At 41.8% G+C, this 144,179-nt stretch overlaps 2 protein-coding genes and 1 pseudogene across 2 annotated transcripts; 2 read left to right on the top strand and 1 right to left on the bottom strand.

Annotated features, from left to right (window-relative positions):
- The first annotated feature begins 15,578 nt into the window (after window positions 1-15,578).
- LOC130488281 (protein lin-52 homolog) lies at window positions 15,579-16,059 on the top strand (annotated as a pseudogene).
- Window positions 16,060-51,313: 35,254 nt separating this feature from the next.
- Window positions 51,314-69,254, top strand: GPR143 (G protein-coupled receptor 143). The gene is made up of 8 exons (XM_056861994.1): window positions 51,314-51,557; window positions 54,486-54,595; window positions 59,065-59,159; window positions 60,043-60,135; window positions 62,082-62,191; window positions 65,429-65,537; window positions 66,098-66,215; window positions 68,909-69,254. Exons 1-8 carry the CDS (start codon window positions 51,314-51,316, stop codon window positions 69,206-69,208), a joined length of 1,179 nt encoding a protein of 392 aa, XP_056717972.1. The 3' UTR covers window positions 69,209-69,254.
- Window positions 69,255-80,290: 11,036 nt separating this feature from the next.
- Window positions 80,291-139,512, bottom strand: TBL1X (transducin beta like 1 X-linked). The gene is made up of 16 exons (XM_056861946.1): window positions 139,408-139,512; window positions 132,404-132,511; window positions 114,732-114,839; window positions 100,544-100,689; window positions 91,173-91,431; window positions 88,834-88,966; window positions 88,507-88,648; window positions 87,325-87,388; window positions 87,126-87,223; window positions 86,138-86,198; window positions 85,124-85,245; window positions 84,595-84,669; window positions 84,220-84,347; window positions 83,020-83,185; window positions 82,429-82,530; window positions 80,291-80,540 (listed from the first exon to the last, which is right to left on the bottom strand). The coding sequence occupies exons 3-16, from the start codon at window positions 114,787-114,789 to the stop codon at window positions 80,514-80,516; spliced, it is 1,581 nt and encodes a 526-aa protein (XP_056717924.1). The 5' UTR covers window positions 114,790-114,839; window positions 132,404-132,511; window positions 139,408-139,512; the 3' UTR covers window positions 80,291-80,513.
- Window positions 139,513-144,179: the final 4,667 nt, after the last annotated feature.

Raw genomic sequence — 144,179 nt, 5'->3', positions numbered from 1 at the left:
AGCTTCAATATTTCTCACTCAAGACGTAGTTATACGTAAGACCATAGAAAGCGTAAAAAGGTGTTTACAAAATCAATTCCCAAATTCCACTTTTCACAAGATTAAGACAACTGGAAAGCAGGGGTGGGGGGTGGGAACCTAGATGTATTTTCATTAAGTCCAAAGTGAAGCCATATGGCACAGGCTGCTTGTCCAATAGACTGAATGGTTTCGCAAGATACTCAGCTTTAAAAACATTCTGTAATTCCTGGCACTGCCGTTTAGAAAACCCCAGAATTATACCCTCTTGCTCCACCACCTATACATTTACAAAGTCAAAAAGAAAACATTCCTCAGTGATAAAAATGGCTCTACATGTGGAATGCAGGCAGAACATTCCTGTATAAACTCAAAGGTTTGATTTACTTTGGTGTAATAGCCTGAAGCTTCAGGGCAAAGGGGGGGGGAGATGTCTTTGAAAATCGGTCTTTGCCTCAGACCCCCCTTTCCCCATCTGTCACTGTCTTCAGTAGGGGGGAAAAGCAGCTTCTTTATGACCTGGCACAATGACAGAATTCATTAAAGTTCGGTGAAAAGAAGATAACCAAATGCTGAATGAATATACACATAGTCCTATAGCCTTGTTTGTTAAAGGAAAATCCATGCACCATTCTGGAAAGGCAGACCAATCTTTGCAAAGAAGCAGAGCAGTTTATTTATTTTTTATTTATTTTATTATCTCAATATTATTCCCCAGAAAGGCTACTATACAGTATTTCAATTGGAAGTCATAACTCCACAAAAGATGAAGCTTTTACGATTTTAAAAAGGAAAAAAAAAACCATCACTGAGCACCACAAACTACTTCAGACAAATCTATGAGTTCAATGCAGACAGAAAAGGGATTACAAATACCAGGTGTGCCTATCCTGCGGCCACTCAGGTATGGACGTCACATTTACAAAGAACCTGTGTACAATAAAACCCATATAGACTTCAATAATTCAGCTGCATTTTCTTTTAACAAGGCTTAATCACCATCTGATTGAGGCCTACATGTGTTTGATTTTTCAACCGTAGGTCCTTGGAAAATGAGACCTGTATGGATAATCCTTCTCCCCCATTGTGTTTAAATTTGTTTAAAGAGTTTCGGTGAGGGAGAAAATACTTAAATATAAAACCACCTAGAATTAAATGTTCCTAACTTGGAAAGATTTCTTTTTCTTCTTTCAAATCTCAGTGCTCTACGTTTTTATGGCCCCTAAATCGTTTTCAATATATCTCCCTACTTCCAAAGTATTGAACAGTAGATTCCAGAAGATACTGCAACAACTGTGCCACAGCAGCATAATGTATTCATCTCCCAATGAAAGAGCCATCTTGCACAACCGAAATATCTTGCTGCATTCCTAATTCTTCACATGAAAACAGGTGAACCAAAATCTGGGCAATTTGTTCAGAAAGCCCATCTCCAGTAAGCATCACCACTGGCCATTGTCTTATTTCTGTGCGTAGAACCTATGGAAGAAATCCAAAATGGCAGATAGGAGGAAATGATGCAATGATAAACAATATGTCAAAACAAGGTCAACACTTTGCACCTTTTATGGGTGAATTTGGGCAATCTATACTCATAACTACAATTACCTGAAACATGCAAGTTGGGACCCAACCACGAAGTTGTTAGGAAACTGTAGCCACAATAGTGTGTGTGTGTGGGTGGGTGGGTGGGGGGTTGTGATATTCCTAGAAGGAATAGCCATATCTCAAAATAATTATTCCCCACCCACACTCCCCACTGAGTGGCATAAGCCAGTGTGGTTGTATTGTTTAAGTGTCAGACTAGGGTCTGGGAGACCGAGGTTTGAATCCCTATGCAGTTACGGAAGCGTTGCTGGGTGTCCTTGGGCCAGTCACGCACTCTCAGCCTAACCTGCCTCACAGGGTGATTGTGAGGATAAAATGGAGGCGAGGAGAATGACATAAGCTGCTTTGGGACCCCACTGGGAGAAAGGTAGGGTATAAATTAAATAAATAAAAGATTCCGAGCAGAGAATTAGGAAAGTTGTAATTGAAGCTAGGCCCTGATAGTCATTCCTACTTCTGTTAGAATACTGTGTCACACTGGACGGTATGCAGACCTTTCTATCAAATCAAGAATGAAAATTCACTAAGCAACACTCATAATGCAGCATGACACAAATGCTTCATGCAACAAAAGATTGCATGGCCCAGCAGAACTCTTCCCATTTAAGAAATAATGCATCAAACCATAAATCACTCACCTCAATGCATGGAACAACCTGCTTGTATCAACCAGATACACAGAAAGCATTAACAAGTATAACATATTGTACAGAGCAGATGTGTGCAGAGAAGGGCTGGCGGATTTGGGCTTTCACTCAAACAGCAACTCTCTAAGCTGGATGTATTATTTTCAGTAAATTATTGATGATGCTTGACGCTTTCCATTATACTGTACTCGGTTGCACTGAGTTTAACTGAGCTTTCAAAAAGATCCCAAAAATATTCCAGGTAACAAAAACCCATGATACTACACCACATAAACCTTTATGGCACAATTCCAAGTTTATTTCGGTTACTGTTTTACTTCACTGCAATAGAAGTATCGGATTTTAATAGATTCTGGCATCATTTGTATTGGTGCACAATATGCTAAACAATGGGTTATCGTGCTTCCAAAACGCAGAAGAGATTCGTCTGCTGAATGGTATAAATGTTTGTGTGGGAGCACATTTAACAACCTCAGAAACATTATATCCTGGTTACTTTAAGCTCCATTAATTTTAATGCAGTCCTGCAAAACAAAACAGTTTCCCTTAACAGCCGGATTCTTGACCTTCTGCTGTTCCGGTGTCAAAACGGGGGCTGGGGTGGATGGGATACCGACCAATCCCAACCAAGAACCACAGTATTAAAAACACACACGTGCCACAAAATAGTCAGGAGAAAAGAAAAATCCTTCCCCCTGTAACACCACCATGGCAACGGGGCCAGTTTGCACTCCAGTTTCATGCTCTTGGAACATTAGTAATTCAAATGCACAGACAGCGTCTTTTCTTTTCTTTTTTACCTTTACAGTATCGTGCTGTGACAAAGGCTATCAGAAATACATGCGCATTACTTGCAGGTAGAGGCCAACGTGAAATTTGTAAAAGATGAAAAATTAAATGTAAACAGATAAGCGACAAAAATGAAAAGATAATTTGTGCCAACTTCTGTGTAACTTTGTATGCTTCTAATGCCTTCCCTTACACATGCTCCTAGCTCATTCTATCGGATAACCAGAAGACAACAGTCACGTACTTTTTTGCTCCATGAAATTTAATGGATTTTGTATATTACAGAAACCGTAAATGTTACTCAAAAGACTGATACCAGTTTTTAAAACTTTTAAAACTTTAATAAACATCTGTTCATTATTATGACTGAAATAATGACAGTTGTTCATACCGGTGAAAGAGACTCCAAAAGTTATCTTTTATTAATAGGGTGAAGGACAGTTTTCAGAAATCTATAAAAGCAATATGGATCTCAAGAAATAAATTAAAGCCAATTCATTTAAAGAGGGCATTCATCAATTACCATTTCTACTTAAAAAAGAATTTTTCACATTTGTTCCATTAATTGCATCTTTGGTAATAGTGGTCATTTATGCATGGGAGTTTTACCTGAGGTTTGTTGCCCGGTGGACCCACACTTTTCTGTTAATCAAATCAGGAAGTATTTGAACCCCCACCCCTTGAAATGCTGCTTCATAATTGGATGTAGTGAGAGAAAAGTTCCCTACCCCCCAAACCCAACTGCCGCATAAAAAAGCATTTTAAGAATATAAAACAAAAAACGGAGCCATCTGAAAAGAAGGGGGGGAATCCAAGCATCGGTTTTAAAAAAGCCTTTCCCGCTCTGAAGGAAGGTCATCTTGTAGCTAGGGTGTTTCTCGTCCCATTGCTAGGAGAGGCAGGACTTAAAACTAAAGTTACTTCCTGTCTCGGGGCGAGGAACGCCCACACTTCCAGTTATTCTCCTGCCTTTGCGGAGAGAGGACGCTCCAGCCATAGCTGGAACTGAACTGAGGATTAGCTTTCTCCCCTTCTTTGTCTGTCTTCTTCGCGTCTTCCCCCCTTGCCCCCCCCTAACGTATCCTGACTGTGTGTCTGTGTTTTCTTTTCGCGGCCGCCTTAAGCGGTTTCCAGCCGACTTACCCGGCCAGCACAGGCTTGGGAGGGAGAAGAGCCAAGATGGCCGCCCCAGTCTCTTTGTCGGAGGAGGTAGAGCTCCTCTCCGACGCGGATCACGACGGGGCTCTCAGCATAAAGACGGCCCCCCCTGTTAGCCGCTCCGGCGGGTCTTCAGAGCGGGAGGCTGCGGTAGCCCGACCATCCCCCCCAAAGCCGGAGAAAAACCGCGCGGCAAGCGGCGCGGCAGGCGGTGAGGGCGCGGGGACCGGAGGCGCGGCCAAAGCAAAGGAAAAAAAGAGCGGGAAAAGATCTACCCGCAGACGCCATGGCCGCCAGAGTGCTGCAGCGACCTCTAAGGTCCCTGACGGTTCCTCTGCCTCCACACGCCTGGACAAGCCTTCAAAGGGTAAAGTACCCCCACCCTCAGACGAGAGTGGGGCCCCAGTTGTGAGCACCCTAACTGAAGATAGAGTCAAAGACCTGATCCAGAGTACTTTTGAGGGCCATTTTCAAAAACTACAAGCCTTAGTTTTGTCTGCCCAACAGGGAGGGAATAGGTCGCTAGGGGGCGCCCATAGCACCGAATCAGATTCCCAGTCCTCCATTTTCACTGAATCATTACAGGAGGAACCAGGCTGCAGTCACGCTGCCAGACAATGGCTAACAAAGGCTGCCTTAAAGTCTCAACCTAATCTACCTGATACTGCAATGGCAGATGAAGGGTCAACCAGGGGCTCTGTGGCTGACGATTTAGAAGAAGGTGAATTTATTTCCGATGAGGAACTCCCAGTTACCCAGGAGCAACAGCCCAGACTGTTTAATAGTGATAACTATCAATCCCTCCTAGCCAAAGCCCTGTTCGCCCTAGATCTCTTAAGTGAACCAGAAGTCTCTGAGGAACCCCAGCCTAAGATTAAACGTAAGGGTTCTAAGGACTATTTTCCCCAGGGTGAATCTCACATAATCAAGGTCCCCCTACCTGAACACTTTGAAAAGTTAATAAGATCCGAGTGGGACAAACCACTCTGTAATAAGCAGTTCTCTGGCACAGCCAAAAAGTTCTATGACATGGCACCCTATGCCATGGAGTTGCTAGATCTACCGGTGGTAGACGCACCAGTATCCGCAATCCAGTCCTCTGATTTCTTCACCGAAGATGGGGGTGGGTTCATAAAAGACATGCTGGACAGGAAGATGGAATTCCTTTCAAAGAAGGTCCATGAAGCCTCCGCCTTGGCCATTCAGGCCAATACCACCACGGCACTTATGGCCAGGGCCACTAATGCTTGGACAAAAAAGTTAATCAAGCTTCTCCCCACAGCTGACAAACGCGTGGCTGAGGGCCTTTCCAGGGTTCTGCAGGCGTCATCCTTTATGGCGGACGCATCCCTCGACGCACTGCTTTTCTCTGCTAGAGCAATCGCTTCCAACACTGCTATCCGCCGGGCCCTCTGGCTTAGACCTTGGCAGGTTGATTATAGATCCAAGGCCATTCTACTCGCCCATCCCTTCAAGGGAGGTAAGCTCTTTGGTGAGAAGTTGGACAAGATGCTGGCTGACACCAAGGACAAAAATAAATACATGCTCAAAAATCAGAAAAAAGATTCCAGACAGAGTCACTATTCCCAGACCTTCCGGTCCTCACACACACTTTCCAGGTTCAGACAGGAACAGCGACGTCCTTCCTGGCCGTCCCACCGGGGCTCCTTTCGACGCTACAACAAATTTGGTCGTCCCCCACAACCACAGCCCGTCAAGGGAGACAAGTTCGACAAATTTGACAAGTTCCCCAGAGGGAACAAGCAGTGACGCCAGGCCCAGTCTAGTGGGGGGAAGACTTCAAAGGTTCCTTCCTCAGTGGTTGAGGTCCCAGGCGGATGCCTGGGTCCTTCAGTCAATTCAATGGGGCTACCAGATAGAATTTCGGACAGTCCCTCCCAACCACTTTCTTCCCTCCCCTCAGCATCGGAACCTCACCAAACACAAACGAACTCTTCAATCCATCAACCACCTTCTAGACATCGGGGCGATAGAGCAGGTGCCTCCTCAACAACAATTCTCCGGAGTCTACTCAGTATTTTTTACTGTACCAAAAAAGAACGGGGACTGGCGGGCGATTTTAGACCTCAAGTTCCTGAACCGCTTCGTTCTAAAGAAACACTTTCGCATGGAGACTCTCGATCCATCATCGAGGCTCTAAGACCAGGCACCCACATGACATCTATCGATCTCACCGAGGCATACCTGCACGTTCCAATCCATCCCAACCACAGGCAATTCCTCAGATTCAACTATGCTCACCTTCACATGCAATTCAGAGCCCTCCCCTTCGGTCTTGCCTCCGCCCCTCGAGTTTTCTCCAAAATCCTCATCACCATCGTCGCATCCTTGAGAAGGGAAGGGATTCAACTACATCCCTATCTCGACGATCTTCTCATCTGCGCCCCCTCCAGGACTCTGGCGACAGAACACACCACCCGAGTCATTCAGATGTTAGAAACCCACGGTTACCTGATAAACAGAAAAAAGAGTTCGCTAATTCCCACTCAACGCATACTCCACCTGGGGGCCATCATCGACTCGACCAAAAATATAGTCTCCCTGCCTCAGGACAAGGCAGACAAAATAACAACCATAGTCAAGACAACCATCAAGTCTCCACGCCATCGAGTTATGGCCCTCGCACGCCTTCTTGGATTGATGACTTCATGCATAGGATTACAACCCTGGATTCGTTTCCACTCCAGACCTCTCCAGAATGCACTTCGACCCTTTCAACTACTCATATCCCACAAGATAGACCGGTACATCACTCTCTCAGAGAAAACCAGGTCCAGCCTAACCTGGTGGACACACTCCACAAACCTGACCTCAGGTCAGCTCTACCTTCACGACACACCTATCCAGGTGTTCACCGACTCCAGCCTCGAGGGTTGGGGCGCAACAACCCAGGGAGCCTTTGCACAGGGCACCTGGACATCCTCGGAAACAAAAGCACACATCAACCTGCTGGAATTGAGAGCAATCCATCTAGCCCTCCTAAAGTTCCATCACATCCTGAACAACCATCATGTTCTTATTCGCACAGACAACGTGGCCTCCAAAGCCTACATCAACAGACAGGGAGGATCGAGATCCAAGCGCTTACATCAGGAGGCCTCACTCATCATGACCTGGGCGGAGAAACATCTTCTTTCCCTGAGAGCGGAACACATCCAAGGCGTTCTCAATCTAGAAGCGGACTGGCTGAGTCGCCAATCTATACAAGAAGGGGAGTGGACCCTGGACCCTCAGATATTTCAAGCTGTGACAGACCGCTTCGGGATTCCGGAAATCGACCTGTTTGCCACGGTGCAGAACCGTCAGGTTCAGCGGTTCTTCTCCAGGTTTTTCCACCCAGCGGCGGAACAAGTGGACGCCCTTCTTTCACCCTGGCCTCAGGGAATCTTGTACGGCTTTCCACCCCTTCCTACACTCCCGAAGGTGATAAGAAAGATACGTAACGAGAGAGCAGACATCATCTTGATAGCTCCAAACTGGCCACGCAGACCGTGGTTCCCGGCCTTAATGGAAATGTCTGTCTGCCCCCCGTGGCAACTACCGATAACTGCCAACCTCCTGAGCCAAGGACCGATCACGCATCCAAATCCAGGATGGTTCCAACTGACCGCTTGGAGATTGAAAGGACGAGGTTACTAGAGCTCGGACTGTCCCAGGATGTAATCTCCACCATCTTACAGGCCAGACGCCCTTCCACCAAGAGAATCTATAGCTACACCTGGAAAGCCTTCGCGAGGTGGTGCAGCAGAAAAGAAGCCAACCCCACCTCACCAACTCTTCCTCAACTACTGGAATTCCTTCAGGACGGTGTAAAACAAAACCTCAGAGCCTCTACTCTCAGGAAACAGATAGCAGCCATCGCCTCAGTTTGTCCCACCTTAGACGGGGTATCACTTCCTTCACACCCACAAGTCAGAGCCTTCATTAGAGGGGTCATTCAGTCCACTCCTCCTGTCATACACCGTTTCCCCACTTGGAGACTCAATACGGTCCTATTAGCCTTAACCAGGAAGCCTTTTGAACCCATGAGGGAGATTCCTTTACGTCTTCTCAGAATGAAGACATTGTTTCTAACAGCCATCACGTCAGCTAGGCGCGTATCAGAATTGCAAGCTCTCTCTGTACGCAAGGACCTCTGCATTTTCCACAACGACCGAGTAGTCCTTCGAACTGACCCATCTTTTGTTCCAAAAGTCCGTTCTAGGTTCCACCAAGCCCAAGAAATCAACTTGCCTTCATTTTGTCCAAATCCAGTCACTCCAAAAGAACGAACCTGGCATACTCTGGACCTACGCAGGGCTCTACATATCTACATTTCCAGAACTGTCTCCATCAGAAAGACGGAATTTCTTTTCATTTCCATTGCGGCCCCCAACAAAGGGATGCCTATGTCCCGTCAGACGATCAGTTCCACCATTCGCAACTGCATCAGAGAGGCCTACATCGCCAGCGGCATTCCAACCCCTTCGGGCATTACAGCACACTCCCTGCGAAGCGCGGCCACCTCAGCGGCCTTTTTCAAACAGGCTTCCACCGAAGAAATTTGCAAGGCGGCTACTTGGTCTAATCCATCTACATTCATTAGACACTACCGAATTAACACCTTAGCCTCAGCAGAAGCCGCCTTCGGCAGACGCGTTTTACAACACGTGGTGGAAGATGAGGACATAGTTTCCCACCCAGTTTAATAGCTCTTGGACATCCCAAGCTACAAGATGACCTTCCTTCAGAGCGGGAAAGGTACATTGTTTACTCACCGAGAAGGTCCTTTCCGCTCTGAAGTAGAAGGTCATCTTGGCCCACCCGGAGATGTAACTCATCTTCCACGGGTGGCTATACGTTCCTCAGCCAGAGCTACATTAGTTTAACAAACACAGTTACTTCACACCATAGCATTTTGTTACATTCAAATTATTATACAGTTTTTCATGTTTGTTCCTTGTTAAACTGTTCCTTGTTGTTATTACTGTTTTTTACCATTTACCTGTCTCCTGAGCTCTTAGTAGAATACTGGAAGTGTGGGCGTTCCTCGCCCCGAGACAGGAAGTAACTTTAGTTTTAAGTCCTGCCTCTCCTAGCAATGGGACAAGAAACACCCTAGCTACAAGATGACCTTCTACTTCAGAGCGGAAAGGACCTTCTCGGTGAGTAAACAATGTACCTTTCTTCTGTTTCTGAGCTCCGAGGAAGCTGGAAGTATTTGAATCCCCGCTTTTGGACATGCTGCTTTGTAACTGGCTGCGAGCAAAACTAAGCTTGCGTGTCCTGCACTTTGCCTTATGCATGGAGATTTCACCCAGGGTGAGCTCAGGGGAGAAAGAAGAATCAGGTTAACAGAGGAAAGGGAAGGTCCAGGATTTGTGAGGGCTGGCAGTGAGGTCATCTCTCATGGAGGGAAAACTCATGCATAACTCCAAGGAACACTGAGACAGATGGGGGGGGGGGGGTGAACATGAATGAAAGTACCCATGCATAAATGGCCAGAATCAGTTCCTCATTTTCATTTGGTATGAAGTGACACAATGCTGTACATGTTGACTGCAACAAATACAGGGTTCCAGAGACCTTTTAAAATCCAGCCTCTCAAAATTTACAAAACACAAAGCATTTAAGCCTCTGCAGAATATCTCTCACTGCCTACAACAATAAACAGTACAGCTGTCAGGAGAGAATTATCCATGGCTGCCCACACAACCACTATTGTACATCACTGGGCAGGGATACACGACCTTGTTGTCTCTTTCCTGACAGCCATGTGGACAACACTTGGGCTGGGTGAAGCAAAGAAGGAGCTAGACCTCACCACTACCACTTGTTTGTGATACCTTACCATCCACTGACTGCTAAGGGGACTACAGTTATTTCAAAATAGGAATTAAGTATTATCTGTGTTTAAAACTTCTATATGAATGAATGGCTGTTGGAAAAAAGACACCCCAAAAAAAAAAAGAGGGGGAAACCTGATGGAACTCAACCAAAATGCTGATTACAAACCAAAGAGGTTGAGCTGAAAAATGCTAAAATTACAAACATATATTTTTAATAAGGTGCACATATAGATTAAAAGCATAAAACTCCTAGTACAGACAAAAACTTACACATTCAATAAATACAAACATGAACAACTGCGGTGTACAATCTTTCATTGACCAATATGAGATCCAAAAAGGACCAGACGTGTTTCGGCCTGGATAGACCTTCCTCAGTGGTCAGTATAAAATTATAACTTATCACACATCCTAATAATATAATCATACTATAATGGGCAGTAAGAAATATCTAAAAGCCCTTCTAGTACAGTGAAGCTCCCTGTAAATTTCTTTACTTCTTATATGTTAAAACCTGGCTTCACTGTCTCACCTTCTGTTGTATGCCGGGCTCTTAAGGATGTGGATACATCAAGCAGTGTATAAAGTTTTTGTCTGTACTAGGAGTTTTATGCTTTTAATCTATATGTGCACCTTATTAAAATTTATATGTTGGAAAAAAGTACCATCGGGACCAACCGAAATATCACAAAATAGTCTGGAAGCTTCTTGAGTTCTTCAGATCTCTTTATCAAGCTGGATCTTTTTTTGGGGGGGTGGGCAATTTCTTTCAGGCCAAAGATGTGATGCACACCTGATTCAGTAGCTCTGGTATCAAGATGCACTTTACCCTTCTGAAATGAAGAAGGAAAAAAATGGCAGCCGTCACACTGAAAATATAAATAGCTTATCAAATGCCTCTCTTGCCTATTTCTTCATGTAGACAGTTCACTCAATATACTCTAAGAGGGGTTATTCCTGGCCAGGGACTATTGGTTAAGACCCTTCACAAGATCATTGTTCAACTGGAAGCTACCTGGTTTTCAATCATTCTTTATTTTGCAACCTGCATACATCCACAACAGTTCAGTGTTACTCTCACCTGAATATAAGGCATCTGCAGCCCTTTTCTAGATGAAAGTCCAGTTTGTAGCTATCCGTGAAATAATGAATTCTCATGCCTCTCTGCTCCTCCAGTCTCATTTACAATAAAAAAGGAGCTTTTTCCCAGGCAAGTTGGAGCCTTATGCCTGGCCAATCAGTAAACTAATACAAAGACATGTGACTACTGGGGTTTCCTAAAACTAAAATAACTAGCACTTTTCTAAAAGAGCAAGTACGATAAATGCACTTTTCTAAAAGGGCAAGTACTATTTCCTAGCATATTACTAACACAACATGAACTGCAAGCCTACAAATACTAGAAAGCTACTAATTCTTCCTGGGGGCAGCACATGGGTTAATTAGCCATAAAATGATCCTCTGACGAGACCTGACAGTGTATCATTCAGAAGTACAATTATTTAATAACTCCATTCTTACTTAAAATTGATTACATGTAACTGAAACAATTTTTTTATAAATACATTTCAAACCTGAGCACCATCACAGCCTTCACCTTAGCTAACATTTAACAGCTCCCCAGAAGCAACTTGAAAAAACATTTGGACATGACCGAGAAGACAAGCAAAAAAACTTGTGTGAGAGAAGAAGCTGGCTGCCTATTGGGCCCCATTTTTCTTTTCTAGCCCCCACACCATCTTCCCTTTCCTTCAAACAGCCCTGCGCATCCTCTCTCTTCCCTTCTCCTCTCGTGACACAGCCCCCACTTACCTGCTTTTTAGGACCAGAGAACATTGTGCTCGTTTCAGCCAATTGAACGGGACAATTTTTCAAGGACTGGGACTTCAAACATTGTATGGGGTTGCTAGTAATCCAAAAGTGACCACCAAGATCAGAAGAGACAGGATATCTCAGCTGCTGTTTTGGGGTGGCTAGGGAGCCCCGTATAACATTTCTGAGGCCTTTTGGCTCAGAAAAGAAATATTACACCTAAAGCAGGTATTACACCTAAAGCAGGATCCACTGAGTTCAAAGTGTGATGCAAGCAATGAAAGAATATGCAAGCAATGAAAGAATAAATGATCAGTCAGGCCTTTACTGAGCTGTGTTCTGCCAATCAGAGCCATGCAGTGGTTTGCTTTAAATAGACTTCTAGCTTGCCAATGCCAGCCACTGCTTGTGAATACTGATTTGGCTTCCCTTTATCTGTATAAGATTCCCCTAAACTGGCTTCCCTTAAACTGTGTAAGATTAGCTGGCCATTTTGGTCTAATTTGTTTGGTCCTTCTCATTTCATTTCATTTCATTAACCTTTATTGGCATACCAAAAGACAGAGATAAAACAACAATATACCTCCAAAGGGCAATACATATAAGTTACAAGTCAGGTTAATAAAACTTTTCTTGTTCTTTAAGAACTCCTGTAAGAAATTCAGCCACGGTAGCCGTAATTTTAGGATCATGATCACTCAAGAGAAATTTAAATTTCACTTCATTACTCCTGTATCTCTTGTACTGGAGCAAAGTAAATAGCAGTTTATCCTGCAGAGTCACATAGACGGGGCAATCTAAAAGGATGTATTTGGTCCTTCTCAAATTGGCCAGGAAAGGTTTCTGTGGGGGGGGGGGGGGCAGGTTGTTAGGTTAAATAGGCCTTGTTTAGCCTGGTTAGACAGTAACTAAGAGTAGAGGCAGGATTTGTACAGGGTTGGTATTTTCAATCTAATTAGATGAATGTGCACACTGAGGTATCAGTGGATGGGGCAGGGGAGATGAACAAACCAGATGTCATGACCTGATTGGTCCAAGTACCTGGAGAAGGAATACTCAGAGATGAATCATCTGGATCTGCATGCTGAGTAGTGTAGGGGCATGGGGCTGATGAATTATATCTCTCAACACATTACTGGCGTGCAAGCAATGAAAGAATGAGGTATTGTGATAGTACTGAACCAATGGACTATTGTGGCAATGGATGCAACTTGTCTGCGTAATGTACCAATGGACTATTGTGGCAATAGATGCCACTTGTCTGTGCAATGTAAAGGCTTTGATATTCTGGCATACGCCATCCTGCAAGGATGCTGATAACTGACTGACCTTTGACTGTAAGGGTCCACATGCATATGCCTGCACCAGCGGACAAATGCTTTCCAAGAAGAGTTGCATATCCTCCTAATGGCTGGTCTTCTAGAGTTTGGGATAGAATCTGCCACATCTTGAACATATCCCATACCTAACACCCTGTTCTGGTCAATAACCAGGCAGTCAGTTATAGCCAGTCTGGGTTTGAGTATTAAACCAGGCCTAGCTGTAACAAGTCCTGGCATATTGGAAGCCTCCATGGTTCCTATATAGACAGTTACATCAGAGATGAAAACCATGGTCTTCTGGGCCACTCTGGAGCAAAGAAGATGACTACTGCTTGTTCCTGTCATAATTTTCTCAGGGCTTTCAGAATAATCGGTAGAGAAGGAAAGGCTTAGTGCCCAAGGCTTAGTGGATCCAAACTGTCATCAAATAAAGAAGTCTACCCATTCTATAAGATCCTGTTTATCAATGCATCCGCGGTAACATTGTTTATTGGCGTAATGCCGCAATAAATGTTTCTGTCTGTCTGTTAACAATGCTATTAATGCCAGTTGATTAAAAAGCAGAAACCTATAAGATCCTGTGAAGGAGTTCCGCCCCCCTCACAATGAATATTTATTTAGAAAATCTCTGTGACACATTTCTGCCTAATCAAGGCCACCAAGGTGATTAACAGGAAAAATATTATAAAAACTGAAACTAAAATTAAAATACATATTAAAAGCACAAAAAAACATAGGGCCAGAAGGCAGGATAGTTGAGGGAATTCCGGATGAAACAGAAAACCTTCACCCACCGGCAGAACAAATTAATTCTATGAGGAAAGAGTGCCACAGTTCCACTTATGTAATTTGCACCCTACTTTTCTCCCCTTACAACATTTATTTTATCCTCACAATGATCCTGTGAGGTTTTAGACTAGGAGTGCAGGAGCGGCCCAAGGTCACCCAGCACGCTTCCATGGATTTGAACCAGGGTCTCCCAAGATCCTTTTCCAACACTCTAACCACTACACTTCAGAGGCATCATTAAGCAGCAGTAAGTTCTCTCTGTTTTATGCCCCGTGTTCATACCACTCCCACCACAATGAGGCCAGACGTTACAAGTATTTAGGAAAAGGGGACACATTAAACAGACATCTTTTTCATATGAAAGGAGTATTTATTTTGATTGTGCACTATTTTAGGGTAACTAGACATCTGTTATTTTGCAAATTTCTAACTACTGTAAAATACAAGTTTTAAATAAGCTTTATTTGTTCTCACCAAATGGCAAATATAAAATACTTGCCGAAATCAGGTTTCACGCAAGCATCCAAACCACTAAGATAGCATTACAATTACTATAATCTTTTAACAGTCTAATTATTGATACACACTGCCAAACAGAACCATGCTTTAATTAAACATTCATGAACTACTGAATTTGATACTGGCACCTGACATACCACGATACTCTTACTCTTCCATACTATTCACAACACCAAAGGGGAAGATCCTCTGTATACTTAATTGGGAGTTTTGAAGATGTCGTCATGATCTCATAATATTTACCGTACAACAAATAACCCAATGGAAAACTTTCCATTGTTCAGCTGCAGCCATCAGCAAACTGGTTTGCACTCAAAACAAATACAACAGCTAAAACATCTCAAAGGTCAATGAAAGCCATTTCAGAATTTGAAAACAGTTAAGTACTTAGAGGCTGTATGCGTTTCTTGATTCACAGTTCATGACATTTTATTTCATCATATTTTATTTTACATAAATCTGTTGACCTCATATCAGTTTCAGTCACCTTTATTGGCATGATAATAGTAACAAGAGTGCATACACGTACTCCATCTCGCTCCCTCATATCCTCGTCTAGCAGTATCAGATTTATTTTACGAGCAAGAGATAATACCCCTCTACCACCAACTTCAGGCGTTCATTTGGGCAATGGCAGCTGTCACCTGCTCAGACAGACACTCCCTCCCCAGTTCTCATGGGGCAGGAAAGTGTCCATTTCTTACTGTCAGTATCCTTCTAGGAGTCCCTGATTCCCAAACTGGTTATGGCCCTCCAAGATCCTACATGGCCTCATGAGACTACTTTCCACCTAACGTTCCCTGGCTACCACCTGGCCCCTTCCCTGCCAACAACCAATTACCGTGCAGAAGGAAATGGAGTGAAGACAAGACACCCGCTGCGGAGAAGCAGCTAGAACAGTGGAAGTGCTGCTCTCCAGAAATGGTGGTGAGAACAGCATATGAGAACCAGCACAATGTAGTGGTTAAAGTGCAGGACTAGCATCTGGGAGACAGTGGGTTTTATGGGTGCGGATTTTCTTTTTTATTTCCTTCAAAAAAAAGAACAGAAAAAGATGATTGGCAAAGATGGTGGTCTCTATGGAAGGCGAAATGGGTGCAGACTTGGAAGCCTCACTGCTGAGTTTTGAGACGTTGGACCAGGCGTCACCAGAACTTTGGCCAGGGCAATTACCAGGTGTTGCTGAATTTGCTGCTTCTTTTAAAAGTCACTTTACCAGTTCTCCTCCCAAGTGGATGGATGTTAGAGAATAGTGACGTCGATATGTTGAAGGAGCTGGGGAGTCTCACAACTGCTAATCTAAGGGAGAAGGTCAGAGGTCTACAGAATCTGGCGTATCAGTTGGGGTTTGATGAATCTAGAGAAATGACCAGAGGGGAATTCTTGAACATCTTGGAAAAACCAAAAAAAGTAGCTGAAAGTGTATGCACAGAAATACACCTGACAAATGGAAAACTACCAGAATTCTACATATGCTGGAACTGAAAGGCAACTGGCTGCCTTTAGCTTACAGAAATGCTCCCCTGCCTGTTGGTCCTTTTTGTGATGAGAAGCACTCATTTGGCCAGCACTGACACCAGATCCCTCTGTGGGGCTACTGTACCCCCTGGCTTTTATCTGCTCCTGAGCATTCTGCCCAAGTTGATTTTTAACACAATTTCATCAGAATAATGGTCTTAGGCATCTCCTAGTACTCAGTAAGCACAAATGTGGTTCCGCATTGCGTAAAATTCAGAAATTCTAGATCTAAGGTGGCTTGCAGAGACTCTGCCAAGCTGCCTTCCCCCAGTGAGGCAGGAAGAGAAAGTGAGAAGGAGACTCCCGCCAAAGGGACAGGAAGCGGAAATCAGTTTGTTTCCCCGGGCAAGCGGCGAGAATCACCCAAAATCAAGATGCCCTTCTTACCTCAGAGCGAGAATATGGAGGTTCCCTTTCATAACATAGCTATCCTCCATGAATCTGTCAAATCCCCTTTTAAAGCCATCTCTGCCTGTGGTCATCACTACAGGGGGCAAATACCACATTTTAATCATTTGTTGAATAAAGACGTATTTCCTTTTGTCCCTCATATATCTACTACCCATCACCTTTAAAAGACTTGGCTGGAACCCCTGACTAGAGATGGGAAGGCCTGAAAAAAAAATGGAAAAATTGGGGGGGAGGAACAGGTTTTTTCCCGTATTTTTCCAAAGGCGGTTTTTTTGGGGGGGTGGCTTTGGGGAAAAACGGGAAAAAACCTGTTTCCCCCCCAATTTTTCCGTTTTTTTCCAGGCCTTCCCATTTTTACCCCTGACACAGTATTTTCTATATGAAAAGGATTTTTTCTGTACAAGGAATATCTAATCCTATCTATCTAATCTCACACCTGTAGTCCCATCCTTGAATCCCATCCAGACAGATGTTTACCAGAGTGGTATACTGAAGCACTATGATTTATTGGATAAAGCATTGGACTAGAAAGACAGAGACCAGAGTTTAAATATTCTCTTGTTACTTAGTTCACCAGATGACCTTGGGCCATTATGTCTCGATTTCACCTACCACAGAATTGAGGGTGCTGGCATTACACCATCCTGTGCTCCTTGGAGAAAGGACAAAATAAAAATGTAAGGAATGAGGAACTGAAACACTGCCTTGCCTGCTGTTTCTGAGAACTAGACTGTAATTGAAGTCAGAATATTTACCCCTTTAAAAGGCCATATATTACAAATTGATCTTAAAAGGCCCCCTGGGCTTTATTTTTGTTTTATGAGTGTTGAGTCCCACAAACCGTCTGTGCATATATACCTGTTCAGTGGCCACAATTCTGTACTGCTTCCATACTTCTGTATATCTCGATACCCTTTTGCCCTTGGATCATAATAAAACTTATATTTAATCTTGGAAAACTAACAACAGAAACAGGGCATTTTTGAATAATTAATTTAGGTGCTGATAGAATCTTCAAAGCAAGATTAGATATTGCACCTTTTGCTCACCTACCTGCTACAGGAATACATGTTTTAACATCTACATTCTCTTCAAGATAGGAATCCCGCTATAAATCTTTGGAAGAAGGAACTTCTATTTCTAGTATTTCATCAGTTTCAAAGGAGGATGTGTCCACAAAGGAACCACAAACTTTAATGTTTGTCTAAAGATCTCAGAGCAGATATAGCTACACTCATGCAACTTAACATTGTAAATAAGCTATCAAGGCACTTGAGATTCTCAGATTTAAAGAGAGCAGTCACTAATACAAAGTACTGCCATATGCTTCAGGTTAGAAAGTATTCTTCATTCAAATCTTTCCACAAACATCAAAAGGAGAAGAAAAGCAAGAACTAAACATTCTAAAAGAGTGTTAAGCTTTCAAGAAAAACTACATCAAACACTCTAAAGATATAAACAAATTCTCTGCTTTTGCTATTCTTTAGAAATTCATGAGCGAGAGCTGGGGTTGATATTTCATAAAACAGACTGAACAATTCTAGTCTTGTTGTACGCTTAAAAGACCATTTCAAAAACATCTCCGTAGAAACTGGCATCTGATCTGCGTGTACACCACTAAGGGCAGTGATATACATGTGTCTTGGTCAAGTTAAGCTATGTCTGTTTTACATACCTGTGCAATAATCTCAAAAGAAACCCCTAAACAACCACAGTGGAACCAAAGCTGTCCTAGGTAATAATAATTATTGCAGTCATAGACCAGAAAATGTCAAGGTACAGATTCTATGCTACACGTCTAATATGCTAATACCTTATATTAAATTCTATGTAAAACAGTATAAAACAATAAACGGTACATCTATAATTAATACTATTTTTTATCATTTCCAACAACCCTTTTCTTGTTTCGAGCTTTGACCACATAAGCACAGAATTTGGCCATACCCACTCTGAGCATTTCAGAAGTTTAGACAGTAAAGGATAAACAAACTTAGCCCTCAATCCAGTGTAGTACAGACATCAAAAAAAGACACGTACCATCGTCTCCACCTCACCCAATGTACATGGGCGGAGTCTAAGTATGGATTTTTTAAATATTTGTCTTCGAGTACAGCCGAGGGTATAGCCTCACATCTGGCCAGAGTGAAAGCTCTTCTAGTATGCTGGGCATCAAGTGGCGAGAGGTAATGGGCCGGGGCCATGATATACTTGGATTTCATAGGAGATCTAAAACTAGGTGACTTATTGAGATCATGTTGACACTCAACATCCTCTATCCTCAGTTTATCTAAGCCTTTTGCCTGTTCATAATCTAACTTTAGGAGAGCACTCTGAGAAAGACCCACTCTCCCTAAGTTATTCCTAACCGCCTGTATCTATTTGGGCTGGAAAGAGCTGCCCTAGGTATAAATGGATGGTTTCTCTGTGCTGTATGCTGTTCTGATGAACACCAAGCCTATCTAGAAGTTTTAAAGATTAACAGTATATGCAGTTAAAAATATGAGACTCCTTTTGTGTGTGTGCGGCTGGATTGTTATTTCTTATGCAGATGAGATTAGGAGTTTCTTATGCAGAAAAGATTTGGAGTTTGCTTTGCTTATCCTATTAAGTTTTTGAACCCCTGGATCTGCCTCCTAGAACACCTGTGGGAAGCTATCTGTCTAACTTCCTTAGGATACCACCCCCTCAAAACCCACCTTCTCCATGCAGTCTTAGCCACAACTCTTTAGTTTGCCCTCCCATACTGAAACTAAGCCCAAGTACAGGAAACTAAAATGAATTAATAGTCTTCCAATCCCTAACTGTACCCATCCTTCCCTCCCATTGACTCGCTTAGATCAAATTTTAGACTAAAAGTTCGTCTATCTATCGTTGTTCCCTCATGGTGCTTTGCAAAGTACACACTGATGGAACATGCATCTTGGTGGAACAATGACAGAACAAGCTACTTGAGAGATACCTGCATTAAAAAATCTCTTTATGCATTTTATGTGCATGTAAAATAGTAACTGAACAGCACAGGTAATATTATGTTGGGTCAATGAAAAGTCATGGGTCATGCTGTATCTGTCATATAGCATTAAAGATATCTACAGGGTGTGGTAAGGGCTAGGCATACTACTGCAAGGCTGAAATTATACACCTGGTCACTAAAAGATACTGAGATCCTGCATTTACAATGAAACTTGTTTTACTTGCTTTTGATGAAATACAACAAAGACAAGGATGTTAAGACACTGGAACGAATCTTCAAGTTCAGATTTTGCAACATGTCTGTCTGAAGGTCAAAGCATTACATCATCTGTATTTCACTTACCTAGCAACAAACTGTCTGTCTGCCTCCCATACCCTGAACTTAAAAAAATAAAAACCTTTTTTATTAGGGTGACTAAACAAGCATATGAGTTCAAGTAGTTCCTTGTGCCTCTGGGGAAGATGTTTTAATTGCTCAATAAGATTTTCAAGTTAGCTAATGTTCGATAAAGTACACAGGGACAGCAACAGAGGAATTTTTCGAAAAAGGCTGGAGCACCAATGCTGGGTGTTTCAAATTATACTCAGAATTATGATAAAATATACAAATAAATAAGACAAACAGATAAAACTATTAACCGAGTATTTCCCACCCCCATCCCTGTGTGTGTGTATGCACACCTTTTCAAAACTCCTTAGATATCTTAATTTGAACACACAAACCTCCCTGCAACAGCCAGGCAATATATACAGAAATGATGAAGTGGTTCAGATGGAGGAAAGGTATAGGAGGAGAACCAAATGGAAATAAAATCAAGACCCAAGAAACACTTTTTAAAAGCCCATTTGAATGCAACAGGAGGATACTGGAATATTTCACACTCTTCAGGCACACTGAAGTTTATCTATCTGTATCTTAGGAGTGCAGGTGAAGCTACATACCAAAAGATAATAATAATTACCCAACGAAAATAGGCAAGTTCTCTTCTGGGGAGAATTCTTGTACTGGGATGCATGCATGGAGGAACATTCGATCATACAATCCCTCCACCAGCAATTTGGAGTGATACATGGCTGTATGATAGCATTTGGTGCATGTGAGAACTAAACATACGTGAAAACTCTAATCTCTTAAACTCTGCTTTTAATGTTCAGGGACAACTGTAACTTTGGTCAGTAACAGCTGGGTTCTAACACCTGAAACCCCTGCTCCAGGTATGGGATTTCCAACTATCTGGGATTGTCATAAACTGTTTTGGGTGGGGTTTTTTTTTAGAAACCTTCGACAGGAAACAGTTCCCAAGCTTCAACTCCCTTTTCCAAGTTAAAAAGTCTGCAGTTACAACTCAGTGCAATGAAATCACATATATAGGTGGAGTATCCCTTATCCGGACTGATCTGAAAACTAGACCCTTCAAGCCGGCATGCGGGGAAATTTGTGCTGCCTGCTTTCAGTGTTCCCTCTCAACAAAAATAAAATAAAATATAGTGTACACTGCATCGTAGGTGGAGACTGAAAGCCTGCTGTTGTTTGTTGTATCAGCTGTTAAACAAGAGCAACAGGTATTATGGCAAGATAGTTTCACCTTTGCTTTCTGGTGGTTCAATGTATAAAAAAATTATTAAAAATACTGTTTGAAATTCAGGCTATGTGTATAAACAGCATATAAAACATAAATGAATTTGAGTCCCATCTGCAAGATATCTCACTATGTATATGCAAAAATTCAAAAATATTCCAATATACAGAAAGATTCGAAATACGGACCATTTCTGGTCCCAAGCAGTCTGGATAAGGAATACACAACCTGTACAAAATATCTCATTTAGCAAGAAGGTCAAGTTTTCTTGAGAACAAGTGTGGGGGAGGGGTAGAAAAAATGTCTGAAAACAAGAGATGCCCCAGTAAGCTATCACATATTTCTGAATATTCACAAACGAAATACACCACCATCATGTCTGGTCCAATCCGCTTGGCTTTCTTGCTTGTCAGAGGTTTTTTTATTTTTACAATGATTGCATTAAAAATGCCAGTAAAGTTTGAATAACAAATAGTGCAATCCTGAGAAAAGTTATATCATTCTAAGCCCACTGTCTTCAACAGATTTAGAAGGGTGTAACTCTGCTTAGGATGTCACATGCCTCTTTATACTCCACCCAAAAGCCATTTGAGTAATACAGGAAAAAGGGCTCCAGTTTGTGCAATGAATAGGGTAAACTGTCTTATTACATTTTAAAAAATTAAGCTCTATTTCTTGTACTGCTCGATTTGCTTTTGGGTGGAGTATAAAGAAAGGGGTGTGTGCATTACAGTGCCATCCTAAGCAAAGTTACACCCTCTCCATGCCTTTAGAAATGCATGTATTTGCTCTTTCAGAAGTGACTAACACCACCTTTTCCAGGAATGTGGAGTAGACAGTACCTTATTTCAGAGCTACAGGCAGCAAATTTGTATACACACACAGAGAGATATACTGCACATCTGTGGGTGGGGACTCATTGTGATGTACTGCAGCAGTCTTCAACTACTAGACAAAACAGAGCGGGAAACAAAGACCCATTGTCTCTCTTGGTTGATAATGAGGTGTACACTCTGAATGTAATGCCCGCCCAGAAAGAAATATTTTAACTACATTTTTTGGATGCATGCTTATATACTTCTAAATATAGTTTAGCAACACTCATTTGGATTACACGTTATAATACATACCTGGGCTGACACTAAACGATTATATTTGATTATGAAATTTTATGTGTGCAAAATATATTGTATTAGGCCACTGAAGAAAGCATGAGGGCCAGAACGTGTTTGGTTTGGCATGTGGTTTTAGATGATCAACCCTGTGCCTGTTGCCATTTTGGCTTGTTTTTAGTATGTGCTTTTTATGATAGTATGTGCAAGTTTATAATAGATATCTTTCATTGTTTTATTTAAGTCTTGTTTCACCCAACCTTTTGGGTACCCAACATGGTCTTCAACTACTCCAGTTACAGGACACAACTTTAACACCCAGGCAGCAGCATAGGACCCAATGAGCCACTGCCACATGACGTTACACCCACGTTACAGGAAAGAGTTCACTGGTTATAACTGGTGTCAAGACCAGGACCAAGACATCTGGAGACAGAAAACACAAGCCAACACTAGATGGTGTGCTGTATTCAGAAGCAACTCAGCACAGCTTGTTTTGTGGGTTTGTTGCCTGCAAAACTGTCCTTTGGTTTTTGTCTCTTCTTATGCAGCATAGCCTGATGTAGTTACCTCAACCAGTTGCTCAATGCTTCTAGTTCGTGCATGTGGCATTACCTTTACCCAAGACAGAAGGGGGAAGGGGGGGGGCTCCTTACTACAAACAATTATGCAGAACACTGGAGGACTCACTGGCAGAGCCAGGGCATGACCAAACTTTACAAAGGGGGAGAGAGAAGGCATAGGAGATCTTTTGTGGGAAGGAAGGAAGGTGTCCAAACCTGCCTGTGCTAAGAAGTTCTCTAATCTAATCTATTTTAGAGGATTCTACTAAGGGTAAGATGGAAAAAAGGAAATAATACCTGCCACTGAGCTCTCTGGAGAAGCTGAGGGAATACAAATATTATTTGGCAAAATGTGCAAAGCGGAATTGTTCCGGAGGGCATTCTTGTAGAGGGAGCAGAGCTGTGGTGTAATGATCAGCTCAGGACATGCCTCCTATTGTGTGTGTAAAGTGCCATCAAGTCGCAGCCAACTTATGGCGACCCCTTTTTTGGGGTTTTCATGGCAAGAGACTAACAGAGGTGGTTCGCCAGTGCCTTCCTCTGCACAGCAACCCTGGTACTCCTTGGTGGTCTCCAATCCAAATACTAACCAGGGCTGACCCTGCTTAGCTTCTGAGATCTGACGAGATCAGGCTAGCCTGGGCAGGGATAACATTTTCCGACACATTGTCTTGTTGCCTTCGACAGTTATGTTTGCTTGCATTTTTGTCCAGTTCTTTAATCTCAGTCCAGTTGCATTATTTTGCTTTACTAGGAACCCTTTACTGTCAGAGTTAAATGTTATCATAAGAGGATTGACAGAATGGGCAAACTGCCATGTGAAAGATAAGACAGAGTGTTTGTGGTTTACAGTTCTTAAAATAATGTAAGGCTATGAGTGGGATGATATTACATGGCCTAGATAAAATACTTGTATAATCAAAAGCAGTATTTTATCTAGGAGATGTAATATCGTCCCACTCATAGCCTTATATTATTTTAAGAACTATAAACCACAAACTTGTATAATCAAAAGCAGAGAAGAGCCCCGTGGCGCAGAGCAGTAAGCTGCAGTTCTGCAGTCCAAGCTCTGCTCATGACCTGAGTTTGATCCCTGCGGAAGTCGGTGTCAGGTAGCCGGCTCAAGGTTGACTCAGCCTTCCATCCTTCCGAGGTCGGTAAAATGAGGACCCAGCTTGCTGGGGGTAAAGGGAAGATGACTGGGGAAGGCACTGGCAAACCACCCCGCAAACAAAGTCTGCCTTGGAAACGTCGGAATGTGACGTCACCCCATCGGTCAGGAATGACCCGGTGCTTGCGCAGGGGACCTTTACTTTTTTAATCAAAAGCCGAGGGACCCCCTCAAATAGCATATCCTTAATCATTCCATTTCTTTCACTCCTCATTCAGAAAACACTGTCCTACAGAGCAGAACAGATTCCAAAACTCCAAGCAACAACTTGCCACACTAGAGCAATATTTATGCATTAGATTTTGAAATGACTCATGTTTTCAAGTCTAACTACTGGCAGTGACACCAGATATCATTGCTGACAGAGCATGTCCAACCTGTTCTCTAAGAAGATTCATAGTCTCCTGTGCAGTTTGTTCTAGTGCTAACCCAAAACCTATTTTCTCACAGAGGTCAGTGCAGACTACAGTCAATGCCCTTCCCTGGAGCAAATTCCATCTTTCCCCCATAAGGATAACGGAACAGTTTCTGACAACTATGTTGCATCTGAAATGTAGGGGGTTACCACACTTTGTATTCCCAGCGACGTATTAACAGTTTGAAAATGTTATAAAAAACATCGCTTTAAGAGGTTTTTTGGGTACCACGGCTTATAAATGGTTGGAAGACGGCTAAAGGGGCCAAACAAAGTGCGAACAGTATTTTTTTTTACGTTTTCAAACTCTTAATACATCGGTGGGAGTACATAGAAACTGCGAACAGTATTTTTTATAACATTTTCAAACTCTTAATACATCGCTGGGAATACAAGTGCGGTAACCCCCAATGTTACCACCACTGCCAACAGACTGCTTAGACAGACTTTGTGCCAATAGGGGAAGTGCTGCGGAAAGGAAGCAAGGGTTCCAAATGTGCTTCATAATTTGTTAACTGCTGCTAACAAAGAGCCAGCATTACTGCTCTAATGGCCAAAATAACTTAGATGACATACAGGCCACAACACCTCCTTAAAGGTTGGAGCTACACTGCTGAAATTCACATTCTCCTGCTATACTCTGCCCTGTTTACAAACACGTCCTGTTTTTTTTTCCATTTATCTGCAAAGTATCTACCAAATTCTGAATCTCATTTTGCCTCTCAACCTGACCACTTCTTATCTGCATCAGTCTGCATTCGCTCATGACTAGAATATTTGTTCTACACACAATTATGTTGCCTCAACCTCATGAATTTTTGTAGGGCACGCTAAACATCTAGAAACACCAATTTCCCTACCCAATAGTAAGTACAATAATAAACTATTCAGTAACATATTTTATGTTAATTTGAAACAGGATTCCAAATATTTTGCAAGTTGTATAGTTTACTTCTTGTAGAATAAGGAAATCAGAATAAGGAAAAGCATTCACTTATTACATATTCTTACATGTAGATGTCACAGCCGTATATGATGTTACTGACATATCTCACCTGACATATTGCTTTCAGCACATTAACTTTTCAATGTTTCAGAATCCAGTGATCAGTTATTAAACTGATTTCCCAAGACAGACTACTGTGTGTCAAATAAATATACACAACTGTCAAGCAAGTTCCAGTAAAGTACACAACCCATGTAGCTGCAATCATTGGACTAGTTGAACATGCAGGGTAATTTATTAGCATTTCTCCAAACACAGTAACTTAAAATCCACCATCACGTTAGGCAAAAATGCTGCAAGTAGAACAACTGTATTAGCATTTTACAAAATACTTTTCAAAATACATGCAGACTGGCTTCATCCTGGAAGTTAAAGCAGGACAATGCCTGGGGACTCACAAATATATCAGTAATCTTTAGTGGAATGGAAAGATAGAAATAAAACCAACCCATAACCGTTAAGTACTCATCACTCTACCATCATCTACATAAAGGCATACAAGATGACTCTTTAATGTGTCAGAAACAAATAAATTTAAGTAATTTCATTAAGTTTTACTACTGAAATATGTTGTCCCACCATTTACTGTTCACTTTACAGAGTTCGTAGGGGATTAGCTCAGGACCTGGGATTGAGTCATCATTTTGCATATGGTAATACCTCTAAGGTTCATTTACATGCTCATAACATATACACTTCCCAGGAAATACACCTAATAATTTCAGCTGTGGGAACATGGTGACGCATAAGATACTATCAGAATGCAGAACAATCAATCGCATAGTTTCCTTTAACAAGGAAGTGCATGACCAACCTCAGTTCTCAATAAGCAATCTTGACCCGCAGCTACAGGTTATATGCAGTGGCCCACACACAACAGCCTCATAGGTGTACAAAGCAGTGATTACCTCACCGAAATACCACGGAGAGTCTATAAACTCTATCTATGTGTTCACAACTCACATGCTTTCAGTTATGGAGACACTATTCATGTGCAGAAGGGCGCCACTCTTTCCCTAATGCTAGACTGGAGATAATGGTTTGGATGCAACCATCCATGCATGGAACACATGAAGCTTCCTTATACTGAATCAGACCCCTGGTCCATCAAAGTCAGTATTGTCTACTCATACCGGCAGAAGATCTCCAGGGTGTCAGACAGAGGTCTTTTACATCACCTACTTGCCTAGTCCCTTTAACTGGAGATGCCAGGGATTGAACCTGGGACCTTCTGCATGCCAAGCAGATGCTCTACCACTGAGCCACAGCCCCTCCCCATGGAAGGTAGGCAGTATCAATTTTCCTACATTCCACTTCTTTCCTCTGTCGCCATGCAGACCAGCGGGCTGGAGTGAAAATGGACAAGTGAAATGGACCACTTTCCTCAGTGGAGCTATACTTATAGAAGAGGAAGGAAGAGCAATTTCACCCCCTTGTGAAATTCCTCATGCCAGCGCTCTTCCCTAACCCACACACTATTTCTCCACACAGGTCCCACAACCCTGGGAAAGATTATTCATTATTTCAACAAATTAATATAAGCATGTTAGCTTTGCCTTAATGTTTGTGTGCTAGATTATTGCATTATGATTACATTTATTTATAACCTAACTTATAGAACTCAGTGCAACATACATAAGATTCCCAAGATTACCATCCAAACATTGACTGGCCTCAGACCTGCTGAATTTCATCAACGATATATCATATGCCCTCCATCCATATCGGAGGATATCCAATGTAAACCCGTGCCAACCCTCCAAATGTGCAACTCACTTTTAACCTTAATCATGAAGTCTCAAAATATAAATTACACAAAATATTCCAAATGGGGGCATAGGCATAGAGTGGTCACCAGACTATACAAGAGCTAAGCACAGTCAAGACTTGTGTCATTAAAATCTTCACCTAGCTAGGTGAAGATTTTAATGACACAAGCCTTGACCAGGCAGCATTGCAAATAAAGAACTAACGGCAGCAAACAATTCAACTGCAGGTGATGCAACAAGAGGCACTGGCTAACTATTTTAGCCCCAACCGCAGAATGCCATGGGTAAAATGTCTAAACATGACAGCACACGGTGATTATGAAATTGTATATCAGTTCAAGGACACAGTTACTCATACAGTACCCTAAGAAAGGAGTATTTGCTTTTAAAAATCTTTTTTTGGAACCAAGTTCTGTATTGAAATTTGGTTGCAACTTTATCCCCCCTCCAAGTATTGACACAAATTGACTACAGGGCACATAAATGACTAGATCATTGCTGTACACTGTGCTGTTATAATAATTCAGCTCCTGGATTTTTCTGTCTAAGAGGCAGATTATTATGACTACATAACATCCAATGGTGTGTGTACGTTCCCATTATATGGCCTCGGTACTATAAGTGCATTTTCATCAGACTCATGCCATCAGACAGCAAAACCAGTGTACACAGAGAGGGTTGCTAAATTGGAACCTATAATCCCAGACAGCATTCAGACACCTTCCAACTTCACAACGCAGCAGCGGGCAAGGCAGCAAAAGGTCCCATACTCTCTTCCCTCTGGACTAGACTGGGAGCCAGCATGGTATAGTTAAGAGCAGTGGTTTGGACCGGGGGAGTCTGATCTGAAGGACCAGGTTTGATTCCCCACTCCACATGAGCATCGGACTCTAATCTGGTGAAATAGATTTGTTTCACCACTCCTGCACATGAAGCCAGCTGGGTGACCTTGGGCTAGTCACACTCTCTCAGCCCCACCCACCTCACAAGGTGTCTGTTGTTGGGAGGGGAAGGGAAGGTGATTGTAAGCCGGTTTGATTCTTTCTTAAGTGGTAGAGAAAGTCGGCTTATAAAAACCAACTCTTCTTCTTCTATGTGGGATAGGCTACAGTGAAGAAGGGAAGCATGGGAAATTGCCCCTTGTTCATCTTAACACTTTGTGAACATAGAAAAGGTACTATATAAATAGTGTTAGTATTGCCAGAACATGATCTCCCTGGAGGTGGCATTATGCCCTTGTGTTCTTAAAACAAGCATTTCTACAAAAGGGGTGCCATTCTGAAAAGCCCCTACAGAAGGACCAAATGGGGTCCATTTCTAACCAGAAATGCAGCTGGGGTCATGCAGCACCTGCCTCTTTTGCGTCCATTGTACCTGAGCACATTTTGGTCACTCAACTCATACGCACCATTTAAGTTAGATCTGTTCTGCTTTCTACAGTTACAACATTGCTTAAAGAACCGAAGCAAGTGTTTCTACTATTACCATAGTAACACCTGCCTTAGTTTTTCGACTCTCGCAGCTGCTTCAGGTGCACTGCCCCACAATTGTTCACTGGAACATAGAAACTCCACTTATACATGACAAACCACTGGCTCTCTCTCCAAAAGAACAGAACAGTGGAAAAACTAGAAATTGACACTACAGCTCCGACAAGCACTCTCTTATTAAACATTTATAAATGACTATGAAACCCAAAAGGTATAATGGAATACATATTTGCCTTGCTGGAACTTACACAGCCCCTGCAGAAAGCATACCCATCCCCCAAAAGCCAGCTATTAAAACAGAGATCAAAACCCACCAACGGCTTTAACTTTTGCATGCAGGAGCAGCTCAGGGTCGGTCAGCCCCCGGCCAAAAGGAAGCATCAGTCTTTTAGCCCTTAGGTTTACTTAACAATTTGTGTAGAATTTTATTAAACAGTCTGACGTCTTAACGTTTTACACCCCAGTTCTAGCATATTGTGTTCTGGAAGCTTGCAATAGACAATATGCTAAAATGCATCATTCTTCCTAACAGCAAACTTTATGATCCAGCGCCTGCCAGTGGGACAACAAACAGGGTCATCCACACACCGGGAAAGGGTTTTTGCAAACTCTGAAGACTCCCTAAGTATGTTACATTCAACCATTTGAAAAAAAAAGAGAGAAGGGAATATACACACACACATAGCTTAACTTAAGTTAAAGAGTCTATGAATATTGTTGTCAGTGATTCACCACACACTGTGGTGAACAGATTCAACTCTGGCAGTACACTTGTCAAAGAAGATGGCCTACAAAGAGACCTTTAATGCACCACAGCTACTCATCTGGCCACAGGCCATATTCACACAGGCCATAGAAAGTGATTTTCAGTCCCTCTCTGCTGTTACATGTGAAAAACAGAAGAGCAGCATTAAGTGTACTTTTATCAGGTTTCTGATGGCCATGCAGGAAGGCTGATTTGCATTACAATGGGGGTGTTTTCAGTCCTAGTGATCCAATACCAAGGTCTATGAAGTTTAGGAGATTTCTTTTTTCATGTGGTTAATGCCAGACAGAAAGTATTTATCACTGACGTGTAGTTTCACTGCCACATCAAATATCTTATTTGTTGAAAATACTTACAAAGCTGCCTTTCCTATTTAGACCAAGGTGGCTGGGAGCATCACGCAAGCACTGATTCACAGGGATTCTCCACATGAGTCAACAAACCCACTTCCTCCAACAAATCAAGTTTCACCTAGAAGCTCCTCACGCCAAGAATTGCACCAGACCCAACTTGACTCATTTGCACAGTTTATTGCTGTAGGCAGTTTCGCTATGGGGTTCCACAGAAAGGAATCTATTGAACAATGCACCAAAATTCTCCAAATATGTGCTGTGCATATTTTACATTGTGTTACCTGGCCAGTTATCCATTCAATCTTGCCAGCAATTTCAAAATATTTCCATGCAGTTAGTTGGTCCTGATTCAAGCTCTACTCAGATAGTCTCCTATCAGCCTCAGTGAATTATCTTCATAGGCAGGGCCGGTGCCAGTCATCTTTGCGCCCCAGGCAAGGCTAACTACTTGTGCCCCCCACCATTGCTAACCAATATTCAAAAACAGAAAAAATAAAAGCACAACACTTTTTTATAAGACGTTATAATTAGTTATATTCCATAGCACTGTTGTGGTAAAAAGGTAAAGGTAAAGGTCCCCTGCGCAAGCACCGGGTCATTCCTGACCCATGGGGTGACGACACATCCCGACGTTCCCTAGGCAGACTTTGGTGTACGGGGTGGTTTGCCAGTGCCTTCCCCAGTCATCTTCCCTTTACCCCCAGCAAGCTGGGTACTCATTTTACCGACCTCGGAAGGATGGAAGGCTGAGTCAACCTTGAGCCGGCTACCTGAAACCAACTTCCGCAGGGATCAAACTCAGGTCGTGAGCAGAGCTTGGACTGCAGAACTGCAGCTTACCGCTCTGCGCCACGGGGCTCTTACTACTGTTGTGGTACTTATCTTAAAATAAAAAAAATATGAATTGTCAGTCGTATTTTTTTCAGGCCAGTTCTGTGCCCCTCTGAGATTTGCGCCCTAGGCAATCGCCTAGTTCGCCTAATGGTAGCACCGGTCCTGTTCATAGGTCTAGCATCATTTGACTACAAAATAGAACTGAATGACTTCTAAAAAACAAACAAACAGGTTTGTTAAAGTTTTGTTTTTAATTCAGGAAGGGATCAAGATCAAAACTGCCAAACTAAACAAAGCCAATTTTTTGAGAAAGTTTTTTTTAAGATATAAGCTATTCTTTATTCATAGACATCCCAAGAAAAAATTGTAACACTATTAATTTTTAGTACATGGGAAGCAGCCAATACGAATTTGTCAATAGAATAACAGCATCCAAAAAGAACAAGTCATAAAACAAGAGGCACCCATTTTTACATCATTAGTTTGCAATGCTCACTACGTAGGCATGGCACGTGTCAGAAAAGCATCCAAGTATTTATTTATTTTAAATGTTCATATCCTGCCTTACCTCCTTAAACTCAAGGCAACTAACAGAGCAACAATAATTTGAAAACACATTGTTTTAGAATTCTGTCAACAAGATAAAACCAAAGCAAGATCTTCGGAAATAGGACTATTTTATATGCATTCCTGAACGCAGAAAGTGGCCTCAGTACTCACTCTGGGAAGTCGTTCCCAAGAGCCGGACTTAACTGCCACCAGACAGTCCCAAGGGAGGACACTACAAGGAGAAGGCTGTCTGAAGAATGCAGCAGACATGCGGGAGTATACCAGGAGTATTAAAATGCCGTACAAAGATAATACGTCATATACTCCAACAGTCCAATAAACGGTTTGCTTATGTTTCTTAAGGGAGGCTTTGTTGCAGGATAAAAAGAATGACCAACCACCAGCCATTTGGCTCTTTCTATTCCCCAGGAAGGGGAACAACAGGCACAACTACAGAAATTAGTTGAAGCCAGAGAGAGACAAGTTGGAGACATTGGGTGTTCTCCTGAAATCCTTCTTATCCTGCCCTCACATTCTACACTCCAAGATTGTGCAGCTGGAGGTCAAACAACAACCGGACGAACAATAGGAAGGAACCTCGGTCATCTTTCTTGCCCAGCAAAACCTTTTTCAACTTTTCAGCACTTCCAGGGTAGGAGGAAGGTATGGGGAGACAGGACTAAGGGATGCCAAGGAACTGCAATCTACCAGCACGCTTCTTCTGCACTGACCAGGACCCAAAGACTACTGAGGAGCCCATTTCCCCTAAAATAGTCCCCCTACTATATAGTCACTTGCAGTACAAAGCTAGCTGGACTTTCCAACACTGTATTTTTCTTGGCCGTTTCACTTTGTTCTTGACATTTAGTATTTTGGGTTAAAATAGATTAAGTTAAAACTGACACTTCAGCTGATTTGTATGTTTGCTATAAGAAGATTCCGTGCAGTTACTATGTATACTTAAAAGTTTTAAAACTGTGTTCTTCAAAATTCTACATAAATCCTAAATCTCAAGGTTGCATATAAAATGTATAACTTACGAACGGTATTTCCCTGCTGTATTTCCCTGCTGTAAAACCATAAGAATGGTTTTATTAAACTGTGCACATCCTCTAGGCTCTATAGTACAAATCCTATTTTTCAGGTAACTTAATTATTCTATAGCCTAAAACTAGTAACTGCAACGATAAAAGGGGAAACCTCTATTTTCAGTGACATTCTGTGAAGCAGAGTACCGTAGTTTCATTTTTCTATTGTGAGCTATTCTGAAATCGTGTGCATGCCCAATCTCAGTTTTTGATGTATGCAGTGGCGGGCCTACATTTTTGGGGCCCTGAAGCTTGAACTGTTAAGGGGGGCCCCTTCGCAACCAGCAATAGGGCAACGTCCAACAAGGTCCAAAGGGCCTTGCTGCCTTTGCAAGGACCTTGAGGCCGAAATGGTGGAGAACAGGGTGGTGGGGTGGAGTCCTTGAAAATGGGCCGTACAGTGACGAAATAAAACTACAGAACTATTAAGCCGTGCACCAAAGAAGGATTTGAGGATCCAGCTGCTCCAATATAAACTGTGAATAGATTCTGGTGAGCTCAGTGAGCCCTTACAGCTGCAGGTTCGAGCACTGCAAGTCCCCGAGAAAATGTTGAAATTTGACCAGTTACAGGGACATTTTCAGGCCATATGAAATGGGTATTAGAGCATATTCTAAAGTCAATATTAAGTACTTCAACCCATTGGCTTATGATTCTATCACTAAAAAACTCCATTGATTAGGTTGAGAAATTCACTCATTAAAAAAAGTTGCTTCAGGGGGCCCCTCCGGGATTAGGGGCCCTGAAGCTTAAGCTTCATTCATTTCACAGTAGATCTGCCTCTGGATGTATGAACTAGTTCATGGTTCTATAGCTTCTAAAAACAGCAATTGTATCATCTGCCTTAAGTCTCAGTGTAAAAGATAAAGTAAACAAATTATTAATCTTTTGCAGTCACAAATCATTAAAAGGTATTTTCTGCCACTTTATATCCAATTAAACTAGGTAGAAAGATTACATATTATGTATGTATGTATTGGGTTTCATGACCATTAGCCGCTCTGAGCCCAGCTCCGGCTGAGTTAGAGAGCAGGATACAAGTCAAATAATAAATAAATAAGCTGGATGTTTAAATCCCCAAATCTCAATTTATCTATACAAACTATGAATCTCTAGTCCAGTAAGGTTTTAAAGACAGTAGTTCAAATTTCTGTACTACTAGAAGTGGGAGGAAAGCAGATAAAGCAAATAGGTAACAGGTGGGGATTTTTTTCTCACTTATAAACAGATTGCTTGGAAAGGTTGCCAATGTCCACGTGTACCACATGAATAGTCCAGCTTAGTCATTCAATTATGAGTCACGCAACCCCATTATTATTATTATGGTTTAGGAGAGTGGATCTCTGCACCCAACCCTGCAATTCCAAAACATGGTTTCCTTCGTTCTAGGAGTTAACAACTGCAAACTTTCCCCAAGCATGCCAGTCACAATGTGCTTGCTGACTGTTTTCCTAATTCTGAATTTCTTGTAGACTAACACTATTTATTCTATTCCACCTAAGTGGAAGCAAAACCTAAAAAAAAATACCCCACAGTCTTAAATATACAACACAAATGAAACCCTTTCCCCCATATCTTCTTTTAAAAGGCAATGTCAGGTGTTACCTTCTAAAAAGAATAATGGATTATCCTTTCAATTGACGTTACTTCGTATGCCACTACTAAGAGAAACAAGAGCACAAAAAACCTACAGAGGATTTTAAAAAAAATTCTCACAAAACACCATTCTGCCCACAGGTTTTCAGAGACTGCAGGAAGTTTGAAGTATGTTCAGGCCCCGGTCATTAATGAAAGTAGATCGCAAGCTTTGCCTGTATTCATCATTGACCCAAATCCCGATCACACAAACATTAGCAAGACCTTGTAGGCTATCCGGGCTGTGTGACCGTGGTCTTGGTATTTTCTTTCCTGACGTTTCGCCTGCAGCTGCCGGCGAAACGTCAGGAAAGAAAATACCAAGACCACGGTCACACAGCCCGGATAGCCTACAATAAAAAACATTAGATAGGGAAAAGTGCTCTTTAAAGAATTGTATGGCTGCCTTCGACACAAACATGCACACACCATGCTATGCCCATATTTAGGTAGCAATTATACAAATGGATCTAAAGTCTTCCGTGATTCATATTACATATGCAACAGTCACAGTAAAGAATTTGCAACAAAGCGCACTATGGGAAAACAATACAATTTAATAAAATCTAAACATCTGTAAACATATAACAGTAAATACAAGTCTAATCATATCTATCAAAGAGCCTTTTTAGTCCCTCAAGTGGCATAGATTTGGCTGCTTTCCACAGCAGCTTCCTTTAAAGAATTAAATACAGATGTATTGTTCGTTACCTACATTTTGCATAACTAAAACATTTTGAAAAAATCAGTCAGCCCTGGAATTCCCCTGTCTCATGTCATATAATTAATACAATATAGGAATTTGCCACAACATTTTCCAGGTCTTTCATTTCAATTTTATTTTCCCAAAAGCATGTTGACCAAGACCAGGGTAAATACACACAAGCACCTTACGAAGTGGTGTATTACCAGCCAAGGGCAACTTGTAATGCTATCCTGCTAAACGATTACCAAGGCCAACATCTGGATAGAGCAAGAGCCAGCAGTCCGGCTCTGCCTTGCCCACTCGCCCACCTGCATGCTCATCCCAACACGGACGCAGCTGCTATGCATGTAGTTTGTACGCATGCATTCCCAACCATAGGGACACATGCAGGTAACACGTTTCCCTATGAGGTGAACACATGAAGGTGGGAGGGGGGCAAGTGCTCAGTTGCAAAGGAGACTAGCACATTTGGGTCCTGCTTTCCTTCTACATACACTGGCCTTTGCACATACGCGTCATATATACCAGACACACTTGTACACCTAATCAGAAATCCTAGAGTTGTAAAATTCTTGGTAGGATGAAAGATATGGCAACTTTTAAGTATACTGTGATGAGTTATAAGTATGTCACTTGTTACCTGTATTCAGCAAGAGACAGTTTCTAACCAGGCACTGGGGCAAGAAGGTAGGTGGATTAAATGTTGTGGTACAGGAGTATCTAGGTCATGTTGCTTCATATACTACCTTTCGTTGCAAGTAATCAAGTAAGGCCTAGTTAGGCCTGAGATGATAAACATGTGCCTGAGCTGTTCTACATTGGGGAAGAAGGGGTCAAATGATGGACTTTTCCTCTGTACGAAATTCTATGTAGAAAAGTGATTCTAGCCTAGCCTTCTCTCTGACATGCCAGTTGGCTATATGAAAGATGTTTCTGCATGGAGGAGTATTCGGTTATGTGACCCACATGGGGTTGCCAATCGCCAGGCGGTGGCTGGAGATCTCCTGGGATTACAACTGAACTCCAGGCAACAGGTATCAGCTTCAGTGGGTGGACTCTATAGTATCACATCCCTGCTGAGCTCCCTTCTCTCCCCAAATTCAGCCCTCCTCCGGCTCCACCCCCAAAATCTTCAGGTATTTCCCAACACAGAGCTGGCAACCCTAAACCCACCTATCCAGTTGCAGTGTGGGTTTACCAGTATACTACCACAGCAACAACTAGGCCTAAGTTTTAATTTGGTTCACACAGACAACGATCTTCTATCAGCCACTAAGTCTTATTCATTCTTTAAAAGAAGGACAGCCAATTCTTGTTTTTAGGTGAAAAAACTGTGCAAATTCATCTTTTGACCCAACAAAAAAAAAGCAAAGCTGGGCCTAGTCTTTTCTGGTACAGATCATGTGGCTGGGTTCCCTGAAAAAGTGGTAAGAAGAAGAAGAGTTGGTTTTTACACCCCACTTTTCTCAACCTTTAATGAGTCTCAAAGCAGCTTACAATCACCTTCTCTTCCCCTCTCCACAACTTTGCCACAACCTTGTAAGGTAGGCGAAGCTGAGAGCACTCTAAGAGAACGGTGATCACCCAGCAGGCTTCATGAGGAGGAGTGGATAAAAAGCAGGGACATTCCAGTTAACTGCGAAGCAAACATGACAAAGCACATATACTTGCTGAGGCTCTTAAGAGGCAGGAAGGAGAGAGAAATGATGCTCCTTTGAAAGTGTGACATTTCCCTATATTACAGATCATTGTAGCTCACCTTCACCAACAGAGACTGCCACAGCTACATGCTCAGTCTACCCTATCCATGTTACCTCGGAAGGATGACCCACTACATCCATTGGGTCTCACTTCTACATAAGCACGCATAAAACTGCGGCTGGAGCTTTGGAAAGGAGTGTAGAAAACTTTCTCCAACAAAGCACAAGGATCTAATTCAGTATTCATTAAGCAACAATGAAACGAACACCACAAAGAATCAATACAGGGTATTTCAAAGCTCTTCTTTCCCCAGCTTCCCTTTCCCAGTTAGGCTAAAACAACTTAAAAAGTCGGGAAATTATCTCGAAATGCGCGGTTTTAGATGAAATGTTGACGATCCATCAATGAAATGTTGTCTGTCCAGCAGGTGCAAAACAAAGACAGAAGACAAGTGACAGAGAGGAGAGAGACTGTTCTGTGGGGAGGGAGGAGGCGGAGGACATGGTACTATTCCCACAAGAAACAACTAACCATTTTTAATGGACCACTATTGTGTGACAATTCAGGAAATCTGAACAGGCAAGTTAACATCCCGTACCCTGGATTTATTTTCTTGGACACATTTGGATTGCTATTTTATCCTCAAGAAGAGGATAAAAGGTAGACTTTTCTTCAAAGTGCGTACTATCCATTCCAGTTTGGCCATTTGCAAGTACAGATAAATTAACCAGGAGAGTCGTTCCAGATTAACAAACAGGTGTTTTTGTGTGTACACAATTGCTTTGCTCCATGACTGGAAGTTATCTTAAAATCAATGGGCCTTATTCCAAGTATGTGCTGGACTTGGGAGTATAACGCTGGAAACCATAAACAGTCACCCTGAACCATTTCCTTGTTCTCAATAAGGCTAATCTATAACATACAGTTTGAGCAATTAAGCCACTATACAACTACTTTCCTTTTTGTATTTACACTACTTTGTTTACACTCCCTTCTCCAACATGAAGCCACCCGATGGAGCATTTTCCTCAAGAATAACACTGGGAGGTTTGTCGGCAACCCTCATACGTAGGGCTACAGTCAACACTCCTATGTAACTCGCCCATTGAAAAGGAAGTCAGCTTCAGCCATGACTTTCAGAAGTGTTCATCTTAGGATCCATTACAAAGGCCCTTTATGCGTGGGAGGTTTTGCCTTGGATCGGCTGCTCTCTAGACGCACATTTTGCCCATCCAAATTCTCAAAACTCAACAATAAGCCCCCATGTAGAGTTCTGAGGATTTGGATGGTGGGGGGATGTGCATCTAGAGAGGGGCAAACCCAAGGCAAAACCTTCCATGCATAAATTCTTAAAACTCAACAATAAGCCCCCATGTAGAGTTCTGAGGATTTGGATGGGGGGGAAATGTGCATCTAGAGAGGGGCAAATCTGATGCAAAACCTTCCATGCAAGAATTCTTAAAACTCAACAATAAGCCCCCATGTAGAGTTCTGAGAATTTGGATGGGGGGAAATGGGCATCTAGAGAGGGGCAACCCCAAGGCAAAACCTTCCATGCATAAATTCTTAAAACTCAACAATAAGCCCCCATGTTCTGAGAATTTGGATTGGGGGGGGGGAAATGTGCATCTAGAGAGGGGCAAACCCAATGCAAAACCTTCCATGCATAAATTCTCAAAACTCAACAATAAGCCCCCATGTAGAGTTCTGAGAATTTGGATGGGGGGGAATGTGCATCTAGAGAGGGGCAACCCCAAGGCAAAACCTCCCGTGCACAAATGGCCAAAGTGTTCCCAGAAAGCCCATTGAAACGCTTAGACCAGCCTCCGACTCCGGAGCCCACGGCGGCCCCGCCGCCCCATCGCGCCAACAAAAGCAGCAGAGACCCCCCCCCCCTCGCCCGCCAACCTTGCGCCCACCCGACCAAACCCCCGCGCGGCTCACCTTGGTGATGACGAGCGGCTCGCCGTGCTCCCTTCCTCCTTTGAGCGTGAAGCCCCACGGGGCGCCGCCGGCCAGCTGCACGGCCACCAGCTGGCCCGCCTCGCCTCCCCTGGGCCGCCCCGGCTCCGGGGCCGCGGGGTCCGGCCGCCGATCCCGGGCCGGAGACCTTGCCGGGCCGCCGGGCCGCTCCCCGGCCTCCATGGCCGGCCCCAGGCTCCTTCCTAGCTAGCCCCAGCCGGCGCGCCGCGGACCCAGGAACCGCACGCCCGGCCACAGGGTCCAGCCAGCTCCCATCTGGGGAGGGGGGAGGGGGGAGGGAGGGAGGGGGGGAGGAGCCAATGAGGGGGGGGGGCTTGCAGTCTTCCAGCACGCCCGGACTCCCCCCTCCCCCGATCCCCTTTCGCTCTCCCAGGCGGAGGAGGGCGAGGGGACCCGGTGCCCAAACGCTTAGACCAGCGCGCTTTTACGCACCGGAGCGCACAGCCGAGCGAAGCCGCTTCGCTCTTTCTTGCCTCCTTCCCCCCCCCCCCGAGGAAGGGGGTCCCGGATCCCCGCGGGGGAGGAGCCGCGGCCGCCCGCCCCTTCGCCACTCCCCCCGGGAGGCGATCCCGGCCCCCAGCTGTGGGCGGGGGAAGCGGCCGGAGAGAGGGGGACAAAGGGAAGGAGCGGGGGAAGGGGAAGGGGGGGATCGGACCCGCCGCCCTTCGGATGCCCCTTCCCCCCCACCCGCCTCCTCCAAACTCAACCCTGAGCCCCCTCCTCCCGAGCTAGGAGGGAGGGGCTGGAAAGGCGCCCTCCCCGCCCGACGTCTCCACGTGGGCGACGCGCGTTGCCTGGTTCCCACGGAGGGCGTGGAGGACGCGGGCCGGCCCCGGGCAGGTCGGCTCGGCGGCGCTTGGCGGTCTTTGCGCGCAGGGGGGCTTCGCTTTGGATCCGTCGCTCTCCGGGGGCGCGTCGCCCCCCCCCCCCAGCTGAACTCTCCAAACTCTGCGCGAGTTGAGTTGGGAGGATGCGGGTCCGGGTGGGGGCAAAGGGGCGTCCAAAGGGTGGCAAACCCAACCCCTCCCTCTCCCATCATGCTCGAACGCGGGGCCATCTGCTGAAGCTGGAGGGGGACGGATTCAAAACAGGTCAAAGGAAAGGGCCGGAGTCCAGGGGCACCTTAAAGACGAACAAAAAATATTTTTCTGGCAGGGTGTGAGCTTTCGCGAGCCACAGCTCACTTCTTCAGATACAGCCAGAATGGGAATCCATCTGTCTTTAATTCACAGTGGGTCGCCCTGTTAGTCTGTCTGCAGTAGCAGAAAAGGGCAAGAGTCCAGGAGCACCTTCAAGACTAGCAAGAATATTTTCTGGCAGGGTGTGAGCTTTCGCGAGCCACAGCTCCCTTCTTCAGAGACAGCTAGGATGGGAATTAGCTTCACGCGTGAATTAGCTTCCAGATCAAAGGAAGTATTTTTTTTTTCCACACAACGCGTAGGTAAATGGTGGAACTCCCTGCCCCAGGATGTGGCGACGGCTGCCAGCTTGGAAGGCTCTAAGAGGGGAGTGGACATATTCGTGGAGGAAAGGGGTATTCATGGTGACTAGCTAAAGTGGATACTAGTCATGCTGCGTGCCCATTCTCTCTAGTATCAGAGGAACATGCCTGTTATTTTGGGTGCGGGGGAATACAGGTAGGATGGTGCTGCTGCAGTTGTCCTGTTTGGGGGCTTCCTTTAAGAGGGGACTGGACGTGTTCATGGAGGAGAGGGCTATCCATGGCTACTAGTCGAAACGAACACTAGTCATGATTCACAGTGGGTAGCCGTGTTAGTCTGTTTGCACTAGTCATGATGCACACCTATTCTCTCCAGGATCATGCCTATTCTATTAGGTGCTGTGGAACCTAGAGGCCCTTGGTCGGCCACTGTGTGAGCAGACTGCTGGACGTGATGGGCCTGGGTCTGATCCAGCAGGGCTTTCCTGATGTTCTTATGGAGGAGAGGGCTAACCATGGCTACTAGTCAAAATGAACACTAGTCATGACGCACACCTATTCTCTCCAGGATCATGCCTATTATATCAGGTGCTGTGGAACCTAGAGGCCCCTGGTTGGCGACTGGGTGAGCAGACTGCTGGATTGGATGGGCCTGGGTCTGATCCAGCAGGGCTCTTCTTATGTTCTTTTGTAAGTCTTTAAGAGGGGACTGGACGTGTTCATGGAGGAGAGGGCTATACATGGCTACTGGTGAAAATGGCTACCAGTCATGATGCATCCCTATTCTCTACAGTATCAGAGCGGCATGCCTGTTATATTAGGTGTTGTGGAACACAGGCAGGATAATGCATCTGCAGTCTTTGTGGGCTTCCTAGAGGCCCCTGTTTGGCGACTGGGTGAGCAGACTGCTGGACTGGATAGGTCTGGGTCTGATCCAGCAGGGCTTTCCTTATATTCTTATGGAGGAGAGGGCTATCCATGGCTACTAGTCAACATGAACTCTAGTCATGACGCACACCTATTCTCTCCAGGATCGTGCTTATTATATCAGGTGCTGTGGAACCTAGAGGCCCCTGGCTGGCCACTGGGTGAGCAGACTGCTGGACGTGATGGGCCTGGGTCTGATCCAGCAGGGCTATCCTTATGTTCCTATGGAGGAGAGGGCTATCCATGGCTACTAGTCAAAATGAACTCTAGTCATGATGCATACCTGTTATCTCCAGGATCATGCCTTGATGGGTCTGGGTCTGATCCAGCAGGGTTTTCCTTATGTTCCTATGGAGGAGAGGGGTATCCATGGCTACTAGTCAAAATGAACACTAGTCATGACGCACACCTATTCTCTCCAGGATCATGCCTATTATATCAGGTGCTGTGGCTTCCTAGAGGCCCCTGGTTGGACGCCGTGGGAGCAGACTGCTGGACGTGATGGGCCCGGGTCTGATCCAGCAGGGCCGTCCTGATGTTCAAGGCAAAACCTCCCGTGCTTAATGGAAGCCGCCAAGCGACGGCGCGCAGAGCCCTTGCCTGCGCTCTGGGCGGCGGGGAAAAGGGAGCCGGGGAGGGTTCTTGGAGAGCGCCGCTTTGCTCCAGCGCCTGGCAAAGCAACCCAAAGGCGACGGCCAGACACTTCCGCCTCCTTCCCTCCCTCCCTCCCTCCCTCGAAGAAGGTGGAGCTCTCTTGGACCCCCCCGAGCGTTTTCCAATGGCCGCTCCCCTCGAGAGGAGCCCTTGCTGGCTAGCCAACCGGCTACGCACAAGAGGCGCCTTCTGCCGGGGCGTGGAGAAACAGCGGGGAGGGGGTCTGTGCACCAAGCCCCCGGCCGCGGTTCCAGAGAGTCTCTCTTGCGGCGGGGCTGCCGGCCGTGCACTGCTCCTCCTCTCGCCCTGGGCGCTGCCTGCGACGAAGCCGCCCGAGCCTCGCTCCGCAGGACTCTCGCCCGGACTGGACCGTAGGGACCCTTAGCGGCCGCTGGAGGGAGGCGCAAGGGACTGCTCGCGTTGGCTTCCGAGGGAGCCCTCTTGGAGGAAGCACCCAAGGCCTGCTTGACATACGATGCAGAGGGAAGCAGGTGCGGAGAACCGCTTCTGGACGACTCTTGCCTCGAAGGCTACCAACTCGGCAGGCTCTAAGAGGGGAGTGGACATGCTCATGGAGGAGAGGGTTGCCAACTGCCGGGTAGTCGCAGGAGATCTGCTCGTTCAACTGATCTCCAGCCGATAGAGATCAGATCTCCTGGAGAAAAGTGGCCGCTTTGGCGATTGAACTCTATGGCATTGGAGCCCCTCCACAAACCCCGCCCTCTTCGGGCTCTGCCCCCAAAATATCCCACCGGTTGAGAAGAGGGACCTGGCAACCCTAGCTATCCATGGCTACTAGTTAAAATGGATACTAGTCATGATGCATACCTATTATCTCCAGGATCAGAGGAGCTTGCCGAATATGCTGTGGAACACAGGCAGGATGGTGCTGCTGCCCCCAAGTTTGGGGGCTTCCTAGAGGCACCTGGTTGGCCACTGTGTGAACAGACTGCCGATCCAGCATGGCTTTTTTTATGTTCTTATGACCCTACCGGGTCGCCATAAGTCAGCTGTGGCTTGGTGGCACTTGACACAAACATTAGGGTTGCCAGGTCCCTCTTCGCCACTGGTGGGAGGTTTTTGGGGCGGAGCCTGAGGAGGGTGGGGTTCGGGGAGGGGAGGGTCTTCAGTGTCATAGAGTCCTATTTCCAAAGCAGCCATTTTCTCCAGGTGAACTGATCTCTATTGGCTGGAGGTCTGTTGTAATAGCAGGAGATCTCCAGCTAGTACCTGGAGGTTGGCAACCCTAACAAACATACTTGCAGGGGAATGAGGTGATAAAATAGAGGGCACCAGCACAGCTTCAAACTGTAAGGTGCGGGTGGCATTTAGGAAAGCTCCTTGCACTTGGAAAACCAGCACAGCAAGTGCAGAGTGTTGTGGAAGATTTTTCCGTGCAGTACTACTTTTCTTTCATCAACCCTAAAAAATGTATTCCATTCTACCACCTCATTCTCTGTTATGTGTAGGGTTGCTAGGTCCTTCGTCACCAGCGGCGGGAGGTTTTGGGGGCAGAGCCTGAGGAAGGTTTAGGGAAGGGAGGGACTTCAGTGCCATAGAGTCCAATTGCCAAAGTGGCCATTTTCTCCAGGTGAACTGATCTTTTATCGGCTGGAGATCAGTTGTAATAGCAGGAGATCTCCAGCTAATACCTAGAGGTTGGCAACCCTAGTTATGTGTGAAAATAGGTCTAACTGATCTAAGTGTTACCTACCCCATCAATTGGAACATAAAATGTCAGCCTACAAACTCTCCATGCTTTGCATCAGAACTAGAAGGAGAAAGAAGACATTATACAGAACTTACTTTAAGTTACCTTTGTATGCCATAAGCAAAACATGGCTAAGTTTGTATGGAGTTTTCACGACAATCCCATGGCACCCTTAAAAAAATCCCATACAGCCCTGAAAATTGCATTGTGGTGTACGGTAATCTTTCATGAACCACAAATTATTCAGATGCATCTGACAAAGTGAATTCTGATTCTCAAAAGGTTTTTTTTTTTGGGGGGGGGTATCCAAAATGGCACTGTACAAAAAAGTTTTAAGTGTTACAGTCTGTAGTTTTACAATCTAATGTTTTTTTAAAAAAAATAGGAAAATCAAAAGGAGAAAGTCAAATCGGGAAGGAAGGGGAAATAGATGTCTTTAGGAGATGGCAAAACATTAAAAAGCTGTCAGGTGGTAGCGCATTCCATTGGTAGGGAGCGTAAAGGGAAAGGAATGTGTGTGTGGGGGGAGTAAAGAGGGTTATCTCAGGTTTAACTAGAAGATCATTAACTAGTGCAAAGGGCTGGAGGAGGGGCACAGGGACAATATAAAAGAGGACAGCAAGACTATGGAGACATTTGGAAGTTAGTACAAGAAACTTAATGCTGCTGCATTCAAATGTCGCACCAAACTCATCACAGAGATACTTATCAGTATCGTGTACATACCTACCTTGATTGCTGAGATCACGTGCTGCTGTCACTCGCATAGCCTGACTGAATACTCTCCAGTTTGTTCAAGCTCCAGTTTGCTGTGACATCTGAATACATGTGCCTCAGCAAACTGGCATTTGTTTCCCCTAACAAACTGGGATTTAACGAATGGGGCAAAGAACTCTATAGTTAGAAGTCATTGGCATAACGTTAGTATTGAAGTGCAAGTGAACAGATGATAGGACCAAAAGGAAAACACAAGGAATAAAGAGAAAGGACCACAATACTGATGCTGGAGGGATACCTGTAGAAAGAAGATACTTTGAAAGACCAATGGGCAAGATATGATTGAGACCAGTGGCAGAACACACACACACACACACACAAACTAGAGACAAAAAGAAATGCAAATGGTTGACTGTAGGATGAAGAGGACTCTTCGTTCAGCTAATAACAATCTTTTGGTGGTCCCCGGCCCGAGAAGTGTCCGGCTGGCCTCGACCAGGGCCAGGGCTTTCTCTGCCCTGGCCCCTGCCTGGTGGAATAGCCTCGCTAGCGAAACCAGGGCCCTGCGGGACCTCAAAGAGTCTGCAGGGCCTGTAAAACAGAGCTGTTCCCCCAGGCTTATGGTTGAGGCCAGCTAAGGTTCCTATATATATAAAGACTGGCCTCCCTAACCTTCCCATTTCAGTTAACACCGCTTATTCCATCTGGTGCCTTCCATCTGCTCACCTAGCTGGGTTGTTGTATTGCGACTCGTATGTTAGAGGCGCCTAGGTAAATTAGTATAATGATTATGATTTTATAGGGCTATTTTAAAATGTTTTAATGCTTTTATTGATTAATATGACTTTTATATTCTGTAAGACGCTCTGAGCCTGGCTTTGGCTGGGAAGAGCGGGGTAACAAATGGAAATAATACATACATACATACATACATACATACATACATACATACATACATACATAAGAAAGACGTAGAGGGACACTATACTTCTGTTTATGCAGCTCAAAATTGCATTTGCCTTTTTAGGTACCACATCACACTTAAAATTGAGAGTTTCTGGTGAACTGGAGGGAAGGGAGTAAAAAGCAGAATGGAAAAGATCAAGAAAAGAGTTGCTAGAAAGGGAAGAAAGGCAGTGAGAGAAAACCACTGTGTGTTCGGCGTTTAGGAAGGAAAGAGATTGGTCAGTCCCTGAGAATGGTTTTAAGTAACTTAACATTAGGCTGAGAAATGTTAGGCTAGGACGAGAACAATTATAATAGCACAAATGAGAACAACATAACAGTAACAAAAGAAATTAGCATATGTCCTAACACCTAGCTAATAGCTGAAAAATCCAGGGAAGAAACCACTTTGTTTTCTGGTTTGCAGTCCCTGCCAGACCACAGTCCTTAAGTAAAGGCAGCTGTTTGAGTTATCAAAATGTGGGGAGGGAGGCTTGCTGCGAGGGCAGAGGTGTCATGCCACAATTGATGTGATACATATTTGGCTCATACTTCCTTAAAGGAGCTCAAGTTGGGGTACATTTTATGCTCACAACAGCCATGTGATTAGTCTGAGTAACTATTTAGTGAGTTGTGGCAGTGTGGGGATTTGAACTCTGGTCTTCCAGTCAAGTCTGAAACTCTCACCTCTATACCACATTGGTCCACAATCGTTTCCTTCCCAAATACAGACTCCTTACTGGCCACCAACTGTTACTGGAGTTACCAGAACAGAGGCAATGCTAGAGCAAGGTAACCAGTAACAAAAACTTCCCCTCTGCCAGGCCAAACATGGAGCCCTCTTGTGCTGTGATATATTTATCTAAGCATTTGTAACAGCCCATTCCTGAAAGCCCCCCCCCCCGAAACCTCTTAGGAGGCGGCGTGACCCCGCCACCAGTGTGTGTGTAAAACCGTGATTCACGCACTTACGCTGGCGGCGAGGCCAGGCCTGCTGGCGGCAGCACCATGGGACCATGCCTCCCCCCTCCGTCGGCACGGCCTCTCTGGCGCCGGCCACGGCGTAGATAGGCTGTGCCAGCGCAGGGGGTGGGCCGGGGGAGGAGCCGCTGGTTCGGCCAGATATGCCGAACCTATCCCGGTTCTGCCAGATATGCTGGCGCCGGGAACAGCAGTGTTGCGCCTGTTTTTGAGCAGGCGCAGCCTCGCTGTTTTCAATGGGGCTTTTAGCCCCGGTAAAACAAAACAAAAAGCCACAAAATGGCTTTTTTTGTTTTGTTTTACGACATGCGCAAATCAGCCCCCACCGGCTCCGCACGCCGTTGTTTCAGGAATGGGCTGTCGGGGTGTTTATTTTTATAAGTTCCATCGTTCCTGAAGGGATTTGACTCTCCCATCTCCCTCTTTCAACTTCCTTTTAACTGAGTGTTACGTTATAAAACTTAAGTTTCTTTTTTTTTAAATTAAGACTGTACGCGCACACACTTGGGAATAAATCACATTGAACTCAGCAGGATCTAAACTTAAGAGGCTTAAGTTTCAGACTTGTGACCTAGTTGGACTCTCTGGATGACTTTCCAGTTCCACATGCGTAGAATTTGATAGTGCTCTGGCTTTTGTTCCCAAGTGACTTAACATTTTTGATCTTGCACCAGTTCCCTGGGAGCCATTTAGAATAAATCTCCCTTTTGTGAACTCTGTGAATGAGGCTACAGTCGTGTGTACGCTTAAGGGAGGGTGCCCCTTGATCTCAGCGATATTTACTTCCAAGTAAGCATACACAGAACCGATCTACGTCTGCTCTAAGGTGCAATTATTTACCTCATCAAGAAAATGTTTGTCCTTGTATAAATGTAGAGTTGTATAAGAATAATCAAAGTCACGTTTTCTTCTTTGGCTGCCTCTTTTGTCTCACATCAGGAGTACTAACATCACAAGAGAGTAACAGTTCTATAAGAGAATTTAATTGCATATTAGAACGCTTAAAAATTGGTGTACAGTGTTCTTTGCTTAATAATGTAATTGATTCAGTCTATTCATTTGGCCCACACTGTGTATAGAGAAAATGCTGCTCAGCCACATAAAGAACGGTTTCTCAGTAAATCCTCTGACCAAGCTGATTCTTCTTGACCGCCAAGAAAAAGGTGTTGAAATTTCCCAGTCAGCTTCAGTTCAGGCTCACTAATATAAATGTGTGAATCAGTAACTCGGTTTCTTAAGACCTTTGGATTTCAGACAAGGACTTTGAAGCCTAAGACAAAAAATCTGTATAAGTACACATGTAGCCTTATGTATCAGAATATACCTGTGCTTCTCTTCCTAGGTGAAACGGGACTCAAATATTCATCCGGAGCTGCATAGCAGCATCTTAAGATATACTTATTCCTGTAGTTTCTAAAAAAGGTCCCAGTGGCAAGTGACCTAGTGCACATTGCTAGTAAAGAGCAATCACCAAGTATAATGTTAATAAAATAAGCACCCTCCAGATAAAGCTAATTGCAATTCATGCCCAATGAAATCAGTGCGATGTAAGATAAAGGCAGATTGTTGTTTGATTCCTTTTGGTTTATTGCACCATATGTGTACACTAAAAGAGGTAGCAGACAGTAGACCATGTGTTATATACAATTTCATGATCAGCTGAAATTCAACAGTTGCCACCTTTTCTGGAGCAAAGATGTATGATGGGGAAGGTTGCCCCAATTTATTTTTCCAGTCATAAACCCGTTAAAGACCAAGAACCCCAGCCGAGGAAAAAGGTAGCAGCCTTACCCCACTGAAGACGTTAGTGAAAAGGGCTACTTCTTGTGCTACTTGGTCCGAAGCAGAAAAATATCAACAAATCCAGTGTGGAAGAGGCACTGTAGTCAGATGAACACACATGACACGTGCAGCTGCCTTATACTGAATCAGACCCTTGGGTCCATCAAAGTCAGTATTGCCTGCTCAGACCAGCAGTGGCTCTCCAGGGTCTCAGGCAGAGGTCTTTCACATCACCTACTTGCCTAGTCCCTTTAACTGGAGATGCTGGGGATTGAACCTGGGACCTTCTGCATGCCAAGCAGATGCTCTACCACTGAGCCACAGTCCCTCCCCAAGAGGAAGCTGTATGCATGTGCTTCGTGAATGAATTTAAAGCAGGCATGATGGGAGAATGCCTTTTGGTTCTCCTCCCTCTGATAACCTGAGTGGGAGGCCAAGGGGTTCTTGGCTGCAACTGGGTTCAGGCTGCTGCCTTTGCATCCACCAAAAGCAGGAGATAAATTAGGAAAGCCAGACGAAATTCCTGAAAACGCTATTGAATTGCTTAATCTGCAAGGAAATTGCATTTCTGAAAGCTGGGAAGCATTGTTATGAATAGCAAGTCGATAAGAGGTTGGACAAATTACTCTTCACCTTGCTTTAGTTAACCCTGACCAGCAAATAATGTCACCTCAAAGGTATTCAGGGTAAAAAGGAAGGGAAAATGCACTCCAGGCTTTGTTGTTGTTGTTCCCTTTTACCATAGTGCTTTATTGCTGCAAAGATCCTTTGAAATTCCATTAAAACATTTACAACTGGGCACTGCATCACAAGCCGTAGTATCCCCAATATATTAATTTTAAATAGATAGTGCTTTGCATTTGGGAATAGGAAGTTGCCTCTTTCCGCTACATAATGAAAGCATACCAAATAAACAAACTAACTTCTTCAAAGGAAGCAATCCTAAATAATACAGCTAAAAAAAAACACAATAAAAGGGCAAATTTAGCAACTATGCTTTCAGAGAGGTTTAATATTGCTTTGAATGGGTAATGTTCCAACAGTGCTTGGTTTTGCTTAAGCCTTATTCCAGGTTTTAAAAAACTGAAGTATGATGGTCCGTCCCACCACCCCTAGAAACAGAGATTCCCACCAGCTCCAGCAAGCAAACAAAGCCATATGCTCAGAGTAAAGTGCACCACTGAACTCAGTGGGAGTGCAATCCTATGCAGAATTACTCTAAGCACATTGATCCCAATAAACTGTAGCATGGAGAAATCCTGCATGGGATTGCACTGCAAATGGCATTGAAAGTAGAGATACAAAACGTGTCATCCCTATTTATTTTGAAGCCAGTGCATCAGTATCACTGCCTTGGATTGCAACCTTTGTCATTACTAATTTAAGTGCCATTGTCTGAGTCACAGTTAATTTTTATGGAATATGTCCAATAATTCCTCCCCCCCCCCATTTGAGTTTTCTTTTTTGTATGTTTAATCTCTCACAAAATGAATGTGAAGAAGGCAAGGGTGCATAAATATAGTCTTTTGCTAAAAGCTAAAATTCTTCCAGTGTTTTGGTTGGGTGGGAAAGGGGGCTGAATCCAGTCCCTGTTTAAATGTAGACTGAATGTATTTTTTAAAGGATTGCATGCTGCTGTGATTTTTTTGGATTAGAGGTGACAATCTCACTTAGAAAACCATTTTCACACATAGGGTTGCCAGCTCTGGGTTGGGAAATACCTGGAGATTTTTGGGGTGGAGCCTGAGGGTGGGGTTTGGGGAGGGGAAGGACTTCAATGCCATAGAGTCCAATTGCGAAAGCGGCTATTTTCTCCAGGTGAACTGATCTCTATCAGCTGGAGATCAGTTTTTATAGCAGGAAATCTCCAGCTAGTACCTGGATGTTGGCAACCCTATTCACACATACAATCCCCATCCTGCTATGGCCTTCCATCTAGGCATGGACTAAACTGCATAGCTTTAACAAAGTTGCAAAATGTCGTTCATAGCTGTCTGGAGATTCCCATATGAGAATACATCCAAAATTGGTTTAAATCTATGTTACTGTTACATTTGTACACATTCTTATATCCCTATGAATTCAGTATAACTCTGGATAGTTTCAAACTGCCTTGCCTAGGTATAAGTGGGCAACAGACTTTAAGGTTACACACGCTCTAGCATGGAATGAAACCAAAATGAAGTACATCTTTTAAATATTGTTCTATAATGAGTCTACAGATGGCCCTTTTTATCAATAAAAAGATCTTAGAATCTGCAGGGGAAATTACAGATTCACTTTCATTGGCCCCACTTTAAACTAGTAAGATTTGCAATGCAGTTGGAAAGATCCTCTATTGATTCCTGTGAAAATAATAATTGAGACATTCATCATAAACAACAACAGAAGAAGAGTTGGTTTTTATGCCAACTTTCTCTACCACTTAAGGAAGAATCAAACCGGCTTACATTCACCTTCCGTGCCCCTCCCCACAACAGACACCTTGTGAGGTAGGTGGGGCTGAGAGAGTGTGACTAGCCCAAGGTCACCCAGCTGGCTTCATGTGGAGGAGTGGGGAATCAAACTCAGTTCTCCAGATCAGAGTCCACCGCTCCAAACTACCGCTCTTAACCACTACACCACATTTTTTCCCATTACGGTTGTATAATCCAAAATTCGAGTTCACATTCTCCTATAACAGGGACCCGCAACCTTGTGTAACCTGTGGACACTCTTGGGGTTTTGAGAAGACGTAATGAGTGCAAAATGGCTTCCATGGGGGGAGAACAATCACACAATGGCTTCCTTAAAGGACACAATGTTGACACAGATGTGGTGCCTCCTGGGTTCTCTAGTGACATTGAAAAAAGCCAAATCTTTGGGGACGAAGCAACTGACCATCAGAAAACGCACAGATGGTTGTCATGGCTACCACGGGTACCCCATTGGTGATGACTGCTTGCCAGAAAACTTACTGGATGACCTTGTGCCAGTCCCTCTCATGGTTGTTGTGAAGATAAAATGCAGGGCAGGAGAACCACGTATGCTTCCTTGAGCTTCTTGAAGGAAGGGCCATTGGAAGCTTTTGCTTGGTCATATTCTCACTCCGTAGTGGTAGCGTCTATAATTGGGAACCAAGCGGGCATGGGCAGATTATGGAGTACTAACAGCAAGTGGTCCCCAACGAAGTGACATTAGCGTGGGAAACAGCTAAGTCACGCACAGGCATGATTTCCAGTTCCAGACATTTCTGCTGTGGCTCAGTCATGTGGAAGCAGTATCCAGGCCACGGCAGTTTGTATCAGTCAAACTATGCAAAATCAGAGGGAACATTGTGATTTGCTATGCCTTAGTGCACGATTAAGGAGTTGGATAGTTTTGTACGCAGAACAAGGGTATGGTAGTTTCAGGATGATTATTCCAAATATCAAGGATTATCGTGGACGTAGAACCTAGCATTCCTTCCTGCCGTCAACAACCTTTGTTAACTGAAGTTCAGTCACTGACTTCATAGACTCTGACGAAACTTTAGCGACTGCTGAATGTAAACCCTACGGTTCAGCGAGCAGTGGGCTAATCTCGAGTTAATTTGTAGTCAATTAAAGCACGATTTGTAGAACAAGCTTTAAACTGGGGCCGAAAAATACCCTTCTCCAGAGGATTCCTTCTGTCCGCTTGCGCTGCGTTAAGAGCTTGGACGGGTTTCCCTTTTCATACATCTGTTGCGCAACTGGCAAGTTTTGAGTGAATGGCTGCCAATGCCCTGAGAGCAAGGGAACAAAAGAAACATGGTGAGGATTACATTCTGTGGTGCTGGTCTGCTCTCTGTTCTAGCGAAGGCTGAAAGGCTGACGCTTGGTAGCTCCAGAGGATTTAGCACTAGCAGCAGCAGAACCACATGATCCAGCCATCCCGTGACTCTCATCGCTGTAAGCTAAAGGGGAAAATGAAGAAAAAAGTCTCAACTCCCTCCTAGAAACCAGAGGAGCTGCTGATTAGTTCCATCTCTGGCCTTCTGCTGCTAGGCAGACTTTCCATGGCCTCCCCCCGATTAGAGACCTTTTGTTGCCCCAACCGGGATGCAGCCACACAGCTGGTCTTGGCGTTCCAGCCGAAGGTCTTCTGTGGCGTTTGCATTGGCAGTGCCTCCGCCGGTTTGCTGCTCAGCATCCTGCAGCTCCTCCCCAAGAAGGGACAAGGCCCCCGGAAGATGCCTAAAGCTTCCTCTTCTACCACCATCCTCCTCCTCATCTCTGCCTGCGACATGTTTGGCTCTCTAGGTAAGCAGGATTCATTTGCCACACCTGGCCTTTGGGTACAAGTGGGGTTCGCTAGAGAAATGTAGTGGGATTTTCTCTTTGATGGGCTTTTGGTTTAATCAATTTTGCATTCTAGGTAAAGGCTACTTGGGAATAACCAACCATTTCAATACTGTCCGTTATTCAGAATTAAGTCCTGCTGAAATCAGTAGGTTTTCCTTCTGTAGGAATATTTTTACTAAACTCAATTGCTTTTCAAAACTACTTGTGACAAGTTTTCATGGGCATCTGATTCTCTCTTCTGACTCAAAGACCTAAAATCCAATCCCTCTTGAATCTAAAATATTTAAATAGATACTGCTACAATTACAGCATTTTAATATTTCCTCTCCTTTCCTTATTCTTCTCACTCTAGCCTTAGTATTTCTGTTGTCTCTGAAGGGTATTAATACAACCTCTTAGTATGAATGGAATTCTGAAGCCCTTCTATAGTTTCCTAAAAGGATGATGTTGATTCTGGTGAGGTATGTGCATGTTTACACCAGAGGTAGTTGCATTAATTCAAAGTATTTTTTTGAGAACATAGTGAGTATATATTTGAAAATTCAGAAGAAAAATGGTAGCCATGTCACATGTTTTTAAGTGTTTTAAATGTTACCTAAAATGTTTAAGGGATTGGAACAAATGTTTATTTATTATTACATTTATTACATTTTCTTTTCAGCCAAAAGCAATTAATCAGAATAGCAATTGATAGGCTATAAAATGAGAATATATTGTATAGGTACACTTGCTAGGAAGCTGCAATCAGAGGCAGCCCCTGTTGAATGTGCCCTTTGATCTGTTTTACATGTGTATAGGGTTGCCAGCTCCAGGTTGGGAAATACCTGGAGATTTTTGGGGCGGAGCCTGAGGAGGGCAGGGTTTGGGGAGGGGAAGGACTTCAATGCCATAGAGTCCAATTGCTAAATTGGCCATTTTCTCCAGGTGAACTGATCTCTATCTTAGTGTTTTATGGAATCGTATATTGTTGCTTAGTTTTTGTCTATTAGGATTTTATTGTATTGATTATATGTTGTGAGTAGGGTTGCCAACCTCCAGGTGGTGGCTGGACATCTCCCACTACTATAACTAATCTCCAGCCAATAGAGATCAGTTCACTTGCAGAAAATGGCCGCTTTGGCAATTGGACTCTATGGCATTGAAGTCTCTCCCCTCTCCAAACCCTGCCCTCCTCAGGCTCTGCCCCCAAAATCTCCAGGTATTTCCCAACCCAGAACTGGCAACCCTAGTTGTGAGCCGCCTTGAGCCTGGCTTTGGCCGGGGAGTGAGAACAGGATATAAAGCTAAATAAATAAATAAGTTGGAAGATGAATACAAAAGTCTTTTTATTGGCCAGATATTGTTCCAAATAAGAACATAAGAAGAGTCCTGGTGGGTCAGATATGTAGTCCATCTAGTTCAGCATCCTTTCTCACATAGTGGCCCACCAGTTACTCAGCATTTTGTCACAGCTGACAAAAATGTAAACAAAGAGGCAGTTCCGTATTTATATGGCGGGGTCTTCATTTGAACCCCAAAGGGAGCCTCAGACTATTATCCTCCATCATTTAAAACTTCATAAATAGTTAAAATGTTGAAAAGCATGTAAAGTCTGTCTGGATAGCATTTGTTGCTTCTCTTTAAAGGTTTTCAGATCAGCTTTTGCATTTGCTGCCCACAAAACACAAACTTATATTGGCTAGAATGTACACTGGCTTTCAATAGAGCTCTGATCAGCTTCCTGACATAACACCACACACAGAGAACACAAGATGAATCCAGACAAAAGGCAGCATACAGAAAACGTCAGGCCCCAGCGGTTTCAGCTTTCGGTGCCATATTCATCTATAGGATTTGGTTGAAAGTCTTGAGCTTTTAATCCCTGAATTATCTCAATTCATGAATTAAAGTCATAATTTTCTCTCTAGTCACTCATATGACCAAGACTGCAGCTTGAGGTGGGGACTTGAAAGCAAGCATGTGATTTCTGAGCTGTGGGAGCCACATGGCCTCCCTTTGACTTCTTCTGATGGATACAGTGAACAGGAGCTGGGGGAAGCGTTGACTTATCTCACTAGAGGCTCTGCTGCTTTCCAGCAAAGGGAGCTATTATGTTTACTCAGAACCCTGGCACATTTAATATTTCACACTGCACACCCCAGAATGCAGATACCTTCCTATCTGGATTTTCTGGTTAGTCCAAAGTTATGTAGACTCTTTATGCATGCAAGATTTAATTGCCCTTTTTCAATGGTTTTGCTGGGCCGTATGCTAAGGATCCCTTTTTCAGACTGGCTGTGTCCCTGCCCTCTTCAGTCCGTGGACTCCTTGGTACATACCCTGTTGCATTGTCCTTACGTGTACCATCTTAGGCTAAAATGGATTATACTATGTTTTAACAAATGGTCCACATCTTCTTAAGCGACTTTGGAGCAAAAGGTTCAGTTCTTAGAGGACTCTGACCCTTAGTGTACTTATTTTGTTGCTCGGTTTTTGGAAGCTGCAGAGAAGAGTCGAAGAGAAGTGTTTTTAGAGATGGGTCTTATTTAAGTTGTATGGTCTTATTGTTCAAGACCTCGGCCTAAGAACAGGGGGAAACAAAGAAAGAAAGCTGATACAAGTCTCAGTCTTCCCTTAAAATACGTGTGGCTTGGACCCCACTGATGGAAGGATTTGCAACATTTTTGCCTGCCCCTTCCTGCGGCAGCCACGAAGGGCTGCTTCTGGGGGAAAGAGAACCCCACCCCCTGGAACAGCATGAACGGGGAATCGGAGATCTGCTGCAAGAGGGGGGAACGGGTGGAAATCCCTTCTTGTTCTGTCTGTGGACCTCCTCCATAGGATCCATGCAATGTCAAAACAGAAGTGGCCAGTCATAGCATACTCATACTGATTTTTCCCCTTTAGGTATAATCTTCAGATCAACTGTCTGGTTAGGGTTTCCAGGCTTTGTAGCAAACATATCTCTGGTGAATGGCACTGATGTGTGGCCTGCTGCCTTTTGTGTGGGAAGTGCGGTAGGTATCAAAAATCACCATGTGTTTAAACATATCATGCCAATAAAGGTATTTGAAATTGAATCACCATGTGTCAGAAAGATAAAATGCTGCTGTGTGGTGCTAATCATGTTTGTTTCCTGTCCTTCATCCATCGAGTTCAGGTGGTGCGCACTAGAACGGTACACTGGGCACAGTTAACTTGAAAATGTGGTTAAAATACAGTTTCCATAAAATTATCCCAAATAAAAAAAATTCTGAGTGTTATGTTAAAACCCCTGTCTGATCAGGACACAACTGAAGAATAATCAGACAGAGTCAATCATGAATCTGTATTCTGTACTTTCTTACTTTCTTACATGACTACCACATACGATAGAAGGATGCATCCAAGTTCTGATAGACCCCAAAAATATATTATTAAATATATTACCAAGCAATATGCCAAAAAATATATAATGAATTATTCAAATATATGGTGATGGTGGCAAGAACAGTATATGCAGCAAAATGGAAAGCAGACAAATGCCCAGTTCTAACTGAATGGAGGAATAAATTAGCTGAGTATGCTCTCATGGCAAAATTAACATCTTATATACATAATAGACCCGTGTTGGCGAACCTATGGCACGGGTGCCACTTCCGGCACTCGTAGCCCTCTCTGCCGGCACGCGCGGTTCCTCCAAGCTGCTGGCCTTTCCGGCTCTGCCCTGCCTTGGATGGGGGAGGCTGTAGCCCAGGGGTGGGGAACCTCCGACATCATTGGCGGTGGCCCCCGGACTCTCCCACAGAAGCTGCCGCCATTGCCGCCACTGGAACGTGCGTGGCCGGCCAGGTGGGTGGGAGAGCGGGGAACAGAAGCCGAGCGCTCACACTCGGCATGGCCGGCGGCTTCTTCGGCGCCCTCTGGGCCTGTGCGGGTGGAGGGGCGCGGCTGGCCGGTGGGTGCGAAGGAGGCGTCCTCTGCCCTACCCTGCTCGCCTGTCACAAGCCTGCCGCCGCCGCCACGCCCCACCGAGTGGCAAATCCAAGGCAAAACCTCCCATGCATAAATGGCCTCTTTCTTTTTCTGTCTCCCTCTGTCCTTTTATTTCCCTACTTTTCTTTCTCTTCCTTGCTCCATTTCCTTCTCCCTTTCTCTCTCTTTTTCTTTCTTTCTCTCCCTCCCTTCCTTCCCTTTCCTTCTCCCTTCCCTTCTTTCCTTCCTTCTTTCCCTCCAGCGGCTTCTCCGGCGCCCTCTGGGTCTGTGCGGGCGGAGGGGTGTGCAGTCCTATTCCACCTTTGAAGTGCCCACAAGCCATCCTTCAAACACCTTTCCATTTGTCTTGATATGTAGAGAGAAAACACTAAGGAACTAGTTGCCAATCTCCAGGTACTAGCTGGAGATCTGCTATTACAAGTGATCTCCAACCAATAGAGATCAGTTCCTCTGGAAAAAATTGCCACTTTGGCAATTGGACTCTATGGCACTGAAGTCCTTCCCCAAACCCCGCCCTCCTCAGGCGCCACCCCAAAATCCTCCCACTCATGGCGAAGAGGAACTTGGCAACCCTAGCCTCTCCCTCTGGGCCCCCTCTGGGGGTGGTATTCAGGTTAAATTGCCGCATTGGCACTCGGCGATAAATAAGTGGGTTTTTGGTTGCAGTTTGGGCACTCGGTCTCTAAAAGGTTCGCCATCACTGTAATAGACCAATATCAGAGTTTCAGGAAAATAGAATGCTTTTTATAGTATATGGTTGAAACTTAGGAGAAAATTAAAGCAAAAGGGAAAAGATTTAAGGTTTTATTTTTAAAACTTTGTTAAGCAAATATAGAGAAAAATAAAATTAAGATATATTTTTAAATAATGTAATGTAACTTAGCACAGACATGAACTACCAGAAATGTAAGCAGTACGTTCTATATATAGATGCTAAACCCACTGACTGTTATTTGTATGTTGTAACACTAATACCATTATAAAACTAAAACAAAATAGGGGTGTGAATTAAGAGCACATTTGTTTATTTTTGTTACAGTTATTGGACCTTAAAATGGGGAAAATATTACAGGTAGCCTTTCTTCTATCAATCAGCAACAATTCTGAGATTTTTGTAAAATGGAAAAAAACTTATACAATTAATCAATTGATTAAGCAGAAGATGCCCAATCAAAATTTCTTTGAGTCAGCAGCCTTACTTTGCATTTATCCACTTTTTTAAAGCATCATTGGGTTTTTTTAGATTAGGGCTGAGGAAGAAAATTGATGTTTAGGGTTGTAAGCAGTATTGTTAAATTGTGGCTTGCCAGGAATTGGTCATTTGCCACCAGGGATAATGACAAATAAGTAATATAGCATAAAACTGAACAAAACTAAAGAGCAAGGGCTAAAGAGAGAGCTGGAGTGGGGGGGGAGGAACGGTTGCAGGCCAATGTGAAAGGGGAAGTATGCAACAAAAATCCAGCTCCTGCAGAGAAAAATGTTAGAACTTGTAAACACAGACATGAAAGATCAGTCATCTAAGATCTAGTTGTAGGGGAAAATGTGAATTATCCACCAATAAATGCCATGGAATTCAGCTTCACTGAAACCTGTACATTCCAGTTCTCCAGTCTTTTCTCAGGAAAATACACTGCAGAGTTATGAGGATAATATGATAGTTCCTCTTTACTTTTTAAAAGAGGAATCAAGAAAAAAATTTCTGAGATGTAAAAGTAATTTCTCTTTTACACAAATGCACTGATATAAGTAGGCAAGATCTGCTTGGGCATCCCTAACAGAGTACATGGCTAACATAGGGTTGCCAGCTCCAGGTTGTAAAATTCCTGGAGATTTGGGGGGTGAATCCTGGGGAGAATGGGGTTTGGCAAGGGGAGAGAACCTCGGTGGGGTATAATGCCATAGAGTCCACCCTCCAAAGCAGCCATTTTCTCCAGGGGAACTGATCTCTGTAGTCTGGAGATGAGCTGTAATTCCAGGGGAGCCCAGGTCCCACCCGGAGACTGGCATACTTAACATAGTCCAAGGTTGTCATTTTCCTATCCCAGAGCAAACCTGTAACACAGCCCTCCCACTGCATGCATCCAATCTCATGATAGGGTTGCCAGGTACCCCATGGCAACCGGCAGGGGAGGGGGTGGGGGGAACTTACCAGTATCAAACTAAGGCCAAGCCCCCACGTTCGCAGCAATGTGTCAACGTCACTTCCGGTGCTCAACAGAAGTGACATAATCACATCGCTGACGTGTTATCACTCTGGTATTTGGACAAAAACTCTATGGTAGAAGCCATTTTTGCCACAGAGTTTTCCCCCAAATACCAGAGTTCCCCCTATGTCATCGGCAACGTGATCACATCATTTCTGGTGAGTGCCGGAAGTGATGTTGACACATTGATAATGACGTGGGGGCTAAGCCTAATTCCAACACTGGTAAGATCCCCACCAGCCAGCTGAATGGTGTCAGGGAGGGGCCTGAAGCAGGGGATCCCCTGTCCCCGGCGTGGGGATGGCAACCTTATTTCATGAGTGTGCAGCAAGAAAGAAAAAATCAGTTTTCTTTCTGAAATGACAAAGAGCATCTCCTGGACCCAGAGAAGTGTGTCCATTTTCTTCTCCATGTGTAGGCCCTGATGCAGTCTTGATGGTTGACCAGGTTGCTTTTGAGAGGAACGCCCCATACTTTGCTTTCCCTGTGAACCTGCTAATTGGTATGATTGCAGATGGTTTGCATGCTAAATGATGCATGCTATGTTATGCACGTGCATTAACATAAAAGGCCACTGTCTATGAAGTAAGACCTGAAGTTTGCACCGTTACTGTTCAGTCCTAAGCAGATGTACTCAAACTCCTACTTAAGTCCACTCAGTGGGGCTTTCTTCCAGGAAAGTTTATAAGCACTTTATAAGCAGTTGATTGCCTTCTATGTGAGCAGCTCTGGCACTGGACTGGACTAGAAACATGCTACTCTGAATGTTCAGGCAGTCCTTTCTGCGGTAATAGCTTCACTTTCCCATCCATTGCAATAATAGGTATTTATTCCAAAATCCTTTCTATCCCATGTCTCCCAACACTCAAGATGACTTAGTAACAATTTAAAAATAATACAGTATAGTATTTAAAACCACTAAAAAAAAAAAAAGCAGGTTCAATCCAATCTAGAAGGGGGAAAATTTCCAACAACATGCCTGCAAAGGTGTGCCTTGCAATTTAAAAAAAATAGCAACAAAAGGGAGTTTATTACAGCTATTACAACTTTAATATTTATAGAAATCTTTATAGGAGTGAATTAATTCAGTGAATTGAATACATAGATGAAATTCTAGTATACCCACTTATACATCAAAGCCAGACAACTGATAGAAATATGAGAATTTTAGTAACACTCATGACTTTTGATGTACAACTCAATATAGTCCATTAAATATATCTGAACAAACCATTTTGAGCTTAATAGTAATAATGACGTCAGTTTTAGCAGTGGTGACATGTAGGATATTTTCCCCTTCACAGATGTGGATCCAGCTTTTGTACAGTGCTGGGTTTTGGTGGCTGTTTTGCTATGCTGTAGACTCCTACTTGGTAGTTAGAAGATCAGCAGGACTAAGGTAACAAATTAAGTAATTTACTATTTTAGAGGAATAAAACAATTGGTTGAATCCAAACAATTTCCCCTCTGATGCAAGAGGAAGGAGGGGGCCCTTTTAAGCTCTCAAAAGGCTATACCAGGAATCAAGCAGACAAAAAGCCATGCAGGAATGGGCTGCAGTGAAGACGGCACTTGGATTAAATTGCCCTCTTATCCCAATATTTTCAATATGACACAACCCTAGGCTTGCCACCTCCAAGTTCAGAAATTCCTGGAGATTTGTGTGTGTGTGTGTGTGTGTGTGACTAGGGATGATGAGGGTTTGGGGAGGGGAGGGACCTCAGCAGGGTTTGATGCCCTACAGAGTTTGATGCTCTCCAAAGCAGCCATTTTCTGCAGGAGAAGCAGTCTCTGCAGTCTGGAGATCAGTTATTCTGTAAGATCTGCAGGCCCCATCTTGAAGCTGGCGACTCTACACAAGCCTGTTTTAACTTGAGCAAATCAGATCTGCCAGATTTACTTTTTTTGGACTCTAGTATAAGGTTCAACTAGACCTTCCTATTATTTTTAATCTCCATGTGAAGGGGAAACACCCATTTGGTTGGTTTTTCTCTGCCTAGTTTTACTGCAAAGTGTTTGGTTCATAATGAAAGTTTCCCAAATGATATTGTTGGTAATAATTTAAATTAGAACAGCTTTGCATGAAGTGAGTTGCAAGATTTAAATTGGGTTTCTTTAAAAAAACAAAAAAACACCTCCCTCCCCTGAAATTAAATTATTTTAAGATCGATTGCCCTATTGTTAAAGAGGAGGGAAGAGGGATGTGTATAATTTTGAAGAGACTTCTAATATGTATGGTATTATATCCTCAGCAGTTTGTTTTCTGTGTAATCAATTTCCAGTACAATTGTGTTGTATCACATGATGACATGGGGCTTGGCAATCCTGTTGTGTGTGGAGGGAATTGCTATGCTATACTACCCTTCAGTTTCTAGGTAAGCACAAATTTGTCTAGCTTTTATGACTGGCTTGATTATTTTAATGAATTATAGACAAATGCCACTTCTTGTCAGGATTGGGCAATTGTTTGGGTCTGGAAAGTGGCAGCTCAAAGGCCCCCTAGACTTTTGCCACCCACTCTACTGGCTCTCATGGTCCCTGCCCAGGAGCCTATCACAAGAGTTCAAGATAGGGTTGCCAGGTCCGTCTTGGCCACCGGCGGGAGGTTTTTGGGGTGGAGCCTGAGGAGAGTGGGGTTTGGGGAGGGGAGGTTCTTCAATGCCATAGAGTCCAATTGCCAAAGCAGCTATTTTCTCCCGGTGAACTGATCTCTATTGGCTGGAGATCAGTTGTAATAGCAGGAGATCTCCAGCTAGTACCTAGAGGTTGGCAACACTAGTGCAGGGAGCCTTGTTGAACATGCCCACTTTGTACATTTGAAGAACTAGGAGGGAAGGAAGATAAGTGGCTTCAGCCCCCCATGGGGAGGTGTAGTTCAGCAGCAGTGATGACAACTATGACAATGTCAGGGACAAGGTGGCGGTGGAAGAAGCTGCTGGCCTCCAAATCTGCCAGAACCATCTTCTTACCTTTCCTCGTTGTAGAGCTGACCATGGGTTCTGACTTATCAAGAGTTCAGTGATCAAGAGTTGGCTCCACTTTCCTGGCTCTTGGTTGGTGTGGAGTCTATGGAGGAAAAGCGTACATACAAAACTTGCTGAACTTCTTTGTTTAAAATCCACTTGAATTGTCCAGTCAGACTCCTAAGGGCTAAAGTACACACTGTAAGGCAAAAGCAAAATTCAAAGCCTGTGCTGATGTTAAAAAGTACTTAAACCTTTTCCCATGCAAGTGTCTGGAGTAGCTTTCCCAAATGCAGAAGTGAGATCATCTGGGGAAATGGAGAAATAACTTTGGAGAGTTTGCAGGGGACAATTAGGGCATGAGAACGGTTAAGGCAACTGTTGTTCCCCTATAAATGTTCTTCCCACTGCTCTTCCCCTATAAATGCCCTCTTCACCTGTGCATCCTCTGTTATCTCTGCAAATGTCAGACTGAAACCATGAACTTGGCAAGATCACTTCTATTTTTGTCAGAATCAACATCTTTTATGTCCTTGAAGCTTATTACGTAATTTGTTATGCTGTCGTAGGTTTCATTTTCAGTTACTTCTATAGCCTCTTCAGACATTTGTCTGCATGTTCACTGAACACTGTGCAGTAGGGTTGTATTTGCTGGCCCCACTCCTGACAGCCATGCATTCACTCAAAAAGTCTGCAGTGAGGAGCATGCAATGCATTTAGTTGCTTCCATTTGATTAGGATCCTGGTTTTTGCAGTTTTACTGATGGTGTGGAGGAGGCCATGTTTATATGCAGCCAGGGCTTGCTGGTGACATTCAGCTGAATGCATAGACGTCTGGAAGTGGGGCCAGCGAGAGAGATCCCACTTCCCTCTGTTTGCCCTTGTTGAATACAGAGACAGTAATCGGAAAAGGTTTCTCATATCCATACATTTTGTTAGCTATAGACACACACCGAGCAAGCAATCTGGCCCTTTAAATAGAAAATGGAACAAAATATAATTTTGTTAGCAGTTATTTATCTTTGATTTGTAAAATTTCCATTTTTTATATTAATAAGGGTTTCTTTTTTAAAAAAAACTCTTTCAAACTCTTTACTCACATTTTAAAGATGGCATAAAAAGAAATTTGAAGGGTCAATTCATTCATGGAACAGGTCCCCTGATTTGATCTCTTTCAGAGCAACAACTCCACCATGAGTCAGAGTGACCCTGAATATACTAGTTAGGTTAGAGGCAGCAGCAATCTTGTGTGTTTCCTAAGCAGTTGTGTAGAAATTGCTGAGTTGAGAGGTGTTATTGAGGTATGGTAGAAGAAATGAAAGAGATTTCAAAGCTGCATTCTTCTTTTCCCCCCTTAGTTGTGAAAATGGTCTGGAGCACGCAATCCCTCATTATGTCACTACATATGTTCCATTGGTACTTGTGTTGCTGGCCAACCCAATACTTTTCAGCAGAACAGTAACAGCAGGTAAGATTCTAAATGGCAGATGGATTTGAAACCTCTCAATTAAAAACAAATATTAAAAAGACTTACTAAGGGATCACTAATAATAAGTTTGCAAAGCAATATAGGTAACTGGAAGAAAGAGATGCACTCGAAAATGAGGACTAGAAATCTGATGTGGTTCATGAAAACAATCAGTTCACAGGCTGTTCAGTGTGCTTCAAGAAAACAAATGAATTAAAACCCTTCCCACAACAGATGGAACATAAAGGGATTTGGTGGTGGCAGGAGCATTATCTTTTGTGGGAGCCCAAATTCGAGGGAGTTCCTAGAGATTATGGGCCAGGCTGGGATGGACCAAGCGAGCACTGTTTACATGTCTGTAGAGAAACACTGGGACAAGAGACGGTGGTGAAACTTGAGAGGGGATTAAGACAGATGAGACAGGCAGGGTGGATATTGGATATTGGAGGTGAGGCAAAAGTACCATGGGCTTCTTGGGAAGGAGAAGCAGTATGACAAGGTGCATTTTGTATGCACGTTTGGGGCTAGAAACACTGTCTGTCTGTAAAGATTCAGAGATCAAAGCTACTATTCCATGTCTTTGCCCGCTTGCTATCTTTTTTGGTCAACTGTTGTAATTTTGAAAGGGTGTGCGTGGTTGGTGATTTGAATCCAGGATTCAAGTGCATATTATTTAATAAAACCTAGGGATTTGTTGCAGACTCTTTAGTAGAATTAAATAGGGTAATTGAGGATTTTAAGCTCAAATGTGTTTCTTACAAGTTACATAAAGGTGAAAGGTAATGACCCTATGCAAGCACCGGGTCATTACTGACCCATGGGGTGATGTCACATTCTGACGTTTTCTAGACAGATTTTGTTTACGGGGTGGTTTGCCAGGGCCTTCCCCAGTCATCTTCCCTTTACCCCCAGCAAGCTGGGTACTCATTTTACCGACCTCGGAAGGATGGGAGGCTCAGTCAACCTCGAGCCGGCTACCTGAAACCAACTTCCGTGGGGATCGAACTCAGGTCGTGAGCAGAGCTTTTGACTGCAGTACTGCAGCTTACCACTCTGCGCCACGGGGCTCTTATCTGCTCTAAAATGTTGCTAGTTTTTTTTGTTTGTGGGTTATATAATAGGCAAATGTCAATTAACAAATAGAAAGAATACTGTGCTGATTATGTGTGGAACATGCTGAAATCCAGTAGCAACTTTAGGCGCAATCCCTGGAGAAGCCTTATTGTGATAGGAAAAAAAACAAGAGATACTGACTCCCAGATAGGTCATCCTCTTCCCTGGGAACAAACTCCTCAGATTTCAGGCTGAGGTGAAATGGTTTCCCTTCATGGAGACAAATGGGCAGTATGGAGATAACCATTTCCTCACCAGCCAGGAAGAAGCAAGATAGAACACTTTTGGGATATCCTGAGTTTGGGCCATAAAAACTGAGGATGTGCACCTTGTTAGCATTGGGTATAGATGTAATGTGGGAACTCAGCGCATGTGGGAACTCAAACCCCATAGGTCAGAAAGAAACCCTCCCAGCTGGGAGAGCAAGAATTAGAAGGTTATCACACTCTGTGAAAGTGTGTAAACTGAGGACCAGAGTACAGGTAGAAACTGAACGTAATTTGTCTTGACCAGCCTCGATTTCCAAGTTCCAGCTTTGCTTGTGTCCATTCCTTGGAAAGGACTTTTGAGGTAAAACCAGTGACTTGTACAAACTAGTTAGCTTCCTGGTTTTGTTTCTTTTGATTAGAGCCTAACATTAATGTGCTTTCATTCAAATTTCCTATGCCTCTGTGCTCTTAGAAAAATAGAGATGCACGTTAGCAAATAAAGATCTTGTCTCTTTTTTAAAAGATCTCAGACTGTGACCAAAGATTCTTACCCAAAGTGCCTGGCCATTCAGCCATGCATAGACTGAAACTCCTGCCCAGACTACAGTAGTTAGCAGACAGGGTCACCTCTATCAGAGCTTCAAATCGCTGATAGCAAGGAAAGGGCAGAGTTTGACTAGTGGCAACCTACCCTGTAGAATAGGAGGGCAGGGAGCAAATGGGCAGCCTCTCTCACACATGCGGATCCCTCACCACCATGCAAGCCGAATTGGGGGGGGGTTGATTATCACAACCTTTTCTGCACAAAAGTTGAGCAAGAGCAATTTGGGGGGCTCACATGGAAGAACATACCAGTGGACTGTGGAGACTAGGTTCAAATCCTGCTCAGCCTTGAGGCTATGTGACTGTGGCCAGTCACTCTCTCAGGTCCCAGTTCTAAGGACACTTTCCTAGGAGTAAGGCCCATTCAATGATATTACTTCCTGACAGACCTGGTTAGGATGGCTTCAGTCTACCTAATAGGTTGCTGCAAGGATAAAATGGGGAGAACCATGTACTCTACCCTGAGTTCCATAACAACAATGATAATAATAAGACCTGCTGGATTTTATATGTTGGATTGTTTAACTATTGTTAACCAGCCTGAACCCAGCTTGGCCAGGAAATAGAGCAGGGTACAAATTGAAAATAATAATAATAATAATAATAATAATAATAATAATAATAATAATAATAATAATAATAATAATAATAATTTATTCCTATCCCACCCTCCCCCAGTGAGCTGGGCTGAGGGCAGCTAACATCTACTATGTAGGTATAGATAGTAACAAATACAAAAGTTGAAACAATCTAAAACAATCTACAATCATAACTAATTAATAAGTCCCCTTGCTGATGGCACCCAAACTATTCGATCTTAAGAAGGGTGTTATAGGCATGAGTGCCTGCCATTAATGTCACTCAGTCTACGGGGGGAGAAAAAGGATGGAGACGAACAGACATGGGGATAGGGAGAACACAACAGGGAAAAGAAGGGGCGAGAAGGAGGGAAATGGGAAAAAAGGAGCAAAGGAAAAGGGCCAAGAGGGGAAGGAAAGGAAGGAAGGGGATAGGGGGATAAGGAGGCCAGGCTCTAGATATAATGCCGTCACTGAGCTCAACCATAAGCCTGGTGGAACATCTCCGTCTTACAGGCCCTGCGGAACTGGGTTAGATCCCACAGGGCCTGGGTCTCATTAGGCAACGCGTTCCACCAGGCTGGGGCCAGGGCCGAAAAAGCCCTGGCTCTGGTTGAGGACAGCTGGATAGTTTGAAGGCAAGGTGGAATAAAATAAGATAGAAACATGTAAGATTTTAAAACCTCTGTGCCTATTCCATAACTAACATGGCCAACATGTTCTTCTTCTGCCAGTGGCTTCTTTACTGAAGGGAAGACAGGGCATCTATACAGAGAATGAGAGACGCTTGGGGACAGAGATCAAAGTCCGCTTTTTCAAAATTATGCTAGTCTTCGTTATTTGGTAAGACAAATCTTTCCACATTTCTTGTGCAGGATCTTAAATCCAATGCTTGGTTTTGCATCACCTCCACACTCACTGGTGAACAGATGATGTAGTGTTGTGGTTTTCCCCCTTTCCCATTTGCCTATAAATGGACCAGTTACTAAACATTTTCTTCCATATGTAGCATATAGCATGGAATCCCCCCCTTCACATCCATATCAGATATGGCCTTAGTACAAATGAATAAATTTTTAATTCAGTGCCTTCCTAAAGAAGTAGAAATAGAATGTATGTAGCATATAGCATGGAATCCCCCCTTCACATCCATATCAGATATGGCCTTAGTACAAATGAATAAATTTTTAATTCAGCTGCCTTCCTAAAGAAAAGTAGAATAGAATGGTTTATTTGCTTTAAGTCATACAAAGGGATTCTAAAACAAAGGGAACTCATATTTGCAGAGATGAGTTTTATGATGCTGGCCACTAAAGAAAATACGGTTATCTTTTGGGCAACAAGTACAATTGTGCTTTTAAAACAGATCATAACCTACCTTCCTACCTTTATGCCCACCGCAGCTGGTCATCAAACATTATCAATGAGAGCCTTCTGTTTTACCTGGAAATGCAACCCGATATCAATGGAAGCCCCTTGAAAAGTGTCCGAAATGCTGCACTGATCACATGGATTATAATGGTAAATGCAAATTGATTTTTTAAAAGTGCTGCATAAAGTATTGACATTGATAATATTACCCACCAACAGCATGCTCAAGTCTTCATCCATATGACAGGTAGGTGTTGTCACCTAACTGGGAGGGGTTGTGGCTCAGTGGTAGAAGGTCCCAGGTTCAATCCCTGGCATCTCCAGTTAAAGGGACTAAGCAAGTAGGTGATGGGAAAGACCTCTACCTGAGACCCTTGAGAGCCGCTGCCAGTCTGAGTAGACAATACTGACTTGGTTGGATCAAGGGTCCATCAAAGACCAAGGGTCTGATTCAGTATAAGGCAGCTTCATGTGTTCAAGTGTCAGTGTTCTTTGAATCTTTGATTGTTCAAAAGGAGAAAAGTTGAGGATCTATATGATCCACTATGGTATTTGCTAGTCAAAAGGAAACCTCTGGCATGGTTGGCTGAACTGCCTCAATGTCACAGAAGTTCAGAGCAGGCACGAGAGTCTTTTGCCACCAGTGGCTGACTTCTTCTCATTCTAGAGAGTGACAGAGCATGCAGAAAGGACCAGGAGAGGAGGGGGATAGAAATACAGGTACAGAACCATCTCTCCCAATACGCCCCTGTGCACCAACAATAGTCCTCAGGTTACCACCTCCTGGCTGTTTCCCCACTTAAGGTAGTCCACTTGGCACCTACCAGAGCAAACGGTTTTTCGGTAGTAGCTCCTAGCATATGTAACAGGCTCTCTGAAGAGGTGATGGGGGTGCCAACTTTAGATGTTTTTAGGAGGTGCTGCAAGGCCATTTTATTCCCTGGATCTTTTAGTGTGATATAGGCTACATGCATTTTGGATGGAAGAGGGTTATTTGGGGTTTTTTAAATCATATTTTGTATGCTTTTAAATTCAGAATTATGAATAGCCTGCAGTCACAAAGGAAAGGCGGGGAATAAATACGTTAACATGTAAATTTAATATAATTAATAAATAGGAAAGGAGGAGGCAGGATCTGAAAAGGCATCGGGCCAAGGGAAAGAGGGCTTCAGCAAGGAGAGAGGGAGCCTCATTCCAAAGGAATGTGGGGGAAGAAGAGAAGTCCACAGGGAAGAATGAGGAGGGAAAGACAAAATCATCAGAGCACGAGGAGCATCTGCAGAGAGCAGGAAACACAACGTTTGCCTCATGATCTGAAATAACGATCCCAATATTTGGCAGCCGGCCACTACTTTTTGCTGTCAGAAGCCTGTTTAAATGACACATGTGGTTGTCTGTATGCAGCTGTGTCGGTGCTTAATTCTTTGATCTCCATGTATTCAGTCACTGCTGAGTTTGGACCTAAACAGTCCCATCTGTCCCTTTCCCTGGAGTTCTAGCATTTCTCTCGTCTGCATTGTAGCAATTGTCACCCTTATCACCTCCAGCGCTGCTTTCCTGTCATCTGCCGCCTACGCTTTCTTTCACTCTCTCTCCTGCCTTACGGCACAATAGACCTTCCATTACTTTCTTTGCCTCGCACGTTATCTGCTGTCTGTACGTTTGATGTCACTGGTTTCTTTCCATTGTTGTGGGTTTATCTCTATCCAACACTCTCATCTGTTCCCTCAAATTTTTTGTTGGTCCCCCACCCACTGTCCTGTTTTTAAGTTTCCCCCCCTACCACTCTCCCCCCCACAAACACAGTCAACACAGTGGTGTGCCTGTGCTGGAAAACTGCTACAATCCTTCTGCCATCCTATAGCTAGCAGTTACACTTCCTCAACATGTGGACAATACCAGTCAGCTTGGGCTGCTTCATCAAATTGAATAGATTTGCTTGTATTTCATCTATAATATATAAGAACTAGCATGACCACAATTCTTACATACCCCATCCTACCTTCTGTCATCCTGCATGCGTAGGCCTATATCTGCTGTCCTCTGCTGATCTTTCACTTGGTTCAAAGATTTACATCTGCTATCACCACTCTGTTCTCATTCCTTTATGATCTTCCACAGCCTTCTGGTATTTTCTCTGAATTTGCTGTGCCGAGATGAATAAAAACTGTGCCCAAGGTATGATATGGGGGTGCATGATGCAGTGACCTTGCTGAGCCTAGGCAGGTATAAACCTTGGATGGGAAATCAATGGGGAACGTTACATGCGCCACCTTGAGTTCCAAGGGGGAAATGCAGAATACAAATGTGATATATAAATCTGTTAGGTTGCCATGTGGACTCCTGGTTTTGCCAGCATTAAATGAGGGCACCACCTTTCTCTGTCATTTGTGCTTGCTTTCAGGTTCTACTTCTCCTGTACGATAAGCACATTTCTCACAGACGTTTCATGGTCACGAAAACTAACACCCCTAGATCAACAATTATGATATCACTGACTTAAAAAAAGAAAAGGTCATCTGAGACTCTTCCTGCAGCTATATAGTATCTAATGCAGCAAAGGCAGAAAATGCTAGAACTCTACTACCACATAATCATATAACTCTCATAGCAACATAACAATTGCTCCATGGCTTGGCCTGTACCAATTTTGCCATGTTCTGTATTTGACCTGTGCTTCTATATACTTTATATAAATACAAATGTGAATTTGTATTTATATATTTGTTTATATTTATATATTTGTATTTGTTTCTTTAGAAGGATAGTTGTTGCCAAAATCTCAGCCATATTGATTTGCCTTCCCTACCCAAGATAATATCTCCCTGTTATCTGTCATCTAGGGAGTACTGAATCCAATGCAAGGCTTCCTCTTCACTCTGGTTTTTTATGGATGGACTGGGTGGAAAGTGGACCTGCCATGGCGAAAAAGTGAAATACCCTGGGAGTCCTTGTCTACATCCAATGCTGCTGAAAATGCCTATGCATTGCCAGGTGGGAACTCAGTGAATTTCCACGATTCAAAGACAGCAACTGCTGCACCAAACCATCAGACGGATGAGACCTTAAGCATGCTGTCTGAAGGAAATCTTGCTAGTGATGATAGGCTAACTAGGAATTCTCCTGTTTACCAGGGCTGGTGATTTGCACAACACAGGCCTAGTTCACACATGCCTGCCTCTCACATGATGTGAATAGGCCACCAGAGAGAGGAAGGTACTGTCTATGGTACTATAGCTGGTTAAATTCAACGTTTTTCAATATCCAGTTCATATATTCAGCTGCCAGTCAGAAAGCGTATAGCACAGAGAAGGAAGTAAATATGTGATCCCGGGCCACAAAGGAAACCTTTTCCTTCTTCCCCTTCCCTTACCACGCTCACCATCCACCGCACTCAATTTTGACTGGACTCTGTTTCAAGCCCTTTGTCTGTACCTCTAAATGTTCTTCTTGAAGAGGGAGAAAAAATGCAAAAAAGGTCTGTGGGGACAAAAATGAAACAAGACATTTTGAAACTTTTTTTTAAAAAAAAGTCAGCGTTCTTCGAGGTTAGAGAAAGGTGCTTGTGATACATAGAAGTTATTAGCATCAGAGACTTTGGTTTAACTTCTAGTGTAACCTGTATGCCTAGTAGAAGAGAGTTTTGTTTAGCACACACATCACTATGGAATCATCTAATTCTAATGACTTTCCTGACTAGCTGGTAAGTAAACCCTAAGAGGTGCTTGCCTTTGATTAGAAATGTATAATGAACTGCAATTTATTTACCTTTCCCTTGTGGTATATGGAAGAGCTGGCTTTGTTGGAGCGATCGTGTACTTTCCTCCGGGTTATATTTATTTTAATAAATGCTATGGACATCTTCTGATACATGTTTGCTTCTGGGATGATTTCTGTAGAGGAATACACATAAGAAAGTAACACACAGCCCATACCTCAAATGCGCCGGCGGCCTGACCCAAAGGCCTTAGGAGGCCGACGAAGACCTCCGCCTGCGCAAAGGTCCACACCACTGGTGCCCGGGAGGCGCACGCCGGCGTTAGTGGCCCCAGCACCGGCGTGCAGGCCCGGCTGCCGGTCCCCAGCCGCGGCAGCACTAGGCCGAGCTGCCGCCGCAACCTCCCGCCAGCATTTGGTTTCCGGCCGCCGGCACAGGCCATGGCGGTGCCACGGGAGGTGTTCTGGTGCCCCGGGAGACGTTCTGGTGCCAGCTGGGGGACGGGGCCGACATTAGTCGGCCTCCCAAGCCATTTTGGCTCGGGAACGCCCCCTTTTTTTGGCGAGATACGCCACTTTTTAGATGCCGTATCTCCCGTGCAACCCGATGAGGGTTGCACACGTTTTTGGCATCAGGCGAAGGTAACGCCGCTGGGTTGCCTCCTAAGCCCGGCGCAGGCATTCCTTTCAGGAATACGCTGTATGTCTTTTAAAATGTCCATTTACCAATAGTAAGTTTAGACCATAATCACAGCGGATATATCTACCAAAGGCCATTAGTCGTAAGAGGCAGAAAAGGAACCTCCAATGTTAGAAGCAGAACTACTCTAGTTTGTGGTCTTTCTGGGCAAACACAAGGCAAGGAACATCGCTGTCGGGCCCTGCTTGCAAATTCCCCCAACTTCAATAATTGTTGGAGTAATTTTTTTTGTTATGACACAACAAAAACATTTTTATGTTACGTTTTATGTTACATTGGCATTAGTCAACCACAGGGATTCTTTCCAAAAGATCTTGAGCAGAAGCCCGCTGGTATGGAGTATTCTCCTTATATACTTCTTTCACTGCTTCTTTACTGCCTCCTGGATTGAAAAGGCGGCACAACTGGAAAAGCACGGAATAAAGAAGAGTCGCAGTGAGAAGTTCCCCCCCCCAAAATAACAGTATGCTTATTTTAATGAATTATTTCATAACACTTTTTGAGATGCTCTTCTCTGTTGGTTCGTTCCTCGTTCTGCCTCACAGCGTCCCTCAGGCACCGTGCAACAGGGAACACAGATCAGTCCTACAGGAACTGTTCCCCTGGCCTGGGTCATGTTAGACTATAATATATATATTCACATAGTTAATCATGCAATTTTTGTGTAGATACAGCAAGGGGCTACTTTATTTTGGAAGTACTTGTGCACCCCTATGCTTTTGCAAAGGACCTCAGACGCCTATACGTGGGGATTTGTCTCACTTTAGTCTCACAACAATGTAAGTTAGTATGAGAGAGCGAATGGCTGGCCCAGGGTCACCCAGTCAAGTTTTATGACTGAGTAGGGATCTGAAGCTAGATCTTCTCAGTCCAAGTCTGACACTCTTAACTGCTCCAACAAATAGTTCTCTTTGAATCTCTGGGACTTCACCCTTGACTCCTCAGCGCCAAGTCTTAGTTGTCAATTCATGTGAGGGAGCAACAACAAAGTGAGCAGCATGGTGGCCGACAGACTGAGCTGAGATCCAGGAGGCTGTGATTCAAATCCCATCTAACAATTTTACTAAGTGCCTTTAGACAAGCTGCTTGGCCTCAGCTTCAGCTCACTACCTATAATATGGAAATGATACTACTGGCCTACCTTATGGGGGGGAGTAGGAGTTGGTTTTTATGTGCTGACTTTCTCTACCACTTAAGGAAGAATCAAACCAGCTTACATCTTACAATTGAAGTTACATAAGAAGAGAAAGCATATGTTTAGTATTCAAACCCTATACGTGTGCCAAACATTTACTGAGTGACCTCCGAGCTGGAAGTCCATTTTGCTTTGCTATTAGGAGAAATGACCAAAGGTGCAACTTATTTGATTATCAGTCTTTGTACCTACCTCAGTGCTTCATCTTCCTCAGTTGTTACCTCAAGTGCTTCCTCAAGTGCTTCATCTTCCTCAGTTGTTACAAAGTCAGTATACAGAACAAGATTTTGACCTGTCAATTTAGAATGCAGTAATGGCATGTCTAGGTGCAGGGTGCTTAAACATCTTTTGGAGGGTTGTGTTAAGGAGGGACATAGTCCAGTTAAATGTACATACATATAGCTGTTTGCATGTGCCAAACGTTATGCCATATACATGGCAAGAGGCCTGGCCACTGCCTCATAATGCATTCTTTTTGTGACACAGAATAAGGAAAGCAAAAGCCATTGCCAGTCATCGTGACCCAGATGGGGCTTGCTGGATCTGTGGTTTGACTCCATATACAGCAGCGCATGTAAACGTACCGAAGGGCTGTGGTAGTTAGTCTTTTAGTGCTGCAGAAGGAAATCTGTTGAGTCTGTGACGTTTAGAAAATAAAACTATTTTGTGCTTTCTGTGTGTTTCAGTCATTTTCCTATTCCTGGGCTAGAATTGTTGTTAAATTTTCCTGTTTCCTCATTTCTTCATGGCATGTATCTGCTGGGCACATTTCACACTCATGTCTATTTACAAAGGCCTGGTCTCTGGCCTAGCTTTTCAAAAGTATCCTCCAGCACACAGACAGCAGCCAACTGAGCAATATGAGTCTTAAGAATCAAATGGACCTCACTGAGAAAGCTTGACTTTATGCTTACAGCCATTTGTCTCAATTTCTAGCCTTGGCAAAAGTCAAGATGTATTTATTTCTCAACAGAACAGCGGGGCCAGTCTTATGACCCAGAATTATTTTCCTAACCTAATTCTTAGCCACGGTGCCTTCTAGACTAGCGTGCCATTTTTGAAGTGGATTGAGATAAATTGTAAAAGAGCAACAATGGTCTAGGAATTCTTTATAGGAAGCCCCTGAAAAAGACACTTCTGCAACTGAAAACCATTTCAGAGGCTCAAAGCACAGAGTATCTGGTAACAACTAAGTGCAATGGTAGCAGAATTTACCCTTGGTCCTGCTAGCACCCTATAAAGCAGAAGGGAATTTGAAGCACGGTATGAATAAGGGAAGCTGACCTTTTCCTTTGCCAATACGTCTCCATGTGAAAGCTTTTCTTTAAAGCTGTTCAGTCAGTCATTTATTAATACGGCACAGTCAGTCATATACAGAAGAACAGAATCATCAACTGTTAACTAAAATCCCAACGATATTAAAACCAGAAATTCCAAATATAAAAGTATAAAATACATAAATACAAGTATAAAAAGTACAAAATACATAAAATCCTAAGAGGGCACTACTATGTACCTAGGTAGTAAAACATGTCATCCCAGCAATTTGCGCCTAATTTTGGGCGTGGCAGCACAAAATTTAGCTGTGTCAATTGTAACCCTTGGATTTTCATCCAAGAGCAGCTTTCTTGCCCTCTCAATCTCTAAGTTATCAGATAGCCTGTTAGTCCACGGCTGGATAAATTTGCCACAGATCTCTTCATAGTAAGGGCAGCGGATGAGAATATGCTCCATGGTTTCTACATCCCCTATACCACACCAGCATAATCACTCTGAGATAAGCTTTAAAGCTGTTTGTCTTCATGTCAAGGAATCTCATCTAGGAAACAAATTTTTTTTTTAAGTTTAAAGAATACAGGTGCTGTCAGCATCCACGACCTTGCCCATACATGGTGCACTTTAAATAGCCCTCCTGTCACTGCTTTATAGCAATTGAGGAAAATAATCACACAACAAAATCCTGATTCAGAAAGGGTCCCTGGCATAAAGGAAGTCTTCTCCTGATCCGAAACAGTACTGTCAGATGCTATTTGTCCCATTGGGGAACATATGGGGTAGATAACAGGTATTCATGTCTGCTCCAATGGGCCAAATGATTGCTGCTTGCAGGCATGGCTTTTTCCCTGGAAATGGATGTTTTGTTTTGTTTTTAATCCCACTCCAGAGGAAATAATGGAGGATGGTTTGGGGGCATCCTGTTCAGGGGCCCATAGAATTGGACCCCTTGATCCAGTCTACTTGAAACGTGGGGGTTACCTAAAGGGCAGGCACCAGTAGCTCCACTGCAATTTTTAGTGCCTGTACATTTAAAAACAACCCTTTCCCAGCCACCTGGAAAATTTCCTCATAGAGAATAATGGACCCAAAAAATTCAAACCACAAGCCAATGTGCCAAGCCAAACAGAACCAAAATCAAACCAGAGAATCTCTGCAATGGAAACACCGGAGGGGGGGGCACTTTTAGAAGCCCAACAGAACAAATTGCAGTGTGCAGAAGCCCAGCAGAACCCAGTGCCACCGTGGCAGTTGAAGCTCAATGAGACTAATGTCAAACCAGAGAATCACAACAGAACAAATCCAAGCAAGGAGGTGGGATTTTTCAAGTCCAACAGAACAAATGGCAATGTACACAATGCCCAGCAGAACCAAGTGCCAACTGTGATAGCGCAAGCTCAACCAAACCAAAGTGAACTCACAGAAGTACAAATCCAAGCGTGCGGGGGGTGGTGGATGTAGTCCTGTATTACACAGTAAAAACTACAAAGGGGACACAAAGCAACTCCTGCAAAGAAGGAAAAAATAACCTCTCAAAACGGCCATACACACTTGAAATTGAGGCAAGCAGCCTGGCAAACCCATAGAAACTCCCTGAGACACAAATACAAAAGGAAAACAGAGAGTGGGAACAGTCCCCAGGAGCCTGCAAATTCTGGCTCCCAATCTTCCCGGTAAATCCCGAAAAATTCCCAAATACATTAGAGATGCCGAATATACCCCAAAAATACCAATTAGGTATTTTTTGGGTTATATTTTAGGCTTGGGTGTATCTGAATGCACACCTCTAGGGCAAATAGCACCTCCTGGGACTGTTTTACATTGGGAAAATGGCAACAGACAGAACACTTAAACATTCCTTCCCTTATGTTATGATCCCCATCTGAATCAGGCCCCTGTGCTCCAATAATTAAATTAAAAACAATGCTTAGCACCTGCTCTGGCCCTTACAGGCAAAACCAGTTTTGCAAAAAGGTTTGCTGCCAACAAATCTAGTTTGACCCTGAGTGACAGGTTAGTCCCATGAGCCCATATGCAAATGAACTTCCTGAGTAAGACTCCTAAACTTGGTTGTTGAATGTTGCAAACAATATCCTGAAGCACAATAGCCAGAATACAGTGACATTTTAACCAGGTGAGGTCAGGCCACTGGTGTGTAGCTAGAGCTGAGTTCCAGTGTCATGGACAGTTTCCAATCCTAGCTCTTTCTATTCCTGCTTTAGTTGGTAATATTTGCTCTTCCTTCTGTATAGAGAATAGTCTGAGGGTACATCATATGGATATAATGTTAAAACTAATACAGTTGCAGCCATGTCCAGACAGGAGATTGCTGGAAAGTGGTGAAGAAAGAGCTGAATATGATTGTAATAAGTGAATAAACGGTACACTTAAAGTGTTAAGAGAAACCACAAGCATGCATGGACACGAGTGGCAAAAATCACAGGGTATTCACTGCAATTTCACAGGCTGCTTTTTGGGCAGATCTGTAGGGACAATTGTATGTGGCCAGTTTGTTGTTTGCGTCAGTTCTTCCTAGGATTATATGGGGTTGGATCACTGCCCTTCCTTTTCCAGCTTCAGACTGACAGATGTTAACAAGTACAAAATAAATATTTTAAATGAAAAAAGACCCCTCACAAGAGTAGTGTTTGCCTGCCTCTCACTATCATATTCTGTGTCAGGAAAATATAATTTCTGTTAAGACACTTAATAAGAGCTGTTTTCAGAACAGGATAAATTATTTGATGTCCAGTATCAATATCAGTGTGCCAACATGTATGCCCACTCCTTCTTTTAAAAGACTATAAGATATAAGTACTTAAGAACACAGCTGATCAATCCATTAATTCCTGATATAGACATGCCTGTAACTAAAGAGCTACAATTTCTGCTGTGTGGCTGTGATCCAGCTATCACAGTTCCAGTAGTGAAATTTATTTTGGGTTTATTTGAATGTAAGAGACATACGGAGAATTTAAAGAATATATATACAATTAAATATTATATAAAATAAAGTAATTTCAAACATTCTGCCTAGCAGTTTAGTGTGGTTAGCTCACAGCCTATTGGCTAGGAGCTGTACCATTAAAGGAAGGAAGGAAAAGACCATCATTTTTAGACTTTTACCCTTCTAAGTCCACTGAAATCTACGAACTTAGAAGTTTGTAACTCTGCTTAGGATAGTATTGTTAGATTGTTACAAAGCTGACATTGAATAATTAGAAAAAGGTTTGGGGAGCTGGAGATCCAAAAATTCTCACAAGAAGAAGAGTTTGCTAATCACTTGCTAATCAGATTGCCCACCTCTCTGCCAGCACAACTCCAATACAGTACCCAATCTCATTTACCTTTTGACACTTTTCTAGACATCAGTCTGTAAAAGCACACCGTGAATACATGGGCATATCCTGAAGATGGATTCAAGTCATGACATCTTTGCCCAGTTTAGTTGAATTTACATGGTTTAAAATGTCAGGATACAATTTCAACACTGAGCTGTTATAATAAAAATTTCCCATTCTTACGCTCTTATGTTTGTTATACTGTGGTTAATTAGACTCTGCAGATTTCTCACGAAGTCTTTCTGGAATTGAAATTGGGTTCCTTTTCATTCTCCTTCCTCTGTGCGACAATAACATAAACCAAGGAATCACAATAATTATGCAGGCCACAATGGTCCATGATTGCACCTAGGTCCCACTGGTCCCTGCTCCAGGACATCACCAGGCCCTGCCAGAGCAACTGTAGTATCCTGGCTCACTACAGGGGGAATCCCAGATGTCCTATGGGGCTGGAAAAAGTGGGAAAATTGTGAATGATGGGGCATGCCCCTCAAGAGCCACATGGAAGCCGCATGTTGTGCACCCCTGTTGTAAGCTGTTTTGTCTCACCCTTCAATAGGTTTGCCATCTCGTAGGTAAAGGGTCTATAGTGCCTCAAGAATCCCAAGAACAATGTTTGTAGACTATTAGACTGTGGTATAGCCTTACAGCTCTGGATCAATCACCATAAATTTCACCTTCAATTTCATGTGTCATCATCTCAAATGCAGAAGTTCCAAAGTTCATCTGTGTAATCTGATGTGCTGAGTTACCAAATCATTATTCAGATGCAAATCAACCTTAAACACATACCAGAACATGGAAACTGGGACTGGTAAACATTATTCATTCTTCCCCTTTAAAAGTGACAGCTATTGGCTGGCCTGTGCATGTGTTACAATTCCATGGTGCCATTGTGGAAGCAAGGAATTCAGCATCTAGGAAATATCGAAGAAGAGCATGTATAGCCTGTGGTGTTAAAAAGTGTATAGACAATGCCAGGTGAAGTTTCAAAGGGTGTGTGTATATGTATATAAATGGGGAGAAAAAAATGGAAGGGGATTTCCAGGGACTGGGTTGGGGGTCAAATGCTCTTATCAGGAGAAATAGAATCAATGTGGAAAAATAAACACATTATTTAAGCTTTCTTCACTGGACTTTTGTGTGTGTGTGTGTGCGCTATCAAGTCACAGATGTCTTATGGCAACCCCATAGGGTTTTCAAGGCAAGAGACGGTTCAGAGGCGGTTTGTCATTGCCTGCCTCCGCATCATGACCCTGGCATTCCTTGAAGGTTGTCCATCCAAATACTAATCAGGGCCAACCCTGCTTAGCTTCTGAGATTTGACGAGATCAGGCTACCCCAGGGCTATCCAGGTCAGGGCTCACTGGTCTAATAATGCATAATAATGCTATAGCACGGTCAAAATTATTCACATACACTAGCCAATTATGTTCCCAGAGATTGAAAACCCTAGTGAAAAGCATGAAGAACAAAGTGGGAGTCTTCTTTTGCCAAGTTATCAGTTCTCTAAACCAATATACCCTAAGACCCTTAGAACAATCCTTGGGTGAGCATTATTTACCTTCTCCCCCCTCCCCATTCACTGTGGGGGTGGCACAGACTGAGAAAGAATGGCTTGCAAAAGACCACATAATTAGTTCATAGAAGGGACACAATTTCAGTGGGGGAGATGTTCAGATGCACAGCTCAGTCACCTAACCCCAACAAGAACACATTAGCCCCAACTAATATATGAAAAGCAGAACACCGTGAAATGACAATTTCAGAATCTAGAGGACATGTGCTCATGTTAACAGGATAGAAAGAATTAAGGAGCAACACACAGAGTTTTCTAATATCAAAATATAGCAATTTATTCAAGACACTGAATATGATCTGTTGATTCTCTCCTTGAAACAAATGAACTACAACACACAAGGTGATCTGCTGACAGAGAGGAAGAGAGAGACAAAGAGAGCGTGAGTGTGCGGGAGGGTGTGTGAGGACAAAACGGCAGCAGGGAGAAAGGAAGGAGGAGCGAATGCTTTTTTCAACAGAACCTGGGAAATGCTGAAATGAGAACCAAGCCTGGCTTCAAGTCTGACACAGACAATAAAAAACTTTAGAAGCCAGAATTCAGAATTATCAGTGAGTGACTGACAGAACAATTCTGCAACTGACAAAGAACCGCATTTAAAAAAAAAAACAAGGCAAAAAAGAAACAAAGACAAAAGTAACCCCCCCAAAAAACAAAGACGACCCTTATGTTTGACAAAGTGCACTTCACTTGGCTCTAAAGTTAGCTAGTTTGTTTTTTAAAGAACAAAAAATAAAAATACAATTTCTAATAATGTGTGAGGGAACTAATACTTGTTGATCCCTCCCATGACCAGGCCATGGGATGCCCCGTAGAGTGACCACATTCAAGATGCAGTTGCCTCCTCTCCAGAAGAGCTTGCAGAGCGATTCACAGTGCTGACCATCCCAGGTGAATCCAGGTGCAGTTTTTTTGTAATATTCCAGAACTGTCAAGGATAACGAAGAGCGACGACAACAGGTTCTTCTTTGACAATCCCAACTTTTGTTTTGCTAGCTTAAATCCACTCAGAAATCCCAATCTTGTCATGTTGTGATATATTTTGGGCAACGAAGCAGCAGGTACAGTTCACTGGAAATGCAACAGCTCTGCCACTCTTAAATATCGTGGCCCTGCCCTGATTTGTAAACAGAAGGGGTCAGCAAATGACATAACAATGTTATTTCCATACACTCTGAATGCTTCGATCACAAAGATCATTTTTTTAAAAAAAAATCACTTGGAATAGAATGCCACAATCAGGCCACCGGCCACTCTGGATATATCTCACAGTCGCTATTGGGATATATGAATCAGAACACAAATATCACTTAAAAAACCCCCACTAAATTTCTGAAACAAAAAATTATAATTGCCATCACGAAGTCCTGCCAATGAAACTAAACCACACAAGCCTTTTGCTTTTTCTCTTGCAGAAGGCTGATCAAAAAGAAGCAGCACCCTGATCTTTGTTGTTTCAGCAAAATTCCTCTTATGAGGAGATAAAAGGGATACTGCATCTTTAAATGTGTATCAGATTCCATCTGCATTGTTCTTTCAAATGACTAACACAATCCAGTCTACATCTGGTGGACATTCTAAGCTTCTAAAATTGTGTTTTAACATAAAAAATACTTTTTTTCTCTCTCCAAAAATACACTGGGTTCTTTCTTTTTTTAAAAAGTCATTTTTTTTTCTCCAGTAAAAAGCTTTCCCGGCACTGCATTCTTACATAAAGCACTTATTACACAATCTGATGAATGTGCCCTTGAGACTCTAAGATCTGAAGCATGGAATAATTAAAAAAACAGAAGAGGAAGAAGCTGGGAGCAGAGGAGAAAGGGAAGGGGAAAGTAGAAAAGAGGAGAGAGAGGCAGTCTGTTACACCTTTTCATTTTGCCCACCTGGCTGCATCTACTGAAGGCATAAAGGAGGGGGGTGGCATAAACCCCATACCCCCCCCGAAAAAAGAAAGACTGGAAAAAGAGAAGAAAATATTCAGTTCAAAGCTAAGCCTGTGATCCTCAAGGCCTAATATTCCAGCTGTTAGGAAAACAAAAGTCCACTGAACAAATAAAAGTAGTCTAGAAAATACAAAGTGTTGCGATTACAAAGTTGCACACATTGTTGGTACAAACTGGTCTTTGAAGGTCCTTTGGGAGAGCAATTGTAGTGTCCCAATTGGAAGGGAAAAAATACAACACCGCATGGAGGAGGATTCTTCTTCCCATTTTGGTTTAATCAAAGCACTTTAGCTTTATAGGTTTATTATTATTTTATTATTATTTTTGGCACAGCTTTTCTTCTTCTCTTCTGCAGCCATCAGATTGAGTTCTCGGAGACCCAAACCAGACAGGCAGGCTTTTAGCTGGTGGTGGTCTTCTTACTTCCATAGGCTCAAAGTTCCATGTGGGATCTATCCCCAACACCCTCCCCACTAAGTGACTGTATGTTATTTGACTCCTTTGTGAATGTTATGGACAAAACATTGCAGACTTCAGGCACCTGGGAGAGCTGCTTCTGTTCCACACTCTAGCTTTCCCCCTGTTCCTGTTTGTTTCCCCCCAGTTCTTGCAGTCCTAGAGATGTCAAGAATAGTTTTGAAGAATGCTTCTACCCACACATTCAACTGCTGGTCCGTTTGCAATTTCGTCTAAAGCATTTACTTTCGCAAGTCTAGAACACAAACCTGAGAAGAGAGAGAGAATGTCATGGGAAAATATCAAAAGCATGACTAAAATATGTTATATTGTGATGTTACGTTGTGCTGCTGGGCTCCCTGGTAATAATGGATAGTGATCTAGGCCACACAGCAGAAAATACCGAAGAAGGGTACACAATGTTACATTCCCTAAAGGCTGGTTAACTCTCTTATCTGATGGAAGATACTCTTTGCCTGGTAGATACAGGCAAAAATAAACAGGTAGAGATACCCTACATGTATAAATAAATGTGTGAACTGGACATTCCACATGATTGTATATGCAGCTACCCACCACCCATGGCTGCCACCATGTGAAAAGAGTTTCTTGAAATACTCTTAAGATTGGACTCATTGTTAGATAATGTCATATGGTCAGAATTCAATAGAGCCTTTGGAGACTTCCCAAAATTCTTGTAACACAGCAGGGGTACGTTTAAGAAAGAAATAGCACAATTTCTCCCAAAAACCATGGAAAAACCATTTGGTTTATTCAGTGGTACTAAAGAGGTACTCTATGGACATAGCAAAAGCTGCTGGATAATTTAGAACACTTGCATGTATCCAACTTCACAGAACAGGATTTTACTGCTTCACCTTCCTACTGCAGTATACTGAGCCATCCCCCCGAGCATTATTTTCCTGGGTGTCAGTAAATACTCAGGAACAACTTAGCAGGTAAACCAGGAGTCTGCAGTGGGAATCAGGAATTATGCAGGAATTGCCATCCTTTCCTGCTAACAGAAATGCTGCTCCAACAGAGGAACCGTGTGGTTGGAGACATGCCACTGAATTAAATGGGCTAATTGTTACATGGAATGCAGCACTTCATACAGCCAGCAAAGTGGGCTTAGGCTCACAAAATCTTAAGCCACCATGTCACAAGGCTGTTGTTCTGCGGGCGTGGTACAGTGGTTAAGAGCAATGGTTTGGAGCGATGGACTCTGATCTGTAGAACTGGGTTTGATTCCCCCCTCCTCCACATGAGCTGGAGGCTTATCTGGTGAACCGGATTGGTTTCCCCACTCCTGCACATGAAGCCACCTGGGTGACCTTGGGCTAGTCATACTCTCTCAGCCTCATCTACCTCACAGGGTGTCTGTTGTAGGGAGGGGAAGGGAAGGTGATTGTAAGCCGGTTTGATTCTTCATTAACAGCCCACTCCTGAGCTTTTGGCGTGCGGGGGCAGCAGGGAGGAGGCACCGCGGCGGCGCCTCCTAAGAAGTTCCCCGTATGTCGAAAGCACGAAAAAAGCCTTTAACCGGCTTTTTTCGTGTAAAATGGGCAAAAAGCCCTGTAGAGAATAGCGAGGCTGTGCCTGCAAAAAAGCAGGCATAGCAATGCCATTCTTGGCTCCGGCGTTCGGAGCTGAAAGGGGACAGGAGACAGCCTAACGACAGCTCCTCTGCCCCAGGAACACCTCCCGGGATGCCGGAATGCCCCAGAATGACAGCGCAGGCCTTTACGCCGGTGGGACTTTACTGCCGGCGTTTCAGGGCAGCGCTGCTGCTGCAGCGTCCAGAGACCAGCATCCGGACCTCCATGTCGGCGCTGGGGCCACTAACACCGGTGTAAGTAGCCCGGTCACTGGTGTTTGAGCCCTTGAAGGTCAGGAATGAGCTGTAAGTGGTAGAGAAAGTCGGCATATAAAAACCAACTCTTCTTCTGCAGCAGACTAACATGGGTAGTGTTCTGAATTCCATTTGAAACTCGAGCACTCAACTGAGCTTTTTTATTTCAGATGGACAAGTACACTTAAATTCCTCCGCATGGTCCCCACTAACTCAGAGACATCAGCTGAACAACACAGAAATTTTGCCCTTTTGTGGGCTGAATTTAATAACGGTAACTAAAAGCCTGCCTACGAAAGGCTTACCGATCCATCGGATGCGCTGGCTCCCACTTTATCTCCTCTAGCATTCCAGCAGACTTCAAATATTCCCCCAGTGCCTCTGTAGCTATGAACCAGAGTTCCACTCTAACAAACAAACAAACAAACAAACAAACAAACAATCCTCATTCAGGAAACAAATGTTTAAAACTCACGCTTTTACTGCAGGCATAGTTAAGTAAAACACAAATTATCATTTTCAGTCTTGGATCCATTCTTTTTTTAAAAATCTGATCAGACTTTTAGGATAGCCTTACCAAGAGGCAGATTTACAGTCCAGTTTCTACTATGTTTTATCATTAATGTTGGAAGCTAGTGGATAAGATCACTGAAGATTTTTAGGGTGGTTTCAGCAAAATGCTGTTGATACCCAAAGCATTGGCTAACCTTAAAGATTGCCATCATCCTGAAATATTTGGTCCATAAATATGTGATGCTTTTTTTAAAATTAAGCATTTAATATAACATCTGGTGCAACAAAATTTTACTTGGAAATGTTTTAGAATGCGTATACTATTACAAGGCAAGTTCATTTCAATTAAAGTGCTAAACATTTATGTTATGAAATTACTCTACCTGAGTATTCCATATATGGACACATTTGTCAAAAGACCCACTTGCTAAGTATTTTCCATCCGGACTAAAAGCTACACTGTAGACAGGTTCTTGATGTTTGGTTAATGTGTGAGTGCAGACTCCCCTTTCAACGTCCCACAATCGAACAGTAGAGTCAAACGAAGCACTGTGGGAAACATTTAAAATCAAAAGATTTTCCAGCTGTTTGAAACATATTACTACGTTCAAATTTCATACAAGTCCCAATAACATTTCATATTGTTAAGGAATGAGTTTTTAGCTTCCCAGAAAAACATATAATTTTGCACATGTTTCTTTCCTCCCTCCCTCTGTCCCAACAATTGCTGATCAGTGGCAGACCAGACAGAATGCTAATGCTGAACTCTAATATCACTGTTCAGATTCCAGTATTAGTCATGGAGCTCAATAAGATACCTCATCACTACCTCTTAGCGTCACCTATCTTACAGAACTGTAGGGAGAATAAAACAGCAGGAAAAACCACTTGTACACTATCTATGATAGAGGGAGGAGAACAATACCAAACCAGCCACAGAGGAGCCAATGAGAGTGTGCCTCCAACACTTAATAGGAGCTGTGGGCTGGGAAGCAGGGCATTGGTTTGGAAGTTGGGAGGTAAAGAGCAGAGTTTGGTGAAAGGGTTAGCATAACAGAAGAGGAGGTTAAAGGACAATGTCAGGATCAGATTATTTATAACAGTGTGATCAAAAGTGTCACATAATATTAACGTCTTTTTACAAACGGTTCCACTGCTTGGGAGGAACAGCTTAGAAACTGACATCCAGTACCTCCATGTGGGGCGGTGATGCCTCCCTAGCAAAGTGTGAAGGACTTCACATATCCTTTTTGCCACATATGCTTCCCTGAGTAGCTTGGAGGAAGAGCCAAATAGAAATAAATACATGCACACAAACATTATCTGATCAAGTCGGGCTGTGGAACGTACATTAACCTGTTTGAATTCTTTTACAGCTTGGTATAAGTTATCTGTAACATATTTTACACATCTTTTCTCCAAGGAGTTCAGAGCAACGTACCGTTTTCCCTCTTCCATTTTAGCCATTTAACAACCTTGTGAGATAAGTCAGGCTAAGAGAGTGACAAACGTTCACACGGTCCAGCTGTCAAGTCACTGCACCACCCTGGCTCTTGAAGTAGAACTTATAATACTGCATTTACCTTGCCAACATAACATTGGAGTTTGGGTTGCTAGTGCCTGGTCCCGTTGGACTCCATTTGATAGTATAAATCTCTTTGTTATGCGCCTGAAGGTCGTGTACACATGTATCTTGCTTCATACTCCATATCTATTAAAACCAGAATGGAAAAACATGCCTGCAGGTTATAATCTACAGTTTAGCTTACTCTTATAAAACAAGTTGTATGGGAAATGTGGCAATTGCTATTTTGGGATTGTTTTAACATCTAGATTCAAAATGTATAAATGCCAAAATTAGCAACTGAACTGAAACTGTGTGAATGATGCCTTAGTCAATCTTTTACAACATATTTGTAAAATATGGTACAGTCAAAGTTCCAAGGAGACTATTTTACCTTTAACGTCATATCGTCTGAGCAAGACGCTAGAAGCATACCAGATGGATCCCATTTGATTGCATTGACCTCGTTCTGAAATAAAGATTTCTTTTATCAGTAATTATTGCATACAGCCAGCTGTGTACCTTTTATCCAGAAGAGGGCTCTCTAGATTTATTAGAAAAACAAATAAAACAACTACATTTTGCATTACAGATTTTCTTATTCCATTCACGAAAGGTAACAAAAATTCTGTTCTGTGGCACGTCATCTGAACAGAACAGTGAAAGTATTTTATATACAGTAATCTCTCCTCTTGCTCTTCTTATTTACATGGCATAGTGAAACCAACTATGCTATATAAATGTTTAATCTTTAAAAAGCTTTTCCTTCTGTGCTTAAAGTCTGTCACTTGTGGAAATAAAACCTTATTAACGCATGAGGATTCATGACTTCAATTCAAACCATGTCTGAAGGGATCAGGGTCTATATACGGCACATCTCCAATAATCACGTGAAATGTCAAAAGGACCATTTATGAACTTACAGTATGGCCTTGAAAGGTTTTGACGGGACGATCACAGCCAAGCCTGCAAACGTGTATGCACATATCAGTGCTGCAGGATGCAAAAGCAGTGTTGTTCTGCCAGTCTACATCCAGAGCAGGGGCTGTAAAAGGGAAACCAAAAACAGACCATTCAGAAATTGGGCAAGGATAAAGATACTCAAGCCTATTGTCTTTTCTACCACGGATAAGATTGGTAATGTGATTCTAAATGCATTCAATAGCATGTGTCCCTAAAAGGCTGAAGTAGCATTCCTCCAGCATCAGCATATCACTATGACTCGCAGCGCTGGGTATTGCAGTGATATTGCAGGCTCAAAGACCCTTAAAGAGCAAAGGAAAAGGTCCCCCACCTGGTTGCCCTCAACAAGCAATGGATTATTTGTTCTACTGTGAGGAACCCTACCAAGGAATAAGCTGAGCATCTGCTAAGGCTGTAAAATGATTCTACACAAGACACATAACTCTCCCCCCACAAACTTACTAAATTATAATAGTTTATCTTTGTGGACCAGGTTGCAATCAGCCTAAGAGTGATACATTACATGTTTAACTAAAGATGTGACAAGAGGTATATATACTAAACAAAAAAGGAAAGGTTACGGCAAGGCTGGAAGTTAGTGTTTCTATTGTCAACTGTTGTTATGTACTGAAGGTGCTTTGCAATATTCTGTGGTTTTCTCCAAAGCATTTTTTATACAAGACGCTTTGTGGACTGATTGCTGTCTAACAGGTAGAATCAGCCAAACTATGGGACAGATGCACCCTACCCCATTGTTAAGGAACCAGAGAATCTCACCAAAGCCATTCTCTGCTTTAAAAACATACCGAAGATAAAGTTTAGCAGGCTTGTTCTGATCCCGTTTTATTTTGATTTTTTCCCCCAAACTAAAACAGTATGTGTTTTATTAATGAAGTGCAAGCTACTCTGTGTTTGGCTGAGACACAACAGGCTAAAAATTTTTTAAATAAATAAATAAATAGAATGCCAAATACCTGAGTGAAAAGGAAACTGCTGTTTAGCTTCTCCTGTATGAGCATCCCAAATTATTGTTGTCTGCATGGGTGAGGGCAGATAGGGGGAGGGGAAGCACACACACAAACATATACATTAGTGACCATGTAAGTTAGCGCCCAGGAGAATAGGTGGTAACTACTAAAAACTTGATCCATTCTAGTAATGGTCATTAAAAAATAACTTTTTTATGTACCACTGCTAATCTTATATGCTGATAGCAAAGTCAACCAAATCTTTGAATACTTAAATCTGCTGACTGGAGCTTTAAATGGGCAAAACAGATCTTTCTACAAACCTGAAAAAGGTCCCAGGTTTGCAGAAAAACATGAAATCTAAACACACACACACCACATTAGGGGTTTTTAAAAACCTGAAAATGATAAAAGGAATGCCTGTAACGTTAAGCAACAGATTCTCTGGAATGATCAGTGGATCCTTCAGCACTATTTAGTATTCTTAAGTCTTAAGGCACTAATTCATAACATTCATAACCCTTACTTCAGTACTTCAAGTTAAATAATAGAATTGTGAAAAGTGATATTCAAGAAGGATGACATTTTAATTAGTAGGATGCAAGAGCAATCAATTGCTTCCTATTGTATATTGTTCCTATTGTATATTGGGATATGAATGTCTGCAAATGCATATAGACATATGCATGCAAAAATACCAATGTTTTCCAAAACAAACAAAAACCCCTTGATGGAAAATTCACTACACTGTACGGCAAACAAGGAATGTTCAAAATATGCTGCACATGGTATGGATTTACCCTCTCTTAACAGAGTAATCATTTCACTTATTTTGATGAAATCAAGATTTTTTTAAATAACCCCCAGCTGATCAGAAAGAAAATTATGTTGAATCCCCCAAGAGCAGTTTTTACAAGAAATCAAGCAGCACCATGCAAAAGTACTCAGTACATTGCCAGATTTATACTGGAAAGTTAGATATTTCAATACTCACTTTATCAACACCAGCACTTAAAATGTAATTCCCCTTTTTGTTCCACTTCAGAGCAAAGATGGGCCCTTTATGTTGACCTAAGGTGCTTGCAAGGTTCCCTGAAACAGACCAAGTTAACAGTTTAAGTGTTTTGGGAATGCAAATAAGCCAACACTATTAACTACCAAATCATTTGGAAACTGCTGCTGTTGAATCTTACCATCTTCTGTCCATATTCTTGCAAAGCCATCGTATGATCCTGTTGCCAATAGCGTTCCGTCACTCTGGTGGACATGTCAAAGGGGAATCAAGAAATGTTTTGTATGAGACACATGTAACATAACTGAAGCAGCTGTGATGCACTAACACACTAATACACATGCCCCTTTCACATGTGTCAGTCTTCAAAAGTAACAGAAATCAGAAGCTCTGATAAACAAGAGGAAGCATCATTATTGAGCTGCTCTCCAACTAACAGTTACTGCCTTGTTTAACCAGTAATGTGGGGTGAAAATTCTCCAAAATTGATTTTCTGATGCTGTATTTTTCTATGGAAAATCTTCTGCCTCACATATGTAACTATAAGTCTCTATTTATCTCTAGCTGCCAGGACTGTTGTCCTGCAAATCAATCATGCTTTCAGGAAACTGAAGTACACAGGGGGGAGGCAAAAATTCCCAATTGGTGAGTGGAACTCTGCTCACAATCTCAATGACTGGGTCACTACGGGATATGTACATAGGACACTAGGAATCCTTTCCATACACAGGCCCTCCATTAACACCTCATCCATCATAACAATGGGAGTTTTGCTAGTATAAAATGAAACTGATCTAGAATAGCAACACCAAACAACTTTAAGTATCATGTCAACAACACAATGTGTGTGTGTTAAGTGCTGTCAAGTCGCTTTCGACTAATGGCGACCCTATGAATCAATGTACTCCAAAACACCCTCTCTTTAACAGCCTTGCTCAGGTCTTGCAAATTGAGGGCCGTGGCTTCCTTTATAAAGTCAATCCATCTCTTGTTGGGTCTTTGTCTTTTCCTGCTGCCTTCAACTTTTCCTAGCATGATGGTCTTTTCCAGTAACTCTTGCCTTCTCATAAAGTGACCAAAATACGATAGCCTCAGTTTAGTCATTGTAGCTTCTAGGGTCAGTTCAGGCTTGATTTGATCTATAATTGGTCTATAATCATATAGCTAGCTAGCTAGCTAGCTAGCTAGCTAGCTAGATAGATAGATAGATAGATAGATACACACACACAGAGGAATCTACTTTCTTCCTACCAGCTTTCTTCATTGTCCAGCTTTCACACCCATACATATTAATAGGGAATACTATGGCATGAACAAACTATAACATTATAAAATACCCTTCAAAGGTTTTATATCAACTCACATTCCAGTCCAATGACGTTACATCCTTATTGCTGGGGACATCGTGGCCTCCTTCTCTTATACAGTGCCTCAAAACTAGCTGAGTGGAACTGCCGTTGCTGTTTTCATTAAGATTCCATATTCGGGCTGTTGAGTCTCCAGACCTAACACGACCAAATATATGTCAAGCACACAGAAATGTTTTTTTTATAACAATAAATTAATTGTCCAAAAACAAAATGCTCAAACCAATTAATGTGTATGTGTGAAAGCAAGCACAATACAGATAATTAGAATCAGAATGGATACAGTCAGCAACTTCTATACTCTTGAAATCTGTTCTACTCACCCTGATGCTAGCAGATCACTGACAGGATTCCAGGCACAGATAAAGACTTCAGATTCATGTCCACGAAGGACTGTTGCTTTATTAGGAGGAATTTCAACATCCCCATCAATTTCCATTGGCTTTGAATGATTATCTGTAAAACAAAACATTGTAACTTTTGATTTTCTCAAATACGTTGGTACTTGTACTGGTTTGTACTGGCTGCATAAAAGTACACTTTCCTTCCACAGATTAAAGCAAAATGTAAATGCTACATTTAAGAAAAGGCTTTAAATAAGTCACAAATTACATTCTGTTTTGACTAAACTGCTGAACGGCATTCACCACAATGAACTAAAAAAAAACACACCACACGTTGTAGCTTCCTATGCCCTTCTGTGCACTGCAAATGGTACAATTAATGGCTAGGAATCCTTGGGAGGGGAACAGTACATGATGATCCATTCAAATATTATTTTTTAAATGGATATTTACAAAGAGGGAGCTGCCATAGCACAGTAGCTAAGAAAATGAACTACGATCTGCGAGGCTGATGGTTCAACAAGCTGCCTCATTGAGTCTGAGACTGAATCAGATCATTGGTCTGTTGGGCTCTGAAATGTCTATTCTGGCTGGCAGCTGCTCTCCAGGGTTCCAGGTGGAGGCCTCTCACACCACATGACGTTTTTAAACTGGAGATGCCAGGGACTGAATCAGGGACCTTCAACATGCAAAGCATGTGCTCTGCCTCTCAGACATGGACCCTCACTTAAATCTCTCTCACTGGGAAAGCTAGTCAGTCTCAGTCATGCAATCTGAGAATAATAATACTAGTCTATTTTACAGGTCTGTTGTAAAGATTGTCATAACGTACATGAAGTGTGTTGAACACTGAAGGAGCTTTGTAAAAGCTGAGTACTATTTGTCATTAAATGTGCATTTGAACCTTAATACAAGGATCAAAACTGCCAAACTGTAATAGGGAAAATAACGGACATGAAAATATTAAGGATGAGGGGCTGAGGATGCATTTAATTTACACAGCCAAATGGAAATATCCGTATGTGACTTTTTCTTCCAGGAGATCAAAGTGGTATATGGATGGAATGTTCCCATTATATCTTTAGAGCACTCTTTTCAAGTAGGTTAGGATGAATCTTACACAAGGGTGCCCAGAGTTTTTCATGGAATCTGAACTGTGGTCTCATCTCAGTCTAAATCCAACATGGTATATTCACTGGACTGTGCGTGTGTGTACAGAACTGATTAAAAAAACAAGCAAACAGAACTGACTACAACTTTCTGTCCACCCATGCCTACACGCTGCAGGGACCTGCCATTGGCCATGGCATCCCAATTTGTGTACAACCTGTGTGCTCAAAGTGAAACAGACACACACAGAAATTTCAAACAAGATACCTCACTTCATTTTATGAATACTCAGGGCAAAAACACATGGTTGCTTTAGCCTCCTTTATTCCCTGTTTCAGCCAGGATTCAACCTAAAGATTGATGGATTTATCTTTTTGAATTGGTTTGTTTGTACATTACATTGCCTATTTATTTACGTTGGCGATCATGCTGGTTATTTGTTGTTGGTGTGGCTATGCATGGTTTGTTTTAAGAAAGCCACATCTGGTTAAAAAGTAATCCCATCTCTTGATTGGTTCATACAGTGACTGAACGCAAGAGCTGAGGTTTCCCAACATTAACTTCAGCTTTAGAGTGGTGATGCCTTTTCCACAACTCACCGAGATAGCCCAAATTCTGGAGCTACAAGAATATATGGATATTGTTCTTTTGGAAGTCTGTGCAATTGCATACTTTTAGATAGTCTAATTAATTTTCACTAGCAATGGAGAAACTCATCAGTTATGTTGGTCTAAAATCCTGCCCACCGACATTCTACTTCATGGGGCTTTAAAGTTCATCAAATTGTTCCTAGGCTTTGAGACCAAATTATGCAGCGAAGGACTAGGATCTTGGGATTCTTCTTTTAGAAATCCGAAGATGCTGAATTCTACGGGTCAATAGACAGTTTGAGCTGCATTTCCATAGAACCCTGCAATATAAACAGCGCAGATCATGCTATTGGGGAAAAAATGGTCAACGAGAGTAGCCAGGTCCCTCTTCACCACCGGCAGGAGGTTTTTGGGGAAGAGCCAGAGGAGGGCAGGGTTTAGGGAGAGGTGGGACTTCAATGTCATAGAGTCCAACTGCCAAAGCGGCCATTTTCTCCAGGTGAACTGATCTCTATCGGCTGGAAATCAGTTGTAATAGCAGGAGATCTCCAGCTAGTACCTGGAGGTTGGCAACCTTATGGTCAATTCATATCCATCTGCAACATAGTTTTAACTCACTTATTACATGTGCCCCATTCTCCTCTCCATTCACAGTGGCTTCCCCATTCTTTGGTGTGTTCTGCTGCTGGACAGCCGTTGTCGTTGCTGTTGTTGCCGCTGTCGTGACAGCTGCTATTGTGGCGGCTGGTGCGGCACTGGCTTGCTGCTGAGCTAATTTCTCCCTGAAAGCCTGTTGACGGGTCTGCACTACATCAGGCATTACTGCATCAATCAGAGATAGAGACTCTATAGGTCGGCCATCAAAGACTGTACCATCCTAAGGAAAACAATGAAAAGAAACAGAATCAGAAGGTGAGACTGCTTCCAGACAGGCAAAGCTGCAAACTAGGAAACACAAAGTAAAATATAATCATGCAGTCGTCTGTGATGTTGCCGTCCATCCAAATCAAAGATGCAGACTGGACATGGCAAAGGATCTTAACGGGTGTGTGCAGTGAAGGAAAAACCACTCTGACAAAGACCATTCTGTATCCAGATGTTCTCCAACTATTTAAAGCATTTTATTGGAAAACATACAGAGTGAACGGCTTACATCTGCTACAGATAAAGCCATTCAGAGTTTACTCAGCAATAGTACAAATACGTCACTCAAAATCCTAGCGTAGAACTTAACATAGGCACTATGTAAACTTTATTTCAAAGAGTTTTATAAAGCGTAACTCTATATAAAGTCCTATACAATCCTAACTGTATAAAACTCTCTGCTGGAAACACTGGCTTAACCATTCTCCTACTCTGAAATGCCAAAGGTACAAATAACAGTACTTAGAACACCTGGAACACAAATCAGGAGAAAGCCAACTGATCAATCTTGACTCCTCCTCAGAAAAAAATAGGTTAGGTCCAAAAATGGTAGATCCAGTGGACAGAAAGTACAGCCAACCAATGATAAGCAAAGACTGAAGATTCTTGGGCAAAACACCTTCTTAAATACTCTTCTCAGGCGATAAGCTCCCATCACAATTTTGAATATGGACTAGTTGTGGTCAAAATGTCCTGCCCACCTTGATCACTCCACCCTGTCCACAAGACAACTACCCAGAACTTGGTATTTCCATTGGCTAGAGATGCTCTGTCCAAAATATGGCTCAGTGCAAAATATGGAAAGTCCCCAAGTTACAGAAAGTCCCTGGGACAATTAATTAACCAAATCTTGGCACATTTGTACAAAATCACATTTGGTTCCAATTAACTGATGCCATTCATGTACTCGTTGTTTGCAGTTATTTGTTCTGGTTCTGCACTACAGCAGGAAAACAGTTTTGCTTCAATAACACAATGTATTCCATAACACAATGTATTCAAGACACACACACACACACATATATATATATACATACATACACATATACACACACACATGCCTGTATATATTGAAGCAAGATAATTAATATTATATCATTCTGAACTGGGTCTGTGGATGTGAAAAGGGTAAAGCTGCAGGCACTATAAGGGGGGCAGGCAAAGAGGAAAATCATGAGAGAGAGTAGGAATGGGGAAATGAGACTTCCTACTTGCCAGTCTTCATGGGCTCCCCATTTGTACATATATATTAAGGAAAAGAGACCAGCAATTGTAACATTATCCAGGAGTGATTACATTATCCAGGAAACAGTTCTTCCCATGCTACCATCCCCACATTACTGAAAGCCCAGGGTACAAAGGTACACTTAATTAAATGCTTTAAAGTACTTAATCAAAACTGATGTACCTATTTCACTGCAAAAAGGTAGCCATGTCAGCCTGTTACAGTAAAATAAAACAAAAGTCCAGTGGCACCTTAAACACTAAACTTTTATTTCAAGGTATTCCTCATACCTGAGGAAGTGAGCTGTGACTCCCAAAAGCTTATATTGAAATAAATTTTATTTATTTATTGGATTTATAGACCACCCTCTCCTGGCCAAGTTAGGCTCAGATCGGCTTACTGGACCTTTGTCTTATTAATGTACCTAATAAAGCACCTGTAATGAACCATAAAAAACAAAAACCTGAATGTGAAGATTAAAACCACATCTGTCCAGAGCCTTGCGAACTAGTTTAATGTTAACCCCAAAAGCGATGTCCCATGGAATATGATGAGCATGCTCAAAAAAGAGGCAGCCCTCTTTAAGTTAGAGTTTCACAAGCCATGATGGATATACTCAGTAGGGTTGCCAATCTCCAGGTACTAGCTGAAGATCTCCTGCTATTACAACTAATCTCCAGACGATAGAGATCAGTTCACTTGGAGAAAATGGCCGTTTTGGCAATTGGACTCTATGGCACTGAAGTCTCTCCCCTCCCCAAACCCCGCCCTTCTCAGGCTCCACCCCAAAAACCTCCTGCCAGTGGCAAAGAAGGACCTGGCAACCCTAGGACTCAGCATGGCCTAGGAGACCAATGCAGGCTTCACTTCCAGCATAAGCCAAAGTGCAATATCCATTCAGGAAACTACTGTGTCACTCCGTGCCTCCTTAGAAAATGAAAATTATTTCACACTTCTGTTTCTGTGCTTTAAGGTAGGTATTGGGGAAAAGGAAATGTTACTGATCCCACAAGGCAGAATTTTTTGCTTTATGGTGTCCAATCTGCTCTTGTGCTGAGCAAGATTTATGTAAACTGGCTTCTAGTTGCCCGTTTATGGCAGGAGACCTCCAGGTAATTGTGGCCCTTGCTCACCAACGCTCAACTAGCCAGCGGCCGGAATTGGGGCCAAAAGGGTTCTGACACAGAGTTCCTGCTGATTCCTGGAGCTACCCGGAAATGACAAAAGGCTGCAACAGGAATCACCGGAAACTCTCCAGGGTCAGAACATCCTGTAAGTAGACAACACCTTATTTTTCTTTTAATTTTTTCTCCCAGGATGATTCCCCCATAACAACTCTCCTGCTGGTTGCCAGGCACTCCCTAGGAGGGAGGCTGTCTTTTACAGATGTAGGACTCAATGTTTAGTCTAGTATTTCCACATGGCAAGGAATCCAGAAAGGAGGTAGCCTGAAGACGTCCAATGCAGGAGTGAGTCTAATGCTGCCACTCTCTTGGCAAGGGACCTTTAAAAAAAATCACCTGACATCTTCAGATGCCTGAGGGGTCATTCAAACTACATAAATTTAACCTATTTTAGCCAAAAGTGTGAACTGTCTTAATAGAAAAATATATTGTTTTAATTTACATATATGTGATATAATATAACATTTACTATCTGAAGTTACTATTCTGTAATGACTCATTCAAAGAAGAATATTGCAGTCTTAGAGTTTCTGAAAATAAAAACATGTCTCTGCCTGTGTCCAATCTACTTCTCTTTCTGTTTATTTGTTTATTTAAAATATTTCAATGCCACCTCTTCATTTACACATGCAAGTCTTGACTTGATTAATGACTTGGGGGACATTTGGGGCTGGAGTAGGAGGTGGAAAAACTGTGCTCTGTGGGTGGAAATCATTGTACCCACAGAAAAGCTGCTCTGGATCCAAGTCTATATGTGTTGAACTTGTATATGTGAACTGGTTTCCTCTCCCATATAAATACCATAATGCAGTGAGACTTGAGAAATTACTGTGCAATGAAGAAAAATGGATGCTGGAATCTATTATGCATTTTGGTCTTTTTCTCACTGAGAAATCAGAGAAAGAAGAAAAGGATTTAATATTTACAGTTACGTTTTCATAATTAAGCTTTAGCATCAAAGCAGCTGCTGGGATTAAAACTGTCAGTTCACACAGCTCTGATTAATTTAGGCTCTAGTCAGGCAGGAATATTTGCATTTGCTCAATATTTTGAAGATCATGTTAATAACTACAATTGCTAGAGGGATTAGGCTGATCAAGGATGAAAACAAGAAGACCTGCTCTACTGGCTACAGTTTTTCTGAGTTTGCAGGAACTCGCTGCTTTATGAATGATCCTCAATAACAGGCTGTACTTATAGGAAAGGGGGGAAAGCATACAACAGAGGGGCTCCCAGTCCACCGGTGAGAGTGGGGGATGCTCTGCCCCCAGTCCTATTTCACTCTGCCATTCTCAGCAGCGGTGTGAGAAAAATAAAATTTAAAAATGGGCTTGTGGTGTAACATCACATCTGGAGAAAACCTGGAAGTGATGATACACCCTCTCTAGGAATCACTGAAAACTCTATGGCAAACTCACAGTTTCCAGCGATTCCTAGACAGAACTGATGTCACTTCTGATTTTCCCCCAGGAGTGACATCAGTCCTCTCTAGGAATTGCTGGTAATTTATAAGAACATAAGAAAGGCCCTGCTGGATCAGACCAAGGCCCATCAAGTCCAGCAGTCTGTTCACACAGTGGCCAACCAGGTGCCTCTAGGAAGCCAACAAACAAGACGACTGCAGCAGCACCATCCTGCCTATGTTCCACCGCACCCAAAAGAATAGGCATGCTCCTCTGATACTAGAGAGAATAGGTATGCAGCATGACTAGTATCCATTTTAAGTAATAGCCATGAATACCCCTTTCCTCTATGAACATGTCCACTCCCCCCTTAAAGCCTTCCAAGTTGGCAGCCATCACCACATCCTGGGGCAGGGAGTTCCACAATTTAACTATGCGTTGTGCGAAAAAATACTTCCTTTTATCTGTTTTGAATCTGTCACCCTCCAGCTTCAACAGATGACCTCGCATTCTAGTATTATGGGAGAGGGAGAAAAACTTCTCCCTGTCCACACTCTCCAAACCATGCATAATTCTATAGACCTCTATCATGTCTCCCCTTAGCTGCCTTCTTTCCAAGCTAAACAGCCCTAAGCGTCCTAACCACTCCCCATAGGACAGTTGCTCTAGTCCCTTAATCATTTTGGTTGCTCTTTTCTGCACCTTCTCAAGCTCTGTAATATCCTTTTTTAGGTGTGGTGACCAGAACTGTACACAGTATTCCAAGTGTGATCTCACCATAGATTGTGTACAAGGGCAGTATGATATCAGCAGTTTTATTCTCTATTCCTCATCTAATTATGGCCAGCATGGAATTTGCCTTTTTTACAGCAGCCGCACATAGGTGTGACATCATTTCTGGGCAAACTCAAAAATAATGGAAATAACACCCATTCCTTCCCTTTTCCACCCATGGAAAAGTCTGGCAGTCAATTTTTCTGTTTATGTCATGAAGCTTTGGACCAGGAAAAGTAAAAATAACCCCCAAAGTAAGCTATTTTGCAATTGTTCTTTTTTAAAAATCCAGAGGTTCACAGGTACACTAGTTTCTCACCTCTGGTGATAATGGTCAAAAAGTACTTGAGATGTTTTCCCTAGCTGACAATAAAGGAGCTTGGGTTGCACATGAGCTGCATGGCAGTTACTGTGAGTAAATAAAAATAGCAATTTGCTCAATGTGTGTAACAATATTATAAATAAGAGAAGTTCCAGAAAAACAAAGTTTGTACACATCAAAAAATAATTTAGTCTGACCTAACCACCTCTGTTAGTCTCGTGCCATGAAAACCCCAAAAAGGGGTCGCCTTAAGTCGGCTACGACTTGACGGTACTTTACACACACACACAAAGCATGTTTATCTGGAACTAAATGACTTTAAACGGCCTAATCCAAAAAGATTGAAACATCTATAATGAAGAGAAGAAACAAACAAAGAAGCAGCAGCAGCAGAAGAGGAGGAGGAGGAGGAGTTGGTTTTTATACCCTGATTTTCTCTACCTTTTTTTTAAAGGCGACGCTAACTGGCTTGCAATTGCCTTCCTTTCCTCTCTCCATCTTGTGAGGTAGGTGAGGCTGAGAGAGTCCAGAGAGAACTGTGACTAGCCCATGGTTACCCAGCTGGCTTCATGTGCAGGAGAGGGGAATCAAACCTGGTTCTCCAGATCAGTCCTCTGCTCCTAACCACTCCACCACACTGGCTCTTATTAGATAACAGAACAAAAGAGTAATTAGAGGAATCCAATAAGGGTCCTTCTTAGAGATTTTCACAAAGGAAATCTAAAAGCATACAGTTCTAACTAAAGACAGCCTTTCAGTGAGTTGTATCCATTCTGCTGATAGTAGCATTTTTGGGTTGGGCTGGGGACCATAAGGAGTAGTCCACTGATGCAAACAGCTCTTCTTCCATCAGAAGAAAACACCATAATTAGTCCAAGACATCTTAAGGTATTTTTTCCTGAGCACCATAATATACCATGAACTCCCCACCCCTCCATATACCTGGTTCTATCCTAGTATTGAACTTGACCTGTCCCGGTAAGAATGTGATTTTTGTATAATTCATCACCATAGCCTGTGACTGATTATAAGAGCACATGGACAATAGTTCCTTACATCATAATTCAGTCTGATTCAAAGCATGTTTTATTTGGGAGGTGGTTTAGTATACTTATTAAGGAACAGCCAATTAAATTCATTTACTGCCAAAAAAAGCATGCTTTAAATCAGACTGAATTCAGAATTTCCTTGGATAAAATGCTGAATCATCTAACAGGATCTAAAAGCTTCAATTAGCACTGGAAAGCTTCCCATACCATTTGAATTATATTTTGTATCGATCTCTCTAATAGTTTACCTGTCTCATATACATATGTAAACAAGAACAATCCATTAAAGTAACAGATGGCACTTATATTTCAAATGGAGTTTTATTAAAGATATGCAGTCTAACAGTAGCATTTCCAAATGAATAAAGCATCATGGCTTGGCAAGAAATACTTACAAACAATATTTTCAGTTTAGCAATTGAAATGGAAACTAGTATTTAAAATGGGCACTTCCCCAATTTGGAATTGTAATTCACTTGGATTGCTATAAGCAGCTACTTGCTTGCAAACTAAGATAGTAGCAATTTAAAATATAATAGGACAGCCCTAAAAAGAGTCACCTTCTAAACATAGTGGACTTGTCCACCTTTAGTGGACTTAGGAGGGTGTAAATCTGTTTTGGACTGCGTTATAAACCTCTAAAAATCAGCAGGTTGTGCCAGCCGCGAGTTATATGCTGGACAGTTTTAGAAAGCAGCTCAGCTGCTGCATTCAAATGTCACAGCAGTGTGTACAAAGCTCAAGGAACAAACTTCTGTTTGCGATGGCATGAATATATTTCCATGCCCGTGTGCTTCTCCCCTCATTGAAGACTTCCAGGTTTCAGAAGCCAAACTCCAATTGACCATGACACACAAATGCAAATGCCTGGAAGATAATGCAATCCATCTTCTCCCTACAAACAGGATTCTAACCTGGGAGTAAACTATGGCTTAGGTTAGATTCCCATGTTTGGGCAGAATACAAATCCTAAATTGCCCAGACAACTACATTTAGAAGTCATGACAAACAGATTTGCTTTAAGGATATTAGAGGTAGGCAGTCTTCAACTGCATTCCATGCACAAGGCCCAAAGATGAGGGGACTAGGGAACGTGAAAGAATTAGAACACACATTCATGCTTATAACATACAAACATAGGTTTGTCATGATGTCTGAATGCAGCCAGAACGTCCTATTGTTAAATTGGTATTAAGACCTGGATTTTATGGTGTAAACTCCTTGAAGGAGATGAGGTTGGTTCTGTGGCAGATGTGGTTCCCTCCTATGGTCTTTGGCAGCCTATCTATTCAGTACCACAGGATGGCTGTGTGCCCAGATACTAGGTCAATGATCTGACGCTACTGATTGTCAAAAAAGCAGTTCATTTTTTCAAATAGAGTCTTCTCAGAGAACTTTGAGCACATTATACACTTTCATGATGCAGGATTTTTTAATTTGCTTCCAAACTGTATTAGAAAGAATTTTTATTACTTACATTTTGTTAATTTTTGTACAAAATTTACTATAAATACACTTGCCTCCACATATATCCCCCAAAACAACATTTTCCCCCAATTCTTTAACTAAAATAAAAACAACACCAACACCATAACCAACTTTATAAAAGAAAGAGAAAAGTGAGATGAGGAAGAGGAAAAAAAGAAAGAGAGGGGGAAATGCAAGGGAAATCTGTTGAAAATTGATTTTATCGCCAATGCCAAATGTAAACATTCCAATATATTTTACGGTTGTCTCCATGGTCTGTAGTAGATTCCGAAACCAACTGCACTTTTTAAAACAGAATGAGTAGAGATGTAGCTCTACAACTTTTTTTTCCTTTTAGGACTGTCACCTGCACATTAGTAAACATTGTCCCCAAAGTATAGCCACTCGCCACATATTTTACCATTCTGTAACAAAATTTCTTCAGTTACACAACAACTCTGGAAATACACTTATTTTGGAGTTGGGTGCTTTTATATCCCATTAGATTAAATGTGTTTGGGTAGAAAAATTTGTCCCCCAATGCTCCGGGGAAGTATTTTTAAATAAGTGGGAAAGATACAGTCCCTGCGGAAAACTGATGAGTCTCCTGATGATTTGGAGAACATCTACCTCACCACAGAGAGATGTGTATTTTCTGTAAAATCTCAATGACCAACAACAAAATTTATGACTTTTAATATTATTAATATTTCCCACCTCATGTTTAAGTGTGTTTTCAGGCTCTGGATATTTGGGTATTGTGAAGCAAAATGTCTTCTACCACTTTTTTAAAAAAACGTGATACGTTTTTGTATGCCAAGCTACACTGGAATTTGGTTTTGGGTATAAATGTTCCACAGATTACAAAAATATTTTTCAGAGTGTTGCCAAAGTGTTAACCAGATCAATACCAAAACAAGCAGAGAGTTTTTTTTTCTTTCTAATAAATTTTGGAAACTATACGTTAACTTAAAAACTACTATGCTATGAGCAGTGCTTTTAAGGATCAATTTCACAGCCTTTTAAAGAGTAGTGACTCCTACAGGGTATGTGGTGGCCACTCAATATAATGTGGTCAAGTAACCACAGAAAACTTTTTGAAGTTTTAAAAGGGCGCAAATTATGCCTAGATATCTTTGCTCTGAAGCCTCCTCCTTGAATTCGTCCATCTGAACATACCCAGTAACTGACATTCACCACACCAAGGTTAGGTGACTCACCCTTGTATCATTCTCATTCATATTTTTTGTCTGGCTCAAGCAGCAATGGTGTCCTGGCTAGTAAGTATGTTCAACCATCTAGAGAGTCTGTGGAGACTAGACTAGGCAGGATATCAATCTGAAAATAATTCTGTATTATTGCTAGGAGTCTTAGAACTGCCAGAATGCCTCAGAAGCGGTGGTGCTTCCTCCAGTGGAAATGGAAGCAACTCCATTTAAGTCATGCACACAACTGAAAGTTTTATAGATATAAAAAATATTTTTGAGCTTTTCAGGTGCGTGATAGAAAAGGAAGCAAGAGAGTTTATATTGAGACCATCTGTAAAAAAACAACACCCAACCCTTTCAGATGCCTGAAGGGTTAGGGTCAACATTGGATGCATCCCATGGGTTTTTTTTTCTTGCACAAGGCAATACTTACCTCATTGATGCTGATCTCAGCTTCCACATACTGCAGGCCTTTCTGAAGGATGGAGATGAGGGCAGCAGGTGGCACTAGTGTTCCATTGATGTTGGACTGGCTAATATGACTCTCTATTCCAAATGTAAAGGCTGAATGGGAGAAACCTGAAAGCAGGAAGGGAAGCCATGATATGAAGTCTAAACACTCCTGAATGTGACATGTATACTAAATAAAAGGCTGCTTAAAACTGTGACATGCCAACACAAAGATATCGAATTCACCAGATTGAGTCAGACGGTCACAAAGAACACTGCCTTCTCAATTTTTGTTTAATTTATGAACATACTTTGTAGAAAAGGTGTCACTGGCAAAAATAATTTGTGATAAGTAAAAAAACAAAAAAACCAACAATTAAAACACACACCCCAATACCTTCTTTTAAACAATAGAAAGATGGTTTAATGGCTTTTTTCAGTACCCAGTTTATAGTCACCTGCCAAAGGCACAGTTACAATTCAGTACTTGCACATTGTTCAGACTCAAAAAAGAAAAGCAGCGTATCATGCTTCTGCCCAAAACCTTTCATTAATCTGACAGGCAGTATAACTATTTAAACAAATGAGAACCAAATACTCCCTCCCCAAAGGCAGACTTTCTACTTTCACGTTTTATTTATGCATCTATCAATCATATTATTATACCATCCTTCCTCCAAGAAGGATGGCAGATGTCGTTCTCTCTTCCTCCATTTCCCTCCTCACAAAATTCTTTGAAATGAATCAGGCTTGAGAGAATGTGATTCACCCAAGGGTACTAAGTCTGGGTAGATATGAACTGGATTTGAACCTGGGTCTCTCCAGTCCTAATCTAATAGTGTAATCACTACCCCCATTAGTTCTCTGTTTGGAAACAAAAAATTAAACTGTACCACATGTAGATGTAATGCTGCCCAACTGCTTACTTTGGTTAACCTCTCCTATGTAAATTCTTCCCTTTCAGTTCAGGTAACGCTGTTTTTGCTGCAGCTCCTAATCTAGATGCCATGGAGGTACCAAACAAAGTACAGTCACAAGAGCAAGGAAAGAGGGGAAGGTGGAAGACACAGGGGTCTTTCCCCTTCCCTTGATCTTGTATCTCAGGAAGGAATCAACATTCTGTATTCATCAAGGAAATCTTTATGTTTGAAAACTGATGTGACAGTTCAACTGACCAAGCAAACCGGAATCTGTAAAAGACACGAGGATCAAGCAAATTTACTATGAACTTTAATCTGGGAGCCAATGCCCGGCCCCGACTTGACCCTGCCCTGGCTACATGAGCTGAGGATGGCCAGGAGCCTGACTCACCCACGCAAGGAAGGCTGGGAGAGGGTGGCAGCCGGGACCCAGGCTGACCGCTCCAACACAGCGGAGAACAAGGCTGGGAGCCAAGCAGCGGCAAAGGTCATTTATGCATGGTCACTTTAACCTCCTTTATTCCCCATTTCAGCCAGGATCAAAGTAACCCGTGGTGGGGGAAACTGTATGCATTGGCTGGAATGATCAGGGACGAAACTGTGTGCTAATGGAGGCATGAATACAGAAAAGCAGTCTCCCAAGTTCAAATCAAGTCCCACCCCTTTAAATGCTGCTCTGTAATTGGCTTACCTCACGAGAGAAGATTTCCTTCTCCTCAAACCCAACTGACGCATAAAAAAGCATTTTAAGAACAAAAAACGAAAAAGGGAGCAATCTAAAAGGGGGCGGGGGAGAAATCCAAACCTCGTTTTAAAAAAGCCTTTCTTTTGCTCAGAAAGAGCTCCGAGGTAGCAGGAAGCACTTGAATCCCTGCCTCTTTACACACTGCTTCGTGATTGGCTGTGAGTGAAGCCAATCTTCTGTGTTCCCCTGTTTGGCTATCAGCATGCTGCCTTGAAGAGGGGTTTGGAAAAGGGTGGGGTGAAGCTCAACCCGAGAAAGTTGTACGCTTGCTCAGTGATTCCAAAATGAGCCAGGATTCACTGTTTAATTCGGGCAAGAAGAGGAATGGAAAAAGCAAGAGACTACCAGAGGTAATTTCCCATTGCCTTCATCTGCACAGCGACCCCAGAATTTCTTGGTGGTCTCACATTCAAATGCTAACCTGGGTTGACCTTCTGAGATCTGATGAGATCGGGCTAGTCTGGGCCATCCAGGTCATTGCAGGCACCCTATAACCGTATTGAAAAGCCTTTGGGATCCAGAAGAACGAACAGAGATTCATTGTCCCCATAGATTTCGCAGGGTAGGTTGTCGACTAGAGTGACCAGCTTCAATACCAAAATCAGTCTCAAAGGTATCTAGATAATGCAGATACAAATGTTGTTCAAAGATGATGGACTGGTAAGACTTGACTCTTGATAGACCACAGTGAGCCCCTTACGTGCACTGAATCATGGCAAGCAGCCATGAAGGAGCTAGAAAAGATTCTAAAGTGTAAGGATGTGTCGCCCTGACCTGGATGGCCCAGGCTTGCCTGATCTCGTCAGATCTCAGAAGCTAAGCAGGGTCAGCCCTGGTTAGTATTTGGATGGGAGACCACCAAGAAATACCAGGGCTGCTGTGCAGAGGAAGGCACTGGCAAATCACCTCTGTTAGTCTCTTGCCATGAAAACCCCAAAAAGGGGTCACCATAAGTCGGCTGCGACTTTAAGGCACTTTACACACAAGGATGTGTCACTGGCGACCAAGATCAAGTTAATTAATGCCATAGTATTCCCCATTACTATGTATGGGTATGAAAGCTGACAGGAAGAATGTAGATTCCTTTGAAATGTGGTGTTACAGGAGAGTGTTACAGATCTGCCAAAAAAGACAAATCAGTGGGTCAAATCAAGACTGAACTTTCCCTAGAAGCTAAAATGACTAAACTGTGGCTATCGTACTTTGGTCACATTCTGAGAAGACAAGAGTCACTAGTAAAGACAATAATGCTAGGAAAAGCTGAAGGAAAAGAGGAAGACCCAACATGAGATGGATTTACTTTATAAAGGAAGCCACGGCCCTCAGTCTGCAGGACTGAGCAAGGCTGTTAATGATAGGACATTCTGGATGACATTAATTCATAGGGTCGCCATAAGTCAGAAGCAACTTGACATCACTTAACACAAACATGTCCCAGTATGTTCCTCTGTCAACAATTACCCCAACACTAGGTTTGATTTTATTAGATACAGTCTTTTGGTGGAAGTTCAGCTCAGATTATAAGAAAAGAGAAGATAAAGATAAAAGAAGATCATAATCTTTATTGGTGATTTATTGGAAGACCTTCCCTAGAACAATACTCAGAAAAAAATTGTAATGATCTTTGCAATCCAGCTCTTGTATGAGACAAAAGAACTGCGTCGTCAGCGTAAAGCAGGATTGGAATAGTATGGTTTGCTAGCTTTGGTGGGTGACAAACCTCTTGAAAATTTGCTGCTAAATCATTCAAATATAAATTAAACAACAAAGGAACCAGAAGGCAATCTTGTCTAACCCCCCTGAGCAAGTCAAAAGGCTCGGTCAATTCCCCTTGGTCGCCACAGTGAACCTGAGCTGTAAGATTCATATGAAATTGCTGTATGAGCCATAACAATCTTCTATCCATGCTGGACTTAGATCATTTACTTCGGAGTCCTTCCTAGGAGTAGCATAAAAGGCTCCTTTAAGATACATGAAACCAGCATATAGCGCACCATTGGGAGGGAAGAGTATTTCTCAGCTAAATGTGAAAGTGCCAAACAATGGTCCATAACAGACCATCCTCTTCTAAAACTGATCTGCTCCCAGTCAAGGACATCATTTTGCTTAATCCAATCAAGTAATTTCTTTAGCAAGTATGAATAATATAGTTTGCCCAAAGAAGATAATAGGCTATTTGGATGATAATTTGGGTCAGAACGCTGACCCATTTTAAAGATTGGTGGGTCTCCATGATTTTGGAATGGCTTTTAGGAATCAGCATTAACCACCTTTGGAGTATTAGACTGGTACTACTAGTACTTGAAACTAGAGCTCAGATTTGCTGTATGTGAAGTAATAAAGAACATGACCAAATTGCATTTCCCTCCCCACTCAACCCCCCACCCCCCATGTTAAGGAATTTTTAAATGCTGCTAGCAACTTCTGTTTAGAAATAAATCACTTAGACTTACTAGAATATGCAGAATTTGATAATACACCTTTTGCAATGATATTTTTAGATGCAGAAAAAGCGTTTGACAATGTAAATTGGAATTTTATGAGGAAAGTGTTAGAATATATGGGTTTTGGTGATAAATTTCAAAAGGTTATTGGAAATATCTATACTTGTCAAACTGCTAAGCTAATAATTAATGGAGAATTATCATCACAATTTGAAATACAAAAGGGCACCAGACAAGGGTGCCCCCTTTCACCACTGTTGTTTATTATTATCTTAGAGGTATTGATGAGAAAAATTAGAATGAATGCAGAGATTGTAGGTTATGAAATAGGGAGAAATCATTATAAAGTTAAGGCATATGCAGATGATTTAGTGTGTTTTTTAACTGATCCTATTACTCAGATAGTTGAATGGAGCAAAATGATTGAGGTTTACGGAAAACTTGCAGGCTTTAAAATAAACAAAAATAAAACTAAAATATTGGTCAAAAATGTTACACTCTTGCAGCAGCAGGAATTAGCGAGAGTAACAGGTTTTGGTATAGAACATAAAGTAAAATATCTGGGAATATGGTTAACTTCTAATAATTTTAACCTATTTAAAAATAATTATGAAAAAACATGGCAACAAATAAATACCGATCTGACAAATTGGGAAAAAATACCCTTATCATTGTGGGGTAGGGTATCGGTGATTAAAATGATGGTATTACCCAGGATGCTTTCTTTATTTCAAAATTTACCGATTATTAAGTTTTTAAAATTTGGAAGAAGGATATTCAAAAAATTTTGTGGGGAAAAGGAAAACATAGAATAGCGTATAAAAATCTGATTCAATTAAGAGAAACAGGAGGATTAGGTTTACCTGACTTGCAACAATATTATGAGGCTTCCTGCTTTCTCTGGTTAAAAACCTGGATTAAATTAGAAAATTATCGATTATTAGAGTTAGAAGGGTATAATCTTCGATATGGCTGGCATGCATATTTGTGGTATGAAAAGGAAAAGGTAAATAGGGATTTTAAAATTCATATTATTAGAGCTGGGTTATTTCAAATTTGGACAAAATATAAGAAGATGTTAGAAAATACGACCCCGGGGTGGATTAACCCAATAGAAGCTTATATGAAGAGGGGAAAACAGTTAAACTTAGATATAGAGATGTATAGGGGTATTATTGAATGGAAGGAGAGTAAATGGGTTTTAAAAAGCAGGGAAGAATTAAATATAAAAGACTGGTTTTTATATTATAAACTACAAGATATTTTTAATAAAGATAGTAAACTTGGATTCAGTAAAAATAAATCCGAGTTAGAAAAGATATTAGATAAAGGAAATAAAGGATTGATTGGTAGGATGTATAAATTATTGATGACTATTAATTTAGAACAAGAAAGAATTAAACCAGTCATGATCAAATGGATGCAGGATTTAGGATTCAATATAGACCTGGATAAATGGGAAAATTTATGGAAGAGGGAGTTTAAATTTACAATAACTAATGAAATTAGAGAAAATCTCTATAAAATGTTTTATAGATGGCATATAACGCCATTTATGATATCTAAAATGAACAGTCAAGATAAAGGAATCTGTTGGAAATGTGGAAAAGAAAGAGGAACTTATATGCATGTCTGGTGGACTTGTAAAAAAATTAAAAAATTTTGGAAAAAAATAGTAAAAGAAACAAATAATTTGATTAATAGTAAAGTGAAAAGAAAACCATTATTTTGTTTACTGGGAATACCCACAAACGATATTCATGATGGGGATAGGAGTATCTGCCAATATAGTTTTGCTGCTGCAAGGATTGTGATAGCTAGAGTATGGAAACAAACAAGTAAACCCTCAATTATAGAATGGAGAGAGAAAGTGTGGTTATATATGAGGATAGCCAGATTAACGGAAATTCTGCATGGAAATGATTTGGAAGAATTTAAGTTAACATGGTTTAAGGCCACCTCATATTGGGATAAGTTGGCAAAAATGGATTTTACTTTGTTATTTAGTGAGCTATAGAAAATTGTTTTTTAAGCAATATTAGAATTTAGATAATTAATAAATAAAGCTACCGGACACTTCTATGGAAGTCATGGTGATGGGTCACTTTTGGTGGGTGGGGGAAAAGGGTATTTTCTTTTGATGAATGTATTAAAAAATGAAATGTATTCAATATGTTATGTGAATACCCTTTTATATCTATCTATATATATATATATTTTCTTTTTTTTTCTTGTTTCTTTTTTCTTTTTTTCTTTTTTGTATTATAAAATTCAATAAAAAATCATAAAAAAAGAAAAAAAAGAAATAAATCACTTATTCTGCCTCACACATCTGAAGTAGTTACATCATACAGCTGCAAACCTTTGAATAAAATACATATTACCCTTCCTACCTCCAGCATCTGTGGTAGAATAAGGTAAGAAAATTAAGTAATTAAAAAAATGCCCCATGACATTATTTATACCTAATGTCCCTGAATTACTGAAGGACAGTTTATTTTACTTTTATTTTAATTTTACTATAGTTCTGTAATGAATTATTATATATAGCTCTCACACATATATGTATTACTACTTTCAAATGTATGTAAATGCTGTTGTGATTAATAAAATACAAATTCATTTAAAACTTACTGAATTCATGGTAATTTTTTTCATTATCTATTTTCTCAATCAATGGATAACAACAATGGAACCACTATCATATGGGGGTCCTAGGGTTGCCCACTTTAACTTGGGAAATTCCTGGATATTTGGGGGGGGAGCCTGGGGGCAGTGGGTTCTGGGGAGGAGAGGGACTTCAGCGGGATATAGTGCCATGGAGTCTACCCTCCAAAGCAGCCACTTTCTCCAGGGGAACTGATTTCTGTAGTCTTGAGATCAATTGAAATTATGGGAGAATTCCAGACTCCACCTCGAGGTTGTCAATCATAAGGAGTTTGTAACCATTTTTTAATGTTAAAAAGGTGTCTTCACACTCAAAATGTTTGTGAACCACTGTGTGTGTGTGTGTGTGTGAAGTGCCGTCAAGTTGCAGCCGACTTATGGCGACCCCTTTTGGGGTTTTCATGGCAAGAGACTATTCCTCTGCACAGCAACGCCGGTATTCCTTGGTGGTCTCCCATCCAAATACTAACCAGGGCTGACCCTGCTTAGCTTCTGAGATCTGACGATATCAGGCTATGTGAACCACTGCTCTACCCTATATGTCATCAATAAAGTCACTAGATCACAGTCATTTTTTACATCAATTGATCTCTATGCAATCACAGGAGCATATCTTGCCACTGCATGGATAAAGTACTGTGCGATCCATAAGTGCCTGGGTATACTTTGTAGTTAATTTCCATGGTTGTTGGAATATGCAAGCACAGAGAGTTATGTGAACTTTACTATCATGTCCAACTAAAGCACATTCCAAAGATGAGACATGCAACACAGGAAAATAATGTTATATTATAGAGATTATTTAGAATAAGAGCCGATCCATAAAATATAAGGGATGTTCCTGAAAATTAAAAAACCCAAAACGACACCTCCCCCCAAGCAACACCGAGGACTAATTTTCACATTTTTTAGCTGGGCAATGTGTAGGGGCATTTGTATATGCATGTGGGTGGGTAGGACAAAAAAGTGTGAACAGAATCTAAACACAATTACTCAAAACAATTACCACCATGTTTTCACCAGCAAGTAAAACCTAACATTACAAGAGTACAAGGGGGGAAATCAGCCACATTACTGGGCCTTTAACAGAAAGTTGTCAGTTTCTCCCCTGGCTTAGAAGGAGGTAAAGAACTCTGAACTGAAAACATACCCACCTGTCAAAAGCTCCATTCATTTATAAGCTGTGCCTGTTAATAGTTTTCCCCAGTAACAGCACACTGTCACACTGTAAGCTAAATTGCCTTTGAAAGTATATGTAACCTATCCAACTAAGTCAATGGCCTTTTGGAAAATAATTCCCTGGTCTGTGTTACAAAACTTCTAGTCCATTTCTAGGGTGGAATGTGTGAGAAGTTTAAAGCTTTCCTTCATCCTAAAGACCTTCCTCCAAACCTGAAGCATCTTTTGCATGAAGGAAGGTTTTAAACTTTGTCGAGTGAAATGATAGCATATAGGCCACTTTTTCCTACTCTATATCCCCTGACTCATAGACCTTATGCCTCCAAACTTCCTTGTAAGACTGCTCCTTTCTTAAACAGCACAGCAGCTTCTTCCTTTTCCTGTTCCAGCCAATCTGATGACCCACTTGCCTCAAAAATACTGTTTGCAAACGTACCATGAGCCGATCCTTCCATTACATCACAGAGACTGACAACAGCTTAAAGCAGAATGGGCAGAAGAGGAATGGTTTTAAAAAATGAAATGTTCAATAACTAAGGGGAAGAGGGAAGGTGACATGGTACAGCCCAATCTCATCAGATCTCGGAAACTAAGAAGGGTCAGTACTTGGAAGGGAGACCTCCAAGGAAGAGTCTACAGAGGGAGGCTTTAGCAAACCACCTCTGCTTCTCACTTGCCTTGAAAGCTCCTTGCTGGGGTTGCCATAGGTCAGCTGCAACTTGACGAAACTTTACACACACAATAACTAAGGGCCACTGCTCAAGATTTAACCTCAACAGAGAGGATGCTTAAAATTGTCACTGCATTGTGGCAACTTCATGCAATCTGGTGTTCGAGATACTTAAATATTCTAGATTGGTGCACAATCTCTATGGGATGGCCTATCTACATTAGGAATGTCTGGCAGCAGCACAGACATAATTCTATCCACTGGGCACCAATCCTCAAGGCACCCCAGGAGACATGAAATGGTGCCCTTTATGAAGTATCTATCAGTAGCCCTAAAGAAAAAAAAATTAAAACACAGTCCGAAGCAGATTAAATTAAAAGGGAAAGTGCACAGAACGTTTTGCAAAATAGACAAACATTAAAAAACAACAAAATAAGCACCCATTAATATAATATCTCTTTATAAGGACTAATTGAATTCCTTATGAGGACATTAAAAAGTGTATATGTTATAGAGGAGAAGAATAGCACCTGCTAGCCCCACCTTGATGTCTACACATTTGACTGAGGGTGCTTTCACACACGCCAAGTAATACACTTTCAATCCACTTTCAATGCACTTTGCAGCTGGATTTTACTGTGTGAAATGACAAAATCTACTTGAAAACAATCATGAAAGGGCACTGAAAGTGGATTAAAAGTGCATTATTCGGCATGCGTGGGAATAATTTACAAACTATTACTTAAATATGACACAGAAACTGAACAGGTCAAGCAGTGCATGGTGAAATGGATGCAAAACTTAGGAGAAGAGATTTTGATGCAACAGTGGGAGACCCTGTGGACAAAAGCGATAAAATTTACTGCTAGCCAATGACTGAGAGAAAACTGGTATAAGATGTTCTATCACTGGTATACAGCTCCTAAAGACATCCAGAAAATAAACAGGGAGAATAGAGGACTGTGCTGGAAATGCAATGAGAATGAAGGGACTTTTTATCATACGTGGTAGTCCTGCAAAAGAGTCAAGAAGTATTGGATAGGAATACATACGGAAATGAAGAAAATTTTAAGATTTAAATTCCCAATGGACTCGAAAAACATGTTGCTGGGAATCATACCCACAGGCATCCCAAAAATTCTAGAAGAACTGTTTAAATGTAGGGCAACAGCAGCGAGAGACACACTAGCAGCAAAATGGAAATCAGGTGAATGCCCAGATATAGAAGATTGGAAGAGTAAATTAGCAGAATATGCTGTGATGGCAAACTGACAAACTTCGTGAACAGAAGGCAAATTAAAGAATTTCAAGAGAAATGGAAACTTTACTACATATATTCATCTCAAAACATGGTCTGAGGGGTAAGATGCAATCTGAGAGAGATGTCTTTAGAGATAAAATTGTAGATTAAGTAAGATTATCTGTTTTGTATAATGCTCAGATATTACAAATATGATAATTTAAATAAGAGGTAATTCAGGATTAAATAATAGATATAAACTAATAACACATTTGTATTACGATTATAGTTTATTAAGAAACTAAGGGGTAGTAATTTGGGCATGCAGAAGGTCCCAGGTTCAATCCCCGGCATCTCCAGTTAAAGAGACCAGTTAAAGAGACTAGGTGATGTGAAAGACCTCTACCTGAGACCCTGGAGAGCCACTGCCGATATGAGTAGACAATACTGACTTTGATGTACCAAGGGTCTGATTCAGTATAAGGCAGCTTCGTGTGTTCATGGTCTTGAAGAAGGCCTGAAATGCATTAGCTAAGCTGCTTCCGAAGTATTGCAAAGGAGTTAAAAGAAGTTGGCACTTAGGAGGAAAATCTCATCAGCATCCTACCCATTTCTTCAGCTCTGAATAGCCTCAATTGCTTGTAACACTTTGCCAAATAAGAATGTATTTCTACTGACCAAAATATCTTCCACAGTACATCAGAATCTTGGAAGTGCTTTCTAAGACAGGGGTGGGGGCAGATGATCTATCCTTGGAAACAGTTTCCCAATTCAACTTTTTATTTTAATGGCAGTGACAGACCAGTTAGTAGATGCCTAACAAGAAACATATTTCTGAAACCTTTTCACAGCTGTTCATAACGAAGATGAAGTAAGTATATTGAAGAGATACATTTACTTTTTATGCCTACAACCCAAAGATAGCATTGGGTTTTTTTCCTTAAATAAATATATTTTCTCCAAAACTGTCTAAATATTGTGGTGGCCTTAAAAATGGGAGTTCAGAGTTTGGCAAGCGTATATCTCATACGTATACACGTGGGTACTTGTAGACACACAGACTTGTATGGATGGGAATAGTTCCAAAAATATATTGACAATAAGCCAGGTATGAATTCAAGCAGAACATCTGAATCCACACCTATCTAGCCCTGAGCACTTCAAGAGGATAGCAGTTCCCCCAGCTGGCTGCATTCAGACTACCTATTTAGTCACTGTTAGCATTTATTAATCACCTTTCCAAATTAGCCCAAGGCAAGGTACAAAAATTAATTACATAGAATATTAAATCAAATTGACACTATGGCCATCATAGCTGGATTTAAATGTGACTGCATTCTGGAAAAACTGTAGGCGAGATCCACTTGGGCACTGAACCCATAGCTCCTTTCCTCGCCCTCTTTCACTTATACCTTCCATAGTGGGAAATGTTCTAAGTAATATCCCTTCCTTCTTCTCTAGTCTTATATTTCTGTAACTAAGTATGAACACAGAAAGAACCATGTACATTGCCCTTATCTCAGGAGAGAACGGATGGGATAAAAGTATGATAAATATGTCATATTCTGAATACCTTTTGTGTTCTGAGCTCAGGGCACCATACATGGTTTCCTCCCCTGCATCTCCTCACAACTACTCTGCTAGGTAGATTAGGCTCAAAATCAACCAATTAGCTACATGGCACAAAAGTGAGGATTTGAGCTCTGGTCTCCCAAATCCTTATCTACTACCATGCAATCCTCTCCATTCCAACTGAATGAAGGGACAAAAGAAACCTCCCTTCCTCTCATGTACAGGATTCTCTGGCAATTTACCAGGACAATTCTGGCAACTTAACCACTTCCCTTGTCTATTATTATATTCCAGCAAGGTCAAAGTTCTTCAGTTCTCCTAATCATTAGGGTTGCCAACCTCCAGGTACTAGCTGGAGATCTCCAGCTATTACAACTGATCTCCAGCCAACAGATATCAGTCCACCTGGAGAAAATGGCCGCTTTGGCAATTGGACTCTATGGCATTGAAGTCCCTCCCCTCCCCAAACCCCGCCCTCCTCAGGCTCCACCCCAAAAACCTCCCGCCAGTTGCGAAGAGGGACCTGGCAACCCTACTAATCATATTAGCCTGGGAGTCTTGGCTGCACGGCTTATTTTAAAAATAAACAAATACAGGGGAATGAAGTGAGGTATGTGACTGTTTCTGGTTGATGACCGTAATGCAATAAAATCATATAAAATTCTCCAAAGAAAGAAGTCCTAACTTCTGAATTGGGTTGCCAAGCTCACTAGTTTGATTAATTTAAGAGCAAATAATCCCTACCAAGTGCCAGTAACCCTTTTGTCTGGACAGTGTCTGCTCAATGGAGCCTTTAATTAATATAAAGAGCTGAATACAGCAGGCTCAATCAATATTGGTGAAACAATAACTATGAATGTGTGTTGTGAAATGCCATTAGTTTTAAAAGCTGGTGCAGTGTACTAATCCATGTATTTTGTAGATGGCCATACACACACCATTTCTCCGCCTTACCTCCTTTTCTTCGTTTATGACATAGATCAATCAATACTTTATTATATTATTTTAAAGATGGGAATTATTGTGTTACAACAATTATTTCCAGGATTCCCAGAAATGCATCCTGTATTACAAGTTTTCTGAGAGAATTGAAGAGAAAGGATAGACCTGCTTTCTACTGTGATTTGAAGAATACCTGTATGTGTGTAAGAACCGTTATACCTTCTTACTTTGGCAACTGATCCTATTGGTAACTGCTGAGAATCTGGAGTAATAAGACTCAGTAGGAACATGCTTTAGAAACTTCAATAAGCTAAGGAAGGATATTTTGATTAGCCTTGCTTAGGCTTTTGACAAACCCATTTGCTTGTGACAGAACTGAAGAAGAAAAATTATAACGCAACCATTTTACCTAGTTTGTTTAAGTTAATGTAACATCTGACATGAAGAGCAGCAGGGTGTTTTTTTCCCCATTCAACCAAGCTACGTATGCAGGCCAGCAAAATATAAGATCTTTTTCTATGTTCGGGTGCAAAGCAGACCCTTTTTTAGCACATGTAAATAATCTTTCAAATTGTTCCTTGGGGAAAAGGTTAACTGAGGTAATGGAGACAATACCCAGGCTCATTTTTAAAGCAAGGAAAATCATATTTAGCAGATTTCGCCCTAAACAGTGCTCTGCAGTCAGTCATAACAACCCCCTGTAAACAGCAGCCATGAATAGGTCGTCACTGTTGACATACTGTAGGAAGGCTTTCAAACACTGAGATTTTCCACAGATGGTCATTGTTGCTTTTTTTCCAGTTGTCAAGTCAGTAAAGGCTCCTTTCTGTGAAATTCATTCTAGTCTGGCATGCTGCAAACCACCCTACTAGGATATTTAAGTGTTTTTGAAAGCAAGTATCAGTAACTTCCAAAATAACTAACTACTAGGAAAAGTGTAGTTCAAAAATACTGTCTGCCTCTAAAATATTCTGCATGCCAAATATTCAGATTGCAGGGGAGTCAATTTCTTATCTGCAGGGGAAAATATCTAGGAAGAAGCAAATAAACTCTATTTTTATCCAAATGAATAATTAAAAACATCTCCTTCTTTTAAGATAGCCAGGTTTCAAATCCAAGTTCTATCTAAAGACACACAGGAATTTTAATAGTGATTCCATACACTGTAAATTGACAATTAACAACAAGATCTGGAATTGTACGGCCACTTTCCAAAATAATCTTTTAAAGAGTATATGAACTGGCTTCACTCAAGCATAACAACCTTGGCTCATCTGAAAATGCTATTATGCTAAGCAGAGTAGCACAATTTGTTCCTCAACAAGATCAGATCTCTCCAAACATTTTGAGAAGCAAACACAGATCTTACAATATCATAAACAACAAAGCCTAACTCTTCACATATTGAATTCCTCTTCCTATTTCCTAATTTTTCAAATAAATATGAGTGTCTATTTGGATCTCTATGTAATGATGCAGCAATTTCTTTCAGGACATTTTTTATCTGAACTGGTCCCATGCTTCTGGGTATAGTAGTAAAGCTGTGTGTGTATGGCTATATTTAATAATAAAACAGAAATTTATTGACTCTTTATGCATCGCCTGCATCTTGTCCTTCAGAAACATTTAAATAGTAATATGCATAAACTTTAAAAAAGGTGCCCTCCTGTAAGTTACAAAAATTAGCCATTCGCTAAACTCTTTGTGTAGTTTGCAAAACAGCACTGGCAAAACTGTTTTGTTAAAAACTGTCTCAAGGAAATACAACACATTTTTTGAATGAAAAAGTTACCTGACTCCTGGAGATAGCGATACACCAAGAAATTCACTTCGTCACTGGTTATGCTCATCTTAACCCCACCTCAATACGATGAGGTTTTCCAGAAGGGCGATCCACTCTCTGTTTAAAAAGGAAACGTGACAAACACATATGTGAAATACTGGCATTTACACTGAAACCCATGCTTTTGAAGGAAAAATGGTTTTCGATGCTCACACATTCATTTACATTCGAACTGCAGCTGAAATTTGGCAATATGAAATGACTATAAAAATCTGAAGCATGTAACATTATTGTTCAGCAGAACCATAAAAACCTTTGTAGATTTCTAAAATTAGGCAAATCAGCTTTTAAAATTTTGAAAGAGGTCATGCACATTTTCTTATATGGGTTTGTTACAATACTAAGCAACCACTGCAAAGAAAGGAAGCAAGCAAGTCCTGGCAAAATAGGCCTTGGATTTCAAGCACCTGTTACAGAGATAAACCTGTTGTTCTAACCTGCCTTCTATATTTTGCACACTCAAGTAATGGTTTCCTCCCTTGGCTCCTAATGCTTACAATTCAAGCACATTCAGACTAGACGTGATGCAGGAATTCCATAAAATATCTCTCATGGTTGTTTTTAAAGGGATGGAAAGTAGCCAAGGGGCACCAGTTTAGAATGGTGATGGGCATTAGCAATGGCATGATTTAATCCTTTCTCCTGCAACATTTCCCCTGACTTCAGCTGATCCTGGTAAAAAAATATACAATTTCTACAGTATATGGGACGATGGGAGAGCAGAGGGGATCTGAAGGCAGCACAAGGAAAATGGCTAAGCCTCTCATGTCATGTTGCCGTCCCAATCCAAATCTGGGATTCCTCTGTGGCTGCTTTCAGCCCTTTGAAAACCATGGGAGGTGATCTTTGGCACATCTGTTTTGCCCCTCATGCTACATTTTAACAGTTCAAGTCAGGTATGTTTTCCACTATTTGCTCCTTTGACTTGCTCATTTAAACATGAAAATGTAACATGAAGAAAGAATTATATGCATACATTAAAGAGCAAACAGCAGTGATATATTTAGAACACATTTTTGAAGAAGACTGTATCTTTGCTTATCCAGCAACATGGTATAGCAATTTGGGTAAAACAGACCTACATTGTTCTATCTTGACTAAAGCACCAAGAATGCTATTTACTTCCTTGCAGCCTGCAAACCATGTTGCTATGCCAGTTATGTGGCCTGGGGTGGAGGGGGGAGAGAATGAGAGACTAGGTAAGAGTAGCGCTGTGGGGACAGACAGATTTACATGTGGCCAGCTTTTTCTGCTGGGTTAATGATGAACTATTATTACACCAGGAAAGGAAGTAGTCACAGACATGCCTGAAACTGCATTTACTAATATTTAACAAGTTACCCTAGTACAAATCAAACAATTCTCTAATGTAACATAATACTTTTCAAAACAAAGGATGGTTTTTCCTGTTGTTCAGACCGGGTAGTATTTTCCCATCCAACTTTTTCTTAATTAATTTTATATTCAAATCATGTTTTTGAACTATTATGGGGTCATATTTATTGGCCTTTACAGCAAACATCACTTTCCTGTGCCTGTTTTTCGATATCTATAGTTCTGATACCCATAGTGTACTTTGCGATCACAATCAAGAATAAAATTGCATTAAACTATAGAAGAATAAGTGGATCCAAGCAAGTTCTTTGCTAAATATCTGGCATGTGCACTTTTTTTTTTTTGGCAACCAGTATAGTCTTTGCTTACAGAAATTCTAATTTAGCCATTCCTGTTGCTTGGAGTAGCATCTGCTGCTTTAAGTCAGCTATGCTCATCTACAGGTTTCCCAAAGCTGAAGGTCATGCATGAGTCTAGCAGATGTCTCTGCATTATTTATGTGAACAGTTCTTTGGAGCTATGCAGTGCTTTTATTTCAATGCTCAAATATAATTCATCAACAATTCAGATTGATTTTCCTCCAACAGTTTTACAGTCATTGTAAATGATGACTCTTCTTCCCAAGTATTAATTTTTGTTGTTATTGTAGTAATTTGTAGTTCATACAATACTTAAATCCTCTTTATTTTTCCTTGAAAAAAAAACAATCTTGTCTTATTCCCATTAGAAATTCTACCTTGTTTGGAAGGAAACTCTGACGATGTTCTAATTAAGGCTAGGATTAAAACAAAGGTCTAAAAATGTAGAAATCATAACCAACATTTAACAGTATAAAAAAGCAACAGTTTATATTCAATAGCACACAATGGTCCAAAGTCAAATAGATATCTTACATTATCTTAAATCACAAAAATAGTTTTTGATGTAGCGTAATGGTTGTCTCAATATCATATCATGACCTGAGTTGCATTAGTTCAGTGAGTCCACTTCAGTCATTGTATAAGTGTACTTATTTTAGCAAAATCTATGCTGCCTTTCTGTCTTCAGAAGATACAAAGGCAGCTAACATAAAAACAACACACAAATCCTAAAAAACTCTTTCCACTTAAACTCTCACATCCGTCCACCAATGCATTTGGTCAGGGGAACAAAGTAAACTTTGAATGTTCATCCTTCAGGGGAACATGAAGTTCTAATTAGCTAGTGTATTGGAAGGTTTTAACCCGCCCCCATGGTACGTTCCTTCTCCTGAGTAGCAATTTTGTACACTGACTATACTACTTGAACTTAGAAAATTGATTAATTATTTTTCTAGTTTTGGTGGCTGGACTAGTACTGGCTCTAGGCAATCACAGCTTCCCTGTTTCCATCAGCTGAAATGTATAAATGGAAGTCATTCACATAGCTGGGATGACTATATTGGATTGCTAACTATGCTATAGGAAGAATGGTACAACAAAATTGCAGGTCTCCAATGGGGACCATACCTCTCGTAAGGAATAACTAATACATGTAATGTGACTCAAGCAAGAGCATACACTTAGAGAAACCCTATGCAGAACCAGCACAGAAGTCATGGGGCAAAGATAAGTTGGTCTTTCTTAGCCATATACTCCAACATATGCTGGTGAGTGCCAAAAAAGCAATGAAGTGGATGGAGGGTGTGCAAGAAAAAACAACTGCTCTAATCACAGAACAACATCCTAAAACACAACAGTGAAGTTCTTTGTACTGTTATGGAAGACTCCCATAGACAATGTTCATATATCTGAAACATTATGGTATCAGCAATTCTGGAGGACCCATTTATTTAACAGTGACTTATATAACAAAAACAGAACAAAAACTAAGAATAAAAAAAACCAGGTAGTATTAAGACAAACAGATTTTCTATTGCAAGTGTTTTTCATTTGTATTAGTCTGAGGTATGTTTTGAAATATTTTTGTTACTGAACTTAGCAAGCATCTGCACACCACCGTGATGTCATGCTTCTTAAGCATGATCGTAGCCAAGAAGTTCATTAGCCACTGTATCCATTTCATTCACACTTTTCTCTCACTCGCTAGTGCCAATCATATAGTTTCTGAAGCAAGTATTTTAAAACTATGAAATATATAACATTTGTTTGCTTGTTTTGTTCCTTAAACCCTGTATCATCAAACCACTCTATTTATAGGACTGTCAGATGTTTACTGTACAGACAATTTTCTGAATGTGAGATAGGATGTCTTTATTTTTAGACAAGCCAGATGTCTTGAAGGCAGGTTGTTTTAGCAATGTTTTAGCAATGTCTCAGCAATATTTCTGTATTTCACCACAAGTCACTGAGGTGAAAAAGCAAGGCACAACATTATACTACAATCCTTGGGACAAATCTTTAATGATATTACATCCAGAAATTACCATATGGTTACTAGCATCTGAAGCTGGTGCTTTAATTATAAAAAGAATCTGTGCATCAAACAGCATCCCTCGGCAACATAGTTAAAACTGTATGTGTGGTTATTTTAAATTTTCAGTTATTTAAAGATCAAACCCTTAAAGTGAAACAATGGAAAGATCTGTGTAGATCAACTACCTACCAGAATTTTTTAAGTTGGAGAAAAAAAGAAACAAAATATCTCTTTTACGGTAATTTGCACAGCTGCAGCTCTGTTGAGAATAGTTTTCTACACCATTCCATGAATTAGTATCACATGAAAAAGAATCATATTGATATATGACATATACAGCAACAGACATCTATTTATTTATAAAGAAAGGTGTATGAGTCTTTCTCTCCCTCTAAAACAACCCCCTTCACTTTCTTATCTCTATTTGGGGCATATTTGGGCAGAATTCAAATACTGGCTGGTCTAAGAGACAATCTCAGTTGTCCATCTGTAAAACGTGCCAATTAAATCTTCCTCACAAGATTGTTTTTACAAATCACAAATATTGTACTCCATCTAGAAAACAATTAAAAGACAGATGGACATTATTTCAAATCAACAAATGCTTGGATAAATTGACTGGATAAGAGCCAATAAACTGGAGCTCAGTCCAGAAAAGGCTGAGGGAAGCTGTCTGTACCCTGGCTGTTTTACAACCCTTTTTATTGCCTCGTATATTATTTGTAGTGTTTGATTTGGTTGTCTCTGTTTTATGCAGATTTTGACCACGTCTTGGCTGCATTCATTCTTTGTTGCTGTATTATGTTCTGTCTTTTATGCTGATTTTCCTTGTTTTATTATTTTTAATACTATTATTTTAAATTTTTGTTGATAAAAGCAATAAATTGTGTTTTAAATATCTGTGTCAGTCACTTCAAGAAATAATTTACATAAATATACAAATAAATAGATCACCATTAAGTCTTTTGTTAGTTAGCTGTGAAATCAATAATTCTGTAGGCAGCTCTGTGCACTAATTCAGGGGATTTTCACAATCAACAGCTAATCAAAGATCAATTAACTATAGTCTGTAGCTTCTGATTAATCCTCCACTTGCTTCATTTACCGCAGACATAAAGATTCACTCTTTTCCATATGCATAGCAAAAAGACCAAATAATTCAAACAGTGCCCAACAATTTCGGCCCTCTTGATGCAAACACCTATCAACTAGTAACTGATCAAACCAGCATCAAATTAGACATTACTCTGTAAACTGCTTTACCAGTCAATCATACTCCTCCTCGTAAACCACTCTTCCTTACAATGAATGGCAGGTTTTATTAGACTCATGATCCAGAAACGGGTCTTTCCATTTCAACTTTCCATTTTGTACATACATGTACACAGTCTATGAATAGTAATGGGAGAAGGATAATAAGCATGTAGGAACTTTTAATTGTCCAACGCACCCTATCATTATGACCCAAGGTCGTCATCCTGAATGCTGTATCCATAAGGATAATGGTTTTCCGTGACAGCCACTCAGAGTAGCTCACAGGAGCGCTGTTCCAGCAGCCGATCACCTTTCAGATGGGGGGGCTGGAATGCTGGAGGGAAGACAGGAGAAGAACAGTTGAGTTCTCCCTTGGACAGAGAAGGCAGTGGAAGCTCAGGGTCTGGCTCAGGAAAAGAGCAGACCGTGTGAGGGGTAGCTCCGCCTGGTAGAGAGGCAGAGTGGTTTAACGCTATCTCTGGGGCAGAACAGAGTACCGTGTTTATAAGGCCCGTCTCTGGTTATGAGCAGTCCTGGTACCATTTAGCCTGTCTCTTGGGAAAGGGCAGGCTGGTGTGGGTGGAATCCTGAGTGTGTGCAAGAGGATCCAACCTAGTGCCTAATCAGTAATGGCCTGTTTGTGTCTGAAAGCACTGAAGAAAATCCAAACCACTCTCTAAAGCAGGGGTGGGGAACCTTTTTTCTGCCAAAGGCCATTTGGATATTTATAATATCATTCACAGGCCATACAAAACAATCAACTTAAAAATTAGCCTGCTATATTCTTGGGCAGTCCTAGAAGCTCCATAGCCTATGACTCTTCTTCAAGGGGGGAAAAAGGTTCCTTTTCTCGGCAAAACAAACTCACGTCCGCCTTGAACAGAGGCTATTCCTGTCCGCGGGAGGGGGCGGATCCCCAGTCTTAGATCCTTCTGAGCTAGAGATCTGCCAGGACCCACGGAGGGCCAGAACAAATGATTTCACGGGCCTTAAATGGCCCCCGGGCCTGATGTTCCCCACCCCTGCTCTAAAGCCATAACTGATCTAATTTTAAGTGCCTCAGCCAGGTTTCTCCTTTGTTAGCCTGGAGACCAGTGCTGCTGTTCTATTCCTTGAGACTGTCTTAAAAATAAATAAATCTTCTTTGTTATTTCTGTTCAAATCCTGCCTCAGAGATCTCCTTAAAGCCAGTGTGGTGTAGCGGTTAAGAGCGATGGTTTGGAGCGGTGGATTCTGATCTGGAGAACCGGGTTTGGTTCCCCACTCCTCCACATGAGTGGCGGAGGCTAATCTGGTGAACTGGATATGTTTCCCCACTCCTACACACAAAGCCATCTGGGTGACCTTGGACAAGTCACAGTTCTCTTTGAGCACTCTCAGCCCCACCCACCTCACAGGGTGTCTGTTGTGGGGAGGGGAAGGTGATTGTAAGCCGGTTTGAGTCTCCCTTAAGTGGTAGAGAAAGTCGGCATATAAAAACCAACTCTTCTTCTTAAACTACTTGTTTACTTCATATACTTACCTCACAGTAGCAAACCCAAAGCCTACACTTGCCTACCATTAGAACACCTGGTAACTGAGGGGAAGGTTTATAGTTTAAAACAAACCTAGATCAAAGAAAACCTTAGGCGGCTGTGTGTGTGTGCCCTCAGCAGGAAAAATAGCCTTGTCACACTTTCAAATTGTATTCTAGGACATCCTTGAGATCCTTTACCAGGAGTTCCTCAGTATAAGGCAGTATAGCAAAATGGCTTCTTTGAAGACTGCTTCACTACATCTTCTGTTGATGTGGAGCCTCAGGAGAAAGTTTGGTGTGTTCCTTGGTGCACCTTAAGTAAATGTACAGCAACAAACCCGGCTACTGAATACTGGAATATGACCCCAAAGTGTGAGAGGTGCCCAGTTGCTTCTCAGCAGACAGCATGAGATGAAAAGGATTCTTTCAAGCTAAAAAGTTGAAAACCATTCTCTACTAGTAGCAACAGTGAACCTCACAATCTTCTAGGCGATATGTGATGGGTTAAACTGGATGAAGGAAGCAAGATAAATGATACAGGAAATACAGAGGGAAAGAACACGTATGTCCAGTTTTCCATAGGAACACATGGCTCCTCTGAGATTCTTATACTCTTATCAGTTAACTTTTGAGGGAATTTAAGAGGGAAGTGAGGCTCCAGTTGACTTCAGGAAAAACATGCCTGTTATTAAAGCACTATGATAAAAGCATCATCTACTGTTCCAGATAACATTGGTGTATAATCTTGTCCCCTCTTTCCCTATATCTAAAACCACATTAGAGTGCTTGGTTTATTTTTCAGCGCTCAGCTCGTTTCCTTAATGGCATCATCCTCCAGCATTTAAGGTCTGAAAACACAAGTCGGTCTTGTTCCAATTCCCTCTGCTCCATGGTGAAAAGAGTTTTTGCTATATTGATCTTTTCTTCTTGGCACTTTGCTAAGCAAAAAAAAAAAAAAAAAGGAAAAAAAAGAAGCCCTCTTAATTAGTGTGATTGTGTTGTATCTGCTTCATGACCTAGTTCTGAGAGAGACGAGAACTCTGTTATTTCCTTTTCTTTGGGGGGGAAAACCCCCGAGCTTTAATATTTTTATGTACATGTTCCTTGGTGCACCCTAAGGAAATGCACAGCAACAAACCTGACTACTGATATATTAAGTAATCAGGGGGGAGGGGGGGAGAAATTATATCAAATATTTCTTTAGGCCCCATACAAATGAAGTTAATATACGCAAGAAAGATCGGTAGGATTTGTGAAGCTGATTTTAGTCTATTACGGCAGTCTTCCAATAGTCGCTAAAGGTGAAAAGTACGTGCATGGAATAACCTATTTACATATAATTATAAATTGACCCTGTGTACTTTATGTGATTCACACCACAGTTAATACGGTCAGACTTTGATATAAACAAATAAGGATCCCCTGAGTGGGGCCTGTGGTGACAGGCCCAGAGAGGGTTATCAGATTTCAGTAGTGAACTTCTGCTATAGCGTTAAACACAGAACTTACACAAGCAGCTGTACTTCTTATTTTTAAAAAGCAGACAACGAAGTGAAGCATTTAACGATTGCTAATTGATCCACCAGCTTGGTTAAGTGAATCAAGCAACAGAGATTAATTCTGAAGTATGGAACTAGATGCTTTCTCAATAAATGTGTATCATTAATGGTTGTTCACTGATATAATATGAATGCAGAAGCAGACCAAAAGAAAAGATGACAGTGTGACATGCTAGGTGCTTAACTCTTCCCAAACCTATGTTTTCTACACATATCTTCCTGCCCACCTTGCCATTATCTGAGTCTTCTTTGAGTTTCTAAGTGATTTAATAGAAAATAATTAAGTGATAGTGGTCTGACGGAAAATATAGAGAAAGAAATCATTAAGGGAAACAAGCATCTTCTCCACATGCCAACTTCTAGAGCATCCCCCCCCCCCATCACCCACAGTAGTATTAAGAGGAAAGAAGGAGCTGGGATCCTTACATTTTTTCTCAAATCTAGTTTGAAAATCAAAGAAATGTGTATACTTTGTTTTTTAACTGGTTTATTCCAAGAAAGTACTTTTCACATTTGGCACTGCTACTTGAGGAATATTTTTTTACAGGTATAGATATGATACAAAATAAAGACTTTATTTCATAGGAGCCGTTTTCTGAGATGAATAATTTCACATTCACACATTAAAAAAAGTTCTCCTATGGAGGTCTGCAGGAAGGAATACAGTCTGATGTGTTGCATTTAATAATTTTTAAGATAATTTTTAGTATAAGATTTATAAATGGTTTGATCCTCTAATCCAGGGGTGTCAAACATGTAGCCCGTGGGCCGGATCCAGCCCGTGGAGGGCTTTTGTCAGGCTCATGGAGCCGAGGCAGCTAATCCCCCTTTCCCCCTCCCCCCTTTTCTGGCTTCCCGGGGCCGCTGTGGCCTCACACGCCCAGCCCGAAGCCTTTCCCCCCCTTCCCGGGGCCACTGCGGTCCCGTGTGGCAGCGTGAAGCCTTCCCCCCTCCCTCCTCCTCCTCCTTTCTCTCCCTCCTTTTTCTTTCTTTCTTTCTTTCTTTCTTTCTTTCTTTCTTTCTTTCTTTCTTTCTTTCTTTCTTTCTCTCTCTCTCTCTCTTTCTCTCTCTCTCTCTCTTTCTTTTCTTTCTCTTTCTTTCTTTCCCTCCCTCCCTTTCTCTCTCTCTCTCTCTCTCTCCCCTTCCTTCCTTCTTTCCCTCCCTCCCTTTCTTTCCCCCCCTCTCCCCCTCTCTATCTGTATCACTCTTTCTGTCTCTCTTTCTCCCTTTTTATTTCTCTTTCTCTTCTCTCTCTCTGTCTCCCTGTCTTTCTGGACTGGGAGAGAGCTGCAGGCTCACTAGTCAAGGCAGCTAGTCCTCCCCTAGTCCAGATCTGGGCTGGTGAGTCTGCTGCGGGATTGCCAGCCAAGTCAGCCACGACGACGCCACCCCAGTCCGGATCTGGGCTGGTGAGCCCGCTGCAAGCTCGCCAGACAAGGCAGCCACCCCCCTCCCAGTACAGATATGGGCTGTATCTCCAGTATCTGGCATTGCATTTTATAGTATTTATTTATTTATTTACACATGGCCCGGCCCAACCAAGTGACACTGATGTCATATCTGGCCCTCCTAACAAATGAGTGCGACACCCCTGCTCTAATCATTGCCATACAATAACCAAAACAAATCCCCCACATGTCTGTAAACAGTTTTGCCTGTTCTAATGAAAATGCAGCCAAAGAATTTTTAACAATTAAGGCTGCTTCATTTAGCTAAAATAACCACAAGAATTCTTCTCTTAATAGTCCTTCAAATAACCTACAAAATTTTAAGTTTCAATTAATATCATTTATATAACATCAGCGCACATAGCACTTTATAGAGTAACACATGTAAAATGTGTTCTAGTGACCCTACAATATTCATTTCAACAGTAGAAGTGTCAACAGAGAATATCAAGTTAAGGACTACAGAGTTCTAAGTTCCCAGCCTTTTGAAAACACTGATCTGAAAATAGTTTTTCAAACAGACTACCTCCAGATACAAATATCTTCCTGCCCACATATATAAAATTAGAACAGTCTGATGGAAAAAAGATAATTATATTTATGCTACCAAAAATATTTTAAAAGATCTCTAATTATTGTATATCAACTGGTTCTTGTAGGTTATCCGGGCTGTGTAACCGTGGTCTTGGTATAAAATACCAAGACCACAGTTACACAGCCCGGATAACCTACAAGAACCAATGAACTCTGACCGTGAAAGCCTTCGGAAATATTGTATATCGTTAGCTATTACAAACACAAAACATGAGGAGTTTCATATTTCATTTAAATGTTTCAACTTTTATTTTTATGTAAAATATTTTGAACATCAGATAATGCAAGATATTATAGATGGGATAAAAAACCAAGGCAGTTAATATTCATACACTTATAGAAATTGTATTAATAGTAAGGTCAGGCGCTTACACACTTTTTTTGTTCTCCCGTTACCCCTTTTCACTGAACAAAGGAAGGCCATGTTTACTTGAACATGGGATATTAATAGTGTTATACATGTATTAAAGGTGAAGATTAGGTTCCTAGGAAAGAACTATCTGAAGAACAGACCTGCTAAGTTCCTGTCTGTTTTGACTCCAAGTGCCATAGTAAGAGGAGTCTTCCTAGGAGCATGGTCTTCCCAGAAGAAGGGTCTTCCTAGGTCAGGGCTCCCCTATGTGGCACCTATGGGTGCCATGGAGCCTGCCAAGCTTTTCAGAAAGTAGGTGTGGCCAATGTAAGGCAGGGCTTGTCATTGGCTGCCCTCATTCACATGAAAGGAGAACGGGAAGAATTGGCGCTTACCTGGGCTTTCCTTAGGCAGTGTGTGGTTGTATTCCCCCCCTCAGGAGGGAGGTATTCTATATGGATCTGTCTCCTGAGGCAGTCATTTTGGGTTTGGTTTCAGCTCCCGTGGCAGTCATTTTGGGTTGGTGCTCACCACCCTCTCTCAAAAATTGCCTACAGGAGCCAAAAGGTTGGGGACCCCTATTCTAGACAGCCTAGAGCCCAAGAGCTGGAGCCAGAGCACAAGAGTTAAGAGTTGGCATATTGTGAACTTGATCCAGCAAGATTCCCATCTGGGCACAGGGCTTAATTAGAATGAGAAGAAAATAGCCCCACCTGCTCTGAAGGCAGCACCTGAGAGTGCTAGGACTTAATTGGGGTCCTGCACAGAATTAAGTCCACTAGACTAGAGCAATGATCTGGCCTCAAATCCGGAGCATGGGCTGCAAACCTGGCACTGCAACTTGGCTGGCCTGCTTCCACACAGGTCTGCTGTTTCTGATGCTCTTGCTGAGAGCTGGTGGTTTGACACCTAGTCTGGTCTGGTTGAGAGACAGATGTTACTGGGCCTAAGATGTCTACTGGGAAGCAGTAAGATCTCATCTACAAGCTCTTAGCATGGAGCCTCGGAAGCCGGAGGCTCCAGGTCTCCCAGTGACAAGGTTCCAATTACAGGCTCATGGGGTGTGGCCTCAGAAGCCAGGGACTTTGGGTCTGAGAGAAATCCCATGGTATTCCTGTCTTTCCTTCCAGCTCATCTGGTTCCTCCTATGATGAGTCTGAGTCCGGCTCAGCAGGGGTCCTAACCCTGTCCATGATAGCAGATTGCAAGCTAATGCCATTTCAGGATGTGTACAAGACTCTTTCAATCTGCTTTTTTATACCCTAGGGTAATCATCCAGTGATCAACTCAGTTCCGGCTCTCTTAGGCCCCCCTCCTTCCAGATTCCACCAAAACCTGGTCATCCTCTTTTTCAAGCAAGTCAACTGCACCATGTATAATAACGTGCCCACCAAAACCCACTCAGGATCTCACACAAACCGAATCCGCCCACCTCCCCACAGAAGCAAAAAAACCCAAAAAACAGAAATCATTTTTCTGTAAGTGATAGCCTGTCAGGTTCATACAGATTGAGTATTCCTTATCTGGACTGCTTGGGACCAGAAGTGGTCCCTATTTCGGATCTTTCTACATATTGGAATATTTTGCATATACACAATGAGGTATCTTGGGGACCCCAAATTCATTTATGTTTTATATACACTTTATACACATAGCCTGAATGTAATTTTAAATAATATTTTTAATAAGTTTGTGTACACTGAACCATCAGAAAGCAAAGGTGTAACTATCTCAGCTGTTAACAAGAGCAACAACATACAACACACAAAGGGTCCGGTTTTCGGATCAGTCCAGATATGGGATGTCTGGATAAGGGATATTCTACCTTTATTAGATTTCAAATGCTTTTGTTAGTAGATCCAGTTAAAAAATTAAAGCATCATGTCTCCTTCAAAATGGGGAAACACAAAGCAGCTGCAACTAAAATGTAAAGCAAGTGTTGACCAGAAACAAAGCTCTTAACTTCATTATCCTTTCACTGTTAGCAAGTATATAACTAAATTACACCAAACTGAAAAGCTGTCTCGTCTTCACAGTTTAATATGTGCCAGAAAGACACAGCACATAACGCAACAATTTACCAATAATGTTACCGTGTGAATGCCACTTTCAAAATACTCAGTAAATATATATGCTGTAGAGCATCTGTTAATCCACACATATCAGCACAAATCACTCACACTCCCCTTCATATTCTGAATCTGCCTTGAAGAATCTTGCATGCCCTTGTGTCAGCTGAGCAACAAGGGAGGGCACAGCTGTATCCCTCATCTTTGTCTTTAAACCAATCTGCGTCACCTGTTAATTAGCACTGTGGGTGGCTGACGTGCTCCTAGCAAAGAGATCAAGAACTGGATAATCAGATGCATTGATCTCTGAACTGAGTCTCTCATTAATGGATGCAAAAGATGGGAGAGAAATGGTGGGTGGGCTATGGAGGAGAAAGAAGAGATACACAATCACCCAAAACAACAGGTAACATAATTGCAAAACCCACAAGGACTCATTACAGTTTACGAATAAATAATTACTATTAAGCTTATAGCTTGTTTTGAGCAATATGTTACTCCAAGGGCTCTGCTTAAACCAAAAAGGGACTTAGTCCTTTTGAAATCTATTTATATTCTCATCAGCTTCAACGATAATGGGTGCTGGACAGTATTTTGGATTTTTCTTAAGCAGCCACCTGCTTAATTAGATAGTCTGCCTGCCATCATGCAATTAACGTTATTTATATTGTGAAATGGAATTTCATTTTTTCTGGGACAGGCAACCAAACTACCCTGGGCTGAAGTCTCTTGTCCCGTGATAGTTTTTTCGTCTGTATTGTCCTGCCTAGGATAAGAACTTATCTAGCACAAATGTAAGGTAAACGTGGGAGACAATAGGGGTGTTTAGGGATTCAGGGTGGGGTCTGCTTATAAAATAGTGTTTTTTAGGGGCAGGTTAGTTCTCCAAGCTAGTTACACTTGCTTGCAGTTTCACTGAGATTGTAACCCGTCGGGTCATTTGCAGCCCATTCTTGAGCTGACGGCATAGGGGAATGGTGGGGAAGAGGCGCAACCACACCTCTTCCTAAGCCGTTTCCCCTATGCCGTTAAACAAAAAAAGCCATTTCGCGGCTTTTTTTGGTTTAACTGGGGCTTTTCACCCCATTGAAAACAGCGAGGCTGCGCCTGCAAAATAGCAGGCACAGCAACACCGTTCCGGCCACCGGCGCAAGTGGCCAAAAGGGGATAGGAAGCCGCCTAACTGGCTGCTCCTCCCCCTGGTCTGCCCCCCTATGCCAGCGCAGCCTCTCTACGCCGTGGACAGGGCCATGGAGAGGCCGGGCCGGCGGAGGGGAGAGGTGCGGCTCCATGGCGCTTGGGCGCCGGCGGAGCCACCCTCCCTGCTTGGCGTAAGTACGTGTAATCTCATGAGTACACGCACTTATGCCGGTGGCGGGTCAGGCTGCCTCCTAAGATGTTTTGCCCCCCCCCCCCGGAATGGGCTGTTGGTGTCTCAAATGAATTTCCAGATGAGTTGAGAATAAATCTCTTTAAAACAGGTCTATACTGTAAAAGCAACAGGGAGTGGTTAGAATTGGCACTGCATTTTTTTGAATGACAGTACACAGAATCCATTTCAAGCGACCCAAAATGCACACTGCTTTTGCAGCAGAATAACTAAACTACTATCTTCCTTAAAATTATGTCACCATAATTTTGCATTTCTTGGAGCTGCTACTAAAGCCTGTGTTCCTGGTATGGCTGGAAACAAATTTATGTTTTATATACACTTTATACACATAGCCTGAATGTAATTTTAAATAATATTTTTAATAATTTTGTGTACACTGAACCATCAGAAAGCAAAGGTGTAACTATCTCAGCTGTTAACAAGAGCAACAACATACAACACACAAAGGGTCCGGTTTTCGGATCAGTCCAGATATGGTTTCAGGCCTGGTTATGGGACTGAAACAGCCTTAGTCACCCTAGTGCGTGACCTGTGCCAGGAGATGTTGGAGGGAATGTGACTGTTGATTCTTGTGGAACTCTCAGCAGCTTTCTATACCATTGATCATGGTATCCTTCTAGACTACCAGTTTAGACTAGGACTGCAATGTGCAGTTTTGTGGTGGTTCCTGTCCTACCTGGAGGGCCTGACAATTCCTCATCACAGGATAAGAACACCATGGAAGATAAAACCATGACAGATCCCAAGGTGCCTGGGCCTTCTGACAACAGGGGCTGTCATGGAACTGGAGGCCAGCTATGGCTGCTGGACCAGAAGCCCAGGAGGCTCAGGGACAGGATTCACCACCAGCACATGGGATGGATAGGGGCCCATGAAGGAAAGTGGTCAATTCCCAAGGATCCCGAGATCACCCCTAGGATACCAAGAACAGAGAATACAGAAACCCCAGGCAGAAGCAGAGCTCAGACAGCGGAGAGCACAACTAGCTGCCCAAGGCAGGAGTTACCAATGGTTTCGCTGAGGACTTCTGACAAATGTTTCCTCTTATTCCACAAGGAACTATATGTGATGAGCTGCAGGCCTTTATCTAATCATCATCCATTTGGAGTAGCATCCAAAAATACTGTTGAGGAAAAGTACCGTATATACTCGCGCATAAGCCGAGTTTTTCAGCCCAAAAAAAGGGCTGAAAAAGCCGAACTCGGCTTATACGCGGGTCAATACGGTAGAGGAGGGAGGGAGGGGGGAACATACCGCCGTCATCGCCGCTGGGCCCGCGCGACTTCCTCCGGCCGGCAGTGGCCTGGGGGGCCCTCCTGCAGCCACAGGAAGGCCGCGCCGCCGCCGCCGCCGATTCACCGCCTCTCCCGGTGAGTAGGGGGTTCAGGGGCTCTTCCCCCTCCCCCCCTTGGATGGCACTGGGGTTGGGGTGGGTCGGGAGGGCCCAGGAGGCCGGCGGGAGGGTGACCTAGGGCAGGGGCGACACCATCCCTGCGCTCTAAAATGGTGGCTGCCATTTTAGAGCGCAGCATTACCGGTAAAGGGAATTTCTTATTGACCCTCGGCTTATACGCGGGTCAATAAGAAATTCCCTTTTCTGGCCTCAAATTTGGGGGGGTCGGCTTATACGCGAATCGGCTTATACCCGAGTATATACGGTATGTGGATACAACTTGCTGGCTTCTTAATGAAACTAATTAAAATCCCCATGCTGTATGTTTTCACATTTAGGTGGTCTAACAGATTTCCTCTAAAAATAGTTATTTGTTGTCAAACATTTATCAGGGGCAGGCCCCTAGTGAAGTGAAGAAATAAATAAATAAATAAATAATACTATTTAGAATAGGCACGTATTTGTATGGATGAGCAACCGCACCTCAAAGAATCATCTATCCATCAAGCCTTCAAAAGATGCTACTGTAGAAACTGCAAACCTGACAGGAGTATTGGCATAGTTAACAACAACCCTTACTTTAGGAGTAACAGCAGCAACGGGGGGGGGGGGGAGGGGGGAGACACAGGTTTAGATAGCAAGGCCCATGAACAAAATTCTGCTCCTGGAATGGGTCTTTCCTGCCTCTCTCTTCCTGGTACAGCCTAAAAAGTTGCTCCATGGGATCAATGACCCTTATGAACATTTTGGGTTGCAATGTGGGGAGTCTGCTGTAGAAAAGTGGAATTGTTAAAAATGGCACATTCACGGAAGTGGCTCTCCATTCACTTAAGTGACATTTTGGATCCAACCAATAGTGATAAGACAGAATAAAATTTCTACCAATGTAATTCATATAAGAGGATGTCCAAACTAATTTCTAGATTAAATTGGGACAAAAGGTGCAGACAGCACTAGTTATTCTCTTTTGTTCAGACGTCTGTTGGGCCTCTTATGAACACCAACTAAAAGCTAGAACACTGGAAAATAACCTGGCCCAAATTTAACCCTCTCCTGAACTGATCCAGGATAACTAACTATCTGATGAATCCAGATTCTTGCCTGGCATTCAATCTGTAGAAGCTTTGATTGGTGTTAAGGCTTGTTTGTTTCCGTTCCCTCAATACAATAAGACTGCCAACCACTGTTTATGCTTAAAAAACACTAGAAGGTCAAATTCACTGAACTGCTTTAACTTGTTAGGGCCAGAATAGAGTAGGATGCCTGTTCACACATTATTTTACAACTCACACAAAAAATAATTCAATTCAATTCAATTCAATAATCTTTAATAGGCATAGTACAAAAGACAGCTCATAGATTCTCACGATCAAAAACAGATCACACAAATCCCTGATGAACAAACCAGGGCCCCTACAGAGTATACAATACAATTAAGTATGAAATATATAAAATGTACCATATTTACATGTGGCTGTATCAATTGTGAACAGGGTGTGAACATTATGCCCCACTTATTCCTTTGAAATATACAGATGTGTATTGCTGTCCCTCTTGTTTATTTTAAATACAAAAGTGGCAAATAACATGCCACCATCACAGGAGTTGCAGGTTGTTTCATACTATCCCAGCAATTTAAATTTTCAGCTCTTTATGCTGGCACTTAAGAGTCATCAGTGTTTCCAATACTTTCCAAGATAGTAGTTCTTATTTTAAAAGCTACATCAATTTTAAGAGTTATTGAAATAGCTGGAGTGTTATTTTCTGTCTACCATGTAATAAAGAAGGGTGGAAAATGCAAATTACAAACATGTCCAGTTCTAGCACCAGCTGCCTACCTGAACTCCCTGTAAACGAATACACATAGGAGGGCTTAAACAGTGGCTAGATGTGCAGCCTTACCTTCTGCCATTATAGAAGGGAGATATAAGAAGATTCCTAGGGCAGAGAGACTCTGCCCCTGTAACTCAGGGGAACTGTAAACCATTGAGAATTTTTTTTTTCCAGATGTGCTTTTTATAAGACAGCCTGCGTCAACATTATTGAACCTCTCATTGGGAAAATGGGCGCTGGTGGAGAGGGTGCATGGACTAAAAGGTTCCTGTTGGGGGATAATTCCCCAATCACCACTCAGATTGCAAAATACTGCACGCTTGCATTTAAGAGACGTGGCCTTAAGAGTATCGTGCTAGCCCAGTCTGTAAATTTATTCCTTGTAAGTTTAGCTTTTGTTTTATCTGGCAAATAGCCATAAATAACAACTACTACTACTACTGATTATGATGATGTCCAGTTCCTATATGGATCTGCTTACCTGGTCGTGAGACCTCTGAGATGTTGAAAACTGCTTCTTGCAGGCTGGTGAGAAGAGTCTGGGGGCTTGAGTTACCATGGAGATCTTTACATTCGACTATGGAGAAATCTAGAATGAGAGGACAACACCTGGTCAGATCAAGGTTGTGCTGAACGGTAAAAAATTCCCACATTCTCCTTTAGTTCACTACTCCTGGTTAATATAATATGATTGCCTAACCAAGCAACATTGCTGCAAGTTTACGCAATCTCACCTTTTGAAAAAAAACCAACCCTATTTAGTGAAAAGCTATCAAAGCTATGATTGTTCACAGAAACTCTAGCACAGCCAAGTGATGAATCTGAAGTTCAGCCCGTGGCCCACTTATTGTCTAAAGTACGTCCTAAAGTATGAACATGGAGCATTGATGGCCACAAAATAGACCAGGTACTCAAGTTTAAATACTTAGGAGTAGTCTTACAAGCCTCTGGTTCTAGAAAAGCTCACAGCAATTACGCAGCAGAGAAAGGGCAAAAATCTGCCTTAAACATCATTAAATTTCTAAGAACTAAGGGAGGGCATTACTTTCCAGCAGCTCTTAAGCTTTACCAAGCGAAAACACTGGTACAACTGACATATGGGACCTTACTTGGGCCACCTTCATCTACTTTTTTCCCACTGGAGTGGGTTCAATCTAAATTCTTGAGAGCAGTCATCCATTTACCTTGTTGCATATCAAATACTACTGCCCTTACTTGGGCCACCTTCATCTACTTTTGTCCCACTGGAGTGGGTTCAATCTAAATTCTTGAGAGCAGCCATCCATTTACCTTGTTGCATATCAAATACTACTGCTAGACTGGAGGTAGGACTGGTGAGGGTGGAGGCAAGGGTCTGTACGGCTTCCATTACTCTCTGGCTTAAATTAAATCTTATCCCTCAAGGACTGCTACCCCTGCTTCTATAGGATAAGTTCCTTTCCTTTCCTTTTATCCCTTAGAAGCTCCTTGATCAATTGATCTTGAGCAGCATATATCTAGTGTTGGAGGGATATAAGGACTGAAACAAATCTTGCCACTGACAATGTAGCCTTGGGGTCCCTATCACTTAGCAAAAAAGGCATTATGTCAGTCACAGAGGCATTGGATTTGTATATTAAAAGGGAGGAAATATAGTGCGATCAAAGTTCCTCGTAAAAGCGGCATTCCAAAAGGGCATGGGCTAATGTGTCAATAGAGCCAGAAGAGCAAGGGCAGATCCTGTCTGAGTATGGTATATTCAGAATTCTGCCCTGCATTACCATAGAAGGGTTAGCATTCAATCTAGCCAAGCAAAAAGCTCTACAGAGACGAGGAGTTGTCAGATAATATGTATAGGCAGGCAGACCACGTGGAGGGGGTATTCCGAAGAACTGGGATGAACAGACACGACGAGCACGAAAAGTAGTGCTGTTATAATCGAGCTCTTTAATGCGCTTTTTAATTTTGGCAAAAGCTTCAGTTTTCCCAAGATCTGATAACATATCCTGCGAGAAGCCCAACAATGCCAGTTTCTCATCTAAGATTTTTTGCCATGAGGATTTAAAAGGGTCATGCTTCAGAGAAGCTAGGAACCCCTCAGTGCTAAAGCACAGTTTAAGGTGTAGTTTAAAGGCAGCCAATCACGCCCTAGCTTCAAGTGACATTTGGCCAAACTCGGAACGAAGAGTAACGCCAGCAACACATCAAGGGACATTTAGGAGTTTTCATAAGAACTGAAGCAGTGGAAGATCTATAGATTCATTGATGACTGTAATCCAGATGGCAACACCAAAGAGGATAATTGGGATAATTTTCAGGTTAAAAACCTGAATAGCCCCTGGAATATATTTGCCACCTTTGGTGTGAAAAAAATTGACAATAGCACCAACCCCAGGTATAGGATAAGTTCCAGTCAACATGGCTAAAGATGGTCCTTAATAAAATGGCTTGCCTGGGCCTTTCTCCACCTACCCTGTTAGCCATGGGCATAGACCAAGCATCAAGTCTCTTGAAGCAAATGGTGGAAGACACTGAACACCAGACAGACTTTGGAAAATCACCATTTTCCCTAGCACCTGATAAATCTAGATACTTAAGTCTCACCTGCAACTTATTTTTATCATCTTGAGTCTATTAATTATAGGAAGGCCTTTACCCTTGCCGGATGCCATGCCCTACCATTGGCTGTTTTAGAAGGGCAATATAAGAAGATCCCTAGATCAGAGAGGTTATGTCCATGTGGAACAGGGGACATTGAAACCATTGAACATGCACTGAAGTTAGATCAAAGCTTATTTATCCCCTACTTGGTTAATTCCCTGATGAGTCAGTTGAGCTTTTAGCAAAGAAGCTGTTGCTATTAAAATTCACATATTAGAAAATGATTGTTAGAATATTTTACAATTTTATCAATTTTAAGACGATAATTTTAACCAGGCTTGCTTTTATTGATCTTATACCTTTATATGTATGGGAAGCCTGTCATTCTGTGGTGCAAAACTATTGAGTCTGGAATTTTTTATGTGTTGGCACATGATTGGTCAGTCAACCGTATTAATAAATTTGACATTTGACTACCCAGGTCATTTTTGTTCAGATTAGTCCTCTGCTGAACTCTGTTAATGCTGTCATAATTCTGTAGCTTGGTGTAGAAAGCCACATGATCAGGGCTTATCATTCATTTTATTAGCTAAAACAAACCAAACACAAATGTATATATACTTGCTGGAGTTGCAATTTCTTCCAAATATTGTGCAGATGCACATACAATGTTTTTTAGATGTACCACTCCTACAAATTTTCTCTAAAATGATAAAGTACTAATTGCCTTATTTTTTTAGTTGCTTTTAATTAAGGTTACAATCATCCACATTTTACCAAAGGTAACATTTATTTCCATATTAAGTAGACTTCATTGTCCTTTACATTTTCTATGGCCAACTGAAAAACATAGCTGTTAATCTAGAAACAATGTCAGGTGTACAAGTTAACGTCATTCATCATAAATGAAATCTCCGATTGGACCAATCCTGGGATTGATTCACAGAACACAGAAACTTACTGCGAAACAAGATATCAACTGGCTGGTAGATCCATGGTCAGTTAAACTGTCATTGCACAATTCTTTAAGCAACCATCAAACTTTTATGCCATTCAGCCTTTAAAGAGCCACGAAAGAGGCTGAAAGACAATGGCTGTTACCGCACTAGGTATTCCCAGCGATGTGTCAAGAGTTTGGAAATGTTATTAAAAACATCGCTTTAAAAGGGTTTTTGGATGCCATGAATAAAAAATGGTTGGAAAATGTCTTCACAGCTAAAGGGGCCAAACAAAGTGCAAACAGTATTTTTTATAACAGTTTCAAACTCTTAATACATCGGTGGGAATACACTGAAAGTGTGAACAGAATTTTTTATAACATTTTCAAACTCTTGATACATCACTGGGAATATCTAGTGCGGTAACAGCCTATGACTGGCCCAAGAGTTTCTTTTTTAAAAAACCTTTATTTTAAACACAAACAAATAAACAACATAACATAACATAACATAACATAACAAAAACATATAGACATTTATACATCAAATTATTACATTATATGTGCAGTTTACTTAGCATGTACATTTCAATCATTAATTTCTTTGGATTACGTCACTTTATATATTCCCATATCTAGCAATATACTTGTTCATAAATATAAATCTTAATTTTAGCTATATAGTTTTTAAAAATTACACATTACTTGAAATTCTAAACTTGATCTATTATGTACAAGAGATGTTAATTTTGCCATAGTTGAATATTTTGTTAATTTGTTCATCCATTCTGTCAACTTTGGATATTTCTCTGCTTTCCACTTTGTTGCATACGTGACTCTTGCTGCTGTCACCATATATTTAAATAGTTCATTATATATATTTTGGTATGTTGCTTAGCAAGATATTTAATAGCATATTTTTGAATCCAGAGCATTTCATCATGTACTATTATCTAATATCTTCTTGCTTTCTTACATGTACACCACATATGATAAAAAGTTGCATATGTATTGTGACAGCATTTCCAACATTTCCCATTAAAGTCTTTGTTAGCCTTTGCTATATCCTTCGGAGTAATATACCACCTAAAAACCTTTTGTACCAATTCTCTCTTAATATTTGACTTTCTGTAAATTTAATTTTTTTGGTCCAAAGATTCTCCCACTGACTCATATGTATGCATCCACCAACATTTTGTATCAATTTTACCACACAATCTTTTACTTGCTCTGTTTCCATATCATATTGTAACAACAGTATGTAAATTTCCCCTAATAAATGTCTTGGGTCACCAGTGATTAGTTGTTCAAAAGTCGTTTTCTTTCTTAAATATCCACCTTCTTTTATTATTTGTTCTCTTAAATTTGAAGCCATTTGATGATATAATAACCATGGACTATTTTTTCCTTCATCTTTTTTATTGTTCACCAAGTTTTTATTTTCCTTGTTTATTAATAATATTTTCTTAAGTTATATAATCCATTTTCAACCATGTATTTTATCACGATAAACTGGCAATGTCAATGGTGAGGTTGGAGAGCATATTCTGCCTCTGCATTGAAACCATATTCTTAATAAACCGTCTCTCAAAATATGACTTCCATCTTGCATTTGGATTGCACTTAATGACTTCTTGCTCCATAAATAATCATGTATTCCTTCTTGAGTATCAATTATTTCCCATTTTACACTCCTCCTTTTTGGGTCATTAAACCAGTCTGAGACTCAGACTAGAGCTGCTGCTTGACGATACAGTTTAATATTTAGTACTGCCAGATCTCTTTTTTCTCATTTTGTAATACTTTAAATCTTACTGTTGGTTTTCTTCCACTCCATATGAAGTTATTGATAATTCTCTGCCATTTTTTCAAAGTCCTTTCATCTTTATATATTGGTAGCATCTGGAATAAGAAAATCAGCCTTGGTAATATATTCATTTTAATTGCAGAAATTCTTCCTAGCCACGACATTCTTAACTTTTTCCATCTTTGAATGTCTTTATTATTGTTTGTCCAAATTCTTTGATAGTTATCTTTATAAAGACTGATATTTTGTCAAGTACGTATATTCCCAAATATTTTATCGGTTTTTTTATAATAGTGCATTTTAAAATATTTTTAATGTCTTCTTCCTCTTCTATAGTTGCCCTTAATAACATTATCTTTGTCTTCTTTTTATTCAACTTGTATCCCGAACAATTTCCAAATCTATTTATTTGTTCCATTATATATTTTAAAGAGGTATTTATTTTTATTACTGAGATCACAACATCACCTGCATAACTTTTCATTTTATACTCTTCATTGTCTTTTTTCATTCCATAAATCCTTGTATATTGTCTAATTCTTGCAACTAATATTCCCACCGCCAGAATAAATAATATTGGTGATATTGGACATCCTGCCGCGTTCCTTTTGCTATTTCAATTTCAATTTTTTCAGTTAAAGATCCGTTTATTGAAATTCTAGCTTGCTGTTTTGTATAAATACTTTGCAACTGATTAAAAAACTCTGTTCCACAGTTCATATTTTGCAAAACTTTCATTTAAAAAAACCAAGATACATTATCAAAATCTTTCTCTGCATCTAAAAACATAAATGCAGTTTTTCCCCTTTCCTCCTAGAATATTCAATTGCATTCAATAAATGTCTAATATTATCTTTCATACATCTTCCTGGAACAAATTTTGTTTGATCTTCATGAATTATATCTAGAATGCATTTTCTTACTCATTCCGCCATAATTGTTGTAAAAATTTTATAATCAACATTTAATAATGACATTGGTCTATATGACTGTGGTAATAATGGGTCATTTCTTTCTTTGTAGATTAAGGTTATATTCACTTCTTGCAATGTAGGTGGTATAATCTTTCTCTCTTGCATTTCATTCATAACTTTTTTTAAAGTCATTGCTAGTATTTCTTCAAAACTTTTATAATATGTTGCTGTTAAGCCAGCTGGTCCCAGTGCTTTATCCTTCTTAAGCTTTTTAATAGCAACATTGATTTCTTGCATTGTTATTACTTGATTCAGGATTTTTCTATGCTCAGATGTAAATCCTTTAATTGGCACTTCTGTTAAATAGTTCTCCATACCTTCAGGATCAATAAATTCTTTTTTATAGAGATTCATTAAAAAGTCCCTTATTTATTCATGTATTTCTTGCTCAGCATGGACAACTTGGTTTCACATTCTTAATTCCAGACATCCTTCTTTTTTCTGTTTCTTTCTGTAAACAACATGTTAAACATCTTCTAAATTTATTTGCACACTCAAAGTGTGTTTGTTTTTTTAAAATTATTCTTGCCTGTGTTTCTGCCACTTCTAACAAATCCAATTGATTCTTTAATTGTTTTATTTCCTTCCGTTTTTCCTCTGACTGGCCCAAGAGTTTCAAAGCTGGGTAGAAATTTGAACCTGTGTTCCCTTGATCTAGTCTGACTGCCTCCCCCATACACCACACTGGCCTCTAGTCATAAAACTCATTCAAGAAAGTTTTAGAAGGTACAGTACTCATTTTGTGATAAAATTGTATCATGTGAAAGCTATCACAGAAAAACTGACTACTGATTTTACCCCTTTAGAACCTGGGACTAGATTTCCCCTTGGAAATTCCAAGTCAACATTAAGTAGAGTTGTTCAAGCACTTACCAGTTTGACTTGAATGCTGAATCAGTCATCAAACTAATTCAGATGTGATTATGTTTTCTCTTACATGTGTTAACAAAAATGGTTGCTATGGTCACATCTTTAAAAAAATTAAATTGGTACAATTACCCCATTTCTATCACTTCTCGTCTCATAGCATAATAGCACTAATCAGCTAATACTTTCAAAAATTATGGAAATATACTTACAGAATATAAGTAAACAGGTAGTAAAGTGCTTTTTCAAATTAGCATCACACAAGTTTGCCCAAAAGCACATACTCAAGAGACAAACATTGTGTCTGAATTGAGACTTACTATTTAAGTGCCTCTGTGTGCCTTCAGTGTCTGTTCCTTATGATCATTAATCTGCTTTCCCCTCTGTTTAATGATATCCACAGAAGTATACTCCTGTAATTTCCCCCCCAGTTAGGCCAGGATAGCTCTATTACATCACGACAGCAGAAATATCATCTAATGATACAAATAGTATGTTGGTATAATATCAGCAATTTCAACTTTATTTTTAAATAGCTATCCCAGCATGCAGTTCAGATGTTAACAAGGAGAACTGCAAGAAGCAAAGGTGCAATGACCTGGCCTTGTAGAAAAAGTGGTTATTGCACAAGCTCACAGTTGCTCAACACTCTACTTAACTCTACTGCACATTTTAACCTTTATTTCCTCCCACTCTGGGAACTCAAAACAGCTTCCAAGTAAAACACATAGACAATATAAATATCAACAAAATATATTACCCAACAGGCTTCCCAGTTAAAGAATTTCACATGTATTAACCTGTAGCAATCCAGGCAAAGCAAAGTGATGTCCCCTCCCCTACACTGCAGATAGAGGCTGAGAAAGTTGCTTGCTCAGTCATATATAATGTTAATGTCTCAGGCTGGTTTTGCATTGTAGCACATAGAATCCAGACACAACTCTGACAGGGACCATCAAGGTGATCCAATCAGCAAGAAGCTCACCTTGCATATGATTGCAGGAATGGATCAAGCCAAGTCTGCCTGGTGTTCATGTTCACTTGAAAACTTGCAACATAGGCCTAATTGCTAAGTTAGCCTGCATAACAGTGCCATCAGCAAGAACTTGTTGCCCTCCAGATCTAGGGGGCGGGTATCCCCTCCGCCAACATTTCTTTTGAGAGTTCTATAGAACTAGAGATATACAGTAAATATTTGCAAATTGAATACCATCAGCTGTGCCTGGAACATAGTAGAATGTGACAAACAGATGGAGGCTAGGAAGTGGCTTTTATATTATTATTAATAGCTGTAATTATTTGTACTGGTTAAGGTGTCGGACTAGGATCTGGGAAATCCAGGTTCAAATCCCCACTCATGCCATGGAAGCTCGCTGGGTGACCTTGGGCCAGTCACACACTCTCAGCCCTGACCTTGGCTAGTATTTGGATGGGAGATCACCAAGGAATACCAGGGTCATGATGCAGAGGAAGGCAATGGCAAACTACCTCCAAACATCTCTTTCCTTGAAAACCCTACGGGGTCGTCATAAGTCATCTGTGACTTGACGACAAAAAACACACAGAGTACATTTATTAAGAGGGAACACAAGCGGCATAAATATAGCTAACCATGTAATGTACACATACAGTCTGATACAGTGGCAGCTTGGCCATGCCCACTGTAACTTCTTCTAAGCTCCTACATCCAAGTGGTGACATAGACCCTTGTGCTTTTATATCTGTAAAGAGAGCAGATGGTGAGCACAGGGACTTGTGCCTAGCTAATCCTTTCATTGGACCCTGGAGTTTTCCCAGCTCCAGAGAACAGATGGACAGCCTCAAAACATGCCATGAGCACCTTTCCTATGGAGATAGAAACATGGACACACGAAGCTGCCTTACACTGCCTTATCCCTTGGTCCATCAAAGTCAATATTGTCTACTCAAACTGGCAGTGACTCTCTGGGGTATCACAGGGGCCTTTCATGTTGCCCACTACATCATCCTTTAAAATGGTCATGTCGAGGATTTAACTTCACACTTTCTGCATGCCAAGCAGATGCTCTGCCACTGAGCCATGGTTCCATCCCAAATTACCACTCATTCAGTAATGAGCTGAATTCATGCCAGACAGGATTCCTTCAGTACTATAGAAAAATAAAAAGAACTTTAAATGGGTACACATTGCCGTTTCTAAAAACAAGGACAAAATATATAAGATGAATGTGTGTATTTTTTTAAACTGACACACAATTTTAATTTTAGCAAGTATTCCCTTTGAGATGACCTCTAATTCTTGCAAGAAAATGAGAAATTATCGCAAACTGCAGCATGTTATCAATAAATAAGCCATGACCCTGAAAAACTGAGAGCAAGATGTATTCTCAGAAGATAAAGACAGAGGAAAACAGCACGTTCCCATGGCAGCTCCCAACCTCAGCTCCAAAGAACTGGGACAAATACATTAACACATGAAACTTCTTTCTATTGATTCAGGCTATTGATAGTGACTATCAAGATCAGTATTGGTTACTTTGACCAGCAGTGGCTTTCGAGTTCTCAGGTAAAGTTCTTTAACCTCACAAACCACCTAATCCTTTTAACTGGAGATGCCAGGGATTGAAACTGGGACATTCTGTATACAAAGCAGATGCTCTTACATTGAAACGCAGTCAATTCCCGTATAGCATGGCTGACTTAGGCCCAAGTTAAACGCGATTCCAGGTCATGTTTAAATTATCATTTTAAATGCTCATTTAAATCAAACTCTCGGTTAACACAGCCGTGGATCATCCAGCTGGGCTGTATATCCCTGGAACACAGGGCCGTCAAGAGTAGGAGACTGACGGGGGGGGGTACAACATTCTCTGGGAGAATGGTTGCTCTGGGAGTCGGGAAGTCCCCTTGCCTCATTTTATGTGCTCATTGTCAACCAGCACAATACCCGCAATCTCCATGCTCCGGGCACGCCCAGAAGCTTCTCTAGGAATTTACAATCGCTCATTCTAGCCCTTTGTCTAACTTGCTGCAGAGCAGCATTTCCTATGATTTCAAGGCAAGTAAATGTGAAAACGAGTGATTATGAACACATAGACAGGCAATTTGGTCTGTTAAGGATTTGTGAGTTCTTTCCCATCTCTCTCTTTCTTCATAAAGTGTATGAGTGTATTTGTGGCGGGCAGACTGAATCCTCTCCAGGGCCCAGGGCCATGCAGGAAAGGCAACCAGTTTAAAGGGGGCTCTCATGCCAGTTACCAAGCTCTGAATCTCCCTCTGCCTCTCAGAGCCCGGAGTGTCAGCTTTTGGGCTCTGCCCAATCTTGGTCTCTCAGTTTCTGCTGAAGATTAACCCCTTGTTAGTCACAAGGGCACTAAGTACAGATAAGTTCTCATTGCCAGTCCAGCACATATTTAAGGCAGCCCCTAGACATACTTTTGAAAAGCAGCACTACTTAAAGACTGTTTAATACATTACACCAGGAGTTCCCAACATGGTGTCCGTGGGTGCCATGGTGCCTGGCAATACCTTTCCCGCCAAGTGCTTTTAGAAGTGGGTGGGGCATTTGCCCAGCAGGGCTTCTGATTGGCTGCACAGATTAAAAAGCATCCAGTTAAACAGAGCTTCTGCCTGCTATGTTGAGTTTTACTATTAGAGTTATGTATAATTCATTAAAACTGCAAATGACACTAAGTTGGGAGGAGTAGCAAACACCCTGGAAGATACAGAATTTAATAAGAACTGAACACACTGGAAAAGTGGGCAGATGGGAACAAGATGCAATTCAACAAGGATAAGAGTTCTACAGCTGAGTAACAAAAATGAGAACCATGCATACCAGATGGGAATACACTTCTGGTAGCAGTATGTGTGAACAACATCTTAGGGTACAAGTGGACATGAGCAGTCAGTGTGATGCAGCGACAAAAATGGCTAATGAGGTCTTGGGAGTGTATCAACAGAGGCATAACATCCAAATCGCAAGATGGCATAATACTACTGTACGCTGCATTGGTCAGGCTGCACCTGGAGTAATGTGTGCAGTTCTGGAGGCCTCACTTCAAAAAAGATGTGGACAAAATGGAGCGAGTGCAGAAGAGAGAAACAAGGATGATCAGAGGCCTGGAGATGAAGCCCTATAAGTAAAGGCTGAGCAATTTGGGAATGTTCAGTCTGGAGAAGTTAAGGGGAGACATGATCTTTAAGTATTTGAAAGGCTATCTCTTAGAGGAGGGCATGGAGCAGTTCCTGTCAGCAGCAAAGGACAGAATTCATAATAATTGGTTTAAATTATGGGCAGAAAGGTACTGGCTTGATATTAGGGGAATATTTTACTGTAAGAGTAGTTTAGCAGTAGAAACAGCTGCCTAGGGAGGTGGTGAGCTCCCCCTCACTGGCAGTCTTCAAGCAGTGGCTGGGCAAACACTTGTCAGGGATGCTTTAGGACAGGTTGATCCTGCATTGAGCAGGGGGTTGAACTGGATGGCATTGAGCAGGGGGTTGGACTAGATGCCCTTCCAATTGTATGATTCTATAACTTCACTCCTTGACATTTTGTGGACCTCCTGCAGCAGCCATTTTGTAACTGTGCCCACAGTCTTGTGTAAAAGCTTGGAGACCCCTGCATTACACCAGGAGAAGACACAAATTTGCCACTGACTGTACATTTAACTGGGAAAGGTGGTGAATCTCAGCTTCTTGAGGAGTGCACGTTACTTTTTCAGAGATATACATAAAACATCTACGGTGTTTGCCTAGAGATACCAACCTTCAGGTGGGACCTGGAAATCCTCTGGAATTATAACTGATCTTCACACCACATGACAGAAATCAGTTCCCTGGGAGAAAATGGCAGCATTGGAGGGTGGAATCCATGACATTATATCTTACTGAGTTCCCTCCCCTCCTCAAACCTTGTCTTCTCCAAGTTCTACCCAGTAACCTCCAGGCATTTCCCAACCCAGAGTTTGTAATCCTATGTTTGCTTGAAAATCACTGTATGTGACATAACTCTAAGACTGGCCTGGTTCAGGTACAAATCCAACTTACAGTTTGTTATTTTGGGAGTGAGCTACGTACTTGTGTTCTGTGCCCTCACCTTGCACACTCTAAT

Source organism: Euleptes europaea, chromosome 16 (assembly GCF_029931775.1).
Source record: "Euleptes europaea isolate rEulEur1 chromosome 16, rEulEur1.hap1, whole genome shotgun sequence".
NCBI lineage: Eukaryota > Metazoa > Chordata > Lepidosauria > Squamata > Sphaerodactylidae > Euleptes > Euleptes europaea.
The sequence above is the reverse complement of the archived record's forward strand: the minus strand, read 5'-3'. Positions and strand labels throughout refer to the sequence as shown.

Coding starts and splice junctions, on each gene's coding strand:
- TBL1X (XM_056861946.1), bottom strand. CDS start 114,789: ATGAGCATAACCAGTGACGAAGTGAATTTCTTGGTGTATCGCTATCTC. Junction 88,649..88,833: donor AGTGATCTGCTAGCATCAGG/GTGAGTAGAACA, acceptor TGGTCGTGTTAG/GTCTGGAGACTCAACAGCCC. Junction 85,246..86,137: donor GCAGTTTCCTTTTCACTCAG/GTATTTGGCATT, acceptor TCCCTTTTACAG/CCCCTGCTCTGGATGTAGAC.
- GPR143 (XM_056861994.1), top strand. CDS start 51,314: ATGGCCTCCCCCCGATTAGAGACCTTTTGTTGCCCCAACCGGGATGCA. Junction 62,192..65,428: donor CAGCAGAACAGTAACAGCAG/GTAAGATTCTAA, acceptor TTCTTCTGCCAG/TGGCTTCTTTACTGAAGGGA. Junction 66,216..68,908: donor TGATCACATGGATTATAATG/GTAAATGCAAAT, acceptor TCTGTCATCTAG/GGAGTACTGAATCCAATGCA.